The sequence below is a fragment of the Amphiura filiformis genome, chromosome 15, assembly GCF_039555335.1.
Source record: "Amphiura filiformis chromosome 15, Afil_fr2py, whole genome shotgun sequence".
Lineage (NCBI taxonomy): Eukaryota > Metazoa > Echinodermata > Ophiuroidea > Amphilepidida > Amphiuridae > Amphiura > Amphiura filiformis.
The window spans coordinates 1,290,296-1,425,941 of NC_092642.1; the positions used below are offsets into that span (position 1 = coordinate 1,290,296).

Below are 135,646 nucleotides of genomic sequence, written 5' to 3' on the forward strand. Positions count from 1 at the left end.
ATGAGGTCAAGGGCCCATAGATTTCAAATCTAAGTCCTAAATGGCCCTTTAATATTTTGGCTTGTTTTGAGCATTGCACTTTATCTACAGTACAAATGACAGACTTCTAGATGTCTAATTTAACTAGACAGCGGACAGCACCAAGTACTACACTTATATAGTGTTATAATATATAGTAGACAGCATCCAAACATGCCTTTATATTGATGCTATCTACAATAGACAGCATCCAATGTCAATATGTGATGCTATCTACAGTAGCCGGCACCCAATGATGTCTTTTTTAGATACTATCTACAGAAGACAGCATCCAAAGATGTCTTTATTACATGCTATCTACAGTAGACAGCATCCAAAGATGTCTTTATTTGATGCTATCTACAGTAGACAGCATCCAAAGATGTCTTTATTTGATGCTATCTACAGTAGACAGCATCCTAAGATGTCTTTATTCGATGCTATCTACAATAGACAGCATCCAAAAGATGTCTTTATTAGATGCTATCTACAGTACACAGCATCCAAAGATGTCTTTATTTGATGCTATCTACAGAAGACAGCATCCAAAGATGTCTTTATTCGATGCTATCTACAGTAGATAGCATCCAAAGATGTCTTTATTTGATGCTATCTACAGAAGACAGCATCCAAAGATGTCTTTATTAGATGCTATCTACAGTATACAGCATACAAAGGTGTCTTTATTAGATTCTATCTACAGTAGACAGCATCCAAAGATGTCTTTATTTGATGCTATCTACAGTAGACAGCATCCAAAGATGTCTTTATTCGATGCTATCTACAGTAGATAGCATCCAGAAATGTATTTATTAGATGCTATCTACAGTAGACAGCATCCAAAGATGTCTTTATTTGATGCTATCTACAGTAGATAGCATACGAAGCTGTCTTTATTTGATGCTATCTGCAGTAGACAGCATTCAAAGATGTCTTTGTTAGATGCTATCTACAGTAGACAGCATCCTAAGATGTCTTTATTAGATGCTGTCTACAGTAGACAGCATCCAAAGATGTCTTTATTAGATGCTGTCTACAGTAGACAGCATCCAAAGATGTCTTTATTTGATGCTGTCTACAGTAGCCAGCATCCTAAGATGTCTTTATTAGATGCTGTCTACAGTAGACAGCATCCAAAGATATCTTTATTTGATGCTGTCTACAGTAGACAGCATCCTAAGATGTCTTTATTTGATGCTATCTACAGAAGACAGCATCCAAAGATGTCTTTATTTGATGCTATCTACAGTAGACAGCATCCAAAGATGTCTTTATTAGATGCTATCTACAGTAGACAGCATCCAAAGATGTCTTTATTTGATGCTATCTACAGTAGATAGCATCCTAAGATGTCTTTATTTGATGCTATCTGCAGTAGACAGCATTCAAAGATGTCTTTGTTAGATGCTATCTACAGTAGACAGCATCCTAAGATGTCTTTATTAGATGCTGTCTACAGTAGATAGCACCCAAAGATGTCTTTATTTGATGCTTTCTACTGCAGACAGCATCCAAAGATGTCTTTATTAGACGCTATCTGCAGTAGACAGCATCCAAAGATGTCTTTATTAGATGCTATCTACAGAAGACGGCATCCAAAGATGTCTTTATTTGATGCTATCTACAGTAGAAAGCATCCGAAGATATCTTTATTAGATGCTATCTACAGTAGAAAGCATCCAAAGATATCTTTATTAGATGCTATCTACAGTAGACAGCATCCAAAGATGTCTTTATTTGATGCTATCTACAGTAGACAGCATCAGCTTTATTAGATGCTATCTACAGTAGACAGCATCCAAAGATGTCTTTATTTGATGCTATCTACAGTAGACAGCATCCAAAGATGTCTTTATTAGATGCTATATACAGTAGACACCACCCAAAGGTGTCTTTATTAGATGCTATCTACAGTAGACAGCATCCAAAGATGTCTTTATTTGATGCTATCTACAGAAGACAGCATCCAAAGATGTCTTTATTTGATGCTATCTACAGTAGACAGCATCCAAAGATGTCTTTAGTAGATGCTATCTACAGAAGACAGCATCCAAAGATGTCTTTATTAGATGTTATCTACAGTAGACAGCATCCAAAGATGGCTTTATTAGATGCTATCTACAGAAGACAGCATCCAAAGATGTCTTTATTAGATGTTATCTACAGTAGACAGCACCCAAAGATGTCTTTATTAGATGCTATCTACAGTAGACGGCATACAAGATGTCTTTATTAGATGTTATCTACAGTAGACAGCATCCAAAGATGGCTTTATTAGATGCTATCTACCAGGGGCGTAACCAGACCTGACCTTCCGGGGGGGCAAGATTGAAAAATTTCCCAATTGTTGACCAAAAGTCGCGAGCAGCTTGCCGCGAAGCGTTAAACGGGTAGGTCCAGGGGCCCGCCTTAGGGGCCCTGGTGGGGTCCAGGGGCAAAGCCCCGGCTGGGGTCAAGGGGGCGGAGCCCCCTGAAGCTCCTGGTTTTTGGCATATTAGAAGCTAAAAAATCAGTGTTTCAGAGTACAAATTTCAAATTCCCTCTTTCTTTCCCTTTTCTCTTCTCCCTTCCCTTTTTCTCTTCTCCCTTCCCTTTTTTCCCCTCTTTTTTCTTTTCTTCTTTCCCCTTTCTCTTCTTCCCTCTTTTTTCCCCTTTTTTCTCTTCTCCTTCCCCTTTTTTCTTCCCTCTTTTTCTCTCCTTCCCCCCTTTTCCCCTTCCCACTTTTTTGCTCTTCTTCCCAGTTTTTTTTTGTGTCCGGGGGGGGCAGCTTGCCCCCCCCCCCCCCCCGGCCACCCCACTGGTTACGCCACTGCTATCTACAGTAGACGGCATACAAGATGTCTTTATTAGATGTTATCTACAGTAGACAGCATCCAAAGATATATTTATTTGATGCTATTACAACAGACAGCATCCAAATAATGTCTTTATTTATATTCGATGCTATCTACAGTAGACAGCATCCAAATATGTCTTTATTTGATGCTATCTACAGTAGACAGCACGCAATGATGCCTTTATCTAGTGCTACTATCTACAGTAGACATGAGATGTCTTTTTTCGATGCTATATCTAGACAGTACCCAAATGTCTTTACATGCTAGTTACACTACAGCAGACAGCATGCATCCAAAGATACATTTGTGATGTAGGCCCTATTCAGCATCCAAATCATCCCGGGATCTACGAAACTAATTTTGAGAAAGCACAGGTTATACAGAGAAAATTAATCAGATTAATCCCATTTTCTTCTCAAAAACAATAAAATTCTCAATTAAAAGGGCATTACGTGATCCACAGCCTCATCCCCACACTTTTCTCAAAAAAGTTAAAAGTTTTTATACCACTTGAAACCTCGGGCTACATAATGTTTATGTACCAAAAATTTCTTGCAGTTAAATTCGTTTAGCAAAAATATCGTCAAATTTGAATTTCGTTCTGGTATGTACCAGAACGATATTACACCTGATATTACACTGAACAGTGGCCTATGGAGCGGACTAATACACATAATCATGCATAACTCGAAAACGCAAAATCGGAATCAACTGAAATTTTGGGAATAAGCTTTTTTCGTGGATATCTACTGAAATGCTAGGATCACGAAATCCCCCTTTAAGCAAAAACAGCGACAACGACCAAAATACAAAACGAAATCTTAAAATTCTGAACGAATAAACCTAGTATAGTAGTGATCAAATGTGATAAACCTACAGAATTTGAAAGCCAAGCTCTTGAAAAACCTTTATTTTTGAGTCTCTGGTTTTGAAAAGACATACTGTCAGTTTAAACCAAGACTTTAAAAAAACCTGGCCAATGAAATCAAGAAAAGCACTGGCGATTTCGCCAAGTTAGACCCCGATGGGCTGTAAACCAGTTTTGTTTTTCAATCTTAAATAAAAATGGGCCAAACTTGCAAAAGAGGTCTTTGCTTTAAAAAAAAAAATTGGGGAGGGGTAGGGTTTTAGCATTTGCATAATTTCTAAAACTTTAAGGCCCGTGCCTCATTCATTGAACTGTGACATGCGACCCCGGTGTAACCCCGTTATCAATCAGCTATTGTTATCTAAATCACATTATTGATAAACGGCCTTAGCAACCAAAACATGCGTCCCGGTAAATCGATCCACCTGTTCAACTCAAATCCAGAGCAACTCGGTGTTTAATTTATGAAATTGAATTGATGCAACTTTCATCATAAACTGTGTTGTAATAATTTTTCTACTAACAATATCACCTCAGATCATTGTTAGATACAAAAAACAAATAAATAGTTAGAAATGTACCTGATAATATTGCCAATTAGTTGTAAAAACACAATGTTTGCTTTAATTTGTTTTAGAAATGTTTGAGTTTCTGACATTGATTGAATATAATCGATCGTATTCCATGTCACGATGTGTGATGTGTAGGCCTATGTATTGTTATGATCACGAAAACGGAAGTTACTAAAATAACAGTTTAGCTACCAAGCTTGTTAACATACTAATTATCTTGCATTGTTTTATAACTTACGACTCAAGATAATAATGGCTTCTGCCGTGTGTTCGCGGCGCAGCTCAGCAACTTCAACTCGAAGTTCTGTTGGGACAAATGCAACTTGGTTAACTCAAAACGGCAAACATGCGATGGGCAAAGGACAGGTATTATATACAGGTAGGTGATATCTTTATTAAATATTTTATGTAGTTAAGTAAAAATAGTAAATGTCCAGACGTTTCGTTTGACTTGATCTTTTATCATTATTTACAATACTTTAATATGCACTTTACTTCAAGCAGCAGAACAGATGGTAATTTTGGAATTAGTAACACCCCTTACTAGCTCCTGTAGATTTACAATGCAGATTTTTACTAATTTCAAGATACTTTTAGAGGTAGAGAAATATATCTATTATTGCAATCTTACAGCAACAAAAATGAAAAAATAAACCCAGAACAAGGTATACTAGTAGAAAAGTGCAGAAGCATTGGAATGCTGGTCCTATTATTTGGATAACTAAGTCTATGTAATGAAATTATTAGTTTCCCGTCACCCGCCCGCATCACCTTTTCAATTTGACCAAAACTTTCATTATTTTCATAAAAAAGTCAAGTATCTGAAAATGAGATGGAAATAATCAAAATATTGGAACACTCAAAATGTCTGACATACCCTGCTGATCATAATCAGCAGTTTTTCTTAGGATGTGGTAAATAATGGAAATTTAAGGATTACCTCATCATGTTTCTAGTGATTACAGAAAAGAAAAAATGTGATACTTCACAGACTGATCAAGTTTGAAATTTATAATTTTGAAAATAAAATTTGATGTTTATAGGAATTGCATTCCCCATTAATCATGTTAATTTATTCAAGATATTCAAAATCTGTTTGTAATGTCTGAATGCAGTCATAATATTTAAACAGGCATATTGATGCATTGTAAAGTGAGTTGACTTTTATTTATAAGAGTTTACTTTAACTTAGTCAATATGATACCTTGGGTTACAATAGCAAGGAGTCAGTTGGGCTATGCCAGTTGAAATCCATACACCCATATGGAAGATACTCTCCCACATAAGGGGTGTAGATTTTAAAATAGAGTCACCCATTCAGATAACCCCATTTGAAATTCACACTCCCTGTGTGGGAGATTAAAGTCATGTTTTCCATAGGGGGTGTATGGATTTCAACTGGAATAGTCCACTTTCCTACAACAGTGTCTATCAGGTTTGCAAAAAGTTTTAATCCCACTTTGCTGACCCATTAGAGGCATGAAAAGTTACGCAACAAAAATATATGCCCAATGTTTTTCAGAAATCACTTTTGCTTTTTGAGATGAGTCCACTTTTATAACATTGTATGCATGTGAATCTGATCAAAAATAGTTTTTCAAAAACTCCCATGAAACAAAATTCATTAAAATGAGGTTAAATTTAGTTTTCACCTCAAACACTCCTTTGCTCTACGTTCATACACACCCATCTTTTTTCATTGAAAAGGTCACCATGACAGCAATATGCTAATGGGACATTCCAGTTGAAATTCATACACCCCCAGTGAAAGACATGAGTCATGACCTTAATCTTCTACACAGGGAGTGTGAATTTCAAATGGGATCACCTGAATGGGTGACTGCATTTGAAAACTACACTCCCTGTGTGGGATATTAAGTTCATGTATTCCCAAAGGGGTGTATGGATTTTAACTGGAATAGCCTAATATTGAAAAAAAAAATGAGGTACAATAATGTAGAACATGTCATTGCATTTTTTTGCAGAAAAAAATTATGGTTCAACATAATATTAATTAATTACTAACTAAAACCTACATCTTTTTTATATGGACAGGCCCCAGTGGTATTCGTGATTACAAAGTTAATGTTGTCACTGATGACAGAATGGTTGGAATAGGCACTATGTCTGCAGAAGGGAGTGCTGAAATCAATTACATATGGCGTGAGGCACCTGGAACAGCGCCACCAATACGTAGAAGCGCATTTGTGGGTGAGGTTGGATGGCTTATACCACAGTTTAAAGACTGGAGAAGTTTCACAAGTGGTCACCAAATAACAGTAAGTTTATATTTCGCTTATATGAAGACATTTATATAGAGTGAAATGGGCTATGTGCATCATGATTTAAGGGTACTATTTCCCTGGCCAATTTTGTGCCTATTTTGTATTTTTCTCAAAATTATAGCACATTGGTGACAAGTAAGATATGTTTATTATAGGGCAAGGACTACAACTACTGTACTGTAAATCCAGCAACTCAAAGCAAGTAATTATTGATTTATTGATCAAATATTGGTTTTCCCTCATTTTAGACTGCAACTCCTTAACTGTTGTCTGTGCTGAAATGAAATTTCCAGTGCAGTAATTGTAGTCCTTGCCCCTATAATATACATATCTTACTTGTCCCCAATGCGCTATAATTTTTGAGAAAAATGCAAAAATAGGCACAAAATTGGGCAGGGTGTAGTACTTTATCTCCCACACCGAGGGTGTAGATTTCAAAGAGTCACCAAATCAGGTAAATTTGAAATTCACACTCTCTGTGTGGAAGATTACGGACATGTCTTCTGTAGGGGACCCCAGGAAGAAAATCTGTTTTTGTTTTTCATTTAGAGGAGGGGGTAGACCTGCCCCCTATGCAGGTCTGTTATGCATTGCTTAGTGCAGTTTAAATTGAAGTTCGAACATTCACTTTTGAAACAGTCCCAATGTATGCTCTTGATATTTTAAAAAAGTGATTAATGAGTCCCAGCATGTTTTCAAAACCGTTTGCAAGATGTTAGATATGGTTGCCAGAAAACATTTATAAATGTTTGGTGATATGAAGGGTATAAAACATTTCAATTACATTTTAAAGACATTTTAAAAAGTTGCTGCAAAATATTCTAAAACAAAGTAAAATATTTGTTTTAAAAATTTGGAAATAAAATCTTTTACAATAACACTTTCAAAACATTTTAAAAATATCTTCATGCTTTTTGTTTTGTTTTCACAAGCAAAATGTTTATAAATGTTTTCATTTCATAACTTTAAAACCAATATTCAATGTTTTTGAGTAAATAAAAAAAAAAGTTTTTGTAGGATACTTCAGAAGTTTCACAAAGAATGTCAATTATCACTTTTTCTCCAATTACAGCAATCTGAATTCAGTAAAGCACAAGATGAGAAATTTACTCACAGGTGGCAGGAACCATGGTAAGTACATGTATGGGGTAACTTTTAAACTTTTGAAAATGGCAGAAGAGTTAACATATCACTCTCCTGAAGCTGTTAATTTATTTACGCCTTCCCCTCCCTCCCAAAATCCTGGTTATGCCACTGGTCCCCATAAGGCGCTTCTAAATTTTCTTCAGGAGTGGAATGTGTATAGTTCACCTGCTAACAACATACCTTAATTAACAGCTTTTTAAATTAAAAACTTGAGAAAAATAAAGGTGAACAAAATTTGAGAGTGAATGCAAGGGAGGGCACATGAACATTTCTGTCAAAAGGAATTGGGATATCTCTCAAAAGTAGGGAGGATCAGTGATGTAAAACAGCTGGGATTATTTTCAACATTGTGCTGCAGTCCATTGTAGTTTCATGTATTTTATCAACATGTGATTATTGTCTACATTTTCTTTAAAATTATCAAATTTACCTCAGGATATATATTGAATGAAATATTCAACAAAAGAGGATCATTGGGTCCTGAAAATGAGTCAATGACTGAGTGCTCCTATTTCAATTTTGATGACATGTAGTTTAATGGAAATGAAGAACACTTTAGTTATTCAATTAACTTATCCACTTTTAACTTTTTTTCAATTCAGGTATCCATCACCAACCCACCCAGACTACAACAAGCAATATAAATTTCGCAACACACCATACAATAATGATACATCTCCAATGTATGCCCGCTCCAAGACTCCAAATCCCTACGCTACTCCACCACCACAAACAGCTACATCTCCTTATCAAAGGCCACACACTGTTGCTGCATTCAGACAAGACGAGAATCCTAACCTACCATCCATAGATGGTCACTCTAACTCCAATAGTCGGCCAGGCAGTGGTGGTCAGTACTCGTCGGCCAGTGGACACTCAGTGAGTAGGGCTCATGTAGGAGGTAGACATACTCCTGTAGGTAGCAGACCCTCTAGTGGTACTCAATCACATCAAAGTTCAGTGGGACATAGTGGTATACAGGACAGTAGAGACGGGCATAGTAGACCAAGTAGTGGTGCTTCTAGTTATATCAGGGACTCCCATGCAAGTCATACAGGATCCTATAGGAGTAATACAGGATCCTATAGGAGTCATATAGGATCTCATAAGGGATCTATAGGAAGACGTGGTGGGTCAAGACATAGCAGTGCCAGGAGTGGAAGTGTTAAAAGAATGAGTGCAACACCTCAAGCAACAACTGTCAGTAACCAGTATGGAGGAGGGCACAGGTGAGGTCATCTCATGAATATTCATTGCTTTTATACATTTAATGATCAAAGTTGCAGTTGATAATACCATTTTAAATTCCCTCCCTGTAGTAATATTGCATTTGTACTCATAATTCTCTATCCCTTCTCTTGATTACAAATATATACAAATATCTAATTTTGTCCACAACTTGTGGTCCAAGACCACAATAACCTGTGGTTCAGGACCACAATGCTAAAAGCAAAATGCTGCAAGTCCAGCAGGGTTTAGGCTGCCGCCGCTGCCGATTTCCATAGCAATGACTTGCAACCAATGGAGTTCCAATCAGTGTGTATGGTGCTAGACTCTGATGCATAAGGGAGGGGGTACTCAAGTTTGGTTAGGGTGGGGATGTGCATCCAAGAAATTTATACACATTTACAAAGTAAATTGGACCATTTTGATGTCATTTTTGGCCACATTTAAAAGGTGGCCATTTTTATAAAATGATAGGACCGAAATGAGACTCATGTTTACAGCACATCCCCATAATTATGGTCTTTTGTCACTGAGTGTAGTACCCCCTTAAGGTCAGCATGTTTTAACAAAATGAAAAAAGTTGAAGCATAAAATGAAACATATTGAACCTTTTATGCCAGATAAAATAGACCACATTCTTTTGTTTTATAAACACAGCTGTATAAAAAGTAAAAGAACAGTGTTTACTTAACAGTTTTTCTTTTCTTTTAGATAAACTCTTCAAATAGACCATGAAGGAGAGATGATGTCGGCCTTGCTGATCTACACCAACTGTGAGGGGTAACAGCATGCAGTATGGACATTACATTGGACTTGGGTCATACTATTTATGAGAGGAATGGTGATGCAAGTGATGTTGATCCTTGGAAATTGCCAAAGGAGGATAGTTTCTACAATTCTCTGAATGAAACAGTAGTAGATATTATGTTTTTATCACTCATACAAAAATTCTACAGTTCATTAGTTGATTACCATTCAATATTTTTAATATCAACAAACCCTGTTTGATAGTTTTTACCATCATAACTACGCTTATACTGCACAATATATTATGACACTTCTCACCTTAGCCAGACGTATGTGTGTTGTGTACATGCAGGAAAGGCTGCTTCTTGTGAGATTTGCAAATTTTGTTGTGTTTAAATCATTGGAAATACAAATATGTAATAGCAAAACATGTTTTTGTTAACAAATTAGTATTCACTGTTGTAGTGTGATGTCATTGTCAAAACTGATGGTTTTAACTGGTTCGACTGTGTTCTGAACCATGATCAAAATGCTAACTCAATGGGTTGCTAACAGGTGTGCAAACCAAGCTAGTAACCAAGGCATGATGTATTCACTATGATGGCAAATATGTTTTTAGAAATTTATAACATTTATGTATGAGTGATACAAAAATAAATACCGTCATAAATTTGTGTAATGGTAGAAATATAATCACTCTGAGGTATTGTTCCATTCCACTTGCCATACTACTTTGTGAAGTTAAACAATCCCTCATTTACCCTCTGATTATATTACAACCATTACATTCATAGATGGATTTAAGGGATCTAGAATGAGCGTTTATGGTGTTTCGACAGTATTTTTTGTGGGACATGAGAGCACCTCAGACGTGTCGAATTGCATTCTGAATACTGAAGCATGTCTTTCTGATATCAAATAATTTTCATTTTTGAAATTCACGATATAATACAAATTTTATGACAAATTATTAAAATTTGATATTTTTCAAATTTTTGATATATAACAGTCCTCGAAATAAATTTTTAAATCCAATGATATATTCTTAAAGTGTATGTAGCTGGGAGGAAAAGCCGACGATCAATTGAAAATTTTGACCTTTTATATTGAAGATATGGATTTTTTCCCAAAAGACCTTTTTTTTGTTGGTGTTTTGGGAAAAAAATCCATATCTTCAATACTGAAAGGTCAAAATTTTCAATTGATCGTCAGTTTTCATCCCACCTACATACACTTTAAGTATAAATCATCAGATTTATAAAGTTTACTTCAAGTACTGTTAAATATCAAAAATATCAATTTTTAATGATTTGCCATAAAAAGTGAATTACATTGCGAATTTCACAAAAAAACAAAATTATTTGATATCAGAAGGACATTCTTCGTATTCAGAATGCAATTCGATATGTCTGATGTGCTCTAATGTCCCACAATAAATACTGTCCAAACGCTTCAGTTTCAGTTTCAGTTTCGGTTGTCGCCGGTAGGGTAGACAAATTGTCCACATTTCGCCAACTTCATTAGATTATATTGACTTGACGCGCTTACAGGACTAACTTGAGAACTTCTAACAATTGTTCAGTTTTTGTTTAAAATCTCTAATGTAGATGCTGCTGTGACTTCCCCGGGCAGCTTGTTCCAGTCTGGGATTGTTTGGTTGAAGTATGAAAACTTATTGATATTGAGTCTGGTGTGTTGCCTTTGATATTTATGAAGATGGCTTCCCCTGGTTCTGGTGACTTGTGAAGGAATCAGATAATCCTCGCTCTTGACCCCACCAGTCCATTTGAAATTTTATACATCATTGTAAGTCTGTCATTCTTTCTTCTTTTTCTAATGTTTCCCAGTTCAATTTAGTTAACATATCTGTGACACTGCTGTATCTGCTAAAGTTCGGCTACAAAATCTGGCTGCTCTCCTCTGCACCATTTCGATTCTGTGCTTATGTATTTGGGTATGGGGGTCCCAAACAATACTGGCATATTCCAATATAGGTCGCACCAGCATATTATATGTGCAAGTTTTCACGTTGGTTGTACAGAACCAAAAATTCCTCCTGAGAAAGCCGAGCACCTTGTTTGCCTTATTAATTGTGTTTTTGATGTGGACACTCCAAGTCATTTTATTATCAATTTCAACCCCTAAATATGGATTGGAATCTACCTCTTGCAGAGTCTCGCCACAAAAAGTAAATGAGTGCGTTGGGGCTCCTTTTTATAGGAAATTAAGATGGTGTTACATTTCGCTGGATTGAATGACATCAGCCATTTATCCTGCCAGTCTTGGAGTTTAACAAGGTCTTCTTGGAGAGTTGCGACATGGGTGTTGTCCCTCCCAGCAGTGTAAACTAAGCAATCGTCGGCGAAAAGTCTCACCGAGCTTGACAGGTTATTTGGCAAGTCATTTATATACAAAAAAAATAGGAGCGGCCCTAAGACCGTTCCCTGCGGCACACCTGAAAGCACTTTCGGCGATGATTTTTCTCCATCACAAACAACTTGCTGGTTGCGTTTAGTGAGAAAGTTGTTGAGCCAGGCGAGGAGTGAACGCTAATACCATAAGTGTGAAGTTTGGACAAAAGCCTCTCATGCGGCACCTTATCAAAGGCTTTTGAAAAGTCTAATATTGCGAGATGGGTAGTGAGCCCTTTTTCCAGGTTTGAGGTTAAATCATGAGCCGTTAGTAGAAGCTGGGTAACTGTTGAGCGTTTGGCCCTAAAGCCATGCTGTTGGTCAACTAGGATGTTCAATTTCTCCAGGTGCTTCATTATGTGCGAATGAATTATATGTTCAAGGATCTTGCAAACAATGCTTGTCAAAGACACCGGCCGGTAATTTTCAGGCTTGCTTTTGTCTCCTTTTTAAAGATCCCAACTATGTTAGCTTCGCGCCACTGCTTCGGTAAAATTCCTTCATCCAGCGAACATTGAAAAAGCTCAGTTAGAATTGGAGCAAGTTCATCAGCGGCTAGCTTAAGAAACCAAGATGGCAGTTGGTCTGGGCCAGGAGCTTTGTTTGGAGATAAAGTTTTCAGCTGTTTAAGCACGCCATCCGAACTTACTAGCAGGCGAGGTATTTCTTCATAGTTCTCACAATCAAGCTTGGGGACATTGTCAGTTTTTTCTTGAGTAAAAACACTAGCAAATTGATGTTTAAGGGCTTCTGCTTTGCCCTTAGCATCACTGATGACACAGTTGTCGACTTTGAGATCAGAGATTCCAACTTCCTCACTTTTAGTTTTTTTAATAAACGTCCAGAAGGCTTTTGGATTTTCCTTGATGTTATCCGACAAGTGATCAGCAATGTACTCCCTTTTTGCCTTTTGCAAACTTCTGCGAGTGGTTTTTTGGATCACTTTGAATCTTTCCCAGTCTTTCTCCGATCTAGATGCCTTTGCTTTATTGTAAAGCCTCTGCTTACAGCGGGTTAATCTTCTGTGTTTCCTGCTGAACCAAGGTAAATCATGCCGGGTAGAGCTCATTTTAGATGGTACGCGTCTGTCCATAATGGCTTTGATTTCATTTTCAAGAGAGTCCCATTTTTCCTGCACAGTGTTGGTATTCATGTCCTTCCAGCTTTGCTGGTATCTAAGAAAATCTTCTTTGATGCCTTTCTCATCTGCCTTCTGTCTGATGAAAACTTTCCTTTTATTGGGCTTTTTCCGCTTTGGTTTGAGGTCAAGATCCACACAAACAATGTCATGATCACCCAGTCCTGGTTCAACCACTGCACTTCTAATGATATTGCTATTGTTCGTAAATACCAAGTCCAAGATGTTGTTCCCTCTGGTGGGTTTTGTAACAAACTGCACAAGTCCATGCTCAACAGTGGTATTTATCAACTTATTAGCTGTACGCTTACATGCCCATGGTATTGGCAGTGTACATAAATTGATCCAATCAGCATTTGGCTGATTAAAGTCCCCACAAATGACAATGTTGTTATTTGGTATTTTGCGGTTGATTTCAGTCAGTGCGTCTTGGAGATGATCAACTGTCAGTGAGTCATCATGCTTTGGTTTGTATACCGTCCCCAACAGCAGAGAGCTTTGACCTTTCAGTTCTATTTGATTCCACAACATTTCACCTTCAGATGAAAAGTCTTTCTCTGTGACAATGATGTCCTTTTTTTTTTTTTTTTCAACCCCACCATGGTCATCTGTTTTTCTATCCCTTCTATAAACATGGTAGTTTTCAGGAAACATCTCTGAGCTACTGATGTCTTTGTTGAGCCAGGTCTCAGTTCCCTGAATGATATCTGGTTGATGATGATGGATTAATTGTTCAAAGTCAGCATTTTTGTTTTTAATGCTTTGAAAGTTGATGAGCAAAATTTTGAGAGAGTCCCGCGCATTCACTTTAGACTTTCTCTTTTTAGAATGTTTAGGGTCCGAAGGGCTAATCGGTGAGTCAGTGTCATTCTCTGGTTGACCACCGGAAGTTTCACAAGCAGTACAAATCCAATCAAACGATTTTGTGAGTAGTTGATCGTAGTCCTCCTCACTCATACCAATACAGTCAATATGAAACCACTGTTCGCACAAATCACAAGGTCCCACAGCTAGGTGGTGATTCCGGACATGCTGCTTACAACTGCCACACGGTGCTGTGCAGTTTTCGCAGAACCACTCCTTTCCACCATCCCTAATTTCTTTGAAGATATTCAAATCACCAATGCTAGAACACTTGAAATGTTTCCACTCCTGGCAGTCATTACAACTCACTTTTCTGTGGTTTTTGTAAATTTTGCGATTACATGTGGTACAAACCAGCTGTGTGTTTGGCCCAGGGTTTAAACTGATGTCACCTGCCAGAACAAGGAGAACACACAAGCCAATGTGTTTGTTTGGCTTAGATTTTATCTTGCGGAGAGGAGTATTAAGAGTCAACATGTTACCCCTCGAAGCATTTACATATATGGACGGTCCATTGATGCATTTATTATGATGAACAAAACCCTGATTTGTTATCTGTTCAAGTGAAACGGTATCTCTGTATTTAGCACTGTTCAAGTTTTTCATACCAAGGGTTTCTCTCACCAGTAGTAGGCCAAGAGTTATTTTGTAAAGTATGATATGGAGATTCATTTTGATGACAAGCTAAGTAGACAATGTTGAAAATGGAGACTGGAGAATTGTCTTTTTTGTTAAAAATATCTAAGCTACGAACAAGAAATTGCCACTTCCCTTTATTGATGATGTCCTCTTCAAGTCCCAGTTGAATCAAACCACTAAAATAGTACTGAATCCAATCCAAGGCGAAGTCACTTTGGAATCCAAGATGGCTACCTTTCCCGCCACTGGAGGTAATGTGATGTAGGCGTTTCCCCGCAAAAATATGCTTGTAGTTTACAATGTAAGTTGCAGCGATCCCGGAGTTATTCGATTAAAAAGTTTAAAAAGACACTTAAATGAACACAAATTATCCACTAGCGTAAAAACAACGAAAATAGTAGAAGACAATTAGGTTTCCTTTGCTTTCCTCGTCAGTGATGAGTAGTGTAAACTCCGCCCAATTTTGCTACCCGTAAAATGGCAGTCACGCTGTCTTCAGTATACAGTTTAAAAAGTCAGATAAATAATCACGCAAAAGTTCACAAATATAAATATCCACAGTAGTAAAATATCGCAGAAGTTCTCTTGGTAAACGATGATGAATAAAAATACACGTAGAATTGAAAAACTTAATAAATAAATCGCTAAAAAGACGGAGCTATTCCCGAGTACGTCCTGCTCGCGCGCTGCCAAGTCAATGCGTACATACGTTCATACCCCTTCCCTTAAAGGAGGATTTTGTGATCCTAGCATCCTCTTTTTATGACATTTTTCAGTAGATATACACGAAAAAAGCGTATTCCCCAAATTTCAGTTGATTCTGATTTTGCGTTTGTGAGTTATGTATAATTTGTATTACACTGCTCCATAGCCTGGCTCCATAGGCCACTGTTGTAATTTCGTTCTGGTATACCAGAACGAAATTCAAATTTGACCATATTTTTGCTAAATGAATTAATTTGCAAGAAATTTTTGGTATATAAACATTATGTAGCCAGAGGTTTTCAGTGGTATGAAAATTTCAACTTATTTTGAGAAAAGTGGGGGGTTGAGGCTGTGGATCACGAAATGCCCTTTTAATATAGACGTATGTCTTCTGATTGGATAGAAGTACATTAGGCCAAAAAAAATAATTGTTTGTCTTCATAGCTTTGAAAGAGGAGGTGCGGGCAGGTGGATTCTTTTTTTATCCCTGGACCTAACTAGAGCTAAATGCTAGAATCATTCATGGTGACTTAAAATAAACACCATATTTTTGTTCCTTCAATAAAGATATAATTTGTGTGAACTCATGTCATACAAATGTAGTCTGTTAATGATTTCAAAATGGCTTGCTTGTTGAGAATGCCTATTGTAGTGTTTGAAAGAGTACCACAAATGTGACATGATCAAGGGGAATGAGTCACATGTCGACCCTGGTTGAAAATTTGTTTTGCATAAGTTTTTAAAGAAGACATTTAGAGCTTTCTGAAACTGAAAACCCCATGTTGATATGACCTTTCTTTGCAAAGTTACATCCATTTATCCATTGCTGAAAACAATATAAAACAAAAGAATTTTAACACTTTCTTTGCCAATATCTCAAAATCAATATTAGCGACATCCGACTCATTTCCCTTGATTGTGTCACAAATAGTCTAAACAGGCACCTTTGAAAATGTATCCTGTAGTCTGTAGTTTATACTCTGTAGTGTAAGCTTGAACAACTCAACTACTTCTACTACGCATTTTAACCTTTTCAGGTGCACGCTTTATATATTACTATTTCAGTATACTCATATCCTGGTGTTGAATTTAAAATATGGTAATATGGCCTTAATTTTAATTAACATTTTTCTAAAACTATGGTTTGTACAGGTTGTATCAAAATGATTCGTACCAATCAGTTTTGATGGTTATTGAAAAGCCTACTTCTTCCAAATGCAACATGGGTCCTCTTGAAATGACAATAATTTATTGTTATATGAATGTTTATGATGATTTTATTTAATAAACAAATTATACAGACCCCATGTTACATATTGACGTGGCAGTCATGTCCATAATCACTGGAAACTGATGGTACTAATCATTATGATACAGCCTGTACACTTTAGCAGGTTTTCATTATTCTTAATAACTTAATCTTAATCAATAACTTTAAAATGGTTCCTAACACTTCAGCTGGTTCTGAATAAACTATCACCTGTAATTGGTAATATGAAACAAGTAGATTATGAATAAACAAATAAATTAATAATTGATTACTGTCATATTCATTTGTTATCCAGAGGTAGAAGATACTTTGCATTCTTTAAGGTGGTACTACACCCCTGACCATTTTTTTGCCTATTTTTGCCTTTTTCTCAAAAAAATTAGAGCGCATTGGTGACAAGTAAAGACAACAGTTGTGGAGTTACAGTCAAAAATGAGGGAAAACCAATATTTGATCAATAAATCAATAACTACTTGGCTTGAGTTGCTGAATTTTCAGTGCAGTCCTTGCCCCTATAATATACATATCTTACTTGGCACCAATGCGCTATAATTTTTGAGAAAAATGCAAAAATAGGCACAAAATTGGCCAGGGGTGTAGTACCCCCTTAAGTTTACTTTGCTCAATAAATCATACATACTGGGTGTCCCAAAAAGGTTACATGTTGATTCTTGAATGAACATACCTTCTAAAAGGATTTTGACTTCAGATACACTAGACCAAGTTTCAGTGTTACTTGCCTACTGCTTTGGGAAACCCTGTTTACTCTTGAATGGCATCAGCTCCAGATAACGTGGCTACTGCTTTGGTAAAATGGGCTAGTCCAGTTGAAATCCATACACCCCCTATGGATGACATGACCTTAATCTCCCACACGGGGTGTAGATTTGAAGGAGTCGCCCATTCAGTAACTCCATTTGAAATTCACACTCCTTGTGTGGGAGATTAAGGTCATGTCTGCCATATGGGGTGTATGGATTTCAACTGGCATAGTCCATTGTCACAGCTATGCAAATGATGAGATAGTGTCATAGATTCGGCCTCTTTTTGCTATACCTTGATTCACCTCCAGTTTGGTAGCGACATTGATGCTCGCGGTTGCATCGCATGCCTGCTGAAAACTGTTAAAATTTGATACTGTGACATATGTACCAACATCACTACCATATTTGATGTGATCTAAAATTTAGTAGTGTATGACCAATCTATTCAGACATTTGTACCCATCTTACATTCCAACACCAGGTGCAGGGTATGATGTAAATAAGATCACAAAAAGTTTGATAAATATTTCTTATTTCATCAAAATTTATTCTTCAAATATTCAATCTGTTATGATTCAAATTGGCAGTAAACACAGATTACAAAATATTTGGTGAGTCATTGAAAGAATACATGGTAACATGTAAATTGTACTTGATACAATGTTGATACATCTTAATGGGCTGTTCCATTCAAAATCCACATTCTGCATGTGGAAGATTTTACTGCAGTGGGAAATTGATAAAATCAGTTGCCTGCAATAAGAATATGGCTGGAATTCCTCAGTTGGGCAGTGGATTTCAAATGGATTAACTCAGTAACATGTTCCGACAAGTCTTACTATATTAACAGGAAAAACATGTAAAATTAAAATTTCGAACCTCATGAACAAGTACTCCAACATGGAGGAAAATACATCAATAAATTTGGAATCATAAAACATAATTCTATTCAATGATGTTGAAAGTTTGTTTGGCTTATAATTGGTATCGGGTTTTGTGACTGAGCAAGTCAAAACTCGCGTTCGTGTAAATTCACATAAGTGTGCGCCAATCATGCAACACGCAACAGTGCCATGCCCAACAGCGTACATGCCATTCTATATCAACACACAAAGTTATTTTTTCTCCAATTATAAGCCAAACAAACTTTAGTATAAAACGGGATGAGTGAAATATGATTTCAATGATGAGTAATGGCAAGCAATACTTACTTCCAGCAAACTTATAGTTATACTCTCTTTAAAAGAAAGGGAAAAGAGCCACAAATGATATATACATAATTATACACAATATAGTTGTATCTACTCAGAAATTGAAAGATCACATTTTGTTGCTATTCACAAGTTTGAGATGCGTGATGTGTAATTTACCACTAGTCAGAGTCATAGCCAGGGGGAAGCATATGCCCTGTGAACCTTTCTTGGGGGAAGAGGGGACATCTAAATGAGGCTGCATGGTGTAAAAAACAAACTTTCTTTATGTATGATTGCGTAATAACTACCGGCATTGTTATCTTTTATTGAAACATGTGTATGCAATAACACTAGATAAGTAGACACCATGGTCATGGTGACACTCCTTTACAAAAATATATATTAAATCTCAGTGTTTTATCCTTTTTCCCTTTTATATAAATTATTATAAATTATTAAGAAATATTCTTGTATTTCCAGTTGTCACAAAACGTAGCTATGCCCCTCCATTCAATTAATCAATACATTTAACCTAAAAAGTGTGCAAAAATAGTCACAGTGGGTATCCGGCTACAAATACAAGCACATTCAATACAAGCACATATCTGCAAGCACAATAGTTTCAAACGATAAACATTGATGAGAAAGACTATGAGTCAAAACATACAATAATTAACACCAATTTAAACAACCTATGCAACCACCACCATGACATTGTCATTTAAGATATAAATCATCTCAATTATAACAACTGGAGTTCGAAACATATGGTAATACTGCTGCATGGGAGGGTACTTGAAGATTGCTTCAGAGCTCATAAATTCCTTCAGATCATCATCAGGCAAGGAAGGGTTTTGAGTGTGTGAATTTGGCTGCTTTTTGGCTTATTCAGACAGGAAAACAGAATCAAAACTGGCAACATACAGTCTCATTCCTCTTGATCCTGTCACAAATGTGCAAATATTTAATTTTATAATTGGCACTCAAAGATATTTATTAAAACACCCTTTAAAAAATCTTTAAAGAGGGATCAGTGGTGATTATTTGCTGCAAGCGGGTGTCAGCTACATTGTTTTTGCTGTCAAATTTGGTGATTTCAAAGATTTGTACTACTAAAAAGCACATAAATATAAGATATTACTGTATTAAGTGTATCATAGAATGTTGGGGTACTTGATACCAGTCACATTGTTGTGATTTGGGTGGGGGAAGAACCCACATTTTGCAGCATGAAATTTTCTCAAAATGAATCAACCTCTTTGAGTGGTTGTAGTAAAATAAATTTGTGAATGAAAATTTCACACATTCTTGACAGTAGCAATATTTGCAACATTTTTATGCACACACATTTCATGCTTTATAGTATAGAGGTTATCCATGTTACTCATGGCACTGGTTCCCGTAGTATTCCTCATTCAAACCAATTCAATGCACGACCTCAGAGTTACTTGCTTGACTTTGGCGGGCTATTTTGAAACAGTCATGGTTGCACATGCAGGTACTTCTTTTGAAAATCCTAAGCAAGGTATAGCAGTCGCCGATAGGATATGAAGTTTATAGAACACGGATAACCTCTACATGGAACACAGGTGACATTTGTGAATGAGCTTTTGGAGATTTTCAAATTGGTAACAATTTACAGGTTCAAAAAGATTATAAATACTTTTCCGAAGTACTTCAATTTTAGGCACGTCATGATTTGTTTTGCTACTTACAAATTCATACATTATATTATCATTCTTGTTATGTAGTCAATCTGTTTATGTTACATAATTTCCCACTTCAAGAGCCATGCACGATATAAAAATGAACTTCTAAAATTTGTTTCAACCCAGATTTGTTTGGGCATATTTGTAACGTTTCCGCATGTTCCAATTAACACAGAGTTGGAATCAGCCAAATTTGTTGTGTTTATAGGACAACAGAGCAATTTTGAATGAATGTCATAATTTTACAACATTAAATCACCCATAGGGCTCCATGTTAAACTGTCAAGATTCCCTCCATTTTACCTCAGTATTTATGCTTAAAATGCACAGAAAACATTCCTGACAGTTACAACTAATATTATTCCATTATTCCGTAAATTGTGGCTTAAAATCCTGAATCATAATTGTACAGTTATTTGCAGTGCATCAAGTGTAACGTCTTATTCGACTGCTTGACCTTATTTTGCATACACATAAAACAGGCATAATATCCACAAGTCATGTACAGCCATGTTGTACGTGTATATAGGCCTATATCACATTTGGAGCCCGCATTAGTAATAACACTGCATACCAGAATTCTGTATAAATATGATACTGATTTCATGTTCAAGACACTGTTTTCCAGTAAAATACTATTATCTTTAAATGGTGTAAAAGGCGAGATAAATATTTTTAAAAGTGCACCATGATTTTCAGTTTACTATTTGTTTATCATGCTCAAGATAAGTGAGTGCAGTATGATTATATATATATCTAAATACATTTACCATAAAAGATAAAGTGATCAAAATTACAAAGCTATATACAAAAGGAATAAGAAAATATTATTTCACAAAAGTAACACTAATACAATATTAATAAAGTTGCAAAAACTTTGAAGCATGTATGAAACAATTAGTTACACAAAAAAATTACAATATCTTCATAATTTCAGAGAGGGCATTCTACACATTTGGACAGTCATAATCAGGCTTATTACATTGATTGCATACCCTAGGTTTTATTGTCATTGAGGTATAGGACTTTTTATTTTTTCGGAGAAGAGCAGGTAAGGCATCTACTTGATTATATTTCTACATGTTCATACTACATACTCTGAAAATTTTAGAAAATTTGCACTTGTCCGTTTTTTTTAAATCACATTTTTGTTCCTAAAATGGGGGTTATTGTGCCCTCAACGGGCACTCTCTCCATAGAGCTACATGTAAAGACCAATTAGAGAAAAATGGCCCTAAAATAAAACGGACTCGTTCATTTTTCCTCAAATTTTGCATATGATGTAGATTTAACATCTTGAATGTAATCCAAGTGGTGTCGTTGCTGCTCTTCTAAATTCATTTATAAAATGTCCGCCCAGACCAAGGTGCATACCTCAATGTACATGTTGAAAGTGTGTGCAAAAAATAATACAAATGAATTGGGCATTTGAGCGATTTGGTAAAAGAGTGTTTTATCAGGTGCATGTATATTCTAAAAGACAGTAGCTACTGCAAGCTACAACATCTGTTTTTCAACATGCATAGGCCTGTTTTTGCCAATGAGTCAGTCAGGATTGACTTTTTTTCTTTGAAGACCATGAATGACCATAAAAATCACAGAAAGCTTGAAAAATCTGAAAATTTGCAAGCCTATTTTGAAAATTTTCTGAATACTTCAATCCACATAGAAAAAAGCATGCTGTTTTCAATTTCACACAGCTCAAATTGTTTAAAAATCCCCAAAATGCAAAATCTGGGTCAGCTGGGCCCGTAGAATAGGGTTCTTTTCATTGCCTGAAGCTCAATATCACCTTACATTAATTTTTTGTGATGTTGAAATTGATACAATTTCTTTAAGGTCTATGGCAGGAAAACAACACATTTGCAACTATGAAAATGTCAAGAATCCACTGAAGAACTGTGACATGATCAAGGGGAATGAGTCACATGTCGGCCCTGGTTGAAAATGAGTTTTACACATGTTTCTAAAGAGGACATTTAGAGCTTTCAGAAACTGAAAACCCCATGTTGATATGACTTTTCTTTGTGAAATTATGTCAATTTATCAATCGCTGAAAACAACATAAAACAAAAGAATTTTAACACTTTCTTTGCCAATATCTCAAAATCAATATTAGCGACATCCGACTCATTTCCCTTGATCGTGTCACACATTTCATGCTTCATCGTATTCTGGTATGCATCCAATAAGTAATCAGGCATAAGACTGCACTTTCCTACAAAAAAAAACACTGAAAATGCGTGTGAAATTGGGCAAAAAGTACCGAAAACAGGCTGAAATTAAATAAAGTTGCGGATATTTTGCCTAAAAAAACACTGAATTCAGTTTTTAAACTGAAAATTCTCAATGCCTGAATTAATAAGTAGGTTATTTACTGAAGTGCTGTAGAAGTGATGCTTAGATGAGCCACGGAAATTCCACGGAAGTGACATTCTACTTGCTCATGTGAATCAATTAAAATTCACACTAAAAATAGGCTATTTACTGAATTACTGTCATAAAAATTACAAACAAACATAGAACATGCTTATTTATGAGTTTGTGATTTATGCTAATTGCATGCTTGTGACAAACCAATCACAAGCTTGTCACCAGCTTGAGGCTGAAAAGTATTTATACATGTACATGCTTGTGTAGGTTATTGGAATGTGGTGTGATCAAGCAAAATCAGTCTCAAGTTGGCATGTTTAATTTTCAGTTGTCTATGATTGCATTAATCATTTGTAAAGCTACATTTTACAGAAACCCCATTGAAATTGAACATTTAGTTCCAAAGATATGAACAGTTGGAAGTGTTTCCAAAACAATAGGCAACAAAAGAAATTATTTCACTTTGTTTGGCTATATCTGAAAATCAAAATTTCTGACTTCCAACTGATTTTGCTTGATCACATCACATATTAAAAATTTCAAATTGCATGATCAAAAAAACATTGAAAAAAGCTCTTATCAAAAAGAAATTGTGAAAAACAAAACTCTATACAACTGTTAGATAGCACCCAAATTACCAATAACTATATGATTCCTGGCAATATTTAGTAAAAGTAAAAATACAGTAGACTTACTATATTAAGCACAATATTGATCAACAAGTGACAATCATAATTGATATTAATATGACCATGATACACCTATAGTATGATCAGCTTGTAATCGGCGGGAATTGTTAGGTTTTGACCACAACCCTTAAATGGACTAGGACTTAAATGATAATTTGTAATGCTTCTGGCGAATTGTCAAGCCGATTACGAGCTGATCAAACTATAGCATGGCATCACATTGCTCAAAAGTTGTCAAATTGTAAACCATTAAATATGCTAACAAAAAATGTACGATTTAAGGATTCTATTGTTGCATTGCTGTGTAATTACATCACCGTGTGAATGCAAAAACATGTGTACAGACTAGCAATAGCTCCCGTTTGTATTATTACAAGGAACCAACTTCATGCATAGCTGCTTCATATATTAACCAATGGAATCCAAAGAGTCCTAGTAAATGCATAAATTGCTCTTTATGTATTAACCAATGAAATCCAAAGAGTCCTAGTACTTGTTAAAAGGAGTAACTTGGGATGGGGAATTGGTCAACACAAATGCAACAGGGAAAACCAATATCTAATAATCACTATGTTGGCTGTGCTGCACAATGCATATAGAACTAATTATTTTTTACATGTAGCAACTTTTCAATTCTATTTCACTTAAGGTGACGCGATCTTTTGTTGGTCGAAGCAACCAAAAAAAAATTGATTTTCATTGTCTAAAGCAATATATTATTGAAAAATAACACTTTGATGTTTTGCAAAAGTTCATTCTACAAATTATATACTTTAAACACTTGCTTGATTTATTGTGTTTAAAGAGTTATGTACATTTTACAAAAGTGTTGTTGTTTCAGTCCTCTTTACAACAGAACTCAAGAACCACAGGACCTACAAAGTATATCTGTGATATTTAAATTCTTCTACTCACTCGCTATGACATGACCAATGCAATTTTTTCCCAAGCTCACTACCATTCGCAAGATGCTGTAAACTACCAAATCGCAACAGGTTAAAATAGTTGCTAACCTTAATAATATGTTTTTGCACTCACACAACTTGCAACTTATCACAATCAATAGGCCTTTTCTTAACAACCATAGTCCTTAATAAATGCATAAGCTAACAGATCATGCTGTAAATCATATTCATGCTATAATAAATTATACATACATGTATACCAAATGAATAAGCAGCGAGATCAGTATTATCTAATTGCATTAATAGCCTTATAAACCATTCTTTTCGTAATAAAATAACATTTAAGAAAGAACAGGTAAAGTAATATCCATCTTGCTTGAAGTATGAACTATTTTTGTTTGAGTTGATACACAAGTTTGGTTTCATACCAGAACAAATACCACATCGCATGCATCATCCATTCTCCAAGGACTGTCAACTTGAAACATGCACTGTGTTGTGTTAAATAATCCTGAGCACAAGGAAAGCAGCAACTCTCACTAAGCCATCAAGCCTTGAGGTGGCTTGAAGAATACCACAATGCATGCATCATCCATTCTCCAAGGACTGTGAACTTGAAACATGCACTGTGTTGCATTAAATAATCCTCAGCACAAGGAAAGCAGCGACTTTCATATGCCTTGATGTGGCTTGAAGTACAGCCCACATCAACTCCCTTACACAGGTACAACAGTGATCCAACATAAAAATGTTTGAGCTTTGACCTCACTAGTGACACTCCATTGCCTATGCTGATCACATCATCAACAAATGGCCTTTGTATGGTCTGCCAAATAGAGCAAGACTAGCTGAAGTTGATGCAGACTCAACGTTGTATCATCTGTAGGACCAGTGCTAAGCCCAACTGTTGACCCATGCAAAGTCCTCCTTGGCAGTCTTTGCAATTAATGTGCTTCAAAGTTGATGTTCTTAGAGTAATAGACATACTTAATGCAAAATAACCAGATGCACGTTTGTTTAAAAATCGACATCCAGTATTTTATGTGCCATACAGAGGAACTGGAAGAATGCAGGGAACTTGGAAACTCTGCTTACTGGCTAATTACCGGGAGTCACTTTCATATGAAATAGCTGCCAAAATGACCGCCTTCATGTAAAATTTCACTACTAGGGCACTGGTACCTTGCTACAATCTTTGTTATCTCTCTTTATTAACAATTAAGAGCTTCTGCCATCGTAGACACATGCAGTATTCAAGCAGTCAACATCGATGTAATTTTTCACAAATTGGTTCTATATTAAAAGCCAATGTATGTGTGTGTGAGTATTGATGATATACTTCAGGCAAGAAAGAGTACACTCAGTACAGGTACAGCTAAGCAGTAGATGTGCAGGCAATATAATTGATATGTAACACTATCATAGCTAGGAAGTCATTGTGAGTTAGTTATTTCTCTCCTCCAACCAAGGCCAACAGAATTTTCTTGTAATCACCTGATGTATCACCCTGTATCAAAAAAAAACAAAGACAAATAAGATGAGTAGTTTGCATTAGGGGTGTAAATTAATGGTTATTTGTCTAGCCGTTTAAACGGACCACAATCCGGTCGGTTAACCTGGTAAAAAAAATCTTTAAAAAAAAGTTTTCCGCGATTATTAGGTACTTGTAAATCCCTCCTGTCTACAGGAGCACCATTGGGAAATTTAACCCCATTTTAAAGTTATTTTTACTTTTTTCAATTTATTTCAATAAAACGCCCCTTTGGAAAAATGCAACGCCTCGGGCATTTATTACAGACAATCTGGTAGGTCAAGTGGTTCTCTAAATTCGCCGAAAACTTATTATTATGTTTAAACGGTTAGTGATTTTCCTAAACGGATAGTGCATTTTACGGTCGGTTAAACATGAAACGTGTAAACGTAGATACCCCTATACTTTGCATTAATGTCTCTCCTCTACTCCTGATCCCACAAAATTACAGCAATATTTTTTTAAGATTACAAAGATATTATCTTGTTTTGTCAAATGATACATAGCTAAATCCTAATCCTTTACTTATTTCTAACTAGCAATAAAAGTCAAATTTTAATGGAAATAAGGGCCAAAAACATGGTTTTCGTATGCTGTGCCAATCAAGTCCAAAGACTCATTTTAGGTTATGCATTTTAATTTTTGGAAAGCAAATTGTCTGATATCTTTTATATCCAATTATCAAAATTAATATAAATACTTAAATTTATGAGCAAACTCATAGCCCATACTGCAAATTTTGAATGCTAAGTGACTGCAATTGTAAGCAATCATTTGGCTCATTTACCCACAAAGTGAATAACTATCGAAATTTGACTTGGACTGACATTTAGAACTAGCAAAATGATGCCATGTTTTATTTGGTAAAACAGGATATTTTTTATCCAAAAAAAATTAGTGCTGTATTTTTCTGGAATTGGGAGTAGTTTATTATTTCCCAGGTCTAATATTCTGTTGAACAAAGTTTTAATTGATTTTACTGGTTCAATTCATTCAACTGGTTTCAATTGTGTTTCAATAGTGTTTTTCTGGTTGCATTTATATAGTAAAACAGGGGAAAACCCTATCTCATTCACCTGCTTATTAGTGTGGTCCCCTTCTCACATTTATACTAGTCTTGCATTGCATTAACTATCTTACTTTGTAAAGAGTCCAAAATTCTTGTGTTTAGGCGACGAAAAAAGAAAACCCTGTTCCGACCGACCCAGATTATGAACAAAATTGGGAAAAAATATTTTCCTGTACAAATGAATGCCGACCCAAATTTCAGAAATTTCAGGAACAAATTTTTGTTTTTGTATTTTTTCAAATTGCAAATTATTTACAGATTTTGGAGATTTTTTGGGGTCATTTCCAAAAAAAAAAAATAAATAAATAAAAAGGCCGAATCGACCGACCCTATGTGAAAGATCCGTCCGCCCGTAGAACAGGGTTTCTTTTTTTCGTCGCCTTATTTACATTTGTTTACTGTAAGTTATTTACCTTCCTCAAATTAATCTCTTTTGAAATTTGTAAAACAGCCAAGGCAGCAGGGCTCACTTAAGCCCTTAATGGATTTGTGCAAGGCTCCACTTTGTGCATAACTCCATTACACATACTTTGGTTATTTTTTTACAATGTTGTCTTGTAAATATAGCTGAATCATGTTGAGCATCTTGTATAACTCCTATCATTGGGTCATCATCACAACTAATCTTTGGTTCACCTCAAGTTTGGTAGTGACATACAGGGTGTCTCAGAAAAAATTACCGGGCAAATGAATTTGGACGTAAGTCGAAAAATGGACATCAAAATCCAAAAATCTAAACATCAGCGTATAGACCATCTTATTCTGCATCTTATATGCCAATTTTATTGGAATCGGTTGACTGATTGCGAAGAAATGAGCGATTACATAACGCATGTGCCAATTCACTTCATTCCAAGTTTGAAAGAAAGATCATTCAACACAATGCGTAGCACTAATGGTTAAACTGTCAACGGACTTCATATTTTGTTCTATGATATCCTTTTTGTTCTTTTTAAACAACCTATTTCTTGAAAAACATTTAATTAGGTTTTGTTCAAATTTGAAAACCTGCACGATATTGAAAGTGAAAGCTTGCATGTAAGATGATGCTCGCTATTTGTAAATATCTTTTTTCGTTAATGTTGATTTAAATGTTGCATAAAGAATTACTACATAAAGAATTCCAGCTGGCTTAAAAATTTCTCACACACATTAATGTTTTCGGAAGAAATTGATGTGCAAAGCTCCTGTTGCTCAAACTTGGAATGAACTGCATTGATGCACGCATTATACAATCGTTCATTTCTTCGGAACCAGTCAACTGAATCAAACAAAATTTTCGTATGTGATGCACAACAAAATAGGCTATGCGCTACATTTTGAATGTTGTGATTCTGATGTCTATTTCTCGAATTACAGTCAATTTTATTCACTCGGTAATTTTTTCTGGGACACCCTGTACATGCATATTTCACTGGGCGCATATCAAATCCCACAATTAAGTTCGTGCAGAGCATACAGACACATGTACATGGTGTTTGTAGCAAACCATATATAGCTTAGTTCCTGCAGCATAGTGCATACCATGCTAGTGCCTACTAGGCTACAGGATTGCGTGTATTAAAAAAATTCCACATAGTTTGGATGTTTTTCTGGGCTACACCAACTTTGGATTTTGCCAAAACTTGCCATCTGTTATGTCCCATATCACTCCTGCACTGCGTATTGTGAACATTTTTTTGTCATTTTGTAATAACGAAAGACTGAAAATGTGCCAAATAGCATTTGTGTGACAATTTAGACTACATGTATGTACTATTTTACCATTCTGGTTTTCTTCTTCAGTTAAGTCAGAAAAAACATCTAGAAAAAGTGCTGTTGCTAGTGTGGGTAGCACATATACCTTGAATTTACAAGTGTATGTCTTCTCTGACGTTAAATCAATGTCCAAACAGTCAGAGCAACCTACATCTGGACTACATCACACCCTAACATGCAAAATATGTCTAACACTTTTGCATTTTATTTATGAATACACAAATATTAAGTCCTAAACAAGTAATTCAAACTCACCGCTATAAATTTTCCCAGAGTCTGGTTGTATTGCCTGTGGAATTCCTGCTTGATCTCTACCATATCTATCTCACATCGAGATACTACTATACGTACTAATGTGTCATCATCAGTGCCAAGACCCTGCAGAAAAATATAATAAACAGTTTAACAGGCGCTGTTTGCTCTGAGGGAGCGCATGCTGAGTGTACTTGCCTCTAGTGCATAAGGCCTCAGGTTAATTTCTAGCTAGTTTGATCAGCTCGTAATCGGCGGGCCTTATAACATCGCGGATGAATATCAATATATTTTATTTCGAGAATTGTCTTCAGACATCTTGCCAGAAACATCCCAAATTATTAATTCAAGTCCTATACTTTATCATCTACTTTCTTTGATACGCCAATGTAAACCAGACAGGTCAACTTAAAAGGGCATTTCGTGATCCACAGCCTCATCCCCCCACTTTTCTCAAAAAAAGTTGAGATTTTTATATCACTGGAATACTCTGGCTACATAATGTTTATGTACTAAATATTTCTTGCAGATTAATTTGTTCAGCAAAGATATCGCGAAATTTGAATTTCGTTCTGGTGCACCAGAACGAAATTACAACGTATTGTCTATGGAGCTGTGTAATACAGATAATCATGCATAACTCACAAACGGAAATTCGGAATCAACTGAAATTTTGGGAATAGGCTTTTTTCGTGGATATGTACTGAAAAATGTCATAAAAAGAGGATGCTAGGATCACGAAATACTCCTTTAACTCTTAGCATGGGTCTACTTTTTGGTGTAGTGGTAAAAGCCTAACAATTCCTGCCGATTACCTGCTGATCAAAGTATAGCTGTGGCGACTTGCTGGGAAGGGTAAGTCTGAATTTAAATGGTGACATCTGTAGAGTACATAATTCAGACTTCTGCCTTCTCCACGGTGCATATAGATTTGGATAAATGGACTATTCCATACAAAATCCATACACCTCCTATGAAAGATATGACCTTAATCTTCCACACAGTGAGTGAGAATTTCAAATGGAGTCACCCATTCAGGTCTTCTGCTCCAAAATGGGCTATTCCAGTTGAAATCCATACACTCCCTATGGAAGACATGACTTTTATCATCCAAACACGAAATGTGAATTTCAAATGGGGTTACCTGAATGGGTGATTCTATTTAAAATCTACACCCCTTGTGTGGGAGATTAAGGTCATGTCTTCTATACCGGGGGTATGGATTTTAACTGGAATAGCCTAATGTATGATGAGAGTGCTATGAGAGGCTGTAAACCATTGTCAGTGACATGGAGAGTGAGCCATACAGTTGTGTACTAAACCCCTGTTTAGTCATGATGTTCACCACAGCAGCACTCACAGAGAAAGCAAATTTATATCACTCATACATAAATTCTAGACAACTGATTGGTTAATTACTGTTTGATATTTTTAGGATCAACTACTACCATTTGAGTATTTATCATCCTAACGATGCTTATATTGGCTTTTAGGAATTGGGATGGCAAAACTCACCTTCATTGATTTGTATAATTTTTCAGCAAAGTATTTGGGTGTGTTCCGTACACAGGAAACTGAAAAAATACAAAAGGACACACAATGTTAATTATTATCTACAAAGTGTAATTACTTACAAGAGCAATTATTGAAAGGTTTATGCTATATTGCAAAAGTAACTGTTTTTTCTCCATTGACATGGGGCAGGGTTTTTCTTAAGCGTTTTGCTGAAGGGATATAATCAATTTGTGTGTACCCTTTTAATTGTGAATTTTTCCTCTGAAGGGGTATAAAACATTGCCCATGGGGTAATTTTGGAAGACCTTTTTAATAACATGTGTCTCATTTCACTGAATTGCTGTCCCACAATTTTTATGCCAAGACGCTCAAGAACATAAAAAGTGGGGGGTCATAGATATCAAAAATTGTCTTCACCACTTATCCCCTTTAGCAATTCTTCTCTTTGGCGACATTCAAGGCAGATGTAGACCCTCTCAGGTCAAAATATCGGGTATTTCTATATTGAATCATGAAATATTTAAATGTGTATGTTTTTAGATTTTGTACGTGTTGCACTTTGGACTTGAATTTAAAGGGGTACACAAAGTGTGTGAACACGAGTATATACACACTATTTGTGCGTTACAGAAACCCTGACATGGCCCTACTAAATAGGGCCTAAAGCTGAATTTATACTCGATCGCCGAGCGATTGTGATGTACCGCTTTTCGAAAGCGATTGGCAATCGCAGAATTTTGCGATGCATCACCTGTCGCTTTTGCATTTATAATTATCATGGCGATAGCGATTGCAGACGACAATTAAAATATTCTAAATGCAACAAAATACATTTTTTTTTAAACAGCAGTTGCTGTCAATAATTATTGTTTTGAATGATTTCATCACCAAAAGTTAATAATCGAGAAAGGTAAATTAATTAGCAAAATAATACATCCTGATGGTTGTATACGATTAGTTGACACGTTTACGTGTAAAGCGATATCACTGGGAAGTTGAGCTTTTTTCAACTTGCAAAAGCGACATCGTTTTTGCCTCAGCGATTTGAATCGATCGATGGGCTTGGCGATCTGTAAATGTATAACACTGAGCATGCTGAGTATAAATTCAGCTTACTAGTGAAAAAAACAAACAAATAGCATGTGCACTTAGCACTACACATAATACATACCTATTGTGAGCATTCCTTTTTCTAGATCTCCTGACATTTCTCTCTTTATACTCTGTTCAATGCTATATTTACACAGGTTACTGTACTCCTCAAAGGTGGCATTGAGTTGTGGGAAGCTCCTTGATGACATGATCATGTTGAATGTGGATTCATCTGTGCCAAGTTTCTTCTCTCCGGCATCATATAATGCCTGAAAAAAAGTTTAGGCAATTAAGTTACAAGCACAAGTACAGCAGAAACACACAGATTCATTTGAAACTTGTAGGGTCAATAAATACCTCAATTATGAGAGTTCTTCCAGATCTTGCAATTGAGGTATTTCTCGTCACTATCAACCACTAATGTTGCATTGAATAGCAAATCAGTACAGGGAAGAAATGCATTGTGGGAAGTGCAAGATATCTTTCTTGACATTATTGTAGTCGCTTAAGGGGGTACTACACCCCTCGATAAAGTTGTGTCTATTTTTACATTTTTCTCAAAAACTAATAACACAGTGGTAACAAAAGTTACGTATATTATAGGGGCAAGGAATCTAATTACTACACTGGAATTTCAGTGACCCAAGACAAGCGGTTTGTTATTTATGATAAGAAATAAGGTACCATTAGGATGTACCCCATTTTCTATCATATATACTGAACCGCTTGTCTTGAGTCACTGAAATTTCAGTGTAATAATTTGGATTCCCTGCCCCAATGATGTACATAACTTTTGTTTCCAGTGTGTTATTATTTTTTGAGAAAAATGCAAAAATAGTCACAAATTTACCACAGGGGTGTAATACCCCCTTAAGTGATGTGTACAACGCACAGCAGAGTTCCCATTTATGTATGATGATATTACAGGTGTATAACACTTACCTTTGCATCAGCCTTGGCCTTAGCTCTGTCTACTCTAGGAGCTTCTGCTCTTGCTCCTTGTTACAGGTCTATAACACTTACCTTTGCATCAGCCTTGGCCTTAGCTCTGTCTACTCTAGGATCTTCTGCTCTTGCTCCTTGTTACAGGTCTATAACACTTACCTTTGCATCAGCCTTGGCCTTAGCTCTGTCTACTCTAGGATCTTCTGCTCTTGCTCCTTGTTACAGGTCTATAACACTTACCTTTGCATCAGCCTTGGCCTTAGCTCTGTCTACTCTAGGATCTTCTGCTCTTGCTCCTTGTTACAGGTCTATAACACTTACCTTTGCATCAGCCTTGGCCTTAGCTCTGTCTACTCTAGGATCTTCTGCTCTGGCTCCTTGTTACAGGTCTATAACACTTACCTTTGCATCAGCCTTGGCCTTAGCCCTGTCTACTCTAGGATCTTCTGCTCTTGCTCCTTGTTACAGGTCTATAACACTTACCTTTGCATCGGCCTTGGCCTTAGCTCTGTCTACTCTAGGATCTTCTGCTCTTGCTCCTTGTTACAGGTCTATAACACTTACCTTTGCATCAGCCTTGGCCTTAGCTCTGTCTACTCTAGGATCTTCTGCTCTTGCTCCTTGTTACAGGTGTATAACACTTACCTTTGCATCAGCCTTGGCCTTAGCTCTGTCTACTCTAGGATCTTCTGCTCTTGCTCCTTGTTACAGGTCTATAACACTTACCTTTGCATCAGCCTTGGCCTTAGCTCTGTCTACTCTAGGATCTTCTGCTCTTGCTCCTTGTTACAGGTCTATAACACTTACCTTTGCATCAGCCTTGGCCTTAGCTCTGTCTACTCTAGGATCTTCTGCTCTTGCTCCTTGTTACAGGTCTATAACACTTACCTTTGCATCAGCCTTGGCCTTAGCTCTGTCTACTCTAGGATCTTCTGCTCTTGCTCCTTGTTACAGGTGTATAACACTTACCATTGCATCAGCCTTGGCCTTAGCTCTGTCTACTCTAGGATCTTCTGCTCTTGCTCCTTGTTACAGGTCTATAACACTTACCTTTGCATCAGCCTTGGCCTTAGCTCTGTCTACTCTAGGATCTTCTGCTCTTGCTCCTTGTTACAGGTCTATAACACTTACCTTTGCATCAGCCTTGGCCTTAGCTCTGTCTACTCTAGGATCTTCTGCTCTTGCTCCTTGTTACAGGTCTATAACACTTACCTTTGCATCAGCCTTGGCCTTAGCTCTGTCTACTCTAGGATCTTCTGCTCTTGCTCCTTGTTACAGGTCTATAACACTTACCTTTGCATCAGCCTTGGCCTTAGCTCTGTCTACTCTAGGATCCTCTGCTCTTGCTCCTTGTTACAGGTCTATAACACTTACCTTTGCATCAGCCTTGGCCTTAGCTCTGTCTACTCTAGGATCTTCTGCTCTTGCTCCTTGTTACAGGTCTATAACACTTACCTTTGCATCAGCCTTGGCCTTAGCTCTGTCTACTCTAGGATCCTCTGCTCTTGCTCCTTGTTACAGGTCTATAACACTTACCTTTGCATCAGCCTTGGCCTTAGCTCTGTCTACTCTAGGATCTTCTGCTCTTGCTCCTTGTTACAGGTCTATAACACTTACCTTTGCATCAGCCTTGGCCTTAGCTCTGTCTACTCTAGGATCCTCTGCTCTTGCTCCTTGTTACAGGTCTATAACGCTTACCTTTGCATCAGCCTTGGCCTTAGCTCTGTCTACTCTAGGATCCTCTGCTCTTGCTCCTTGTTACAGGTCTATAACACTTACCTTTGCATCAGCCTTGGCCTTAGCTCTGTCTACTCTAGGATCTTCTGCTCTTGCTCCTTGTTACAGGTCTATAACACTTACCTTTGCATCAGCCTTGGCCTTAGCTCTGTCTACTCTAGGATCTTCTGCTCTTGCTCCTTGTTACAGGTCTATAACACTTACCTTTGCATCGGCCTTGGCCTTAGCTCTGTCTACTCTAGGATCTTCTGCTCTTGATCCTTGTTACAGGTCTATAACACTTACCTTTGCATCGGCCTTGGCCTTAGCTCTGTCTACTCTAGGATCTTCTGCTCTTGCTCCTTGTTACAGGTGTATGACACTTACCTTTGCATCAGCCTTGGCCTTAGCTCTGTCTACTCTAGGATCTTCTGCTCTTGCTCCTTGTTACAGGTCTATAACACTTACCTTTGCATCGGCCTTGGCCTTAGCTCTGTCTACTCTAGGATCTTCTGCTCTTGATCCTTGTTACAGGTCTATAACACTTACCTTTGCATCGGCCTTGGCCTTAGCTCTGTCTACTCTAGGATCTTCTGCTCTTGCTCCTTGTTACAGGTCTATAACACTTACCTTTGCATCAGCCTTGGCCTTAGCTCTGTCTACTCTAGGATCTTCTGCTCTTGCTCCTTGTTACAGGTCTATAACACTTACCTTTGCATCAGCCTTGGCCTTAGCTCTGTCTACTCTAGGATCTTCTGCTCTTGCTCCTTGTTACAGGTGTATAACACTTACCTTTGCATCAGCCTTGGCCTTAGCTCTGTCTACTCTAGGATCTTCTGCTCTTGATCCTTGTTACAGGTCTATAACACTTACCTTTGCATCGGCCTTGGCCTTAGCTCTGTCTACTCTAAGATCTTCTGCTCTTGCTCCTTGTTACAGGTCTATAACACTTACCTTTGCATCAGCCTTGGCCTTAGCTCTGTCTACTCTAGGATCTTCTGCTCTTGCTCCTTGTTACAGGTCTATAACACTTACCTTTGCATCAGCCTTGGCCTTAGCTCTGTCTACTCTAGGATCTTCTGCTCTTGCTCCTTGTTACAGGTCTATAACACTTACCTTTGCATCAGCCTTGGCCTTAGCTCTGTCTACTCTAGGATCTTCTGCTCTTGCTCCTTGTTACAGGTCTATAACACTTACCTTTGCATCAGCCTTGGCCTTAGCTCTGTCTACTCTAGGATCTTCTGCTCTTGCTCCTTGTTACAGGTGTATAACACTTACCTTTGCATCAGCCTTGGCCTTAGCTCTGTCTACTCTAGGATCTTCTGCTCTTGCTCCTTGTTACAGGTCTATAACACTTACCTTTGCATCAGCCTTGGCCTTAGCTCTGTCTACTCTAGGATCTTCTGCTCTTGCTCCTTGTTACAGGTGTATAACACTTACCTTTGCATCAGCCTTGGCCTTAGCCCTGTCTACTCTAGGATCTTCTGCTCTGGCTCCTTGTACCATGGAGACAAGTAACCGACGGAAGTGACCGGATGTTTCTGAGACAACATCCTTTTCTAGATTTCTGCTGAATTCTGAATATCAAAGAAAGAAAAATAGAAGCACTTTGTTTGAATACAATATGTATCACATATGTAAAACGCAAAGCTAATAAAATCGTCGAGTGTATTACATACTGACGGATCTGCACAAAATCCACAGTGATGATGTTGAGATTTCACAAAAATTGTGAAATCCATACTGATGGATAACTTTGGCAATATATTACATATGTGATACGTACAACATTTTACCGTTTTGAAAATAACTTTAACTGTCTACTTTTAATAGACACATAAATTGCTGAACATTAATGGCAAGTTTATAATCAATGTCTAATAAATTCACCTACTCAACCTTTTCCTGATGTCCATTTCTTGATAAACTTGCTATTGGCATCCGTCACTTTGTAAAACACCCTGGGTTTGACATCCGTCACTATGTAATGCACCTGACAAATTTGGTGTAAATCTCAAAAAGATTGGAGCACTTTCAAATTGTTACCCCTGTGTGACCCTTCTTGACCTCTAGTGGTCACTAGTGGTCAAATCCAAAATGCCTCCACATCTTAAAATATACTCTGGACCACATATTTCATGTGTGGAAACTCTCATGCTGTTATCACTAAGTGCACAATTGTACCAAATTTGGGAACTTAGCAGCTGGTTTTGGTGAGGATTTGAACACGAGACCCTTTGTGTGCCAAGCACTAGGTCGGCGACTGGTAACCACAGGTGTTTCGCTGGGCAAGCCAACAAAACCATGCGTAGCGCAGTGTTAATATCACATAGTATCATGTTAGGCTTATGTATGATGTGCAAGGAGTGTCTCTCATTTTAACCTCTGAATTTAAGATTTCTTTAACATATTATAGATATAAGTGTGTTCTATTTAACAAAGTATTATACGATGCTTGTAAAACACTTTTGTCAATTGTTTTAGTGTTTTGTAGTAGGTTTTGTCACAGATACCGGTACTAACAATCACTCCCTGCGACAAATTAAACGGGGGCGATTAACAGCTCGCCATGAAGCCCTCGGGTTTGTGATTGACCACTCGCCGCTATTAAACCAAGATAAATTTATAAATTATGAAAGAACAACATTTTACCAACAATCATGCACTCACGCTCCGAACAATGGATTTGGACTTACGATTGGTTAAAGGAGTTGCCATGTTTATCAATGAAACACATCCAAAGGTTGTAAGTGTGTAATAATAACAATGCACTTATGACCTTTGTGCAATCAATGAACAAATTATACTCATTCAATATGATCACCTCACCTTTTTTGTAAGCTTCAACAATGGCTTTAATTTCTTGGTTTGTTCTTGTGCATAAAATCTCTATTAGGACAGCCTCATCTGTTCCGAGACCCTGGAGGAAAAGGTAACAAAATGTCATTAAATTGTAACAAAATGTCATCAACTTGTAACAAAATGTCATAAAACAAATATGCCTGAGTGATGAAAATGTGCAATGACTCTGTAACAACTTGTCCCTACTATGACAAAATCATTGGGCCAAATCCCAAATTGTACAAAAATGAAAATGTGTTTAAATTAACTCAGACCTAAAATGTGTAGGTCTTTTGGGAAACTTCATGTATATCTTCAATACGAAAGGTCAAAATTTTCATCCCAGCTATACACTCCAAGTAGATAGCATTTGATTGACAAAGTTGACCTAGTTTACTTTGAGGACTATTAAAAGCCAAAAATGTCAATTTTTAGTAATTTGCCATAAAACTTGAATTATATCGTGAATTTCAACAAAACAAAATTATTTGATATCATCAGGACATTCCTCATATTCAAATTTGGTGTGTCTGATGTGCTCCTAGGTCCCACCAAAAAAAAATTGTGTAAGGACGGGTGACCGAGCCCTTAATTGGATGCTAAATTCATTATTTGCCTCATTTGCATAAATGGAATATTCCAGTTGAAATCCATATACCCCTATATCGCTAATTCTACAAAATCCGGTGCCAATCCACTAAAAAAATTGAAAAAATAAAAGTTGTTCAAAAATACCTGCTTTTTTGTTTATTAAGAGTAAATGTATCACTACTTTCAGATGTAAAAAATTGCCAACACCACTTGCATATTTTTCTTTCAGGAAGTCATGATGTTTTTTAACACTAAAACTCAATGTAATGTGAGCTACGTTACCGACTACAAAATGGGCTGGTTTTACTCAATCCAAGGTCATAAAAAGCAATCTAAAGATCACTTGAGTGAAATGTAAAACAGATTTCACCATTTCATAGAAGTTTTGAAGATGCGTAAATGAGTGTGTAACGTAGCTCACAGTAACGTAGTTCACTGGTTTTAATGTTTTTAATGTGATTTGCGAACGTTAGAACGTTATGTCGGTTAATTATAATATAAATGGGGTTCGACCACTGGTAGCTTTCACATATTATTAGGAAGTACATCTAATACAAGTGCATACTACAGAATCCTGGTAACGTAGCTCACCAATCTTAACATGGTCGGTCGAAATTTCAATGTTTACAACATTTCTATGCCAAAATGCTACAGCATCACGATTTTTACTGTGATTTTTAAAAACTTACGAGTGTTTCCTTTCAAAAACCGCAAATTACATTGATACCTCTGTTTTACTTCTTTCCAATAACGTGTGTTAAAAAGGGGTAACGTAGCTCACAGCGTTTTGGTGGAAAGTCCAATTTATTTTAGAATTACACAAAGACGTTTTAATCACTAAAAAATAATGTTGATAAACAATATGATGGTGCATTATCTAATTAAAAAACAACAAATATGTAAAGAAATCGCATTTATTCAAAGAAAATATTCAGGGTTAGATGTGACACTTGAGCAGTGGAAACGCATTTTGAGCGATTTTTGAGCCTTTGCAAGGGTTAATCAGGCTGAAGAAAGCATTTAAAGTATGGAAAACTATATATGTCTGTGTAGATCTCGTTGAGTTCTACCAGAAAAACAACATATTTGATGCCCTAAATGCTCGACAAAGTGTTTGTGGACCAAAGAATGGAAAAAAGGCTATTGGCACCGGATTTTGTAGAATGAGCGGTATGATCTTACTCTTCCACACAGGGAGTGTGAATTCCAAATGGTGTTACCTGAATGGACAACTCTATTTGAAATCTACACCCCCTGTGTAGGAGATTAAGGTCATGTCTGCCATATGGGGTGTAAAGATTTCAATTGGAATAGCCCAATATTTGTTGGCAATTGTTGCATGGATACAATACATTACTTGTTGTGTACACTACACATCTTGTTTTAAATTTTTTTGCATGACATAAGATAGGCCAATAAGATAGGCCTAAAAATGTTGTTACTCGTGTTATTCCACTTGAAATCCACACACCCTCTAAGAAAGAACATGACCTTAATCTCCCACACAGGGGGTGTAGATTTCAAATGGGGCCACCCATTCATGGTAACCCCATTTGAAATTCACACTTCCTGTGTGGAAGACTAAGGTCATGTGTTACTTTCAAGGTGTATGTATTTCAAATAGAATAGCCCATTGCATCTAGTAGCAGGCACTACAATGCACATGAATGTGGCCTTAAAAGGCCCAAAACAGGCCGAAAATGTGTAAATTTGGACAACAAAACATCCTAAAATCAGGCAAAAGCCTGAAAATTCTCATGCCTGTAGTAGACCTACCTTCATGGCTTTCCTTAGTTCCTTAGCATCAAACTGTGCAGGTGTCCTCATTAAATCTAATACAACTCCTTCTAATTTGCCTTTCAGCTCACCTTTCAGATTTTTAATCAAATCCTGAAATAAATTGTGACAAATGAGAACAATAAAAAAGAGAACATCAGAAAAGTACACTTCATAAAGTTTGGATAATGCTGATATTTTTTATCTGGCAGCTGTGGTCCTGGGGGGGATCACTTCAATATTGGAGGTGACATATATGTTGGGCTGTTAATAAGGGCCTTTTTCTCAGCATCGCTATCCCCCAGGCTCCATATTTTGATAAATCCATACTCTATTATTAAAAAAACCTGTATTGGATCCGTCACCCAAAGTCCATTTTTTCCAACTTGAATGGCAACATCCATTCACCACTGCTTTCATTACTTGTTTTAAAATAACAAAGCAATTAATACAAGTAATACACTACTCTACATGGCCCTGTTGGGCTGTTTTTCAAATTATGTTTTCACCAGAGTTCTTACTAAATAAGGTCCAAAAGTCCATCTTTCATAAATAAGCCTATGTTTATATGTGACACGATCAAGGGAAATGAGTCGGATGTCGCTAATATTGATTTTGAGATATTGGCAAAGAAAGTGTTAAAATTCTTTTGTTTTATATTGTTTTCAGCGATTGATAAATTGATGTAACTTCACAAATAAAAGTCATATCAACATGGGGTTTTCAGTTTCTGAAAGCTCTAAATGTCCTCTTTAGAAACATGTGTAAAACTCATTTTCGACCAGGGCCGACATGTGACTCATTCCCCTTGATCATGTCACATATATTATTCTCTCACCAAAAGCCTCTTACTTTTATAATCTCAGCCTTACCAAGTATCAATTTCATATCAGATTACCCCAGATTCATGAGCATTATCTGTTACAATTGATTCCATAATACATTGGAGTGTTGGGAAAAAGTTAAAGAGCATTGAACCTCGACCATTGTCCAAAATAAGTAACGTAAAATTAAGCATAATCGATCTTTTCCTAACTGCATAGTTAGTCAGTGAACCAGTCAGTTGATAATAATACCTGTAAAGGTTTCTCCAAACAGTTGTGGAACATATAATAATCTCAGATCTTTTCAATGAAAATCCAAAACCAAATATATTAAATATGATATATTTAAATATATGAGCTTCAATGTTTATGAAATAATTGTGTCAACACTATCACTTCCCAAATTCCAATGTTTATATTGTATTCATTCACCCTGATATCAAAAGTTCATTTTGTTATGTATTCAAGCGGAAAAAGTGTACCATACACAGGGATCACTGTATACTATATGCAACACAAACAATACCTATAACCAATGCAGAGAAATCATCAGCTTTACGATAATATTGTAAAGGTTGAAAATTGGAGCATGGAAAGAGTGAAAATAAATGGAATGCAAAAAAAATACTTTTCACTTTTCCAGTACTACATTTCAGATTTTCCTTTCACCCAACCCTAAATTTTAATTGGTAATACAAATAGATAGTACACATTCTTTTTATACGTTTCAAATGACACAAATTAACCAAATTTGTCAGATCAACAGAGCAATTTTGACATGTCATATTCAGACATGAAGTCCCCCATTGGAATTCCATACAGCCAAAATAGCCAGTTGGGTTTCCTTTCACTTTACCTGGCAGCTATTTCAGCCTAAAATGGACAGAAATCTGACAGTTATTACTAATATCATTTCAGCATTATGCAGCATGAAGAATAACACAAAATTAAAATTTGATGTAAACCGTACATTATTTGGTAAATTTTTTTTGCGATTTTTAATTTTGAGTTTTCAGGAAATCGGGCTGTTCCAAATTTTAAACTAAAAAATCGGAACGAATCCGATTAAATTGGAACGGCTGGCAGGTCTGCATTATGGCTACACTGTTTGTCAAATGAAATAGCTGCTTCATACAAAATGTATTGTTGCTGCCAAATCCAATGTTAAATGTAATTAAGGTGTAGGGGCTTCTTTCATTCATTTGTTGCATAATAGCAAGGATTACTGCACTTAGTAAACAGGTGCATTTTTGTAGGATTGTAGATTAAATAATTCAAGCATTTTGCCAGGCAAATCTAAAGAAAAAAGTAACTCACTACTTAAGCTTTCGCCGTCTGGTCTGACGGCTTGATCACAACGCTTGACAGGGATGATTCAAACGCTTTCACCAGAAGAATAAGAGAAGCAATCCAAATTAGAAAGAAGGGGTCAAAGCAATCAACGCTGACGAGGGTATCGTCAGTATCGACCCACTGCTCAAAACAAAAACATCACCACTTCCGGGAAATGTCAACAAGCCGTTTAGCGGGAAAAGCAGTGGACCAAGTCACTTGTAATCAAGCGAAAGCTAAGTAGTGAGTTACTTTTTTCATTGGATTTGCCTGGCAAAATGTTTGAATTCATTACTACACTTACTTTGCCATACATAGTTTTGAAGTCAACTTCAATCTTTTGCCTTTGTGCACTTGTACACATGCTCATCACATCGATGATGGCTTTTTCGTCTGTGCCTGAAAATGAAAATGTAAATATTTGCCACAGATAATTATTATAGGTTTTTTAATACAAGTTTTGCTATTGTCCCCCTCCCCAATATTTTCAAACATATCCATACCCTGCATAAAGTAGTTCGAATTTCTATCTTACATTGAGGCTTAACATCAAAACAATATGTTTTGAAATATTGAGTTGTATTGCTTCAGCGGTGCTTCAAATGTGCATAACAATGCCCTAGAGGATAGTACATACTCTTCTGGTGTGGTACTGTATACGCTCAAATTTGCGCAGTGGTTTTATTTTCTTATGACTTGTATTTTATAATATAAGTTGCCAACAACTCCCAAGTTGACACCTCAAGCTCGCAAAATTGTCAGTGATACTTGAAACCGTAAAGATTAAAATTTGTTCAGTTGCAAGCAATCAACTTGTAATCCAGCACAAGGCAAGGAATTCTGTTTCCTGGCCCAATTGTGTTATGTAAGTTCAGACTTACCAATTCCTTTCATGGCTTTTCGTAGAACTTCTGCTTCTTGTTGACCATTGAAATTTGGCTTGTCCCTTACTGTTCCTGTTCCCTAAATTGACAAACATGACAGAATGCTTTGAATATGACATAAGACCAGGCCCATATAGCAAGAATTTGACATCAAACTATGTGATTTTATAGTACAGTGAATCTTTTTTGAATATGTGATGTGTATTCTCAAATGTTGAATTTATGTGTAGTATCTGCTTTATAATTCACTTGGAATAATAATAAAAAAGAAAAAAACAAGGCGCAGTTATTTATAGTATGCTACACAATGGCACAACACCGAGACATTTACAGGTTGTTGCTGACCACTACAGCACCATATCTTTCCATAAACCATTTAACAACAACTTCGGGACTTTGCAGCTTAGGAGCGCACACCCTAGATAATTGACCTTTGCAGCCAGGATCAGCTCCCCTAATTCTGTACAGGTTAAAATGAGACAATTAGCAGTAAAGTTCCTTGTCCAGGTGAATTTTAAGTGAACAATTTTTTCCACGAAAGCATACTAAACACCGCCAAGGTTCAAACCCACAACCTCTCGCACCATAGTCGAATGCCTTATTGATTGAGCTAACTTGACTACATGATAATGTATTATCCTTAAATTGACATGAATTCTGTAATCTCATTGGTTAAACACCTACAAACTCCTCATTAATATTTATGATATGATGCAGACAGGTTGTATTTTCTATATTACCTGTGTAATCCTTACATGCTTGCGTATGTGTAACATAACACACCAATATCCTCAGAGGCGCGCATACTTCACATGCATCATGGCTGCACCCAAACCCCCAATATTAAAAGCAATGAAGAAATTGGCCTACTTTTCAGTAAGATTATCAAACTAAATTCCTTTGTCAACAAGTCAGATGGTATTAGAATTCATGTTCGCTAAAGGATAAAACTGTTACCCCCATTTGTTCTCATAAAATATGGGAAAATATCTCTGGTCTGGTGCCGTATTCCATTCAGCCTTCGGATTCATGGAATATGATTCCAGACCATATTTCGTGAACAAGGGAGGCATACCTACCCTATGTATCTTCTGTCCACTACTGATATTCATTTTGGCCATTTGTTGTGTAGGGACTTGGTTAGCTGCTGGCATTGGTTTTCTTACAGGTGCTGCTGCTGGCGCTGCTGCTGGTGCTGCTGCTGGCATTGCTGCTGTTGGTGCTGCTGTAGGATAACCAGGGTTGCCAGTTGGATACTGGAACAAATAAGTAAACAAACAAATAAAAGAATATGAATGAATTTTAGAATATGGTTTGCTATCTCAAGAAGTACAGGTTATGTTTTGGCTGAGGACACTTGGCTTTCACATACTTATGCACACAGGTTTGAGAGACAAACCTTATTTTTTTGGTCTAAAATTAAGAATAATATTAAATATAATTTTGAATACTTGGCCCATGTCCATGAATTTTACAACTGCTATATTGTGAGATATGACAATTCAGGTTTGCACCTTTATTCAAAATATTTACCAAAGTTGATAATGATTTAAGAAAATAAAAACAGTGCTGTGATTATGAATTAGGATTTTAGGTCAAATTCTTGAATAGCAAATTGGGTTATGCAATTTCCGAACAGAGTATATAGAATGTATGCTAACCTCAACTCTCAGTCTCACATACATTTACATTATGGTGTAAAAGTGGAAATTTTTGCGCTGCATTTATTTGTGCACTTTTCGCATTCCAAGCAGTTATCACAAAATAAAAATGTGTGAATATTATTCTTTTTGTGTATAGTTCAACTTCATGGAAGCTTAGAATCGCAAATTTAGAAATAATTAAAATGGTTCAAAATTGGCAAAGTGCAAAAATTTACAGGCGCAAAAATGTCCACTTTAACAGTCACCCATAATTGCTCATCTGTTACCATGGTGATCATATATGATGTCATGATCATAAATGAACATCACTTTGAAAGTATATCAAAAATGAAATGAATTTCACAAAATATCATTAAAATAAAAGTACCTTGGGGGCTTGACTGTGGGGTTCTAATATAACACTCACAATTGCTGTTGTCATCCAACACAACAAATATGCCCAATTCCAATCGAGTGTAAGTTGGGACATCTGTGTAAATACATATGTATTTTAAATAAATAAATCAATCAATCAATTCCAACAGCTTCACATGTGCTATAAGAAAACTAGTAAAAGTACAGACTATGTATATAATATTATTCTATCTTCATTTTGATGTTAGATTTTGTCTTTATCACATTGCTTTCACATGAGAGTTGAACTTCATTTGCTCTCTCTTGGGATATCATGGCTGTGCACGCTATGCAGAATCCAATATATCAAAACAAACGTTTTGGGCATTTTCCCCCTCCCAAGGAAAATCATGCACATGGGGCGGAAATGACACCCCCATACCTGCCAACTTTTGAAAACTAGAAATAGGGACACTTGCGAAGAGGAGCGAGGCTCATGACAGCCGGTGTAGCGCTCATGACTACTGACCAGGGGCTTGCTTAAGGGCCCCTGGTGGGAGTCGAGGCGAGCCCCGAAGCCAGAGGGTTTCTACACATTTTACACTACAGGAGACACCATTTCTGAGGGAAATTACATTTAAATGGATTAAAAATAAGGTTATTTTTGAGAATACAAACCTAGATAACAGCCTTGAAGAATATCTATTATACATGCAATCTTCTTCAAGGCTGTTATCTTGACTTGTTTTCTCAAAATTATACCATAAAATATGCAAAGTAGGTACCTAAGCCCAGGCAATGTTAGCAGATTTAGCACCCCAAAAGACCACTTTTGACATAAAAACCTGTTTTAGACTTTTTTGAAAAAATGCTTCCTTCATCCTAAAAAAGTGGTTTCAAATGTTCAGTTTCCTATACTTTTGAACATGAGAGACATTCTTCAAAGTTATTTTTTTACCTAATAACAGGGCCTACGTGGCTGAAATTGATATATATAATCGCCATATAAAAATGATAATTCATCAAATTTTGACCACCCCTCTTTTTTTTTTTTATTTCCAACAAATATTTTTGGCCAAAAAAACAAGTTATAGGCCCTAAATTACTTGCTATTCAAGGTTGAAACCAGAGAAATACTGCTACTAAAAAAAAAAAAATTTGCCAATTTATTTTTACAAAGTTGGATAAAGTTGTGCATTTTAATTACTTTTGCTTCTATTGAACAGCTAACAATGTGTACTAATTCAATGTGTTCCTGACTGTTCAATAGAAGCAAAAGTAATCAAAATGTACAACTTAATCCAACTTTGTAAAAAAAAATTGGAAATAAAAAAAAAAAGTAGCAGTATTTCTATGGTTTCCAACCTTCAATAACAAGTAATTTAGGGCCTATAACTTCATTTTTGGCCAAAAATATTTTTTGAAAATTAAAAAAAAAAAAAAAAAAAAAAAATTTTAAAAGAAAATCAGGACATCCCGATTTATGACGTTTGGGGGGGCAAAAATCAGGATGTCCCGCCAAAATCAGGACACTTGGCAGGTATGCACCCTATCTCCTTTAGAATCCATACAATCCTCAGGTGTGTCAGCTTTGTTTGTCTCAATATTTGAGTGCAAATAATGCTAGATCATGCATCCCTCTGACATGCCATAATAGTAACTTACAGGGGGTGCCCTCCTGCATGAGGCATGGGCATGCCAGGTCCTCCTGGTGCTGCAGCAGGTTGTCTGAAAGCTGTGGTAGCTATTGCTGCACCCTGTCAAAACAAGAAAATAAATATATACAGTCAGTAAAAGTATAACTATATCCTTATCTATCTAGGCTTTTGTCATGGATCCTGACAGGGCTAGAATTTTAGCGAGAATCAGCGAATCAATTCTCACAAAGATTCTCATAAACAAATGTGTGAATTTCCTCGTCAACTTTATATATTAAAACAGCATTGATTGGGTGAGATCTAATGATTCATGGAAACAATCATTACAATTCTTGCACTGTGCTACAAAATTCTACCCCAGTCCTTAGACTTCATGTAAATTCCAAGCAGGGGGGAAGCATGGCAGCATCCCACCTTTATTTTCAATGATGCCATCCTGGTGGGGTCACTCAACTTGCAATACTGACCGCACGATCGTTACCAAAATCGCGGAAAAAGGGGTCATTTTTAGGGCTTGTCCACGGACAAAATTGTCCGTGAAATTGGAAAAATAGGGGTGTTTTATTGCACAAATGTCCGCGAAATTGAAAAAAGGGGTTCTTATATAGGGTGTCACAGAAATATTTGTATTTCAACAACCACCACTAATCACTATGTATCTCTGATTTATATGCAAGGGGTACTACTTGAATTCTGTGATGCCCTGTTAATTACTGAAAAAAACATTCATAAAAGCCTCGTCCTTGAAATGTTGAAATAGGGTCAAAATTGCAAATGTGTCCTCGGAATCTAAAAAATAGGGGTGTTTCAGAGTACTATTTTGTCCTTGTTTTGGAGTAAAAAAGGGGTAAAATTTCATGATTTGTCCTTGAAATCGACTGCGAAAGGGGGTAATTTGTACTTGTGGTAACGGTCCTATGTGTCCTCCCTGCCAGGGAGTGACCCCACCGGGGATGCCATATTAATCCTGCAAAGAATTGATAACACATTTTAGAATCATGATGCTTATGTTTTTGTACAAAATGCATGTGAAGTGAAGTTAGTGAACAAGCATGAAAGTATCAGTTAACGTTGTCGCTAAAATAATTGTTGACACATGGGTGAAGTGTTCTTCTTTCATATTCAAAGAAAGCACTGGTGGAGGAGACACATTGCAATGTTGCTGCACTACCAAAATTAACAGTAATTTGGTCACAATCAAGCTGGCAACTTTGGTCTAATTTTAATGTGTCTTTAAAGAAAGATACATACTGCTGTTTTGGACAGTTTGTTCACATTATTTTAAGACAAATATGAATCAAGTTGCAACCCCATACCCAACACCTTCCCAGGTTGTAATTGCATATTGTCACCTTCAACACAAAAATGTTCAAATATAAGGACCTCAAAATATGTGATGCAGCATATCAAAAGGGGGAGGAGTGTTTTCAAGATATAGATATAGATTATAATAGACAGGAAAAATAAGGAAAATAACAATTTGGGATGCTTTTTCACTTCATCAATTTTAGCAAATGAGGTGTCATTTTAAAGCTTGCAAAATTGCTTTCAAAGCAGAAATTTTGAACTCAAAATTGACTTGACCTGCAAGTCCCCCCTTTTGATGTGCTACATCACAAATTAACTTTAATTTTTTTTATACGGGTACAAATTTGAAACGAAAGAAATTGACATCACTTGACATATGACTCATTTGTCTTGATTGCATTGCAATTATTAGTCAAAATGACCTCTAGGCCATTTGACCGATTTGTAGAAGTAAGGTACAATGTTTTCCTCACAGGAAATATCACCATGCAACAAAACAGATCTAATCATATACCAGCATAGTAAATCCTAGGTTTGGAAATGATAAAGCCAAGACTACTGTAGCCTACAGGTTATTTTTGTGTACATAAGTTGTGTGATTTCCTAACAAGAGGACCTTGTTCTTTGTGAGAGTTGGTATTTTTCCCAAATTCATGCCTTTCATTATGAGTTTTTGCACGATGTGGAATTTACGAACTTCACAAAATAAAAGGTGCAAATGTAACCATACACTTATACTATCAGTGCATGTTTCTTTGAACCATGCACATATCACAAAATGCATCCATTTTGATCCATTTTTCGTGAATACAAAATTATGATTTCCTTTTTGCATGCAGCTAGATATATATTCTTAGTTATTACTGTAGAATATTTTGGCTTTTTCCTTGCTGCAGACTCCCAAATTATAAATTGAATTGTTGACAAACAAAAATAGACAATAATGTGCTGAAATGTTTTGCCAAATCCTAAATGTGACGGTCAGGGTTAGGCAGTGGCGGATCTAGAGCAGTCAGGGGGGGCCCCAATTTTTGTAAAAAATAAAAAAATGTACGAAATGGCAGTGAAGCGGCCATCCCGGAGAGCTTGCGCGACGCAGGGGGGGGGGGGGTGTCTCGCTGACCCCCCTGAATCCGCACCTGGGGTTAGGATTGTGATTAAAGATGGGTGATAGTCCGCTATTTTCAAATAAGTTGCTCGCATTGGTTATTAAAACAAACAAACATAGAACTACAAATTTAAGGAAACTGCAAAATGCCAAATCTGTGTATGTGTATCAAAAGGGTACATGTACATATAGGCCTACATTAATTGCACTGCATGATGAACTTTCGACTTGTTTGCAAATAGTACATAAGGATTCAGTCAATGGACCATGAAGATATGTCAAGTTCGATATGTTCTGCACATAGGGTCTACGGTGCACATCAACAGGAAACTACTCAAAGTAAAACTCAAAATCCAAAAGCTATACCGGGTTAGGGTGAACCACAGATCCTGGGTTGAACGCACTTTGTACTTACTGGTTCTTGATACTGGCAGTAATGATCTACTAGTGGTGGGGCACTTGGCTACAAATTAATTTTGCCAAAAGAAAAATATTGAAAAAAAGAATAAAATCATATTTGAGAAAGAAAGAAGATGTAAAGATGAGCATAAAAATTGAAAAAAAATCACAGATTTAAAGATAATTACATATAAATTTGTGTATTTCATACCCAGGGAGGCCACTTAATTGTATTCAATTTGTTTATCACACATGTACAATGACTTTTTCCAAAAGTACCCAGCGCAAGTGGTTTTCATTACTTGTAGGTTCAATTAGGATATATTTGAAAATAAAATAATTGTGGCCAAGGTCAACAAACATTACATTATCGGTATAGCATTACATTATTTGTTCGATACCAAGTAATCAAACAGTTTTATTATTTTAACTATTTGATTAGATCCACATCATTATTAATTTGAAATTTTCTTCATTTCATTTCCATTTCACTCAAAGTGAAATGGAAATGAAAATGAAATGAAATTGTACAAAGAGTACAAAGCAAAAAGGAATGTCTCACACAGGCTGTCACCACTTCATTCACTTCTGACTTGTACGAAAGCATTATATGGAACAATGTTTAGAATTGTGTTTGACATATTAATTTCTAAAGTGTTTTAGGATATTATTATAATTGAGAAAATTGTTAACTTTCAGTGAAGTCAAATTCAGACAGGGGTATACACTGACATGAAACTGGACAATACCCTAATTTTTGGTATGGACAAAAATAAGCACTTTTGGAAGTTAAGGCCAAAAAAAAAAAAGGTGTTTGTTTGTCCTCCACCGCCCGCTCCTCAGATGAAGGCCTGACCAATATTTTTTTTTTTTCAATTTTTTTTTTTTTTATAAAAATAAGTAAAATTCAATTTTTTTTCCAGATTTGGAGTATCTCTGGACCTAGCTAGAGCTAAATGCTAAGATCTTTCATGGTTGAAAATAATAAAAGCCTACCAAATCATTAAAAGACTATGACATGAACACAAATTATAACTTATAAATTATTAAAGAAACAAAATGTTGGTTTTTTTAAGTCACCATGAATGATTGTAGCATTTAGCTCTAGCAAGGTCCAGAAATATGCCAAATCCGAAGAAAAAAAAAATTAAAAAAAAAAAAAAATCCCCGCCCGCCCGTCCTCTTTCAAAGCTGTGGAGGACAAACAAACAATTTTTTTTGGCCTAATGGAAGAAAAAAGCCCTATTGTACTCATTGAAAACATGGTCATTGAAATCTCTTGAAAATTCAGGCATGGCAAAATCAGGCCTTCTATAAAAGTATATCTGTGTGATATGACGGGGGATATGACTTAAAATTAAAACTGGAATTAAACCATATCAAACACTGGCTGCATACAGCCATATCAAAAAGGTGCATATTAATTCAAATTTGGTATGTATGGGCTCTTAAGTTTTGAATTTGGTAGGCATTTATATTGAAGAAAATACTTGTATCTTAATGCAGTAAATAATTCATTTAATGCATTGCATACATATACCGTATAAATAATATACACGTGTTAAAAAACTAACATCAGAAATTGACATGACAAAAATATATAATGCACACCGAAGAGTAGATCTATGTTTGTATGATATTGTCCCAGATGCAGTTGTAATCAAAACAAAAATAAATCGTTTAAAAAATTTAATTTTTTTTGTAAATATCAGTTTATATTAAACTTGCAGTCTAGCAAGCTCACAAAACATACATGCACCTACTATGTGTGCAGCGTGACTGGACTCTAATACCTCATTTAGATTTTCACTTGTAATTGGTCTACAGCAAATTAATCAGGCATACTATTAACTAAACAAATTACAGCAACAACACACTTACGATTATGGTAAATTGCCACAAGATAATGATAGTCAAGTTTTTAATATTTTCCTCCTGATTATTAGTCTACTTTAGTAGACCATTTTATCATTTCACTAATCCCTCTGACCATGCAAAGGCCACCAATCCTGTTCTGATCCAACCCGGGGATCCAGCAGCTATCCATGAACCTTTTTCCCTGGGCAGAGAGGTCACTGGGGATGTGTTGTGTTTTATGCATGGAATGGTATGAACTATTTATCAAAAAGGGAATGAAAAGTAGTCTACCTGATTATGTGCTTATTATATTGGATTTGGAATACCGTTTTTGGGCGAATAAAGGCCCCCGGGGGCGTTACATTTTCCCAAGGGGGGGGGGGGGCGTTTATTAGAGGTCGTTTTTAGCATGAAAATTCCCGTTAAAATCATTAGGTAAGCTTAAAAGTCACGCTAAAATGACGAACTATGACCTTTTGACACTGACTTTTGGTTCACTTCCGGGTTCGGATGCAGATTTTCGCCATTTATTGCTGCTACTCGCGACCATGTGAGCAACTTGGTAAGCTTACTACACAAGATAGCATGGAAATATCGAATTTTGAAACATCTTGGTTGAAAAAAGTGGTGGGGGCGTTTATTTGAGGGGGGGGACTATTTGACTAAATACGGTATCTAGTTTTAATGAAATCGCAATCAAAAGATGATATCAAAATTAAACAAATGCTTTCGTTCAAGCAATCCACCTTTTTCGTTATTTTAACCCCTTCGTTGTTTATCCTTATAGTTACTTGGCAAATTAACTTTGCATAATTGGGAGTATGTAACTTACATCTTTGGCCTCGCTTTCAGTTTTCTGCTTCGCTAACTCTGACCTAATTGGAGTTAGCAGAGCCAATCACCACCAACAGCAGCAAAGTGGTCAATTACGAAAAAGGTGGATAGACACATACACACCTTTGTGTGTTTATACATGCACTGACTAGCAACATGCTCAAATTCATAAATGCTCCCCATAAGAATACAACCCCAATATAATGCCCCTATCCAAATCAGGGATTTTTAACACTTTTTTACTTCAAACAATGTCGATGGGGAACTTCAAATGCATGCAGTATTAACTTTCCCAAACCACTATATTAAAGCCATTATACAATCTTTTAAAACTGAATTGGACATTTTTTGTTCAAACCAGATATGTAATAATTATTTACATGTCCAAATTTGTTGTGTTCTGTTGTAGGAAAACAGAGAATTTATATCCCCCATAGAACCCCAAGTTAAACGGCAAAGATAGTCAACTTGGGATTTCTTTCAAAACTCATTATTTAGACTTAAAATGGAAGACGTACCTTCCTGACAGTTATATATTATTTCATCATTTTTGGGAAGGAATTAATAAAAAAAATAATTTAACAATTGTACATTATGTCTTTTAAGAATTAAATTGTTCTATTATGTGAAACAGAAAACATAAAATCCACTTTGTAATAATATGCTCAGTTTAGTCATGCTACATTTGTACACTGTAGCCTTGCCATGCATAGAGCTCTGTGATAGCTCATTTTGAGAAGATAGCCTATATTACATATTAATTTTACCACTATCATACTGTCATCTGCACCCATTATATATTGAAAATCAATCTGTGTGCATTTGGCTGCGGAACGTTTCACACATTTTGATATTATAATGTTTTTTCCCGATATTAAATGAAGCACACGTGCACATGTACACACAAAATATAAACCTATCAGTAGCATAGCCAGGATTTTGTCAGAGGGGCTTTGACTTTCTGGGAAAATGATCCAAAATGGTTTTTAAAAAAAGGCCTAAAAATGTTCGTTATGGCTGCCAGTATGGGCAAAGGCAATGTTTCCCAGCTTCCCCCGTCCTGCCACTGATCCTAAGGCTAGCTTATAGTATACTAGAGTCTAATGAAAATTTGGTACAAATTTAGCTCGCATGTTATCAAATATCAATTTCACAATATAGGCCGAGATTATGTCAGCTATAAATATTATATTATATCGCATATTTGACATGTTTTATCAAGAAATAAACAAACTAACAATAATCATAAATTAATGTTTTAAATGATTTGAGTCTTTTTCATTTCCTTTTCCACACTGCATAAATTATGATGGTAGATAGTATAGCAAACAAAATGGACTATAGAAAGATAAATTACCAGTCAATTAGGATTCTGTGTCGGTCGAGTTCAATTAATATAAAATCTATCAAATAATGTCACCTTTGTACCAATCTTGACCCATCCCATTTGTCACATCTTATAGTAATGTGTTTGTGTAAGAGATAATGTATGTGTGTATATTAGGTACAACTCATTATGAGCGAACATAATAGGAAGATGTTTAATGTGTATGCTTAGAATGTAAAACACATCTGCCTGACAATCTTATTCTTAATGCTATGCATGCTGGTTATAGATTTCAACATAAAAAGTCCCAAGTTTCAGAGCTATCTTAAGAACAACTGAACTAATACTAGGCTTGTGTGTACTCATTTTAATGCAATTGTCATTCTGATTCCAAATATGGTCATGAAAATGTAAAATTCCAATTTTTTTTTTACTTTTTGAAGAAAATATGCCAGACTCTGCAGTCGACACCCGCGTGGAGAGAGTTAATAATAAGTCTACATGTAGCTGAGTATTCTTGTCCTTACACAACATCACTTAATTATCCAGTGTGCTGGAGGTGATAAATCAAATGATCAAAAATACAGTGTAAATATGTGACGTGTCATGTCAAAAGGAGACACTTTTAAGGTTCGTAAATGGAGAAATAGCCAAAAATCTGCCCAGGGAGATTTTTTCACAATTTGGGTTTGTTGCGAATTTGTGATGTTATTAATGTTTAAGATATTGTCTGATAGTTTCAGATTGGAATATAACTGGCATCTTGTATTTTTTGAGACATTTTATATTGTCAATAATATTTTTAGAGGCCGATATCTCAATTTCCAATTTTATAATACCATAACTTACGAAATCAATATCTTCGCTTAGGAATGTCCGATTTCATTGGGGGAAACAGCATTGTGGAGCAAAATATCTCTATATTTAAGATATGTAAAAACCTCAAAATTGATAACCTGCCCAAAAGTGTCTCCTTTTGACATGACACGTCACGTAGAGTGAAGCATATACTTCTATTTTGCCCAAATTCGACTATAATCTTAAATGAGTCAATTATCATCATCATTAATTATTATTATTGATGATTAGAATTCTAGTATCATTATTTTGTATGAATTCATTTGTCACTACTTTCATGTACACATTTCAAAGATTTATGCTTTAAATCCATTGAAACATTTGCAGAGGAAGACGCTCAATATTTTTTAAGGCCGTATAAAATTAATATTTTGGTTCTCGTCCAGAGGATTTTCATGAATTGATGAGGGAGGGAGGTGTTTTTTTTTTTCCAGTGTAAAATCAGCATTGTCTGTAGTTTTCGGTCTTTTCCAACAGTGCTCGAGGAAGCGATGAGGCACTTTTTTTTTTTTTTCAAATGTGAGATTCTGAGGATAAACCCTAGAGTACCACAAAAAGACTTGGAAGTGGTCCTTGTTCTCTAATAAACTTATCTATATGTATGAAAAATTCATAAATCATTCCAAAGTCTAAAATAATTGAAAAATCTAAAAAAAAAAAAAAAATCTGACAAATCCCAGAAATTGAGGAGGGAGGGGACGAGAACCAAAACATTAATTTTATACGGCCTAAAATTCTGTTTTTACATAATTGTATGTGTTTATTGAACTAACATACCCTGCAACGATGAAGACTTTAGGTGATAATTTTCATCATTTTTTTAAATTGATCTTTTTCACATTGCTGTTTTCTCACACTGTAGGGTACTGTAAAAGTGCAAATTTCAATGTTTGACTTTTCCCTTTCCAAGTAAAATAACACAAATATATTCCCATTATGCATTTACTTCAATGTCAGGAAGCTTACTATCACAAATTTAAAAACAAGTGAAACATTTCAAAATTGGCAAAGCATGAAATGAAAAAATAATTGCGCACAAATATCCACAGTATTGCACCCCTTAGCTATACTGACCTAAGAGCCATACACCTGTCTAATTGGATTCACCTTATATTGAGGTCACATCAGATACTACACACACTTGTCTAATTATATAACCACATAATACGCTTCACTGGCAATGCAACAGCACCAAGCGTGGCAACAGGAAAAGGGAAACAGGAATTTCACGGATACGGTAAAATAGCGATGAAATGTCGTCAAAAGGAAATGTGGTCAAGGAAAATAAATGAAATGTTGTGACGGGGGTAAACTACTCCTTATTCTAGAAAAGTACATCACTAAATTTTTAAAATAAAACATAGCTATTAAAATCCTAATCCTTTAATTAATTCCAAATGGCAATCAAAGTCTAATTTTAATGTTTGGTCAATTTTTGGAAATAAGGGCCAAAAAGATGCAATGCACGTTTTTGGTGTGCTCAATCAAGCCCAAAAACTAAAGACTAAATTTCAAGTAATGCATTCTAATTTTTGGAAGAAATATTTTCTAATCTTTAAAGAACAATTAACATAAAATATTAAAATCATGAGCTAAATCTTAGCCTATACTCAAGACTTTGAATGCTTAGACTTGTGCCAAGACTTAAAATTTTATGATTACAATTTTAAGAAAACATGCAAAATTGGATACTGTTTTTGTCCCTTTTGCAAAAATATTACAATTTGACTTTTATTGCCAGTTAGAACTACGGTAACTAAAGGATTTGGATAAATTAGTTTGTTTCATTTGGCAAAACAAGATAATAATTTGTTTAATTCCCAAAAATTAGTGCTGTATTTTTCTGGAAACAGGAGTAGATGAATCGCATGCATTAATTTCTGATCATAAACAGCAACAAATAAAAGTGTCAGATTACCTGGCAAGATATCAAGTTACATAAATAAAATATTATGATATTGAAACTAATATACACAACCTGATTCAAATAATCAAATTTGTTTCAATATCAATTCCTAATTCCGAGATCCTAATTCATAAAATCAAATTTGTTTCAATATCAACATCTAAATATAAAATCTTTAAGACTATATAAGAACAAATGCTAAATTAGGAAGATGCATAAGGCAAGATCTATATCACATGCAAGCCATCAACACATAAAATAAGTAAATATTAGTATAGTTATTCATAAATTGCAAGCACCTCCTTTATTAAAATTATGTTAAATGTCTCACCACATTACCATTTAAACATTCCAGCTTTTATAGGATTATGACAACTTTGACTTCAGAATCATAAGACCTATCTGAACCAATTTTGACTTTATTCCATATTTTTAATAAGTGTCCCTGATAGTAACATACTATCTTAAGGGGGTACTACACCCCTGGTCAATTTTGTTCCTATTTTTGCATGTTTCTCAAAAATTATAGTGCATTGGTGACAAGTAAGATATGTATATTATAGGGCAAGGACTAGTACAACTACTGCACTGGAAATTCAACAACTCAAGGCAAGTAGTTATTAATTTATTGATCAAATATTGGTTTTCCCTCATTTTTGACTGTAACTCCACAACTGTTGTCTGTGTTGAAATAAAATTTCCAGTGCAGTAGTTGCAGTCCTTGCCCCTATAATATACATATCTTACTTGTCACCAATGCGCTATAATTTTTGAGAAAATGCAAAAATAGGCACAAAATTGGGCAGGGTGTAGTACCCCTAAAAGCACCTCTGGCACTAAGGGCTGTGCAATAATTATGAGCCCCCCCCACCTGCCAAAAATCGCTTGCTTCTCTCGCCCGCCAAAAAATCTTTACCCCCTTTACACATGCTAAATTTTTGGGATCCCAATTTGCAAACCTTAAATGGTCTAGATGTGTTGCGTGCACAGCGAGCAGGAAAATTTGTATATTTAAGCATTTCCGTACTGTATTTATTTTAAAGGCACCCCATGAATGTGTGCCAAAATCACTTGCCCCCCCTCGGCTGGCAAAAAATTGCTTGCCCCTCTCTTTCGGCTGGCCAAAAATTTCTTGCCCCCAATTTTACCCTCCCCAGGGCTCATAATTATTGCACAGCCCCTAATAAGGTTGAATATATTAATTGACTCAGAAATGATATACTGTATCATTATACATCCAAATTTTCAAAAGCACTTAAGGACCAAGAGTGTGGCAACCATGACATACATTCAGTAGCATATCCATTATCTAAATTATCTTTTGGAACTAAAGTGCACTTTTTAAAAACAATCTGACTCATTGCTATTATATAACTAAGTAGCCTATTATGATGTGCGTAATTATTTTACATTTCAACATGATTTTAAAATATACTTGATTGAGACCAATATATGCAAAAATATGTATACATGTCCAAGGGCAAAATTGTGCAGACATGTTTATACAAGTACTGTAGGCAGACATTATTGCTGTTTATGGTGCCTGTTGATTGTTCTTTTTTGCTAAATCAGAATTAATAAAGGTATGGTTTGATTTTCCAAGGTATATTATACCTTATATTGAGGATATCACAATAAAATAATCTAATTCAAGCTTTTGAGTCAAATTTCTAACGTGGCTTTGATAGTAGAAGCTAAAACGTGTATCACAATGACCCATACAGATACAGGACCATTCTGCGATGAGGCTAGGTTATCACTATTTTTGTTTATCAGCGAAAAGGAAATATACCTTGGGCTTTAAATTTGTTTCTGAGTTAGAAAAATATGTGCTTTCTTCAGATACCAAAATTTCAACTTTGCGGATGTGTGGGTGTATGGGGAGAAGGGAGGTTATCAAGCAGGTCACTCATCTGGAAATGGTGAACCATGACCTTTGGTATGTGTGGTTATATAGCTCTCTATTACTTTTTGCAAGTTGTTATTACCTTCAGGGGGGTTAGTGTAAAATACGTGTAAACAATATCATATTAGGACAATGTCAAAAAACAAACTTCTGGGACAGGGTTTCTCTGTGCCATCCAAGAACTCAATTGGAATTAAATCACTATTACCCCTAAGCAGTACTAGATGAGCAAAATGAATACTATTCATTAATGTAATCATGTAAAATGTTCAAAGTTTGAGACATATTCATCACTCCTACCAGGCATGGTCTATCCCCTAATTTAAACTAAATACTGTACATAAGCACTCCGTTCATACATCATCATAGCATATTTTGACAACAGAATATTGTCTAGAAGGCCTTGATTTCATGCATCTGTCCTTCAAAAGATGTGCATGTATGTATGCTGAGAATAATCTAGATTGGCCCCCAGTCTCGGTTCGGTTCCATAACTTCCATCTCTGGATAATGTAACAATAAATAATTACATAATGCCCTATGAAAAAAATGCCAAAGTCCTGTAACCCAGCCCCCCCTTATTTTCCTCAATGCCAAAAACCCATTCCTCTTCATCCACAAATCGACGCCACTGCACTGATTACACACACAGTCAACCACGCAGCAATATAGAAATATACTCGTATTATAAGTGAACGCGAAAATCCATTGAGCGCTGATTCCTCGACTGGTCCAATCTGTTGGAGATCTCCCTTCCAAATAATCGTTCAACGAAGCACGGTGATTCCGATGTCAATTACGAAATTCAAATATGGTAGCACAAAGCTATGCCGCGGGATGTGACGCAAGATCGGATGGGACACTTGTCAACAACTGAGAGGTATTGAGCTCAACTGGCACGCGTCTGATAGACCCATGGTACGCGCAATAATAAAAGGCAACCACTCGACTCGGACTTAGGCCTATTGTCTATATTGCGTATATTATCGCGTTCGGTTTGCAAATGTTTGCACATTATTTAGCTACGGAAGCCTCTTCAAATATCCCCACGCTTACACAAACGTTAATGTCCCGGGTTAATGTAGTGAGAACACGGACGTGGTATGTAGAAAGTGCACCTGACAAAGGATCGGTAAAATTGAACTCCCACAAAATGCTGGGAGCTGGAAGGCAAATTGCTTACAGACTGGGAGGGTCCATGTATTGGGTTGATTTTTAATGCTATGTATCTACATTACCAGTCATTCTCCATGGACCCGAGGGAGGGTCTAAGAATAATCATGACTGATTTTAACATTCAAATTGAAAGTTAACTGTTACAAAATGGTGTGTACTCCAACACAATAACCCTGTGCATGCAAGTCATGCATGACATATTCACATTCTTCCTTTTGCATTGTCAATTTGCCCTCCAGAAATTAGACCACTGCTAACTGCTTGTCAACAACATCATTTCAATATTGCCCAACACTAGCTATAAAAAATCAGTCCATGCAACATGCCTATTACATACATTCACACATGCAAGACACCTACAGTGACAGCATGAGGTGGTGGATACGGAGGCTGATAACCACATGGAGGCGGCTAGTAAATGATAGAGAGTAATATATAGCAATAAGAGCATGAATCCAAAGAACTTGAAACTAATAAAAATAAAGCTAAATGCACATGTGTAGCTGAAAACATTGATACAATTTACAGGTCACCATCATACAACAAAAATTATGAAAATAGAAGTTGGAATTGACTAATTATGACAATATAGAAGATAGACAGACAGGTGCAATATTTTGAATAGCAGATGCCAGTGCAGTACATGTAGGTGTCTACATGATGTACCTTTCTCTTCCATATCAATGGGCTATTCCAGTTGAAATCAGGCATGGGAACGTTAAACACATGTACTGTTAAACACACGCATGATCCGTTAAAGGTTTAGCAATTGTGGTAAACGTGTAACACGCAAGTCATTTTCAACCTTCATTTTCCATTCTTCAAAGTTCAATGCTAATCAACAGTTGAAAGTAACAAAATCTGACGACAACCTTAATAATTTACATGAAACTTGCTCAAAACATTCATTATTTGACACTAATACGTCAAAATAATGCATAGTTTCTGACATGTTTGGGCTGTTGACTTCGCGAATTTTACCTTATGTGGCGCCATTGGTACTAACATATTCTGTTAGAAATTCCGGTTTTGTGATGTGCACCGGACCTATCGTATATTCATGAAATCTTGCCGCCAGACAAGGCTGGATTAATGTGTGTTAATATGTTAAACGCACACATCACTGATGCGTTAAAGATAAACAGAGTAACCCATCCCTAGTTGAAATCCATAGACCCCCTATGGAAGATATGACCTTAATCTTCTATACAGGGAGTGTGAATTTCAAATGGGGTTACTTGAATGGGCGACGACTCCATTAGAAACCTACACCCCCTGTGTCATGTCATGTCTGCCATACAGGGTGTATGGATTTCAAATGGAATAGCCAAAATCTACAAAAAACAAACAAAAATGGGGTAATGTATTACTCTCTAAGCAACTCCCTAAAACGCATACATGTAAGAATTTGAAAGTGATGCTTGAGATGTTCGTGATTATAATCAAAGTATCACTTTCAAATCTACATATGATGTTGTGGGATCAATGCAAGAAGTAGATCTGCAATAGCTGCCCTATTGACACTTTCTGCATTCTATCTAAAATATAATACAGGTCTGGTAGCTATAGACGAATCCAACAAGCCAGGTGATGTTCAGAATTCAGTCGGCCATTACTGGGTCCAGTCTTCACCAAACTTGTGTTGTTACTGCCCAATTGGGTGGATTATATCCGCTTAAAAATCAATGTTGAATTGTATTGTGTTGTAAACTTTTATCATTCTTTTATCTACGTGTAACACGGGTGATAGAATGCAGTTTAATATCCCCGCCAAGGCCACATCATTTCACATTTTAGGTGGGATAGACCTAAGGGGGACCCAGCTTATGGCTGTCATTGAGGTGTAGGAATGCATGAAATTGGATTCGTCTATTGCAGATTGGGCTTTCTTGTACTAAAACCCATGTTGTATTGTACACAATATGCATGTACTTACTGCAAATCCTAGTCCTGGGGTGGGATTGTATGGTAACCCTCCAGGTGCAGGAGCTCCATAGGCTGGGGTAGGCATGCCTCCTGCAGGAGCCTATGTGACATGGGATAAAAACATTAACACATGTTTCATAAAACAAATATAACTTTAATTTTATAATAACTTCCTTTTAGGCAAGGTAGCCCTTTTAATAACAAAATCAAAGAGGACTCTTACATTTGTTACATATCATGGCTGTACAAATAGTAATACGCGTATTTAGGGCTTCTCTACTGGAAGTCAATTTGTGCCGAAATTCCTTCCCACAATGCAATAAGCGTTTTGCATAACAATAGATACAGTTCGGAGGTTAATCGATCTCCTTTGTTATACAATACGCATATTGCATTGTGGGAAGGAATTTTAGCACAAATTGACTTCCGGTAGAGAAACCCTAAATCCGCGTATTCAACTGCACCAGATGTTGCAACGTATAGGGCCTACACATCGCAAAATTCAAGTCTTGGACAGCAATCATTAAGAAATCATTAATGGCTTGATGGATACAAGAATGTGCGGCAGGTTTGGGGTGTATTTTCCAGCCTTTTGTTGTAGGCTTGGTTGCACAAAAATAAAGAGAAGGATGTTATTTACATATGTGCCCATCCACCACAAACTGGTCGTAAAGGCGGCATTTACCATTTTGAGATACAATCAAAAACAATATGGATTTCTATGTAAAATAAGAAATTTGACCTTTGATGAACCATAGCTTCACTTCCAGATGTCAGATGAAGCTGGTTGAGGTGTCATTCTAAGGCCCCTCCCTCCTCAATTTCTGGGATTTGTCAGATTTTTTTTGATTTTTTAGATTTTTCAATTTTTTTAGACTTTTTAATGATTTATGAAATCTTCACACATATAAATAATAAGCATCACTTCCAAGTCTTTTTGTGGTACTCTAAGGGTTCATCCTCAGAATCTCACATTTGAAAAAAAAAAGGGCCTCATCGTTTCCTCGAGCACTGTAGGAGAAGACCGAAAACTACTGACAATGCTAATTTTACATTGAAAAAACAAAACAAAAAAACACCTCCCTCCCTCATCAATTCATGAAAATCCGCTGGACGAGAACCAAAACATTAATTTTATACGGCCTAAAGCTGAAAGTACATTCTTACAAAATCGGCAATAAACAGAAAATGGTCTAGAGCCGACTTTACTACCACTTCGTGGTGGATGGTCACATATTCTCAATCACTCTGGAGCATCACTCTTGCTCCTCTAAAAATACATTGGGTAAGTTTTTAGATAATTCAAGTTGAAATCCATACACCCTCTATAGATGGAAGACAAAAGCTTAATTTTCCACTTTGTCAATTGCAAATGGGGTATACATAAGTGGGTGACACCATTTGAAGTCTACACCCCCCCCCCCGTGTGGTCGCTTAAGGTCATATCTTCTATAGGGGGTGTATGGATTTCAACAGGAATAGCCCATTGTTTACAATTCAATACAATATACTCACTGCAGGTGGGTAGCCAGGTTGTGGTGCTGGGGGATATCCTCCTGGAGCTGGTGGGTACCCCCCGGCTTGCGGTGGATAACCCCCTGGTTGTGGAGCTGGGTATCCACCTGGTTGAGCTGGTGGGTAACCTGGTTGTGCTGGTGGATAACCCGGTTGTGCTGGAGGGTAACCCCCTGGGGCTCCCCGGGTGGGTATCCGGGGGCTCCTGCTTGAGGTGGATAGCCGCCTGGTGCTGGTGGATACCCTCCGCCTCCTGCGGGTGGGTAGCCATAATTAGGTTGTTGTGGGTAACTCATTCTTTGTTTGGTCTGAAAGCAAATATTATATTTTTTTTTAAAAACCAGATTAATATTTTGCATCCATGATAATTATAAAAAACGTGTGTCATAACTCTATCTCTCTGGTTATCACACCGCCAAACCACGCGATCAGAAGAAATCAGGAAGCATTGTAAAAAACAATGGCAGCTGCAGCTGGGCGACTGGAATATGATAGAAAGTTCTGAAACGTATAATTGTTGCAGGCGAAAATATTTGGGACGGTGGAGGCACAGGGTCCAGGCATCATACATCAAGAACGTTACGGTACATGTAATTTTTACACAGATGGGATGAGGCGACATTTGCTGTGTTTTTAGTGCTGTGTTCGTAAACACAGCAAATTTTTCTGTCCCTAAATTAATTGGGCAGTATGATAAGAAAATGATCACACAAGGCAGCCTTTTGATATAGATCAGTATGTGACATACATGGTTCTTGCTGCCATATATACCTTCTTTCGCATTGCCATGTACATGATCATGTGATTGTATGTGCGCTATACATGTAGTAGGTATGCCAGGTGAATTCAAATTTGCCATCAAACTGCATCAATTTATATATCAAATTTTAAAAGCCCTTGAGTAAAGAAAGCCAAAACTGAAAACCTTTTTGTCATAGCACTTTCCGTAGCAAAGTTACATCTTGTCCGGCCCTCGAATTAAGGATCTGAAGGCGCACGGCAACTTTTTTAGGGCAAGTTGATAATTGCCTTGGATTTTCACTGAAAAGGCAAGGCAGCACAGCAGTTTGTAATATTTCTAGAGGGCATCGTAGCAACTGTTGAAAATTTGAGAAGGGCACCAAGGCAATTTCTCAAAAGTGAAGAAAACACACACAAACATAGTCATAGATACAATACATGTAGATGATTTTATAATGAAGGGGCAGGGTAAAGGACATATTTTGAGGGCATGATTATGGGCACCCACGGCAAAATGCCATGGGTTAATTCCAGGGCTGATCTTGTCAAAGATTGACTTTCATCAAAAAGCAGGGCCGTAGCAAGGTTGAAAAATGTGGGGCGGCCATCACAAATATGGGGCGGCTAAATTACAAATATATGCCCAAATTGATATAAAGAAAAACATAACAAATTTCTCAAAAAGTGGGGCGGCCATGGGCATGGCATCCCCGGCCGCCCTGCTTGCTACGGCCCTGTCAAAAAGATTCAGCTAACAAAACAGTGTTTCTAGATCGTAGTCTCATGACGATAGCAGCTTTTCTATGTGGAACTGCTATCAAAATCCCTCTAAAATTCCATGTGTGCCAACGACAACGTCAACGTCTCACTCTCATCACCATAAAAAATCATATATTTGGGTCAAGTGAAGTATAGACAACACATTTATGTAGGTTTCCTTGTAAATATGTATTGTGTTCTAGGCGAATTTGGCTGACTAGCAAATGTGTTAATTAAGGTTTGCCTGGCATACCTACATCCCGGGACCTACATACATGTGTAAGCCTACTGAACTGGTAAGCTTAATTTTTATACTGTCAATGCATGAACTTGAAGCATGGGGGCGGGCGCGGGCAGGGCTACGTGCATGCATACGATTATGATTGCTGTAGCCCGCACGTTCCTCATAAAAAATGCACTAACTTACCTTTCAAACTGAAAATAGTGTATAATCAAGTACTGGGATAGGAGGTAAAATCAATCAGTCCACTTTCACCTGCTTTTTATTCATCAAAATGATGCCAGATGATGTTGATTCATTTATCAGTCATCAAAAATGGTAACTGATGGCTGTTATATTACATCCTTTGAACGATTACACGATAGTATTCTGCACATTTGAATGGGAGAATTCCGCGTTGTGCTTATACCGCATGCAATGAAGTCAGATACTACTATTTTGTGGGCGTGGCTCACACCCACTCTAAAAATAGTCGACGCTGGTATTCAGTGAACAAAAATAAATGATGGTAAATAAATAAATCAAACTTGTGATCATGAGACACGTGGGTCTTTACGTCAATGAAGATACAGAAATATTGAAGCTGCAATATTGACATGGCAACGTCAACAAAAAATATCAACAAAATTAATCTTCTCTGCGCTTTACAATCAACTTGATTTAAGGCCAATTAAGCTATTTTACTTTAAAATGACGTCTTTTGGTCAGTTGAAATTGTTTTTTGGTTCTAAAAATGATAGAACTTTTAAAGGTTTTTTATACAATAAAATAGGCCAGGCCTATACTTCAATATTAAACTTTGGAAAGAAAAATGGGAAATGAATCTGTTGAAAAACCGTACGCATGTATTACAAAATCATACTATCATAGGAACGTGTAAACACATTAATATGATACTACGTCAGCAAGCGAGGTTCTCGCGGGGAAATCATTCATGATATGGTTCATTACGATTTCCGTTAGAATTGACAGATTATTTCAAACCCTGTGTCTACAAGGCACTATGGTTCATGGATTGATTAAAGATGATAAGCATGATAAGAAAATGTCAAAACTATTAAAAGTAATTTAATCATCAATGATTTCATTTTAGTGACGCTACTGGCCTGGTTATAATGAAATTGATTTTACGACGCCGTACATTGTAGGCTATTCAATTTATTGTAAAAAATATAGTATCTGGGGCTCAACCCTCTATAGTTTTGTTTTAGGTCTACTTATTTGTACTTACCTAGCCTACAGATCGGAGGTAGGCCTACACTCTTAGAAATCACCGTTTTTTTACTGCACAAACCGTAAAATTTTACGGTAATTTACCGTAAACTGAATTACTATTTCTCTACAAATAGGCATGTTAGTACCGTTAAATTTGATTATTTTGTAATGTGTTGCATCGTCCACATTTTTCAAATAAGAAATAGCCGTATTTGTCGTGTTTAAAGACTACCGTAAAATGGGGTAACTTTGGGCACTTTTCAGAGTTTTTAAACCACTGCTTACAAACAAAACCAATTTAATATATTTCTAATTAAATCTTTTTTTTATGACAATAAGGTTCCCTTCTACACCTTGAAGTTGAAAAAGATTTTTAATAATTTTGTAAGGGTGTCCTAGGGGTTAAAAATAGCCTGACCAAAGTTACCCCGCATTTGGGGCAACTTTGGTCAGAGTATTACATCCAAACAAACTAATGCTCAAGCCAGACTAAAAGCCTATATAAGCATGCTTGTATGGAAAGAAATGAGAAACAGATTTGAAGACAAAGAACAATTAGGAAAAGAAGGCCTTTGGGTCAAGAGAAAGGAAGTGCTTAATCCAATCTCAACTGCCACTGAGGCTTGTTGCTATATTCAAAGTCTCCGGTCCCCACCCAACGGCATATCGTTGATGCTGGACTTAAACCCAAAATTCGTTCGGATCTTTTAAAAATTAAGTTTTGCCAAGGCCAAAGCAGAGGGCATTACGTAATTATTTATTGTTACATTATCCAGAGATGGAACCGAACCGAGACTGGGGGCCAGTCTAATTATAGGCTGATATACGGTACCATTTCATGGTTTAGCAAACATTAAAAAAAATCGCATTTTGGAGCTTTGTTGGTTTTCAAGTCACCTATAGTAGGCCCTATAGGCCTACAGAAAACAGACTACGTGAAACTGCTCTAAAAACCTGCTAAAAGCCCGGCTAAAAGCTTTAAAATTACTTCCCCAATGTTACGTGCCCGAGCCAGTGGGTCCAAGCCATAAATCATGATGTTTAGGAGTGGATGTTTAGTTACGGGAAAACCCCATATGAATGTGTAATAAGATGGTCCAATCGGTTAACCTTTGCGGCTTTCCTATGCATAGAGCGACAACTTCAATTTGTAAAGGAGACTGTTAGGGTCATGTTTTCATTGAAAGTACACGTAAGCGTAAGGAATCCCGGAAATAAAACAACAATAAACACATGTACTAAAATTCAATACACCTGTATGGTATAGCACGCGTGTGATTTAGTGTGCATTTTTATTCTGCACATCAAAATGGAGATTTATTCACAACTGGTTCAATTTTCGACAATCTTATTAATTTTATTTGAATATTCCAATGCCGTGGACAATGTGGATGATTTCGGCGATGCAGATTTGCTATTGAACACACTGGCCTCAGCATTTGTAAATACTGATGGTGTAGGCGACAATGCTGGTAATCCAGGGGAATGTAAATTTACATGTCCAAATGGTAAGCTCACACTGTAGGCCTAGGCCTACTACATAATTTGTACAAAGAGGCTGTGCAATAATTTATGAGCCCCGAACGGCTCGCCAAAAATCGCTTGCCCCCCCCTCGGCCCGCCCCCTCTCGGCCTGCCAAATATTCTTTGCCCCAACATGCCAAATTTTTGGGATCCCAAATTCCAAACCTTAAATGGTCTAGATGTATGTTGCGAGCGCAGCGAGCAGTAAAATTCGCATATTTAAGGGATCTGGAATGAGGGTTTTGAGCGTTTCGACAGTTTTTTTGTGGGACATGAGAGCACATCAGACATATCGAATTGCATTCTGAATACGTAGAATGTCTTTCTGATATCAAATAATTTTCATTTTTTGAAATTCACGATATAATACAAGTTTTATGACAAATTATTAAAATTTGATATTTTTCACATTTTTGATATATAACAGTCCTCGAAGTAAATTTGATAAATCTAATGATATATTCTTAAAGTGTATGTAGCTGGGAGGAAAAGCCGACGATCAATTGAAAATTTTGACCTTTCATATTGAAGATATGGATTTTTTTCCAAAAAGACCTATTTTTTGTTGGTGTTTTGGGGAAAAAAATCCATATCTTCAATACGAAAGGTCAAAATTTTCAATTGATCGTCGGCTTTTCATCCCACCTACATACACTTTAAGTACATATTATCAGATTTATAAAGTTTACTTCGAGTACTGTTATAAATATCAAAAATATCAATTTTTCATCATTTGCCATAAAATGTGTATTACATTGCGAATTTCAAAAAATCAAAATTATTTGATATCAGAAGGACATTCTTCGTATTCATAATGCAATTCGATATGTCTGATGTGCTCTAATGTCCCACCCATAATAAATACTGTCCAAAGGTTCATACCCCACCCCTTAAGGGGTATAATCCACGCGTCTAGTACGCACTCGTTTCTAACTGAAATTTCTGTGAAATCTTGTCCGCGCAGTTCTTGCCGCCACGCGCGCGTCAAACTAAAAACTGCGTGGAGTGTGCGCCAGGCGCTGGTAAGACTAAAGAAGTTCAGCTACGCGAGAGTACCATGTTTTTATCGCCATTTACCGGTACCAGTGATTTTTTGTAAAAGAAAGAAAGATAAACAAAGAAAGAAAGAAAGAAAAAGTTCAGGAGTGAAAGAAAGAAAGAAAGAAAGAAAGAAAGAAAGAAAACTAATATATAAAAGGAAGAAAGAAAGAAAAGAGAAAGAATAAAAGGAAGATAAAAAAAGAAAGACAAAGTGAAATAACAGAAAATTTAAGAATAAAGGAAACTGAAAAATTAATGTAATCAATCAAATAAATAACAACGACAGAAAGAAGTGAGAAAGAATAAAAAGAAGAAAGGAAACGAAAACAAAACAAAGACAGAAGAAGGAAAGGTAAGAAAAAAGGAAGACATAATTAAATAATGAGGGAAAATAAAGATAAAATAATAACCAAGATAACAAAATATATAGACCTACATGTAGGCGTAATTAGACTAGGGTGAGTCCATTTCAGAAATCCAAAAAATATATTTATATTTCATGGAAAAGAAAATTATGATGTATATAATTAAATGGTATTAGCGTTACACATCTCTCATTTGGTTACCTATAAAGTGTAACTTCATAATGTAATGTAACACAATTTAACTCAATTTTGGTAACGGTTGGGCAAGAGGAAATCAATAATACGTAAAAAAAATAATAATATAGGCTATAGGTATGTATAATTATTATAATACTAGGTCTATATTTTTTTTCTTATGCATACTGTCCATTTAAACAGGTACAGTAGGCCTACGAAAAAATATATAAAAGGGGTGATGTCAAACGGCCTTTTATTTGTCTTATTAACTAGTATTATATGACTTATTTATTATAAAGTAGTTTCTTATTTTACTGACTATAATATAATGAAATTATTTCAATAGTATTTTAAGGTAAAATTCTGTAATTTGAAATATATATCACATGAAGTCAATTTTATTTTTTTAATAAAATGTCTATTTTCACATCTGACTTACTTCGCGTGCAACTGACTTTATAACTTATTCATGTAGGCCTAATGATAAAACGAGAATGATAAGTAGATCGAACCAAGTTGTCCCAGCAAACATATAAAACGTTTTAAACATTTGGGTTTTGATTTAAGTAAATGTCGGGTTATATAAAGGTTATGAAAACGTTTTAATACGTTTTGTAAAGTGTTTTTGTAAAAACTTTGTTTTGCAAATAGTTTTTGCAAAATATTTTGTCAACACTAAAATAACATTATGTTAGAATGTTTGTGCAGTATAACGTTTTTGAGTGTTTTGAAAACGTTTTATACCCTTTATAACCCTTTAAATAACCCGACATTTAAATGTCGAAAATGTTTGTGTTTGCTGGGTACATGCCCAAAATGAGATGATATTTGAGTAATATTAATATCATTCTAAACATGATAAATAACGGGATCCGCTAATATTTAAGTTAATAATTAAAGGCCTATTCAGTGATAGCCTGCAAAAAATTAACATTGTTTATAAATTGCATAGGAGTGAAGGATACGTCATTTAAGTTGTCATAGCAGGTAGGCCTACAAGTATTTTTGCTATGCAAAACAACGAGAAAAAAAGGCAGCATTGACAAAGTTCAAATTCAATTCAATTTGAAATTACAGATTTATGTAAAATATCTCATTTTGTTTCTTGGCGCATGGCATAACCACTTTTGGTTTTCGATTTATAAAGAACTTTTGAATCAATAAAACCGAAGAAAATCACCCCACTGTCATGTTGCAGGTGTTTGCGATATCACCTGCATACGCGGACAATATAGCGCGTATGAGCTGCGACAAGTTTTTTGCGAGTGACGCGCTATTATATCGGACTGGTATTTTGAACCAAAAAATATGCCATTTCTGCTCAAATTGCGAAAAAAGTAACTCCGTGACCCCTATTTTTTATTAGCTTTAATGAAATATCCCATCAGTGCGCATATTATATCAAAAAATAAGCAAAATTGTTCGGGTAGATTTTTTGTTATAATCGAAAACATGTCCAAAATTTCCATTTTCCCATAGACGTCTGTACTAATTTTTCCCAAAAACAGCATTTTTAAAATGGTTATTTCTCGAAAACCAACTCCGTGACCCCTCTTTTTTATTTTAGATATTCGAAGTATATCGATGAAATTTAATTGGTACGAAGTTTAAGAAAAATCGTTCGGCGGGATCTTGTATGGATTATACCCCTTAAGCGTTTCCGTACCGTTTTCATAAGCCTTTTTAGAGCGTTTTATTAAAAAGGTGCCCCGTGAATGCGTGCCAAAAATCGCTTGCCCCCCCTCTCGGCTTGCCAAAAATTTCTTGCCCCCCCCATTTTACCCTCCCTCAGGGCTCATAATATATGGAAAACTTTGGTGCATCTGCTCACGCCACTTTCAAAAGGCCTTTTTAACACAGGAAATTCTAGTACAATTTTGAATTTTCTACCTATCTTCAACCACTACAGGAAAATGAAAAATGTTTTTAAATATCTTCGCGCGGTATTAAAAACTTTGATATATCTACTTTCAAATAATATGAATTATAAATCCATTGAGTTTTGGGAAAAGGTGGCACTTTTTACTTATAAAATTGTACATTTTTCAATTTACAATGGGAAATGAGACATTTTTCTTTCTTTTTCAAGTTTTTAGAGCAAACTATTTGATAAATAATTTCAGAACATTTCACTGGAACATGCTATCATTTTTCTTCGCGTTGCAATAAACACTTGAGAGAATTATCTTTCTGATGATATAAAATTCATGTTTATTAGTGAATAGCAAATGGTGGCACTTTTTGATCCAAAATAATAATAAATATCACCAAAACTCATATTTTCAATGTGCATGGGGATTCCTAACAATGGAAATCAATCAGCCATAACGAGTGCACAATGGGGAGCACAATGGGTTTTCCCATGCTTCCCTAATCAAGGTCGTGCAGTAAAATTGTTGCTCTTCATGCTACCACTTTTCTGCTCATATTGTGGCCAAACTTTTTCAAATGTAGTACATTTAGGCTATAACATTATTTAGTAAAATTAAATCTAATACTAGAACTAAAATGTGCAAATTTTAGTATTAGTATTGTTTTTTTTTTACTTTTTAACTATACTGGATGAATAATCTACAATCCCCGAAAAATGTCCTTGAAACGCTTTAGGCATCTTGAATGAAATCAAAAGTGTATTTTTAATGTGGATAAAAATGTTCAATATTTGGAATTAGAAGAAAGCTGGGCCATCAATTAACACTTTTTCCTTCCCCACCCCCCATCATTCAATGTTGCGACACTTTGGAGACACGCTGAACACATTTGCACGTTTCAACATTGCACGGGGAGTGGGGGACTTATTTTCCCTAAAGACGCTTTAATGTTTCAAGACATATTTCGGGGATTGTATGAGGCAATCGCTAAAATTAACATCTGATTTTAAACTTTTGGCTGTAACTTTAAAATTACTTGATAGAATTACTCCAAATTTTCAATGAATATTAGTTAATGTATAAGCTATGATGTGGATATAAAATAAAACAACATATTGTATCAATTTTGACTATATCGCCCTGCACTACAAGCAGGTTGCACCCATCACCTGTGTATGTCTACAATCATAGATTGAATACAATAGCGCTCTTTTCAAACATTACTAATCTTACAGATGTGAGTGATCAGCATGATATAGTTCAGTGGATATGTATCGCGTGAACGCTGCAGTGCAGGGCAATATAGTCAAAAAACGACCTTTTTCACCGTTTTCAGATCAACGCCCTCCCCAAAGCAAAAAACCCCAAAAACAAACAAAAAAAACGAACCAATTAAAAATCGCATTAGTACGCTCATGAAGTAGGCCTACTCATGCAGAATATCTTTAAAATTGATCATTTTATTTGCGTGAAATGGTAAAGTGCGATTGTAAATCGTCCCATTGAATCACATAGTGATTTGACGGTTTACCATAGTCTAATACTGAATATTAATACAAGGAGTTTCTTTAATTTAGAAATGGTAAACCGTTGACAAAATTCATAATTTAGGCCGATTTGGTGTCAACTTTTATTTGGAAAGTGTTTTGTTGGAAAGCTTGTTCAAAACTACATCTAATTTTACTATTTTACGTTTTGTTAGCTCTAACATTAGTTACATTTTACTGATTTTAGCAAATGTAAATCGTCTATCGAGATTTACCATTTTCATAATCACGAGAATGCAATGCGCACCCATATATCACGGAATCCCGTAATTATTTCAACATGACAGCGTGGTGTAATGGACAGTACTTCAGACGGTGAAACGAAAGGCTAGTGGTTCGAGCCCCAACAGTTTCACTTTTTTTTTCCCTTTTTTTGTGTGACTTATTCAAACCAGTAAACTTTTCTTCTCTATTCATGACAATTGACATTGTGAAACACGAAAATAAGTTTTAAAACCCTTATTTATCTATGGCATGATAATTGATTGTTTTTTTTAATTGTAATAAAGACACACGTAGATCCGGACATCTTTAAATGTCATGAATATGGGCAATATAGCAATTGTCAGATGTTCGTGATCACAGTCTTTATTTAACACGCCACGCCGGTAGATGTCGTTGTTAAGCAGTGTTTGAGTTGTTGGTGGTGGTGGGGGGGGGGTAATAGACAGTCGATAACCGACCATCAATGATCAATTAATTGTCAATATTCAATTAAATTCTAAAACCTAACACGGAAATGATGATCACAGACTGTCATGTTCAATCGCAGTCGCTAAGGATGATTGGGGGGGTTATATTTGTGTGGTTGAGGGTGGTGGAGGAAAATCGATAATCGATTATCGTGTAACCCCCCTCCCCCCACCACACACCCCCACGTTCAAGTTTCATACGTTTTCATAAGTATTTACTTATAGAGTGCTTGCACATAAGGTCATTAGTTCAAATCATCTCCTCTATAGGCACGCTCTAGAAGATATGCAAATGGATGCAGTACAAAAGAATTATTTGACCACTATCTAAATAAAAGATTAGTTGTTTTATTTTGTGCCCACATCATAGCCTATCTATTAATAAATAGTCATGGAAATTTTTTCACGCGGTACCTATGCATTGAACTATATCATGCTGATCACTCACATCTGTAAGATTAGTATGTATGAAAAGAGCGCTATTGTATTCAATCTATGATTGTAGACATACGCAGGTGATGGGTGCAACCTGCTTGTAGTGCAGGGCGATATAGTCAAAATTGATACAATTAGTTGTTTTATTTTATATCCACATCATAGCTTATGCACTAACTAATATTCATTGAAAATTTGGAGTGATTCTTTCAAGTAGTTTTAAAGTTATAGCCAAAAGATTAAAATCAGATGTTAATTTTAGCGATTGCCTCAGACAATCCCCGAAAAATGTCCTTGAAACGCTTTAGGCATCTTGAATGAAATCAAAAGTGTATTTTTAATGTGGATAAAAATGTTCAATATTTGGAATTAGAAGAAAGCTGGGCCATCAATTAACACTTTTCCCTTCCCCACCCCCCATCATTCAATGTTGCGACACTTTGGAGACACGCTGAACACATTTGCACGTTTCAACATTGCACGGGGAGTGGGGGACTTATTTTCCCTAAAGACGCTTTAATGTTTCAAGACATATTTCGGGGATTGTATGAGGCAATCGCTAAAATTAACATCTGATTTTAAACTTTTGGCTGTAACTTTAAAATTACTTGATAGAATTACTCCAAATTTTCAATGAATATTAGTTAATGTATAAGCTATGATGTGGATATAAAATAAAACAACATATTGTATCAATTTTGACTATATCGCCCTGCACTACAAGCAGGTTGCACCCATCACCTGTGTATGTCTACAATCATAGATTGAATACAATAGCGCTCTTTTCAAACATTACTAATCTTACAGATGTGAGTGATCAGCATGATATAGTTCAGTGGATATGTATCGCGTGAACGCTGCAGTGCAGGGCAAAATAGTCAAAAAACGACCTTTTTCACCGTTTTCAGATCAACGCCCTCCCCAAAGCAAAAAAACCCCAAAAAACAAACAAAAAACGAACCAATTAAAAAATCGCATTAGTACGCTCATGAAGTAGGCCTACTCATGCAGAATATCTTTAAAATTGATCATTTTATTTGCGTGAAATGGTAAAGTGCGATTGTAAATCGTCCCATTGAATCACATAGTGATTTGACGGTTTACCATAGTCTAATACTGAATATTAATACAAGGAGTTTCTTTAATTTAGAAATGGTAAACCGTTGACAAAATTCATAATTTAGGCCGATTTGGTGTCAACTTTTATTTGGAAAGTGTTTTGTTGGAAAGCTTGTTCAAAACTACATCTAATTTTACTATTTTACGTTTTGTTAGCTCTAACATTAGTTACATTTTACTGATTTTAGCAAATGTAAATCGTCTATCGAGATTTACCATTTTCATAATCACGAGAATGCAATGCGCACCCATATATCACGGAATCCCGTAATTATTTCAACATGACAGCGTGGTGTAATGGACAGTACTTCAGACGGTGAAACGAAAGGCTAGTGGTTCGAGCCCCAACAGTTTCACTTTTTTTTTCCTTTTTTTTTGTGACTTATTCAAACCAGTAAACTTTTCTTCTCTATTCATGACAATTGACATTGTGAAACACGAAAATAAGTTTTAAAACCCTTATTTATCTATGGCATGATAATTGATTGTTTTTTTTAATTGTAATAAAGACACACGTAGATCCGGACATCTTTAAATGTCATGAATATGGGCAATATAGCAATTGTCAGATGTTCGTGATCACAGTCTTTATTTAACACGCCACGCCGGTAGATGTCGTTGTTAAGCAGTGTTTGAGTTGTTGGTGGTGGTGGGGGGGGGTAATAGACAGTCGATAACCGACCATCAATGATCAATTAATTGTCAATATTCAATTAAATTCTAAAACCTAACACGGAAATGATGATCACAGACTGTCATGTTCAATCGCAGCCGCTAAGGATGATTAGGGGGGGGGGCCATATTTGTGTGGTTGAGGGTGGTGGAGGAAAATCGATAATCGATTATCGTGTAACCCCCCCCCCCCCACACACCCCACGTTCAAGTTTCATACGTTTTCATAAGTATTTACTTATAGAGTGCTTGCACATAAGGTCATTAGTTCAAATCATCTCCTCTATAGGCACGCTCTAGAAGATATGCAAATGGATGCAGTACAAAAGAATTATTTGACCACTATCTAAATAAAAGATTAGTTGTTTTATTTTGTGCCCACATCATAGCCTATCTATTAATAAATAGTCATGGAAATTTTTTCACGCGGTACCTATGCATTGAACTATATCATGCTGATCACTCACATCTGTAAGATTAGTATGTATGAAAAGAGCGCTATTGTATTCAATCTATGATTGTAGACATACGCAGGTGATGGGTGCAACCTGCTTGTAGTGCAGGGCGATATAGTCAAAATTGATACAATTAGTTGTTTTATTTTATATCCACATCATAGCTTATGCACTAACTAATATTCATTGAAAATTTGGAGTGATTCTTTCAAGTAGTTTTAAAGTTATAGCAAAAAGATTAAAATCAGATGTTAATTTTAGCGATTGCCTCAGACAATCCCCGAAAAATGTCCTTGAAACGCTTTAGGCATCTTGAATGAAATCAAAAGTGTATTTTTAATGTGGATAAAATGTTCAATATTTGGAATTAGAAGAAAGCTGGGCCATCAATTAACACTTTTCCTTCCCCACCCCCATCATTCAATGTTGCGACACTTTGGAGACACGCTGAACACATTTGCACGTTTCAACATTGCACGGGGAGTGGGGGACTTATTTTCCCTAAAGACGCTTTAATGTTTCAAGACATATTTCGGGGATTGTATGAGGCAATCGCTAAAATTAACATCTGATTTTAAACTTTTGGCTGTAACTTTAAAATTACTTGATAGAATTACTCCAAATTTTCAATGAATATTAGTTAATGTATAAGCTATGATGTGGATATAAAATAAAACAACATATTGTATCAATTTTGACTATATCGCCCTGCACTACAAGCAGGTTGCACCCATCACCTGTGTATGTCTACAATCATAGATTGAATACAATAGCGCTCTTTTCAAACATTACTAATCTTACAGATGTGAGTGATCAGCATGATATAGTTCAGTGGATATGTATCGCGTGAACGCTGCAGTGCAGGGCAATATAGTCAAAAAACGACCTTTTTCACCGTTTTCAGATCAACGCCCTCCCCCAAAGCAAAAAAACCCCAAAAAACAAACAAAAAACGAACCAATTAAAAAATCGCATTAGTACGCTCATGAAGTAGGCCTACTCATGCAGAATATCTTTAAAATTGATCATTTTATTTGCGTGAAATGGTAAAGTGCGATTGTAAATCGTCCCATTGAATCACATAGTGATTTGACGGTTTACCATAGTCTAATACTGAATATTAATACAAGGAGTTTCTTTAATTTAGAAATGGTAAACCGTTGACAAAATTCATAATTTAGGCCGATTTGGTGTCAACTTTTATTTGGAAAGTGTTTTGTTGGAAAGCTTGTTCAAAACTACATCTAATTTTACTATTTTACGTTTTGTTAGCTCTAACATTAGTTACATTTTACTGATTTTAGCAAATGTAAATCGTCTATCGAGATTTACCATTTTCATAATCACGAGAATGCAATGCGCACCCATATATCACGGAATCCCGTAATTATTTCAACATGACAGCGTGGTGTAATGGACAGTACTTCAGACGGTGAAACGAAAGGCTAGTGGTTCGAGCCCCAACAGTTTCACTTTTTTTTTTTTTTTTTTTTTTTTTGTGACTTATTTAAACCAGTATACTATTCTTTTTTATTTATGACAATTGAAACATTTTGAAACACGAAAATAAGTTTTAAAACCCTTATTTATCTATGGCATGATAATTGATTGTTTTTTTTTATTGTAATAAAGACACACGTAGATCCGGACATCTTTAAATGTCATGAATATGGGCAATATAGCAATTGTCAGATGTTCGTGATCACAGTCTTTATTTAACACGCCACGCCGGTAGATGTCGTTGTTAAGCAGTGTTTGAGTTGTTGGTGGTGGTGGGAGGGGGGGGGGGGGTAATAGACAGTCGATAACCGACCATCAATGATCAATTAATTGTCAATATTCAATTAAATTCTAAAACCTAACACGGAAATGATGATCACAGACTGTCATGTTCAATCGCAGTCGCTAAGGATGATTGGGGGGGTTATATTTGTGTGGTTGAGGGTGGTGGAGGAAAATCGATAATCGATTATCGTGTAACCCCCCTCCCCCACACACCCCACGTTCAAGTTTCATACGTTTTCATAAGTATTTACTTATAGAGTGCTTGCACATAAGGTCATTAGTTCAAATCATCTCCTCTATAGGCACGCTCTAGAAGATATGCAAATGGATGCAGTACAAAAGAATTATTTGACCACTATCTAAATAAAAGATTAGTTGTTTTATTTTGTGCCCACATCATAGCCTATCTATTAATAAATAGTCATGGAAATTTTTTCACGCGGTACCTATGCATTGAACTATATCATGCTGATCACTCACATCTGTAAGATTAGTATGTATGAAAAGAGCGCTATTGTATTCAATCTATGATTGTAGACATACGCAGGTGATGGGTGCAACCTGCTTGTAGTGCAGGGCGATATAGTCAAAATTGATACAATTAGTTGTTTTATTTTATATCCACATCATAGCTTATGCACTAACTAATATTCATTGAAAATTTGGAGTGATTCTTTCAAGTAGTTTTAAAGTTATAGCAAAAAGATTAAAATCAGATGTTAATTTTAGCGATTGCCTCAGACAATCCCCGAAAAATGTCCTTGAAACGCTTTAGGCATCTTGAATGAAATCAAAAGTGTATTTTTAATGTGGATAAAATGTTCAATATTTGGAATTAGAAGAAAGCTGGGCCATCAATTAACACTTTTCCCTTCCCCACCCCCCCCATCATTCAATGTTGCGACACTTTGGAGACACGCTGAACACATTTGCACGTTTCAACATTGCACGGGGGAGTGGGGGGACTTATTTTCCCCTAAAGACGCTTTAATGTTTCAAGACATATTTCGGGGATTGTAGGCCTATACCAAGATACAGAGGACTGATGATCTACCCAACCCCCCACTGGCTTAACTTGAATTTGGCTCAAAATTAGGGTCGAAACATTGTTAAATCTCATTGATATTGGTTTTGTTTGATGGATAATTTCAATATCTTTCATTAGACATCAAAAATGTGAAAATCAAGGCTGTTGTTAATAAATGGCATGCATAAAACGAATTAGGCATATACGGGAAAACGGGTCAAATTTGAGGTCATTGACCTCTGATGTCACGCTCCACCGCTCACGACATCATACTGCAAGCCTTCACTTTTCAGGTGTTCCATGGGATGTTCTATCCAACTATCATAACAAGACACCTGGTCATTTTTGTCAAAGAAATTCTTGCTATCTCTTGGACTAACATAGGCCTATCATGCATAACTCGCAAACGCAAAATCGGAATCGACTGAAATTTTGGGAATACACTTTTTTTCGTGGATATCTACTGAAAGTTTCATAAAAAGAGGATAATATGGTATGTCGCATGGAAGATATACTTTTTCTGAATCCTTGAACATGTTGAACTAACATGACTATTCAGAGCAATATTTTTGTATTTTATTTAAAATTTGACCTATGTGCTGACCTTTGATCATGATGATATTGTGGCCCACACCACTCCACGCCATACATAAATTCTCCCAGTCACATTTCCCCAATATGAAATTTAAAAAAAGTTAAATTTTAATATTACTTCTATTAAAGTTTGGCAGAGGCGGGGTTCGAACTCACGGCGGACCACGCCGCTTTGGATATGCTCTATGAGCCTAGCGCCTTAGACCACTCGGCCACTTGTCTTGATGGAATCCATTTGAAACTTATTTGAAGATATAATCGCAACTTCAATATAGGCCTACCACGTGACAAGCAAAAGCAGAAAACGTACCATATTTTGGAATTTTATTTGCCTAAAAACATTAATGTGTATTAATAGCGCTCAATTGTTGTTAATCCGACAATAATAAATGATAAATGCGCGTCTATATGGACAATACATTATATCGATTTTGACATGTGCTCGCACGGTGTCAGTACATTAGCATGGTCAGTAAAATACTATAGAGGAACCTACCATTTTTCTTGTATACACGTTCGATGTTTTTATCAATTGCATAAAAATCCATTTTAGACCCCAAATGTTTCTTCGGGAAATAAAAGATTAGAATATCATAAAAACGAAACAGTAATCTTTTGCCGGGTCTAATGTTATTTCTACATAGAATTTTTAACGTTTTTTCTATCCTTATTCTTGCTCATTTAAAAAAATATTTTGGCGTATATAAAATTGAAATAAAATTCTCTGCCTCATAAACGACCTCAAATATGCCACAATTGGGTATCACGAATAGTTATATATGATGTGCAGTTAATATTCATATTTTCTTTTATACAGAGGATGCTTCAGTTTTGACAGGAAAAATATTTTCTTGAAAACCCTCTCACTCGGTTATTTCAAAACAGTAACCACGCTTCCCTAGAATGTGCAATAATTTAGCATTAAAATTTTTCTTATTCTAACAGCAAGCGTTTCTAGAATAAATTATGGCGAAATGTGGTGTAATTGTGGCCGGAGTGCCGTGAATTATTTTTGGTAACATCTTTAAGGGATCTGGAATGAGCGTTTTGAGCGTTTCGACAGTATTTTTTGTGGGACATGAGAGCACACCAGACATATCGAATTGCATTCTGAATACTACGAAGGTCTTTCTGATATCAAATAATTTTCATTTTTTGAAATTCACGATATAATACAAATTTTATGACAAATTATTAAAACTAGGCGGTTACCCGTATTTGGCGGTTCTCGGCTGTCGCGATTACCTGGCTGATGGTGACTGTACTCACCAAGTTTTATGCCCATAGGACATTTTTACTAATTTGACCTCAGATGACCCCTTGTGACCTCAAAATGACCTTCCAAAATTTGGCTCTAAATGTTGACTGTACCCACCACGTTTCATGCCCATATGACAGTTTTAGTAATTTGACCTTGGATGACTCCAAAATGACCTTCCAAAATTTGACTCTAAAAGGTGACTGTACCCACCAAGTTTCATGCGCATACGACATTTTTTACTAATTTGACCTCAGATGACCCCTGGGTGACCCTGGATGACCCCAAAATGACCTTCCAAAAATGTGACTATAAAAGTTGACTGTACCCACCAAGTTTCATGCCCATACGATAGTTTTTACTAATTTGACCTCAGGTGACCCCTGGATGACCTTGAGTGATCTTGGCCCACTAACTGAAACAAACCTGTTCTGTCTGAGGTCCAGATGCACCCATCCACCAAGTTTGAGGAACGTGTGACCCCTTGTCTCCGAGAAAATAGGCGGAAAACAGTTTTTACTAATTTGACCTCAGATGACCCCTGGGTGACCTTGACCCACTAATCAATACAGACTTGTTCTGTCCTAGGTCAAGATGCACCTACCCACCAAGTTTCATGCCCATATGACAGTTTTTACTAATTTGACCCCTAGATGACCTCTGGTGACCTTGACCCACTAACCAATACAAACTTGTTCTGTCCCGGGTCAAGACGCACCCACTCGTCAAGTTTGAGGAACGTGCGACCCCCAGTCTTCGAGAAAAACAGTTTTTACTAATTTGACCCCTGGATGACCTTGGGTGACCTTGACCCACTAACCAATATAAACTCGTTCTTCCTCATACCAAGCTGCACCCACCCACCAAGTTTGAGGAACGCGCGACCCCTAGTCTCCGAGAAAAGAGGCGGACAGACAAACAGATGATTTGACCCCTGGATGACCTTGGGTGACCTTGACCCACTAACCAATATAAACTCGTTCTTCCTCATACCAAGCTGCACCCACCCACCAAGTTTAAGGAACGCGCGACCCCCAGTCGCCGAGAAAAGAGGCGGACAGACAAACAGACACACAAACACACAAATCTGGTGAATTATAGTAAGATTGATATTTGTTCACATTTTTGATATATAACAGTCCTCGAAGTAAATTTGATAAATGATCTAATGACATATTCTTAAAGTGTATGTAGCTGGGAGGAAAAGCCGACGATCAATTGAAAATTTTGACCTTTCATATTGAAGATATGGATTTTTTTCCCAAAAAGACCTATTTGTTTTTGTGTGTTTTGGGGAAAAAATCCATATCTTCAATACGAAAGGTCAAAATTTTCAATTGATCGTCGGCTTTTCATCCTACCTACATACACTTTAAGTATAAATCATCAGATTTATAAAATTTACTTCGAGTACAGTTAAATATCAAAAATATCAATTTTTAATCATTTGCCATAAAATGTGTATTAGGCCTACATTGTGAATTTCAAAAATTCAAAATTATTTGATACCAGAAGGACATTCTTCGTATTCAGAATGCAATTCGATATGTTCGATGTGCTCTAATGTCCCACAATAAATACGGTCCAAACGTTCAGATCCCACCCCTTAATGTCTTATCATTAGACCATGAAAGGAAGCAAAAGAGTGGTAGAATCCAGGGGATGCACATAAAGATGAGCTCAACAGAACTTTTTGGTGGAGCCTTTTCAAGCATTGGAGCAATAATCCAAGTAGGCCTAGATTATAATGACTTGAATGTCTTTTTCGTTACTATTGTTTATTGTTCAACACCCCACACAACATGGTTACGGTATAAGAACATTATCACAAAACATTAAACAACTAGAGTTCGACTAGAAAATTACATAAAATAATTCGTTGATGACCAGCACCCGCGAGGCCAACATTCTCTATGTGACCCCGGGATGTGACCAACAGCATAATACAGTATGGACAAGGACAGATGGCGCTATAGCAAACATCGGACTGTATAACATGGTAAAACGACATCGAGATCAAAACTGTTATACTAATTTTGTATTATTATGTGTCAATTCCAGGTGCAAAACCCAAGAAAAACCCTAATTATGTAGCAATATCCAATGGTTGCGGTGCTTACGGATTGAAGGTAAATACAAGCAAATAAAATGTCATTTTTTTGTTATAGTTACAGTAATATCTTTCCCTCATCATTTATACAAGCTTAGGCCTATACATAACTCCCCTTCATTTCTTTCTTTCCAGTGCAGTGGCGTGCGCAGCCCGGGTGCGCAGGTGAATCGAAATTGTTCGTTCGTTCGTTTTTCGTTCGCTCGCGAATCAAAATTCAGTATATTTTCATGTTTTGCACCTTTGTTAGTATATCATGTGCTAACGTAGCCTGCTACAAAAACCGTGTATTTAGGCCCGGGTAATATTAGGACATTTTACAAAAAATGTAATAGGCCTCTATGTATATAGAAATGAGCTATATTTGAATGGGGCTTCAACTTTGTCAATACTGCTGTGTCCCCCATTTTCTTCGAAAATCCTCATTTTAAAAATACCAAATAACTTATCCTTCACTTTTAAGCAATTCATACACAATTTAATTTTTTTTATACTGTGTTTCCTTTAAAAATTGAGATAAAAATAAAGTGGGGGCGTGTGTTGTGGGGGGTCATAGTGGGGTCAAATTATTCTCGTCCCCACATTTTATTTCACTTTCATATCTCCTACATCTTGCATTTGTACTCTCTCACTCACTGACAGGATAACGACCGTAGTATAGTCCCCACATTGCAGTCCCTCCTATAATGCATTTGGTCGAATCCAACCAAAAGTGTACACGGCATGTTCAGGGCCATAACTTAAAAGTGTTAATCAATTGGCATTCGTTTTTGTATTGTGTTTATTCGCCTTGATCATACGCTTCGCGCCATATATAATAATACCCCCTTCTGTGAAAAACGTAGACACAGAGACCCCAAAACATGCTATTTTTACCCATTTTTTCAAAATATTTCTTAAAGTATTTTTAAAAACATCTAAATCAGTTATGAAAAGAAGTCATTGGATTGAATCTAAATTGATTTCCTGAAAGGTGTGTATTCAAAGATTGCCTGTTCAATTTTTCACATATTTGTACATAATTATGAATTTTTTGTGATAATTTTTTGAGTGGTATTTTTTTACATTACCTACAAATACAATTTTTCATAGCAGTAGATATATCTTTACAAAATGGAAATCACTAATAAATGCGCAATTTATACAAGCTTCGATATGTCCAATACTGAAATGCATTGCATTCGGACATCTTTATTATTTTGTTTAGCTGCCAGAAATTCTAAATGGCACAAAGGTAGGTTTGGTAAAAAATATGCATTACCTCCGAATACATGTTAAAAGCTGTGTCATTTCCACAAACTGAGAGAATAGTAAACAATAGTTAAGCAATAGGTGCAGGGTAATACACTCTTTATTTCTACCAAGATTCAATAGCCTGCGTTAAAATATTTCTGAGATGTCAACAATAAAAGCAAGTATTCGTAGGTAAATTTCGGTAACCGAATGTTACCTACGAATACAATTTGACATCATGACAGTATTGTGAAACACCGCCATTCATGCCAATGCCCATAATGGTACATAACGAAGGCCTGTATGTTTGCTATCAAATCATATGTCAATGAAAGTTGCGAATTCACATACATGCCCACCATACAAAACTGAATACGGCTTAATTGTTGAAAAATATGTACTGAAATAGACGACGGTCTGCTCATTTGAAAGAAAAATCAGATTCGAAGAAGATTAGAAGGGATAAATACTTGGATTTGTCAACTGTCATGTGTGCTTCATTTTAAATGTTTACCGACCTTCTGGTTTCTGAGTAATTTGTGTCCAAATTGATTTATTCGAAGGTAACTTTTGACGTTTTCGCTAAGGTTACCTACGAATACCATGGAAAACACGACTGTTCTCATTGTCTCATGATCTAGACAACACAGTGATGGACCCTGGTATAAAGCTAATTGTAGTTGCCCTCAAACGAAAGGCCACAAGACGTAACTGACTCCAAGATGGACTTCACAAGTCTGCAATAGCGGTTTTAAGCAATTTGTGTGCAATTAAGCAAATTAAAGTCACTTTAGTGCCTTTGTTTCTTACTTCAATCCTCTTTCAACCGCTGTGAACCGACATTATTAATACATGATAGGGTCTAAAGTATCAATAAACGCACATAAAGAAAATAATACATTCAAAGTGCTTTATAAAATGAAGTTTTGATTGCGATATCAACCAAAAGTCTAATTCTTACCTACAAATACCGAAATGTTACTTACGAATACAACATAATACATGACATGTGTAATGAAGTGTCCCTACCAATGGAAATTAATTGTCAAAAACTTTAAGCGGTACCCCAGGACACTATTATAACCCATATACGGATTCATTCAACAATTATTTATTATGTAAAATGGCTGATTAACTACTTGTATATCAAAATGAAGTGGTCAAAATCTTGCTAAAAGCATCAAAATTTTTTTGATCTGAGGTAATAGCATTTATTCATTTGGACGTACCATCTGAAAGACATCTAAGAAAAATTCATAACCTCATTAATAAACGCGATGCGTGCGATCCAATCATATTTTATTATTTGCGAAAACGCGAACGCAAATCGAGGTCATTAATATCTCACAATTGACCGCAAAATGCGTAATTGTTCCAATGTCGCACACAATTGACTTCTGCGTGCGCGGTATTGTGCGTCCAACAAACTGCGCGCGCGCTGGCTGCCGTATTTGGATTGCGCGCTACCATATTTGCACAGATTGTGATACGCACTTTTGTTATTGGTCGTTCTGTTTTAGCCTGATCGATTTTTGGCAAGGGAAGATGTAAAAATCATCTATTTTTATAAACTTTTGAGCAAAATTTTGTGTTATTTTGTAAGGTGAAGAGATTAAAGTGACGGTTATGAATGAGGTTAATAACTTTGCATCGGTAATATGTCGGGCATTGTGAAAAATCTAAACATTTTGCTTTGGACCTCGGAATATCCTCGGGGCTAGGCCCCTCGGGATTTGCCTCGGTTCCAAAGGCAAAATATTTAGATTAGAGGTTAATAACTGCGCATCGGTTATTTGGAGGGCATTGTGAAAAATCTAAACATTTTGCCTTTGGAACCGAGGAATATCCCGAGGGCGTAGCCCCGAGGGATATTCCGAGGTCCAAAGCAAAATGTTTAGATTTTTCACAATGCCCGACATATTACCGATGCAAAGTTATTAACCTCATTCATAACCGTCACTTTAATCTCTTCACCTTACAAAATAACACAAAATTTTGCTCAAAAGTTTATAAAAATAGATGATTTTTACATCTTCCCTTGCCAAAAATCGATCAGGCTAAAACAGAACGACCAATAACAAAAGTGCGTATCACAATCTGTGCAAATATGGTAGCGCGCAATCCAAATACGGCAGCCAGCGCGCGCGCAGTTTGTTGGACGCACAATACCGCGCACGCAGAAGTCAATTGTGTGCGACATTGGAACAATTACGCATTTTGCGGTCAATTGTGAGATATTAATGACCTCGATTTGCGTTCGCGTTTTCGCAAATAATAAAATATGATTGGATCGCACGCATCGCGTTTATTAATGAGGTTATGAATTTTTCACAATGCCCTCCAAATAACCGATGCGCAGTTATTAACCTCTAATTCATAACCTCATTAATAAACGCGGTGCGTGCGATCCAATTACATTTAGTTATTTGTGAAAACGCGAACGCAAATCGAGGTCATTAATTGAGGTTAATAACTGCGCATCAGTTATTTGGAGGCATTGTGAAAAATCTAAACATTTTGCCTTTGGAACCGAGGAATATCCCGAGGGGCGTAGCCCCGAGGGATATTCCGAGGTCCAAAGCAAAATGTTTAGATTTTTCACAATGCTCGACATATTACCGATGCAAAGTTATTAACCTCATTCATAACCGTCACTTTAATCATTTCACCTTACAAAATAACACAAAATTTTGCTCAAAAGTTTATAAAAATAGATGATTTTTACATCTTCCCTTGCCAAAAATCGATCAGGCTAAAACAGAACGACCAATAACAAAGTGCGTATCACAATCTGTGCAAATATGGTAGCGCGCAATCCAAATACGGCAGCCAGCGCGCGCGCAGTTTGTTGGACGCACAATACCGCGCACGCAGAAGTCAATTGTGTGCGACATTGGAACAATTACGCATTTTGCAGTCAATTGTGAGATATTAATGACCTCGATTTGCGTTCGCGTTTTCGCAAATAATAAAATATGATTGGATCGCACGCATCGCGTTTATTAATGAGGTTATGAATATCTCACAATTGACCGCAAAATGCGTAATTGTTCCAATGGCGCACACAATTGACTTCTGCGTGCGCCGTATTGTGCGTCCAACGAACTGCGCGCGCGCTGGCTGCCGTATTTGGATTGCGCGCTACCATATTTGCACAGATTCTGATACGCACTTTTGTTATTGGTCGTTTTGTTTTAGCCTGATCGATTTTGGGAAAGGGAAGATGTAAAAATTGTTTATTTTTACAAACTTTTGAGGAAAATTTTGTGTTATTTTGTAAAGTTTAAAGATCAAAGTGACGGTTATGAATGAGGTTAATAACTTTGCCTCGGTTATATGTCGGGCATTGTGAAAATCTAAACATTTTGCTTTGGACCTCGAATATCCCTCGGGGCTGCGCCCTCGATATTCCTCGGTTCCAAAGGCAAAATGTTTAGATTTTTCACAATGCCCTCCAAATAACCAATGCGCAGTTATTAACCTCTAAACCATTTTATTAATTCATTACCATAATAGCAAAATTTAAACCTCTAAACTCAATATAGATATTGTTAAATCGCTCATGTTACCTACGAATACCCGGGTTTCTTCACCTTTTCATTGTATAAAGCGTTAGGTGTATGCGTATAATTCCTAATATTCTTGAAAACATATATCCTACTCGTTCTTATACAATGTGTAAATTGATTCATACTCATTTGATAAATAAAATACAGAAACTTACCTAAACTTCAAAAAAAAAAATAAACTAGCATAAATTGACTAAGATTATAATGATCGCGTTATAAAAATAAAAACAAATATTTTCTGGTTGAGCTAGCATTTACCTGACACCCTGTGGTCTACATTACACGAAAAAAGCGTTAATGGGAATATTCCATTTGTTTTAGGTTGATTAGTATTGCGATAGTGAAAGCATCCTAGTGGTATTCGTAGGTAACATTGGGTTTTGACATCACATTAACTATCACACGTCCTGGATTTATTTTTCAAGATTAGTAATGGCACTTTTGGTTCCTATAAGGCCAATATGTCATCAATCAATGGGCAAAAGGAAAAAATTGTGGAGACATTTTTATTACGGACTTTTATTTTTGGCCCGTGGACACTTTTGGTTGGATTCGACCATTTATGAAGCTCACCGTAAAAGTGGGGACATCGCAATGTCCCCACTTTTCATTTGAGTCCCCACTTTGACGGTGAAAATCCTACGAATGTCCCCACTTTAACGGTTCGGTAAGACCTCTCTCTCTTACTCACCTTTTTGCTCTCCTTCTTGCTTGCATACTTCTTAAAATATGCGTGGAATTGACATTTACGATCTTTATTAGATTCTGTTATATTTACTGAGGTGGTCCAGGAAGTGGAAAACCTTCATTGATGTCAACAACTTCATTTCAGTGGCAATGTTGTTATCATCAGCAGGAACCATTTCTTTCTTGTCTGCTTATTTCTATAGAAATTTTCTCTTGTTATTCTCCTATATCATGCTTAATACTCGTATATATTTCTTTTTCCCCAGATCGATCTATCTAAACTTCCCAATATTGAGAAATGTTGTTCCAGACATGACGTCTGTTACGGAACGTGTAACAAGAAGATGTCCACGTGTGATGATGACTTCAACCGATGTCTGAATAATATGTGTGAAGATCTCATGCAGGATATGGATTTGACGGAAGAGGAGGCGGAAGGTATTAAAGCTCTGGCATGGACAGTTGTTCGCATTCACATTTAGTCTTTCATTGATATTTTAGTCATGCAATTAGTAATGTTTTTGTTAATTAGTCATTGTAATTCTACCTGACCAATTGCATTAGTGAATCGGTGCAATCTAAATTAGTCAACGAGCATAATTAGTAATACAAAACTTTTGATTAGTCTTTGCAAAATCGCAAGTAGTAATTGACTGTTAAAACTTAGTCTACACATGTCTAATTAGTCATTCAGATTGAAAAGTTAGTCATTTAGTGACTGACTAATCTTTTATGGGTGTATTATTAATTTTTAGTGTTGCATGACTAACTAAATTTTAATTTTAATTGTGGACTTAGTAATGACGATGTTGAAATTTAAGCGGCTGTTTTTGGTGGTTGCTGATGATGACTAACTTTCCATCAAATTTTAATTTTGTTATAATTCTTTACCTAAAATGCTGAAATATTAGTAGTAACTGCGTGAATAACTGCCAGGAATGGTTGTTATGATTTTAAAAGCTGAAAAAAACGAGGTAAATTGAAAGAAAGCTATTTCGGCCGTTTAAGTGAAGTTCAATGAGGGGCGCCGGCCCGGGGGGGCACTTCAATATGAAATGGATATAGGTGTAGGGCTGGCACTTTCGCACTAAGGGGCATTCGGTGAGAGCAAAATGTAAAAAATATGGGGTCATTGGGTGAGAGCATGATTTTTGGCATTCGGTGAGAGCAAAATGTAAAAAATATGGGGTCATTGGGTGAGAAATGACAAAAACAGCGTCAAAAAAACTCGAAAATCAAATTTTTAGTTCAAAAAGGCTTCAAATTTCTTAGTTTTTTCAAAAATAGGTAACAAAATCAGTGATAAATGAAAGTTGCTGTTCAAATTGAAAAGTAAGGGTCTTTGGGTGACAGATCAAATGGAAAAATAAGGGGTCTTTGGGTGACAGAACATGTGTTCGTAAAAAAATATGGGGTCTTTGGGTGAGAGCGACGCAGAAAAAGGGGGTCTTAACAGCCCTACATACGCGTCACCTCCAAAGTGGGAGTGCCCCCCCCCCCGGGGGCGCCGGACGTATAATGTAAAAATTGATTAGTGAAAAAGGGATCTAATTCGACTCATTAAAATTAGTCATACAAAATATCATTTTGTTATTCAAGAAAAATAATGCTGATATTATGTATTTGTAATGCTAAAAGAATAATAATAGCGTTTCACATTAATTTGCATCATTTCAACATATTTTCATAACTTATAAAATCTGTTTTTCGATTAATAATTAATCAATATGTAGTCATTCAATTAGTAATCAATTAGTAATCCATGTAAATCGCAAAGTCATATATTTACCATTAGTCATGTAATTTCTTATTCGTTATAAATAACGAAAATATGTTGAAATGATGCAAATTTATGTGAAATGATATTACTATTCTTTTAGCATTGCAAGTACATAATTACAGCATTATTTTTCTTGAATAACAAAATTGTGTCTTGCATGACGTATATCGGATTAGACCTGGTTTGACTATTTATATTTTACAGTGTAACGCATAGCAAAAAATCCAGTTAAAAACAAACAAACAAACAAACAAACAAAAGAAACAAACAAACAAACAAACAAAAGAAAACAACAAAAAACAACCAACAAAACAAAAACAAAAAACAAAAACGATTTCATAATTATTATGAGCTAGAAAATGTTGAAAAATCAAAGAGAAGTTTAAAGGTGCACAGTTTGATAACATATTTCCCGTCTTTGATATAGGCTTAATGGCGATTTAAATTTTTTTTTCTTTATTTGTATTTTGTTTCCTTTTCTGCAGGATGCAAGATGGTAGCGCAACTGATGTATACAACGGTGCAAGGATTAGGCTGCAGTGCCTATCTTGAAGGGCAGAAGGAAGCCTGTAGTTGTACTAAGATGTCTAATAAAACCAGGAAAAATGAACTATAACGCCAAACCAGTATATATTTGAAATAACTTTTTGATATGGGATCATAAAAGGAAGGTTTTATATTTTTATAAACAGAAAAGAAAGTCCGAGCGGATTTCATATTATAGCTCTTTATTTTTTTAAGTAACATTATATTGCTTTGTTATCAAGAGTTTATCAAATTTCACAGCACCACTAACACGCACAAAACCGAAACATGTTTGTTTTCAAGTTTTATAACAGGCAGTACGTACGTGTCGCCTTTCCGTTTTCAGCTTTGCTATTTATTAATATCTTCCCAGCAAACAAACAACGTTTTAGAAAAAAGGTTTAAATGTTGGCTTATATAAAGAGTAAAAACCCGTTTTAATAACATTCATGAAACATTTTTGAAAACTTGATGCAAAACATTATAATTTATAAAAGAATGTTTTTTAACTATTGACAAATAATTTTGCAAAAATGTTTTAAAAACGTATTCATAATCTTTATATAAACCGACATTTAAATGTTTTGTTTTAAGCATATTTCTTTGTGTTTTCTGGGTTTGTACCGATATTCTGTCAAATCGTCGAGGTGTTAATGCAATTGTTGCCTATAGTAGACATTTGATAATTTATGCATTATCATATTCTGTCACAATGTCTCGATTCCCCCGTGGAGCAACTTGTCTAACAGCCTACAGGCCCATCATAACTTAAATAGTGAAAACGCACTCTCCAAAAGAGTGAGAAGCGAAAACCACTCCAAAGGGAGCAAACATCCTCCAAAAAGAGTGAACATCGCTCCAAAAAGAGTAAGCCACTCTTTCAAGGTATCAGGGACATTACTATTTTTTGAGTAATCTCCCTTATCACTCAGAACGATGGTCAAAAATTCTTTTGTTATGCATAGTCGCGCTAAAAGTCGATCGATACATGTTAAAATCAGCACAATTCAGAGATACACCTTTTTGCTATGAAATTAATTTTCTCGGTCAAATATAAAGCCATATTTGTTTTCTTCAGTAATGTCAGTTAAAAACATAGTGCTTGGATATACATTTTTTTAAAAATCCTGGTGTTAAAATTAGGCATGAAATTGTGTCGTTTAGTGTAGGGCCTAAGATTTTTGATTTTTATAGGCCTTAATATCTAAGTCCGCGAGCTTCTTTTGGAATTCATTTTTTAGCGTTTCAAACTAATATAATTCGCTAAAGAAAGATATTTAAAATTCCCACCTTTGTAAAGCACATCGTGTGGGTCTATCTATTGTAGTTTTGTCAGAATTTCCGTTTTGATTTCACCTTTTTTCACGTCATGCTCCTAAAAGATCAAACTCAGTACTTTATCCCGAAAACAAGCAGCAGAAATAGTCGATAATTCTATTGTTCTAAAGGTCCGTTCATACTACCACCGCATTTGCGATGCGTTGCTTTGCGATGCCGATATATCGATTACTTTTTACCGCAACTCAACGCAACTCGTCGCATTTCCAAGTTAAAATGTATTTAACTTTATTGCGATACCGCAATGCAGTAGTTTGTAGTACGATTAAGTGCGTCAACGCACCACATCGCAAATGCGGTGGTAGTATAAACGGACCTTTAAATACATTTTACCTTCTTTCTTTCTTTCTTTCTTTCTTTCTTTCTTTCTTTCTTTCTTTCTTTCTTTCTTTCTTTCTTTCTTTCTTTCTTTCTTTCTTTTCTTTCTTTCTTTCTTTCTTTCTTTCTTTCTTTCTTTCTTTCTTTTCTTTCTTTCTTTTCTTTCTTTCTTTCTTTCTTTCTTTCTTTCTTTCTTTCTTTCTTTCTTCCTTCCTTCCTTCCTTCCTTCCTTCCTTCCTTCCTTCCTTCCTTCCTTCCTTCCTTCCTTCTTTCTTTCTTTCTTATAGATATAAGTAAACGTAATTCTTAAAGTGTATGTTGCTGGAAGGAAAAGCCGATCATCATCTGAAAATATTGACCTTTTGTATTGAAGATACACATTTCTTCCCCCCCCCCCAAAAGATCTACATCAGGAGTTGTTCCTCGTATCCAGAATGCAATTTGGTGTGACTCTGACGTACTCCCAGGTCCCACAAAAATATTGTGCAAACGTCTCTATCTGAGCCCTTAAATTTTGGTAAAAATGTGTTTTTGGCCTTGGTCTTTCTACTTCGTGAGATGTATGTCCTTAAAAAAAAACCACTGAGGCAAGTTAAAAATACAAATCTTTTTTGCAATAAAACAGAACAAATCGTATGAACCGCGTAAATCACTGAAATTATTACATCTTGTTCAATTATTATAGTATCAGATATTGCGCGATTCCGTTGTACTAATGCATAATCGGTTCGAAGTAAATACAATAGAATGATTTAAACATGTTGTCTTTTGCGTCATATGAGGTTTGTACTTGTCGTAGTAGGTCTAGTGTCTATTTGGCCCGGCTATTTGGGAAATGGTATAGATCACCAGTTTCACTTTGACCTTGGACCTGAACATCAAGCATAACAAAATCTTTTGTACTGTGTTCATGTGTGTATTCTGTGGAGCGGAAAATCCAATCAATGACATTTTGCTATATTCCGTAAGTTATATATCTATGACATTGGCAGCCATACGAGGAAAAAGGAGTATAAGTTGCGACAAGTTATTGTGTGTGGTATTAAAGCAGGTAAGATTTTCATTAATTTATCGCTGATCTCCAAAATGAGTGACATTTTAGCCATTATATGAGGCCAATATGAATGATTGAATCGTTTAGAAACAGTGATTCATTACTACAATACTACCAGTGGCGTGCGCAAAGAGGGAGGGGGGCATGTCCCCCACTTTTGTTGGTCATTCGAGGGAAAACGTTAAAAACGTACCAAATGCGGAAACGCAAATGTTTGTTAAGTTAAGCTCCGCATTTCGAGGCAGGGAATCAACATGATCAACTTCAAATTGGGGTGTGTCGGGAGATGGTGTAAAATAGTTGTTTGATAGAAAATGTGCTTTCCATGAGTTTACATTTTTAATATGGTGCTTAAATATTGTAGCGAATTTGCCTAAAATGGCGGACCGCGGATTTAGGGAGGCTGAGTTTGAGCTTTGTGGGGGACACAATTTCGAACTTTATGCAACATTGTTCTGTTATTATCAAATTTATAGGGGTTTGAGGTGATATTTCCTAAATTCCGTCAGCAATTGGCATTCATCACAGCTGAAATCACGAGTGTAGCTCCCGGGTGTAGCTTCAAATATGGCTCTTAAAAGTGGTTCGTACTCAGAAATTTTTAATGGCCCCCTGAATGACCTACCTTGACCTATGGCGTTCACTCCAACTTGGGGTTGAGTGGTGCCATCTGCTTCATGATGTCCTGCCACTTCCTTCTGTCTTGAGCTAGCCTGCTAGCGCTGACCAAGGAGCTGATGTGTACTTTGTTACAGTCGGCTTTCAGGCAGTCACTCCATCTTTTGGTGGTCTCCCTCTTGGGCGTTTGCCATGGATATGTGCCTCAAATGCTAGTTTAGGAAAACGTGATGGTGGCATTCTCTGTATATGGCCGAAGTACCGGAGTCTTTTTGTTGAGATTCTGTCCAGGATGGTAAATTCCATGTCGAGGGTTTTGCGAATGGTGGTGTTTCGGATCTTGTCGAGGCGTGACACTCCCATTATTTTGCGAAGGCACATCATTTCAAATGTTGAAAGTCTGTTTTCATCTTCCTTCTTTAGTGTCCAAGTTTCCGCTCCGTACAATAGTATCGAGAGCGTAAGTACCTTTATATAGAGCTCGATCTTTGTGCTTCTCTGGATGTCTTTGGCGCTCCAAATCTTATGGAGTTTTGAACAGTCCCTATGGCTTTCCCAATGCGTAATTTTACGTCCTCGGTGCAGGATCCAGATTGACAGATCTTCCCTCCTAGGTATGTAAACTCCTCAACTTGGGCTAGTGGTGTTTCATTGATATTTATATTTATTTGTGTGTTCTTTTTGGTGATTGCCTGTACCTCAGTTTTTCCTATGTTGATTTTCAGACCCAGTGTTGTACTACTCTCATGCACAAGGTTTACCAGAGTTTGTAGGTCTTTTTCACTCCCAGCTACAAGTGCGATGTCATCCGCGAAGCGTAGGTTATTGATAAGCTGTCCCTGAATGTTTACTCCTATATTTGTGTCATGAAGTGCATATAACATGACCAGCTCAAGAAGGATGTTAAATAGCTGAGGTGATATCACGCACCCTTGACGCACTCCAACTGCAGTAGTAAACCATTCTGTTAACTCTCCATTAACTCTTACAGCGCTTTCTGATTTCCGGTAGAGTGCTTCTAGCAGCTTTATGATTTTGTTGGGGAATCCAAAGAATCCCAGTGCCTTCCACAGGCCCTCCTGCCACACAGAATCAAAAGCCTTTTCAAAGTCAATGTAACAGCAAAAGAGTCCTTTGTCCTTTTCTAGGTGTTTTTCCATTACTTGTCTCAAGGTGAACAGTTGATCAATTGTTGACCGGCCTGGTCTAAACCCCGCTTGGGCTTCTGATAAAATTTCTTCAGCCCTTTTCATGATACGTCTTTGAAGAATTAATGTGAGTACTTTGCATGAGTGACTAAGTAGGCTGATTCCTCTGTAATTGCCACAGTCTAGCTTGTCCTTTTCTTGTAAATGGGGGTGATGATTGCCTTTCCCCAGTCCCTGGGGAACTCTTCTTCGTCCCATATTTTCTTACACAGTTTGTGAATAATATCCACTCCTCTGTCTCCTGCTGCTTTGAGTTCTTCACCAGTAATACTGTCATAGCCCGGTGCTTTTCCATCGGAAAGCTTCCTTATTGAGCTGACAATCTCGTCACGCAGGATATCTGGTTCCACAGCAGAGGTTGGCGTTTGGGGAATATTATTTGTGAATTCTTTGTCCACAGGGTTCTGTCTGTTGTACAGGTCTTGGAAGTTCTCTTTCCATCTTTCTTTGACATCATTTGCTTCAGAGAGTATTTCTCCTCCTTGCTTTTCACTGTTTGCATTTTGGTGGTTGCTTTCTTTGTAATTTTCTTGATTGTTGAGTAGACTTCTTTGGATTTTGCAGCTTGATGTGCTTGATCTACCTTGATGCATAGGTCTTTAAGCCACTTGTCACGGCATCCTTTGGTTTTTCTCTTAATTTCACGATTTAGGAAGTTATATCTGCTTCATTTGGTTGGATCAGTAAGTTTCTCTTGTTTGACTTTGCTTCTTTCCTGGGCAAGCTGGATAACTTCTTCACTTATCCAAGGTTTTTCCTTTTGGCTCTTTTTGTATCCAAGTATTTTCCCTGATGTTTCGCTGAAGGCGTTTTTAATTTCTGTCCACATGCTTTCAGTGTCCTGATCATCCTGCTCCATTAGTGGAGCAAAGCGTCCTCAATTTCAATTTCATAGTCTCTTCTGGTTTTGGAGTTTTTGAGTCTGAAGATATCGTACTGTTTTGGATATTTGGCTTTCTTGATTGTGTGGAATTTCATGCGTATATTGGCTATTACAAGCTGATGGTCTGATCCAATGTCAGCGCTTGGGTAGCTTCTGGCATTTTGCACACAGTTTTTCCACTTGTTGCTTATCATGATATAGTCTATTTTGTTGTGCGTGCGTTGATCTGGAGACTCCCATGTCCATTGTCTTGAATCCTTTTTCTGTTTGAATATTGTATTGCTAATACATAAATCATTTACGGCACAGAAGTTGAGAAGTTTTTCACCACGTTGGTTTACTTCACCATAACCATGTTTGCCTAGGATATTCTCCCACTGTTGCCAATTGGTTCCAACTTTAGCATTTAAGTCTCCCATGATGATGAGGACATCACTTTTTGGAGTTTTATTAACAGTAGTCTGGAGAAGATCGTAGAATTCATCTACCATTTCTTCACAGTCAGCTGTGTTTGGAGCATATACTTGCAGAATGGTCATTGCTCCATTCTGTGTTTTGAATCTTGCTGATATGAGGCGTGCTGAAATTGGGTTATATCCAAGAAGTGCGTTTTGTGCTGTCTTACTTAGAATTAATGCGACTCCTGCACGGTGTATTGTGTCATTTCCTGCACATAAAATCTTGAATCCTTGGCTGGAAAATTCCCCAGAATCAGTCCAGTGGCTTTCTGCTATTCCCAAAATTTCCCAATGAAAGTTTTCCATTTGGTTAAAAAGTATTTCTAAGTTACCCTCTTGGTATAAAGTTCGAACATTCCATGTTCCGATACCTATAGTCTTTTTCGCTGTTAGTAAGGCCACCCTTTCCTGTGGTTTATCGACATCAACTCGGCTAATTGGGGCTCGACTTGGTGCTGATCCCGCTCTGGGAGGACCATCAAATCTTCCGATTAGGTTTGGAGTTGCTGCGTCATGTTGCTCTACGTGTAGGCCCGCGGGAAGAGATGACTGGTTAGTATAATCAGGGGCTTCAACCCTGGTGCTGTATTGGCTATTCATCATGATGCAGTTATGCTCATTGGTAAGCTAGGCGGATGAGCGGTCCTCTCCTAGCCACCCTGATCTGTCCGTTCTTGCTGCATAGACAGCAAGGTAACAACCCCCGCCACGTGAAGGTAGATCAGGACGCTTACCCGTATTCTCACAAGTCGGTCGTCGCCTCACACTACAGGCTACACTATATGCTAAACTACACTACATGCTACATGCAAGATGCTACCAGGGACGGTCTCCTCCTTGTATGGTCCATCATATAAATATGACAAGAGAACACAGACTTTGTAGGGGGGAATGCCTGAAGTCAAATGTTATAAACATACGGTACAAAATTTTGATTTTTGAAATTCGCAATGTAATACACATTTTATGGCAAATCATTAAAAATTGATATTTTTGATATTTTACAGTACTCGAAGTAAACTTTATAAATCTGATAATATGTACTTAAAGTGTATGTGGGATGAAAAGCCGACGATCAATTGAAAATTTTGACCTTTCGTATTGAAGATATGGATTTTTCCCCAAAACACCACACAAATTTAGGTCTTTTTGGGAAAAAATCCATATCTTCAATATGAAAGTCAAAATTTTCAATTGATCGTCGGCTTTTCCTCCCAGCTACATACACTTTAAGAATATATCATTAGGTTTATAAAATTTACTTCGAGGACTGTTATATATCAAAAATGTGAAAAATATCAAATTTTAATAATTTGTCATATGAAAATTATTTGACATCAGAAAGACATTCTTCGTATTCAGAATGCAATTCGATATGTCTGATGTGCTCTCATGTCCCACAAAAAAATACTGTCGAAACGCTCAAAACGCTCATTCCAGATCCCTTAAAGGCCCATTCAGTGATTTAAAAAGATTCAAGTAGTTGGCGATTACGTACATTCCACCTTTTGCGGCAATTTTGCCTAAAATGTGTCTGTTTTGTTTTTATGGTAATCTAATCTTCCATTTTCTTAAATTATCTTGAGGGTTCTATGCGAAAATCTTGAATAAAAGGGGGAACCCAACGTCTATATACCCCGGGGAATATTAGGCCTACAAGAAAAATGGCAGGCTCCCTATACATTAAAAAAAATAGAATAAAAGCACAGTGATTTATAGTGTGCTACGCACAGGCACAACGCCTAGACATTGATCCACAAGCCTCATCACACTTCACAGGTTGTCGCTGACCACTAAGGCCCCATATCATTCCATAAACCATTAAACAACAATTCAGGGACTTTGCTGCATCAAGAGCGCACACCCCAGACTTTCCACAAATATCCTTGGCAACCAGGATAGCCCTCAGGATCAGCTTCCCGAGTTTCGTACGGGTTACAACGAGACAAATTAGCAGTAAGTTCCTTGACCAGGGGAATTTCAAGCTAACTCAAATTTTAAACGAGAGTCGAGCGTACTTGGCACCGCCCGGACCCACTCCTCCTTTCGTCATACATAAATTCGCCAAGCCCCATTTCCCTAAAATAAAATTTTCCAAAAATCACACGTGGCAAAGGTGGGCCTCGAACCCGCGCCGCCTGTCACTAACATTGCTATTGAACTAAACGTCAGTGTTTCCGCAACTGTAAACTGCCCACGATATATTCTTATCGTTTTGCATAGCTAGTGTTGGCAATAATTGGTATTTCACGGTCCAACATAATGGAGGTTAAAAAGGACAGTGGATGGGCGTGGATGATATCCTTAGCTACCTTTACAGCAGTGACGCTAGAGACGGGTACGGTGAAAGCTCTTGGAGTCATGCTACCAACTCTTCGTCAACAGTTTTCAACGCCAACATGGGTCATCGGATTAGGTATATCATTAGCTCCTGGCTTTGGAGCAATAACGAGTAAGGAAAAACGGTAAAATAGCATAGAATAATAATAAAAAGGCTAGGGTTTGGCATCATTCAGCTTTACCTCAAGATCAGTACCGCTGACAAGGGCCCTCCCCGGTCGTCTACCGGAGGCCGTAAAAAGTTATGGTGTCTTTTCTCTGCTTTTTTGCAGGCCCATGGTCTCTTTTCTTTGCTTAATTTCTAGAACTACTGAGCCAAATTTTGTAACACAGACTGCGAAAACTGTTATGTGGCACTAATGTATAGCTACGGATCTCTTCTATCCAGTGATACCAAAATAAGTACAAAGATTCCCCACATAATATCGCTATGGCTTCATAATGTGACCACACCCTTGCAAGATTGGGATATTTTGGCTACAAAGGTATAGGCAAAATTATTTTCGGCTAAAAATTCTACAAAAATGTGAATTTCACCGAATTTTGTCAATCTTGTAATGATTGTACTTTTGCAAGAGAGAAATGAAAAATTTACTGAAGAAACCTATGGTGGGCTTCACCCCCTCCCCTGGTCATTTTTAATGGTCCGTCCTACCCCGGGGTAAGGTGCTGGGGTAATAATTTACTTCTAAACTGAGCGCAAAGGATGGATCTACGATTAGCTTAAGTCGTTTGCAGGTAAAGACGTGCATTTTTACGATGAATGCCCCCGGGGAATGCCCCCACCCCTTAATAGTTCTAGGGTTAAACAACGTAACAAATAGTTTAAGCCTGTTTCCCGAGCCTGTTTTCATGTTGGTTAACATTTAAACAACCAGATTTTAAACAACTCTTTAAACAGCGTTTTTGCAGGGTACTCTCTAATATATAGGTCCTGTTTCACTTGAATTATGCCACATGTTAACTTTGCTTTCCCTACATGAAGACAGATTTATTAATATGTATTATGAAGACAGAGAAAGGAAGGGGATATTTCGTGTACGTACGTACTCATCCCAACCATGTCGCCAACTATCCACGAGTTGGCGATTGGTCGGACATGAATAGTAAATATCGTTCACGCGAAGCCTGCGTATAAATATCGTTTTCGTATACAGGGTGTAACAATAAAATTTGTACAATTTTGAAAATAGAATGAAACAAGTATGCCGCTTAATTTTTGGCTTGATATTTGTATGCCTATCAAGATAATTTCTTTAGCCACCAGATAAACTTTGTGCCAACAAAGTCGATGGTATACAAGTGAAGATATGGCCAATTATGTAACCTAGTCTTAAAACCGCTTGGGCCACTTTTGTCTAAGTGTTACAAAAGTGACTGAATAGAGTTGAACCATGGACCAGTTGGACGATGCTCTTATGATAGGTAGTTTTAAACAATGGGGTATTCGAACTGGTAGAAATGATTACATAATAGAATACCTCCTTGATTTTCTGAAAGTCACAACTAAGCACTGACATAACAGCCTCATTTACTAGAAATCGTGGCTGCAGCCCAACAACTTCAACCCCTATTCACGTTGGAAGAGCATATTTTTATGGTTGTGACATTCGGTAGCACAAGGAGTCAAGCAGAAACCATGCGATTCTTTATCAGTGTTTATAGCTCATTTTCCAAACTCATTTCTCCATCAAGGCATACAATTACATATACCTATGAGAAGTATCTAGAATATGTTAACAGAAATGCTGGCAATAGTGATCGCCCCAGAACAGCTAGAAGCCCAGTTGAACTTAATTTCAAAAAATGTTATTGTTTTGTACTTATAGATGCAAAAACTGTTCTCAGTTTTACCAATGATATCTAAGGGATATGAGAAATTACTTTATTTATAAGATAATTTAAAAGAAATTTCATGACTTCATTTATAGATTTTAAAGAAATATCATATTATTATTAAGTTCATGTTAATTATAAATTATGAAGAAACACCACTTGTAATTCTTTTGTATCCGTTCTTTGATGTTTAATGCACGATAAGCATATCTACGCGGTTCAAACTTGATATGCGCAAACATGGCAAAAGTGGCCCAACACGTTTTCTGGACGATTTAATTAATCGCACGTAACTTTTAAACCCAAGCTAGTAAAGACACCAGCTAAATGTCTTCTTCTAGCCAAGATATTACTGATTGTATTGCATATAACATTTGTGCCATAACTCTTTTAGTTTTTTCCTGAGAAGTCAAAATGCAATTGTACAAATTTTATTGTTACACCCTGTATTAACGCGGCTGTGTACTCTAGCCATTGTTTCTTTCTCAAAATTGAGTTTTTTTGATATGTTTGTACCTTGTATGTTTTTTATAAATACAAGGAATGAAAATCCAGATTTGTAAACTCCAACTGCAATATTTTAAGGATTTTATATCACTATTCCACTCGTGTTTGAAATTGAAAAGGAAAGAAAATCTTTGTTGTACCAGCAAGGTACACGCGCGCAACAACTCATCGCGTGCGTATCGCGCAATTTGTGAACGCACAAATACGCGACGCATACGCGACGCTTATCTGCATGCGCGGCGCATCTTATGGAAACGCCACGGAAGCACTGATTTCACAAAATCCTAGTGGTCAAATGGCTCCGTTTTAGCTGATAGAATGTGGGTTTTTTCAAGTTCTTTCCCCCGATTTAAATATCAAGTTATGAATGGATTTCGCTCAAACTTCTCAAGGGGCTGTGGATTTACCCGATGTTCACGTAATATAAGTTACAAAAACGAAAACTGTCGCATTCTCCTGTGAGATTCGATGAAAGTGCAAAATGTGACCACTTTAAACTTCAACGGCCTTTATTTCAATCTTCATTCTCTCGGTAAAATGACGATTTAGGTACACGATAACTCAATAAATACAGCATCTATAGGTAAGCAAATATGATCATCGTAAAAAGCATGATCGACTCAAGAAACGGTTTTCTCATTTTTTATATTTTGGTCTATTTCCGATTTTAGGCATCATTTTTGTGCAAATAGGCGTTTTTGAATTTTAAAAAGTTCATTTTGATGCCTTATATGGTCAATATCTCAAAAATAAGGCCAATATCAAAAAATAAAAAACCGTTTTTGGAATGGAGCCTCAAGATTGAGCTAAAAACAAAATAAAATATTTTGGAAAGAGTGTTTTTTTGTTATGATGTACCTAACAAATATTGCCAAAAACTCACTTTTTGTGATTTTCTTCAAAATTGTTGTTTTTACCCCAAATCTGTATTTATATTAAGATTTATTGATGTCTTGCCTTCATAAAAATGTATACTTTTATATGTTTTGCGCGAATAATTACAAAGTTATTGCACTTTTACTACATGCATGTCTGAGAGTACACAGCCACCTTAAACTGCGTGGGATCGGTGCCCAATGAAGGACCAGGGGAAATGGTGCATGCCAAGCGCTATTTAGTGCCATTTCTATATATTTTTTTTTTTCAAATTTAAAACGCTATCTGTCCATTGAACGTCAGAGAATGCACACCAGTAAATACAAGTCTCCTACACCCTGGGAGAAAAAAATCAGTGTTTCAAACGAGGAAACGTGCAATACGACTTAATTAAATCCATTAGAAAAGGCTTAAAACCCAACTATTAGGCCCTGATTCATATTTAATCCTCATTTTAGGCATGGGAAATAGATTGTCTGTGAAAAATGAGCAGGGATCTGACTTTTTATGACAATGTGGCTAAACTTTCAGTTTCAAAATGTGTTACATTTCGGAAACACCAAGCTATTCGTGAGGTGGCGTACGCTGTATGGGCTAAAGGGTGATCTAGTCGGCATTTTTCTGGAAAAAAATGCTGGACTCCGTATATAATTTCTACAATAGATATCTTCATCTGACCTTCGACTTGCAGAAAGGGTAAGTTTTGAAGAACTGAGTCGCTCTGGAGTCAAGAAAATGACGTTTTCCTGGACCCTGTTTGTACAGAAAGTCAATGGGGGCTAATTACTGGTGTGCACCCTAGATATATTTCACGGGTCATTGAATCATTATGATGACAATATAATGACCAGATTTCGTGTTATTAGTACTGATTTGAAAGATAGTTTAATAAGCAGATTTCTAATTGACCTGAGAAAATCTTTCAAACTTTTGTCCCTATTTTTGGTCCTAATGTTATTACGACACCAAATTTACTTAAGACGTCCTATATTAGCTTGCACTTAAACTGCCTGATTAAAACGTTATTTTTTGTCTTTATTCAGGCCCTTTAGCTGGTGCTTTGAGCAAACGTATGTCACCTCGTTCTATTGTGATGGTGTTTAGCCTATTGGCAGTGACTGCACTTATTGTTGCATCTGTGTCGACATCAGTTCCTATTCTCTTGCTATCTTTACTTTCAACAGGTATTTCACGCATTTATAATTTACAATTGAAGAGCTTTGTTGCAAAACCCCTTATATCCACTTGCCCAATTTTGAGAACACAATCAAAAAATCAAATCAATAACTCTGTTGTGGATTTTCAAAATTTAAAAATCATCATCATCAATAAATTCCAAAATTGTTCTAATTTGAACGGTGTGCATATTTTTAACATGCGTGGATAGTAGTTATCAGTTGCTTGGCAAACCGAACATTTTAAATCAGAGAAACGGAGTTATCAGCCTGACTGATTGCCTGATCTATGTTGTTGGATATGAAAGGTGTGACTAAAATAATTATGTTTTAACATTGTTCTAAGCGTGTGACAAAGTGCTATTGTTTGTATGAACAAATAGTTTCTTTTCAGATCAATATCTTGACTGAAATTGCTTTTTACATGCACTGTAGTACATTACAAATTTGAAACTTTTGAAACATGGTATTGTGTTCAACTGCTCATAACATGTGACAGCATCAACAGATTTGCATGATTTTAACATTGAAGATGCATGCACATCAGGTCATGTTACAACTAGGTCTTTGAATTTAAAAATCCACAGCAAAGTTTTTGATTCATTCGGAAAGTTATTGAAGGAGTTGAATCACAGAAGAATGACCTTGCGCCTTTAAAAAGATGATTTACTGCAACTTTTAAAACATGGTAAATTTTGTTTAACTGATGATAACTTTTAATAGAATCAATGGATTTTCACGATTCTAACACTGAAGATGTACAACTTGTAATTCAACATCACGTGTTTTAAATTTTTAAAATTGATTGAAACTATATTGATTTATTCAACCATTTGTAAGGGGGACTTAAAAGTTATGTTACCTGTATTAAGAATAACGATTAAACACCATTAATTTCATCTCGTGCGCTAATTTGTAATGTTTGAATGTTTCCGTGTTCCAGTGTATGACGTGTAAGCCTCTTCCCTTGCTTAAACCATTCGTTAAGAAAAGATTAAAATTTGTTCAATTTATGTATTGTATTATACGAGTCTTACACAATTTATTTGGCAGATATATTGAAGAGAGGAATCATTATATTATCAATGTTGTTTCTTTTGTTTATGTCATTGATGCCTCTTTGATCAAGGTTTTTTGCTCGGAGCTGAGTCTGTTGTTATAAGCCAAATGGTCATCTACTTTGAAGAATATTACGATATTGCAAATGCTTTTGGACAGGCAGGAATGGCCGTAGGTATTATCGTTATGCCGCCATTAATGCAACTCTTTCTTGATATCTACGGATGGCGAGGGACTATTCTTTTATTGGCTGGTATTAATCTTCATTTCACAGTGTCTGGAGCTTTACTTAGACCAGTTTCAACAGTTAATGACACCCACATTGGGAAAATACATAACAACGACTATATACCTCTAGTGCAAAGGAAGTCAAACATCGATTCTTACCTTGCAAATGTTGTTTATTATTTGGATCTTACTTTGTTTACGGATGCTAGCTTCCTGTCAATGTTAACTCTTTACACAGCAAACGGCTACTGCTTAACAGGTTGGCTTGTTTATCTAGTACCTCATTCAATAGATCTTGGCTTTGAACCATACCACGCCTCATTTATCGCGACTGCTGGAGGTATTGGCAATCTCATCGCAAGTATCGTGTATCCGTTTATGACAAAAACCTTATCGCCTAGTCTACTTCTTTATATCGGATCTCTTATGATTACTTTGTCATTGGCAATGGACCCAGTAGTGTCACTCTTTCATTCGTATATCGGACTCGCTTTGATGTCTATAGTATTTGGCTTTTGGAGAGCAATTGCTATGATGAGTGTGATGAAAGTGATAAAAAACGTCATTGAAGAAGAGAAAATAACCAATGCCGTTCTCTGGATAAATGTGGGGTACAGTGTTGGCTCAATCCTAAGTGGATTTTTCTCAGGTAGGTTCCAATGTAACTATCTATAAATTAATTGTATTAATCGCTGCTTTCAAAAGTTCCTCTCTGCCCATAAGCTCTATATGCGAAAAGAAGAAGAAGAAGCGCAGTGATTTATAGTCCGCTACGCACAGGCAATAGAGACGTTGCTCCACAAGCCTCAGCACACTTCACAGGTTGTCGCTGACCACTATGGCCCACACCATTCCATAAACCATTAAACAACAAATCAGGTACTTTGCTGCTTCAAGAGAGCACACCCTAGACATTCCACAAATCACCATCGCAACTTTGCCAACTTTGGTTCCCAATGAATAAGAATGCTTTATCTGTCACTGAAATTACCGTCTTACCGTGTTTGTCACGCGACCAGGCGTAGTACGGAATCAGTTAGACTACATCGAATGACCTCGCTCAGCCAAGTTGTCCAGAAAATGACCTTCGCATGTCACGGTGACAATTGGTTGTCAAATGTTGACAGTTGGTATTAACAGGTGTCATACTTGAAGTATTTTTGGCAAAATTAATCGCTGGCAAAGTTATGTAATATTCGGATTAACTACCATAGCAATAGGTGAAAACAATTTTGAATATATCGCGCTTCACTTGTACATTCACGCGGTACCTCTGCATTGAACTATATCATGTAGATCACTTGCACTTGTAAGATTAGTATCTTTAAAAAGACCGGTATTATATTCAATCTATGATTGCAGACATACAAAGGTGATGAGTGCAACCTGTTTGCATTCCAGCGCGATGATATAATATTCAAAATTGTTTTAACCTATTGCTATGATTTACGATTTATTACGTATAACTTCGCCATTGTATATAATGAGTTGTTAATTTATGCAGCTAAAACATTTTATTAAAATATGACAAATTGCAAAGGGATCATTGACGTATGCCAAGTAAAACCTTTTTCGGTTTTATTTTCCTACGTATCATCAACATCTCGACACGATCATGATCTCCTTTAGACTTATATATTTTTAACATGTGTAATTGACTTATTTCTTGCAGGCTGGTTCTTCGACCTAACTGGAAATTACGTCCTGTCGTTTTTGACATTGAGTGCGATATCTCTTCTTGGAATATGTCCGCAGTTTCTCTTGGAAATTGGTAATAACAGCAAACGAAAGTCGCTTAGCAAATAATATGTGAGTGGACACTACGAATGAGCCGTAAACTCGGCAAATTGTATTCTGAGATACAGTGCATGTAAATATGCGTGAAAGTTGTATTCATAGGTGTCTCAATTAGGCGCGACATGTTTCTCATTTGATAGCGTTTAAACCAATCCATAATCCCATTGCTGAAGAGGATAATAATCTTCTACATATAGAATGATTAAATAGCTCTAGTCTTTGTATGCTTTGGCTAAATCAAGTGGTGGGTTACAATTGCATTGTATTTTGTCTAGCCGTCGTTTTATCTTTTCTGTTTCTGTTGCGGTTTCCGGTTTCGGTTTCGGATCCTTTTATTCTAGTCTTTTGTTGACTACAGAAAATTTGAACGAAGATAACCTCTGTTTCGGTTTCGGGAGTTATGTTAATTTCTGACATGAAAAACGTGAGATGAGAGGGTTGATGCTAATCTAGACAAAAGAAGTGTCTAAATTTTACGGTCGTAAATTCGCGATAAATTGTACGGCTTCAATTGACTTGCGTTGGGTGTAAAGGTACTCCAGCCTAGGCGGGAGTAGATCGTGAAAATAACCCAGCGTAGAAATATACATTAACATGATTAATATAAATTAATCAATAGTAATCAGTGTTGCCAAGAATTACGTATACTTGTTCGTGCAATCGCGCAAAATCGGTCATAATTATGATTATGTAGCGATTAAACGGGGAATTATTTTCGTCCCAAATACACCTTAAAACTTGGTAATATGCAACACCAGAGAAGTGCGTTGAAGTGAAACTAATAGGATTTCTTTCATTGGAATTGGTAATCTGATAATTGCTTCAGGCAAAATTGCCAGACTCAAATCTATTTTAAATGTATATTATTTGAGAGAGTGGGGATGATGAGACGAGGAGATGATCTGGTGGAGGAGAGGAGAGGAGAGGAGAGGAGAGAGAGAGGAGAGGAGAGGAGAGGAGAGAGGAGAGGAGAGAAGTGGAGAGGAGAGGAGATCGAGAGAAGAGAGGGGGCGAGCAGAGCAGGAAGGAGTTTATTCCGTTTATTTTAATTTTTCCACGTTGATCATAGGCCTACTGCTAAAACAGTGAGAGGGGGAGAAGGGTAAAGGAAATACAACATCCAATATAATTCAGATATCCACATAATTCAAAAGATGGCACAGGTGAGAGTTGGGGAGGGGGAGAGACAGACAGACTAAAAAGAGAAGAAAGCGAGAGGAGAAAAGGCAGGGGTCCTTTTTTTAAATGTCATAGTAATATAGACCATAATGACACCAAATTTGCGTTCGGACCTGATGTAGGCCTATCCTGCCTAGTTAAATGACTGACATGAGTAAGATTGCCCACTTGAGACGCCAGTGTTGCATATAATTGACTTAGGCAATAGAAACAAATTGGTTCGATCTTTCGATCGACCATCGATGCTTGGTCGATCCTTATTATTTATGAAATCAATTAATGGACCATTGTTAATTATGATAACGTACAAATATTTGCCTGAATTGATATTGAAAAGTATAAATTTAGCATTAATTCTGTTTAATTCGTTGTTATTTTATTAATAACAAGCATCGAAGCAGCATCAACGGTCGATCCAAAGATCGAACAAATTTGTTTCTGGTGCCTTATCCAACCTTTATTGACAGACATAAGTGTGATTGACAGCACCTATTATTACCTCTTCAAATGAGAAGCATGATGCCCCAAACATAACAATGAAGTCAACTTACACACCATCCTACTTTTAATCCCTTGCGTTTTCGTTTCTGAACAATAGAGCTCCCGAAACAGAAAAGATGAAACGACAGTAGGTATGTATAACCAACAATAAACAATGAGAGGACATTCCTGAACCTCGTTGACTTGGGGATGATTTGAAATGACCGCCAATTATGACTTTATTACCAGCAATGTGAAAAAAGAGACACATGTAAAACCGAAAAAGGGTACCATTTTGTTGAAGGAGCAGAGTTCAACAAACCATAACCCCGCTTCTGGATATCGTTTGAAGTCAAATGATATACTATTCTAAAGCTTATGATATAATATATTCTAAACACGAAATAACAAAAAATGACTGGGGCCGAGTTTACGGCTGATTCGTCGTGTCCAGTCACATATTTGCTTATCGAGTTGATGGCCCTTCAAAGCTTCTTGTTTTGCATCACTGTCTCAATGTCAGGATTCTCAAATCCGTTGTCTTTCCTCGATATCGATGTATGTTAGGAGAGGTCTTCCAGGTTTTTAGTAACATAGTAAAATAAATTTACGGAAAGATTTATTTTGAAATTTTTGATGTAAAAAATCTTTCCATGGAATAGTAGTTGTCTTTTATGGAGAATTAATTTTGCGAGCAGTATATAATCTTTATTCAGTTTCAAAATAAAATACTTAAAGCTCCATTTCCGCTTCTTGTGTCAAAGACTAGTGTTAATCATGGATAATTCTATCCACAAGAATATATTTCAACTCTATTCCAAAATGTCACATACAGTTTTCGGTTCCCAATTGCCAGACAACGAGGGTGGACCTCGGTATCAATAGATCTCAGGTATTCACCAGATGATGAAAAGCAATAGACTCCGCGGCTGGATATGACATTGTTACAGATGAAAATGACGTCCTCATAGCAGCAAACTCCATATGGTTTCCAGATTGTCACATGAGATGGATGTTTGAGAGTGTGTAGTATATGTCCTACACTATTTACAATCTGTACTACATGAGGTATAAAGTCACTTACAATGATTGTATCTTGTGATGTCACAGCTAGAAAGTATGGCATAATGTTTACTTCGAAGCTACTGATGTGAGATCCATCTTTACTATGTCTGCTGATATACCGCTGTCTGACCTCTCCTACCAGCAGTTGGCCCTTGCTATCCATTGTTAGCCCTACTAATGCAGTATTATCCGTATTCGATGGCTTGTTTTCAGGTGATATAGCAACCCATTTGTCTTTATACATACCAGAAGGATCATACACTTTAATGAATCTGGTGAAATCTGTGATAAAATAATTCCCTTCAGTGCTGACAGTGACATTCACAGGGCGTGATATTGTCCCAGGCATCAGTCCTTGAGTAGTATCGATGCTGCGTTTGTATTGTCCTTCAACATTGTACACCTGTATCTTTGCTGCCAAGCGGTCTGTTACAGCAACAACTCCTGTAGGGCTGACTGCAATGGCCCGAGCCCAACACAGCTGACCAGACTCACCCTTGCCAAACTCCTTCTCATGCACCCAGGATCCAGAAGTGAGCTTCTGCTTAAATTGCAACTCACTCTCTGCAGATTTCAACTAATAGAGTGAAAAATATACACACACAATAGTTACTTACTCTACATTTGTATGGCAAATTGATAAATATTGTACTTCTACTCCATTAGTATTAGGGTTAAAGATGGGAAACTAACATTTTATATTTAGGCTCCAACAGTTATATTGTTGCAATGGCAAATCCTTATTAACATATTTTTTCTTAATTTAATATTTAATGCTAAAATATGTTTTTAAACATATTTTAGCATTAAATGTTAATTACGAAAAAATATGTTGCTCTTAAAAGAGCAAACAAGGACATGCTAGTACTTGTCACCGACCATGCCGACTGCCACTGTGATCCTAGCCCCACGTCCATTAATTATCCCATAAATCCCAATAAAAAAAGTTAGAAATGTGATGGAAGACGTTTTGGAAACCTCAACTTAAATGTCATTTTAGTGTGTCTCGTCTCTAGTTGAGAGTTACCCTATGTTGGATTTCGCAGTGGCAGATTCAAATCAATGCGTTTACGCGGTTGCTTCGCAAGCGTACGGACAAATCGCCCTTCTATGCGTGTGCATAATTATATAGACTCCGCGGGTTAGCCCGCGATTCGAATCTGACATTGCGATATCCAACATGGCGTTACTCTCAAATTGAGACGAGACAGACTATTATTATTATTAGAGCTGAATCATTGAAAGTCATGAATTTTGATGTATGTATACTTGTTTTAATATGTACATTGGTGCCCTGCGGGCCAACCCGAACATTCGGAATATCCCGGACCGATCTGGATCGACAACGGATCGGATTTTAAATACATTTTAAAATAGTAAGATATTAAATGTTAGTTCTTGGTAAATGACACTTCCAGTATTTCGTTACGTGTGTATTATCAAATCAATGCTCATATGTTTATGGTGAAAGTCCATTTTCACGGATGATACCCCCTTTTCATTATCATCCCTCCCCTGGAATTTGTACACACGAAACCAAATTAGATAGCACAAAATATTTAAACTTACCACCAACAGAATATGGTCAACAGTAGGCCTTTTATGCCAGTCTTTATCCCAGCATTGTTTCATCAAGTCAGCCAGAGCTTTGGGGCAGTCGGAAGGAATCACCGGTCTCTCATCGTCATTGCATATCCTCCAGATGATGTGATGAGCATCAGAGCCTTCAAATGGAATATCTGTTGTCCACAGCTCCCACACTACCACTCCGTAAGCATGGATGTCATAAGAAGGGGAAAGGACTTCATCTGTCAATAGCTCTGGGGCCATCCAGGCATGAGACGCTCTGTCAGTTGCATTCTTGATTGTGATTGCACTGTTCTTAGCAATCCCAAAATCGGCAAGTTTGAGGACATTTCCTTCAGCTATCAAGTAGTTCGGGGACTTAACGTCTTTGTGGATGTACTCCATTTCCTTCAGATATTTGATGGGTTTTGCTGCTTGCTTAGCCCAGTCATAAACCAGCTCTGTTGAGAGTCGTTTCTTTTGGGATCTTTGCTGGTCTAGATAGGACCGGAGAGAACCGCCCTTGCATAGCTCTAATATAACATACTGATCTAAGTTATCATGACAGATTCCGATGAGCTTGACGATATGAGGATGATCTAGTTTGGATAGGACCTCCACCTCATGTAGATCAGGCTTATTCAGTCTTTTTGCTGCCACATCTTGGCCATGCCATTTGGCTTGGAATACTGCACTGAAACTTCCAGCACCAATCCACTTATCCAATTGAAGATCTTCCTTTTTTATTTTTAAGTACGCCATTTGTTAAACAGATGTAGGCTGTAAAAGGGAAAAGGAAACCAGATACATATTTTAGAAACCTCCTTTGCACTCGATAATTGTCGTAAGGTTACAACAAACGTAATTGGTTAGAATGGGAGAATCTTGAGATTGCAATTTCTTAATTGCATTGCATACGGACTCCTCCCTCCATTGTATCTTCTCATTTGTGTATGGAAAACCTTCATTGTATTTGTTTATTTGCGTACGAAGAGCGATTCATGGAGACCGTGGGACTCTGATTATTCTTAAGTTCCGCATCCGTTATCCATTATAAGTATTCACTTCTGAATCGAACATGGGAATTTGAAGAAAAACATGAAGAAACCAAATTATATTTACCTTTATATATTTGTGATATATCCATCAAAACAAGTAATCAAGCGATGATAGTGTTAAATATAATAAATATAACTATTTTCATAGAAAACCAAATCGGCATCAAAGGCACAGTGCGTTACGTATTAAACATATTGCTCTGCATGTTTATTACAACCTCCTTGGTCAGGCCCTTGGAACAGTACGAGGGCAACTTGGAAATAAGCCGGCAAATATGGTGTTTTGGAAAGCACTCAAAAAATGGAATGCATGCGTCATTTCTCGCTTAGTCCCCGTATTGAACCGGGTCCCATAGATGATAATATGAAACATGAGTATAAAGCAAACAATAACATGTAAAAGTTCAAATTATTGCGGAAACATGAATGTTTATGGTGCGCGAAGGAGCCTAAAAATGAGAAAAATGCATGCCACGATCACTAAAATGGTTATATTTACTACTGTGAGCAAACGCGGGTCATATGCTATATGATAGCCACTTACTAACTTCAGCTTGTATTGAATTTTCAGCGGAAATGATTGTTTCCATAATTGAGTCGTTTAAAAAGTTGACTCGTGTCAAAATTAAAAACATTTTGGATTTTTGCTTGACAAAACCAAGTGAATCTTTACTGACTACAATATTTCGCCCTACACGTTGGAGGACTTCATCAGGTATGACTGATATAGTCATATGATACACTTTCCCGGTAAACAAGTTTGAGTGGTTTCCAGTGTTCCTTAGTCTCTTTTGTAGACTTCAGAAATGCATCGTAGACATGACTTCAGAGGTAGTGTCCTCCTCTCTGTTTAGGGTGTTGGTCCCCGTCTTCTTATCTCCATTGTTTTCCGAACTATGTGATCTAATATGGCTGATTTTGTCTGTTCCATTTCTGATGATTTCTTTGAGCAAGTGAACTTTGTGGTTTTTTTTTAAATATTCTTTCCGAAAGGCCGCTGACTTAAGGAATGACCACCATGCATTTGCTCTTTTCCTCGTCGGTCTTGCTTTTCTTTGATCTCAGTTTTCAGCATCTTTGGCTTTATTATGCATTTGATTTTTTTTTACTTTGTCTAACAAGGCCCAATCCGGGTAGCTACAATTTTTCAAGGCTGCATGCACGCTTCCGTTTCCGTTACTACGGGGTTCATACGGTCAAATAGCGTTCTAATCACCCATTTTTTGGTGGAGAGGATGTTCTGATTTAAAGATTCTGATCAGTGTGCGTTGGTTTACGATACACTAAGAGCTTGATTGATCCGTCTGGATTTCTAACAATAAGTGTATCTAGAAATGGGATTTGGCCATTTTTTCCTCTTGAAAAGTGAATTTAATGCTCTCTATTTTGTCGTCAGAATTCAGATGGTCATAACGCCGCCAACACCGTGGCTTAAACTCTAAGGGAACCGTCGCAATGGCCTGTTGCTCCAAGAATTCCTTGAAGAAATAATTGGCTATGATTGGGCTGCTGGACTGCCCATCGTGGCGACAAAGCGGTACCCCGGAATTCAAAATAGGTTGAAAATGTTGTCAAAATGAATTCGAGTAGCTCGATTATGTCATCGACATCAAGTTTTGTGTGCTTTTTTTAGGTCTTTGTCTTCAATCAGTCTTGCCGAGGGCTTCTTTTATTGGTGTATTATTTTGTAAAGAGTGAAACAACATCGTACGACTTAAAGATTTCATAATCTTCAATGAAAACACCACTGAGTTCTTCTGCAAGGTCTTTGGAATTGCTCAGTATTCCTGATAAGAGGATTCAGTAGATCGGCTGGCGCTTTTAGATGTTTCATATCCAAGGGAGTCCGTGTAATATACTATCGGTCTTAACGGATTACCCTGCTTGTGCATTTTCGTTTTAGAATACAGTCTAGGGGTATTGGCCTTGGTGGGGTAAAAAAGCCTATACTGAGCATTATCAGAGTCTAGAGAGGATAACAATTAAATTTGTACTTCGGTGTAGGATCGGCTTTTAAAGATTCATCTTTTCATCTTTTAACATTTCATGTACTTTCGCCTCGTATTTTTCTTTGTCTAGTACAACTGTTGATCTACCTTTATCCGCGCCCATAATGAGGATGGAATCATTTTTCTTTAATGAATTAAATCGTCGCCCTTTCCACTTTAGATATGTTTATCTGGGGATGTTTGGCATATGTTAACACACCAACAACTTTAGCAGCTCTCAAGGCTGATCTATCATTCGCGGGGACGAAACTACCCTTACGAAAATGCAAGCAATGAAAAATGTGTGCGGAAGCATGCAGCACGCGTGCGGCAGTGTGCAGCACACGTGCAGATGTGTGCAGCATGCAAGCAAGGCCTGCTGGTAGCGTGTTCATGTGTGCGAACCAGCTGTGTGCATGCAGGCACCGCACACAAATATCCACCGCGCACACAATTTGCTTGCAGAACCTGCGTGCAGACTACCAATCTGTACGCAAATTACGTGCAGACTACACTTGTGTGCGGACTGTCGGACTGCATGCAAATTGCACGCATCTTGCATGCAGCACGCATATTGCTGCATGCATGCAGGATTTCCAGATCACAAAGTTAGAATGCTGCACGCATACAGGGTTTCCAGAAGCAGTAAAGGTAAAATGCTGCATGCATGCAGGATTTTCAATGACTAATTCACCTTTACACAACTGACATCAAGTCACAATTTGGCAATGATCTAGAAGTGAAAATATTTAAATGTTTACAATGAATAAATAAGTTAGCCTTCGGTCCAAAATTTTTAAGTATTTAACCTTCAGACCAAGATTTTTTGGCAGACCAAGAGGGGAGGGGGGGAGGCAAGCAATTTTGGCAGGCCAACAGGGGAGGAGGCAAGCATTTTTTGGCAGGTCTATAGAGGGGAGGGCAAGCAAATTCTTGTTTCGATAGTTGGCATTTCAACTTTGGGCCAATGTTGGAATGCCATTCCTGTTTTGATAGTTGGCATTGAAACACTGGGCCAATGTTGGAATGCCATTCCTGTTTCGATAGTTGGCATTGCAACATTAGGCCGATGCAGGAATGTCATTCCTGTTTCGAAAGTTGATATTGCAACATTGGGCCAATGTTGGAATTCCATTCCTGTTTCAATAGTAGGCATTGCATCATTGGCCCAATGTTGGAATGCCATTTCTTGTTCGATAGTTGGCATTGCAATATTGGGCCAATGTTGGTATGCCATTCATGAATCAACAGTTAATTGGCACTGCAAAAAATCAGTTTTTATAGTGAATGTTATCAATATTCACAGTAAATTTGATCAATATTCATAAAATGATGCACTTTGGCCAGTTTAGTCATCAAAATATTGCTTATATTAACTTAAAACACTTAATCAAATGTGTATACCCCAATAGCTCAAATGGTAAAGCATCAGACTCCCATGCAGAAGGTCCCAGGTTCAAAATCAGGTAGGTTAAGTTAGATAAGGGACTTGTATAAAACTAAGCTAGGCAATTTTGGTTCATTGTGAAATGGATAGCCAGGTTATATAAGACTAATTGTAAGGACAGTATACACTGTTAACCATTATTTTGATTTTTTTTCATGATTTTGTCTCGCATATATATGGCCAGTACGTGCTGCACGCATGCAGTGCACGATAATGGATTTGCATGCTGCATGCAAACTGCACACTCTCATGACCTGCACGCATGCAGCAAGCATCTGCACGCTTCCCTGCATGCGTGCCTCGTTCCAAATATACGCATCCGCACGCTACCAACTGCACGCGTGCTGCATGCGGTGCGGCACGCGTGCTGCTTGCATGCTGCATGCGTTCAAAAACTGCGTGCCATTTTCGTAAGGGTACACTCCTTTTTGGTAGCTACTATGAAATCTTCATTTTGTATATGATCCGGGTATGTGATCACAACTTACCGCAAAGTTCAAACAATTTTGTAAGATTTTCTCCTCCGGATCGGTAAGCTTCTGCCTGGAAAGGTTCGACACCAATTTCTTGAGTTGATTTCAAGAAATGTCTACATTATCGTAGTACTTTTTAATGGCATTTGTTTGCTTACAATTTTGTCTTTCACTCTAACTTCGCGGTTTGGCGGATTTTGCATTTCTCTGCAAAAGAGACTAAGGAACACCGGAAACCACTCAAACTTGTTTACTGGGAAAGCGGATCAGATGTTGGTATTTGTTACGCAACGCCGTACTCACAGCCCGTAATAAGTTTCTGTCCAATAAAAGAGACCATGAAGCTGCCATCGCGTCGTACTGCTAATAATATAATGTACAGTAGATTCAAAGTAGGCCTAAGAATCAATTCAGCAAGATTTTATGTGATTTTAATGAACAACAACTGTTTACATACCTCTGTTTAAGAGAAAAACGATGTTTGTGGTTAATGAACATGTAGATTTTACTGTCAAGCCTGTCTGCGCGCTTCATGGGTTCGAACAATATTAATATAGAAAGATAACCAATAACCGATAACAAAATATGTATGCCTAGTTTGTATACCTGCATTGCAATTTTAGTTTTAATAGGAGGGACTCCACTCAGTGTTTTTGAGGTAATCTATTATTAACTGAATTCATTTACAATGACCTGTTTAGTCATGTATTTGTTCACAATTGTTACTTGTTAATTGTTACAATCGTTACAATTGTAAGTAAATGAAATAATGTAGGGCAATTCTCTATCCAGTCACTTGGAATTATGCTATGTATAGATATGGGAATGTGTCCCCCTGAATTTTAGTAGCGATATCTAAAATATGAAATCAAAGGTCAGTGTATTTTTTTGTATGTATACTCTATCTTTAGTCCATGTAGACAGTCTGTGTTTCTATATGTGACCGTAAACCACAGATGATCCGTGAAGTCGCGCCGGCCCGGTCAATTTTGTTTTATTTCGTGTTTAGAATATATCGTCGGGTGCATCACATACTGGTCTATCTTGAATTTTTGACTTTTTTGAGAAAATTGGTATATAGTTCTTTTTACGGAGCTCTTCAAATACAACAAATTACAGACCTCAATTTTTCCTAGATAATTAGTTATAAAATGTTTAATTTAAACTATCTATGATTTTTCAAAATACGTATTTTCACATACTGATCTATCTCGAAAAAACACGCATTTCTAGAAAATCGCAATTGAAAATCTTCGTATTAAGTTTACCTTTCTATTATTTAATTAGACTACGGATTTTTTCATGAAAGTGGTTTTAAATTAAAGCATACACTTAGCAGATTTATTTAAGTGGAATCTTTAATTATATTTACGTATGTAATATTGCTTAAAACTACACTTAAGTTGTAGTTCTGTATGTGAAATCGTTAATTTCCCGATATCGTACTGAAAGTGCATTACATACTGGTCTATCTCGAGATAGACCAGTATGTGATGCGTCTAAAATCACATCATTGTTCGCGAAATCGAGATAGCCCCAAGATAGACCAGTATGAAACGAATTTTAAATACGATATCGGGAAATTAACTATTTCACATACAGAACTACAACTTTAGTGTAGTTTTAAGCAATACTGCATACATAAATATAATTCAAAATTCCACTTAAATAAATTTGTTAAGTATATGCTTTAATTTAAAACCACTTTCATTAAAATCCATAGTATAATTAAATTATAGAAAGGTTAACTTAATTCGAAGATTTTCAATTGCGATTTTCTCGAAATGCGTGTTTTTTTCGAGATAGACCAGTATGTGATGCGTCCGACGATATATATATATATATCATGAGCTTTAATATGGTATAATTATCATTTGACTTCAAACGATATCCAGAAGCGGGGTTATGGTTTGTTGAATTCTGCTTCTTGAACAAAATTGTATCTTTTTTCGGTTCTATATGTGTCTCTTTTTCCACATTGCTGGAAATGAATATCAAACAGTCATAATTAGCGGTCATTTCAAATCATCCCCAAGTCGACAAGGTTCAGGAATGTCCTCTCGTTGTTAATTGTTGGTTATACATACCTAGATAAAATACAATGCTTTGTAACCCAGCACTTGAACAGGATTTAGCCAAAGCAAACAAAGACTAGAGCTATTTCAGAATTCTATAGACATATAGCTTATTATCCTCTTCAGCAATAGGATTATTGATTAGTTTAAAAGGTGTTTGACTGGCGCTATAAAAATGAGATACATGTCGCACCAAATTGAGGTACCTATGAATACGACCTTCATGGACATTTTACACTGTAACTCAGAATACAATTTGCCGACTTTACGACTCATTCGTGGTGTGCGGTCACATATATTCTTCCAATTATCGCACATACTCAACATGTGCCAATTGAGATGGGAGATTAGATATGCGTGTTTTTTTGTTTTTTTGTTTTTTTAAAGCGCAGTGATTTATAATGCGCTACGCACAGGCATAACACATATACTTGATCCACAAGCTTCAGTACTCTTTACGGGTTATCACAGTACGCAGATTTCTGTTTCTGGGGAGATGGCAGTGGCGCGGCGGAACGATTTTGAAAGTGGGGGAGCAGTTAGTGGTGGTTGTACAGCAGCCCTTTTTAAACGGGCGCCCTCCCTCGGTAGCAAAATAATGAGAAGAGCAATTGGAGATATGGAGAAGAGAGACGAAATTAATATCATATTTGACCATTTCAGCTTTAAAAAAGCAAATTTAGACACGCTTCGCGCAAATTTGTTCCATATAAGCTTCAATGTGTTATATTTACACGTTTCATGATCCTTTCTTAGAATTTTGTGTCCCCGGTTGCTGAAGTTCTGTATACACGCCTGATGTTGAAAAAGTAAATAATGACCACGAAGCAGCCATCGCGTCAAGCTTTCACGACGTATAGGGGTGTCTGAGGGAGAATGTGCCCGAAAAGTTACAAACATTGCAAGGGTTTTAATTTGTTGGACCATTTTCGGTACTATCATAATTTGTGTACAATTTTAGTTAAAAAAACCCGAAAATTGGTGAATTGAACAGTGTACTTCGGTTATATTTATAAATGCGCTTTTATAATAAGCACGTGACCACCCCGCGCTACCATAACAGCTTATGGACAGTAAGTCTCGAAGTGACCTTCTACATAGCGAGTGGTCTTCCTATACATTTGAACGCAAAGACGGAAAAAACATGAAACAGCTGTGCAGCAAAATTGTCTATTTTGTTCAACTTTGTGATTATATTGTAAACGTTTCCACCGTTGAATAATTTTTTCCGTCGTCAAATACTTTCAAAATGTTGTTTTTGATAACATATTACAAATTCGGAATTGCAATATGTGTAATAATTTTGTAATTCATTTATTACATAAAAGAGTATTTCGTGATCCTAGCATCCTCTTTTTTATGACATTTTTCAGTAGATATCCACGAAAAAAGCTTCTCCCAAAATTTCAGTTGATTCCGATTTTGCGTGTCCGAGTTATGCATATTGATGTGTATTACACTGCTCCATAGACAATATGTTGTAATTTCGTTCTGGTATACGGATCGGATTCCAAATGAAACCATCTACAATCTGACCAACACCACTCCACCGGTTGGCCATATTATACTGCGTCTTGAAGACGACGAGCCTGTGAAAGAATATGCCCTTTACATTCCACCACATGGGAAGAGGAAACCAAGATCGCAATAGTTGGAGAAAGCTTTTAGTCGCCTGCTCCGCAGCCGACTGATGATGATGATACCAGAACGAAATTTCAAATTTCACGATATCTTTGCTAAACGATATATCTGCAAGATTTTTCGTACATAAACATTATGTAGCCAGAGGTTTCCAGTGATATAAAAATCTCAACTTTTTTTTGAGAAAAGTGGGGGGATGATGCTGTGGATCACGAAATGCCCTTTTAAATTTGATGATATTTATCTATGCATGAGGATTTGGTCACGCACGCTTGCTGGTCTTGGTATGTCGTGCCCATGGGTCACGCGCGTATTTATAAAAGTGCATTTATAAATATAAACGAAGTACACTGTTGAAGGTCAAATCAAAGCCATGCTTTGTGGACATGTTTTCAATATTATTGTATAAATTATTGCTTTAAACATATAATGTTGGGTGTCCAGAGCAAAAGCGAAAAGGAGGTGTGGGCAATGTTCCCCTTCAGAAGTGAAATACGTGGACTATTTCATTTCAATATTAATTCATTTTCAAGGGGAATTTGTTTATCCGTACACAGGGGGGAATTTTGCAAAATGAAGGTCCAAATGAATCCATTTAGTGCATATTTTACACTTTCTGTCAGGATAGAGAATTGATTATTTATGTTCAGACATGCGCATGACACTCAGCACATTTTGGAATCAGTACCGATTTGCTAATAAAATAAACAATGGACAATCTAGTAAAGACAAAACAGACATTCCATATGAAGGTAAGCAAAAAGTACATACTTAGTTGTAATCAAACAAGTGAGGTTGTCGAATTCGGAACCTTGGTTAACATTCGTCCGTAAGCGATGGCCTTTTACACTTACTGGCCGAGTTATTTTATGAATTATGATCCTGTCATATTTGAATGCCGCTTGCCGCAGCGGCAAATGGCATACGTATCAGCCAATCATAAATCTTTATTGTGTCCGTTTAGCTGCACTGCTCATGCGTTATGCCGCACAGCGGCAAGCGGCAAGAAAGTATGAAACTAGTATTAGACATGCAATACTTTGATAAAATGATTGGCTTACTTCTTTATACTTGACTAGTATTTACGTAAATAACAGGTTGGTGGGGAAAAGTAATGCCAGTAAATTCTGGCTACCCATTATCCCAAAATGCACACCATGCATTACTGGGCACCATCATATTATAATGGTCATATAAAACATTTGTGACGTGCCATGTCAAAAGGAGACACTTTTGAGTAGATTATCAATTTTGAGGTTTTTACATATCTTAAATATAGAGATGTTTTGCTCCACAACGTCGTTTTCCCCAATGAAATCGAACATTCCTATTAAGCGAAGATATTGAGTTCGTAAGTTATGGTATTATAAAATTGGAAATTGAGATATCGGCCATTGCTAATTGACAAATTCAGCATCGATTCTGCGCCCCACCAAGCGATGAAAGTCGACAATTTCGGGCGCTTCGCGCGTATTTAAGACGAAATAAATTCGTCGGCAGAGTGCAACACTATCGTAAGTGCAGTTTGGACAATTTTACAGGAGGAGCATATTTGTGTTTTGCGTAGCTGTTTGTTTCCAAGTAGCAATAAAATGACACGGGAATGTAAAGCAATTTAATTTTAGTAGTATAAACTATATAAATGGTTTAAAAGTTAATAAATAGATGAATTATTTACTGATTTAGATGTCGTAAGTGCCACATACGATAGTGTTGCACTCAAATAGAAATTAATGTAGAGTGCAACACTATTGTATGTGCCATATACGACAGTGTAGCATTAACGGCTAAATTAGGATATGCGTAATATCGGCTCAAATGTCCAATATCTGTCATTTTATGTTACCTAACAACTTTTAATATATTTCGGCACATAATATTTACAATAACAAGACACCTTATTCCCTAATGTTATATCTCAAGATTTATTACTGAATCTCAGAACACCTGATTTGTCGTCTTTTGCTGTTGCTTTCCCCCCTCGTCCCGCCAAAAATCTTTGCCCCTCCCTTGCACATGCCAAATTTTTGGGATCCCAATTTGCAAACCTTAAATGGTCTATATACGAGGGGGTATCAAAAAGTTTTAGAAATCGCCCAGAAGTGAAAGAGCTATATCAATGAAATTTTGTCAGTGCAATCACTGGACCTTGTGTACACTATGATGCAAAAATGGTCTCATAAGAATGTTTATTTTTTTACAGGCGCTAGATGTCAGTACCTGCCTACATAACCGCATAACCAGCAAAATGGAGAAAATTGAGGCATGTAGCATGATTAAGTTCCATTTTAAGGGTTACAGTGCCCAAAAAATTTGTGATGAAATTTATTTTCCAAAAAGCAACAGTGACAATATCACATTCACCACCGAAGATAACTTTCATTTCATCATCGATTTTCTAGGCACGGCAACCCTTCAAATGCAGGATCTTAATAACGCTGCTTGCCTCAATTTTCTCAATCTTGCAGTTTATGTGCAGTAACTGGGGCAGCAGGTTATTAGCATCTAGCGTCGCCTGTAAAAAAAAGTAAACATACTTATGAGACCATTTTTGCACCATAGTGTACATAAGGACCAGTGATTGCACTGACAAAATTTCATTTATATAGCTCTTTCACTTCTGGGCGATTTCTAAAACCTTTTGATACCCCCTCGTACGTGTTGGGAACGCAGCGAGCAGGAAAATTGGCATATTTAGGCGTTTCCGTACGGTTTTCCTAAGCCTTCTTAGAGAGTTTTATTTCAAAGGCGCCCCACGAATGTGTGCCAAAAATCACGTGCCCCTGCCCACTCGGCTTGCCAAAAATTGCACATGTGAAAGGCGCAGACAATATTTTAAACATTAATAACATCACAAATTCGCAACAAACCCAAATTGTGAAAAAATTAGACCGGGCAGATTTCTGGCCATTTCTCCATTTACGATCCTGCCAAAAAGTTTCTCCTTTTGACATGGCACGTCACTTTTATCAACTACCAAACATTCAACTCCTAAAAGCTCTCATTATAGGCTACCTTTCAACCGCTTCACCTACAGTGAAATTTTTATTTCAATCTGACATTATTTCCATTTTTTATTGAAGAGATCGGATAGCACGGTTTGCACAGTATTTTTGCGGTGGGGGTAAAATTTCCGAACGGCCCACCAAAATTCTCATTTGCAAACCTTACATGGTCTGGATATATATTGCTAGCGCAGCGAGCAGGAAACACTTTAAAAAGCGTTTCCGTACGTTTTCCTAAGCCTCATCGTTTTATTTAAAAGGCGCCCCATGAATGTGTGCCCAAAATCGCTTGCCCCACCCTCCTCTCGGCTGGCCAAAAATCCCCCCCCCCTTTTTGGCTCGCCAAAATTTTCTTGCCCCCCGCACCATTTTACCCTCCCAGAGCTAATGATTATTGTACAGCCCCTAAGTATACATATTGTAAAGAATAGTAAATTTATTATTACACTTGTTTATACCGTTTACTTACTATTAAAAGTTTGGTTTTAACACAATTTGAACAAGTGTGAAATTTCACCATGTACAGAGTTTGATAACATTTTCCCGCCAAAAGCTACATCGGTTCAATCGTGCATATTTGTGCAGAAGCAGTTCAGCCCCCCCTCCCCCACGTGGAACTTCTCAACCTATCTGGCTCATCCACCATTTCAGAGTTAACTTACAGTGCAAATAATTACTGAAAAACGTTAAAGCCATATTGTAATTGATTTGATTGTCTGTTTTCTTTTATTTTATGTGTCCAATAATTCCGGCACCCATGCAATCATCTTTCTGTATAAAACAATGATTCATTTCATGCGCGTATTGGGGGGGGGGGGGCTTTGGGGCGCAAGCCTCCCGGGGGAAAAGCAGGGGGCGGCCAAAACGAAGGGGCGGCGGAAGAAGAAGGGGTGGCAAAAACAGGGGCGGCTAAAGGTTAAAACGAAGGGGCGGCAAAAAGAATTAGTAAAGAAAAAGGCGCCTAAAATCCTTTTTTTTTTGCTCTTCACTTTTTCAAACCACCAAAAAAAATTGGGTCAACCTTTTGGGCTGTATCACATACTGACGTATTCGACATTTTTAACATTTTTGAGAAAATTGGTATGTTAGTTTCTTATATGTTCTACTCTATATATTCATCAAAAATCATGTCTCAAAGTGGCTTAATTAGTAAGATTTAATTATGTCGTATTTACATAACCTTGAAATGTCTGCATCACATAACGACGTATTTGCCGATCACCTATACTGCGCAAGCCCAGTATATAGTATCCACTGTATCTGCAATTTGAAGAATTTGCTGTTTCACATACTGACGTATTTGCGCGACTCTGTCAATGTACGGCAAAATTACTGTTTTGTCCTTTTCACAGGACAACTGACGTATTTGCGCAACTGTTTCACATACTGACGTATTTGCGCGACGTATTTGTCATTTGAACGGCGAAATTGACATTAGTCCTTTTCACATAGTGACGTATTTTATTTAATATTGATTTTTTGCAGAATAAGTTATGCTCTGATATGGTATATTTGCATTACTGGTTTTAATCGACAATAATATTTTAATCAAGATTATGTAGCAAATGAAAATTGCTAGATTTTCAAGTTCGATTTTCTCGAAATGCGTATTTTGCAAATACATCAGTATGTGATACGGCCGACGAAATTATACATAAGTCAAATTAGATCGTGTTTTTGACTGCAAATTTCAGTAAAACGCTCATTATTTGTCCGTGAAGATAAAAGATGCTTCATCAAGTAAAGACTTTCTTCTAAAGTCTCAGCAAATTCGTCAGCACTAACTAAACTAGATGTAAAGCTACCCACTGTGAAGAAAATGTGATCATCTTGTACATTGTAACACACACTATTACCGTCTCGGTATTCTGGTGCAAAGCAGGTACCTATAGCATGCTGTAAATTTACCTGGCTTGATAGTACCGTAAAGTGTGAACTTTTCGTGTAGGCAATATCTTGAAAGAACTCAGGCAAGTTGTCACTTCTCTCCAAAGCCATAAGCTTGAGTGCAAGGAGGTGTCGATCTACACCGTTCCCTGTGATTGCCCAATTCGTGTATTGCTTGTGTGAGTCAATTGCATCTACGAGAAGCTGACAAGTTCTGTCAGTATCCGGTGCAGAATCCATTGCATGCACAAACGCATTTGAGGCATTTGACAGTGATCGTATAGCCTCAGTTCTGCCGTAACGGTACATCCTAAGCAGTGCGCTTTCTGATGTAGCTACTGTACGTCTGAAAAGTTTATAGTTTGTAAGCTGTATTGCCATTTGTATGAACCCATCTGGACTAACACTTTGTGATTTCAAGAAAAGTTTGCCAAATGTGTGGAACTTCAAAAACTCAAACTGAAGTTCATCACAAATGACATCAATCTTTTCACTGGCTTTTGTAATGGCAGAAAGTGATTCATTATCTAAATGAAACGATAACTTCCTTGGTGTACAATCTTTTGATAACGGTGCTTTTGGTATCAACGGACGATGTAAATCTTTCGCATAATTCAACGCATGGTCCAGTAGTCGTGCTCTGACAGAACCATCGGACACAGCATGTTCATACACAGCACCAACCTTGCCATCAATACTCACATACATCTGGATACTCTTGTCAAACCACCTATTACCAGAGTTACATGCACTCCCACCACCAGTGAGACCATAAAGTGCATCGTCCATTTCTGACTTCTCGTTGACACCTTCAGTTTTGTCCAGACACAAAATGAATATGGATTTGTTGATGGCATCAAAAGTGTGTCTGTTAACTGGACTCTTTGCCATTTTCTGATAAACTTCACTCCATGCATTTCTATTTTCAGTAGTTAATAGCGCAACGGGGATATCTCTGATTCTGGTAGCGTGGTTCACATAAACCAGACGATCATAGATGATGTTAACATCCAGAGGTGTTCCATTTTTATCAAGAACATCTACTGCGTAGAATTGGTTGTTTGAAGCCACAATAATATGCCGTGATGCTGTCAAGCTTTCGTGTTCTAAGAACAACGAATCTTTCTTGACATCCGGTACACGGCAAGAATGAAAGAGTGCTTGATACTGCATCATACAAAGAGGTTTTCCATGCATCCTGTCTTGAGATAGAGTTCCACTATCAAGTTGAGACTTGAAATCAAGTACACCAGCCGTAAGCTTTGCGGCAAATTTAATCTGATCCACAGCACCACGAAAATGTTGACGAGGACAAACTGCAGCAACATTCCGACGGATGTACGATCGACGATCTTTGAGGAAATAGTTATCTAGCCACATGTTGTGAAACCACTTATCGTCCGTGTGCATTCGGTGCGATAAACCCTGTTGTAAACGTTCTCCAATACCACCAAGTTTGCCAAACTCCAAGACAATTCCTTTAGTTACATGGTGTTGGTGAGGTGTGATCAAAGGTTCTACTGACAACAGATAACGGTGAAGTGTTTGATGCATAGCAGGGGCACGGAATCGAGGCATAATTTTGTAGAATGATCTCGACATTGCACGGAACCGAGGAATAAGTTTGTAGAATGGTCTCGACATTGCTTGGGTTGTGCCAGCTGTGTGTTCACACCTAAACAGGAAGGAAAAAATATTTTAGATAATACAGGCTGTATCAAAATGACTGGCACCCATCAGTCGCCAGTGATTATAGACATGAATGCAACATGCCTCATTATTGCGTGAAGATTGTCTTCTAAAGCTATTTCTAAAGCAAATTCTGCAGGGTAAAATAAAATGTAAAGTTATAATGAAAGACAAAGATAAAGAGAATTTATCGCGTCTGACGTCATCTGTCAATCAAACTCGAGCACGGTTTGTTTACAAGTGTCGTGATGATGACTTGCTGAACGCGGATTTATAACCGGGCGCCTTATTGTTAAATTTGCACCTTTCGACATGCAAACCATCTCAAACGTTAGGTCGTTATAGTAGGAAACTTTCTTAACCGAAGGCACCATGTCCACAATGCCTAGAAAAGCTGCTTTTTGCCTTGTAAAAGTACGTAATATTTCGCCATTTGCTGCTATTCCTTTTCTCCGATCAGCACCAGATAGATCGGTTTTCCTTTTACGCGCTGATTAACCTGTGTAAACCAATCAAGGATCGTAATTGACAGTGACATCAGACGCGATAAATTCTTTTTATCTCTGTCTTTAATTATAGGCACTGTGAGGAAAATGTGATTATCTTGTAGATTAATGTAACACATAACGCCAATATTACCAGCATGGTATTCTGGCGCAAAGTTGACTGCGATACAGTGAGCGTGTTTATTATAGTGAGCCAGATTATCTTGTGTTTAGCGTATTAGTACAATTGTGGTCTAGAGGTAGAGCACATGCCTCATGCTCGTGTGATTGTAGGTTCGAGCCCCGCCGTGGTCATTGGTGCTGTGCCCTTGATTATAGGTGCTTCACCTTAATTACTCCTCTCTATGGAGGAGGTGTAGCGATCCTCCTGCAGCATCATTACATGGAGGGGTCTGCCTCAATCGCCAAAGAAAGATGGATGAGCACTCAGGGGGGGGCTCCGCTCAATGTTTATATATACAGGTTCGCCTCGTTTATACCGAAACTCTTGCTGTTTGTATATACAGCGTGTTTATAGTGAGAGCAGATATACGGTACATTGGCATATATAAACACCTCAAAAGAAATAAGTCCCCCTCTGAACATGTCGTCATAACATCGTAAGGTACATTGGCATATCCTATCCGGTCAAAATAAAAACACGAGCCTTAAGGGTATACGATGTATTGGTGGTACAAAAAGCAGCAAAAAATAAGTAGTTCACAGCATCTTGCGAAAGGTAGTGAGCTTCAGCAAAAATTGCATTGCTCAATTCATAGCGAGCGTGTAGAAGAATTCAAAATATCACAGATATATTTTTGTAGGTCCTGTGGTACTTTACTTATGTTGTAAAGAGGGCTGAAACAACAACACTTTTGTAAAACGTTCATAACTCATTAACAACAATAAATTAAGCAAGTTTTCAAAGTATATGATTTGTAGTATGAATTTTTGCAAAACACCAAAGTGCTATTTTTCAATAATATATTGATTCAGATAATGATAATCGATTTTTTTGGCTGCTTCGTCTAACAATACCTCGTATACCTTTAAGGGATGTGAAGAGAGCGAACCGTCGTTTGGATTCCAGAGGGAGGGTGTCTGTAAGAGGCACAGCCATCAGGAAATGACTAACTGAGATCGCGCGCCAAATAAACTTACTGCAGTAATTTTCCTAGTGTTTTTTTAAAGGCATAGATGGGATTCGAACCCGGTACCTCATCACGTCATTCAAATAATCAATCAATAAATAAAATATAATAAATAAATAAATAAATAAATAAATAAATATAAAAAAAGTAAATAAATACATAAATACATAAATAAATTAATAATAAATAAATAAACAAATAAATAATACAAAAAGAAACATAAACTAGACATTGTGCTCACAGAGCACGGCCCTTAACCAGTGATGTTGATCTTTTATGACCTTTGACCTAGAGTCTAGAGTTGTTCATGCGACATTTGTACCACTAGCCTATGGTTCATGGTGGTGACGACATTGAAAGCCTACTATATAATTTACGGAAGCAGCAACATTTTGAAACTATTTGGTAAAGAAAGAAAGAAGAAGAATCGGATAGAAAAACAGAACCTAGATCAACTATGAGTAAATACACAGATGCCCTAGGAAGGGTCTGTAAAGATTGTTTACCTATCTTTACAAAGCCTTGCAAAGTTGCAAGGACATACCTCTTCTTACTATAATGTATACTTTAAAGTACACATAATGAGGAATGATCAGCCCAATTATTATTATACATGGCTCATTGAACCACAATGGGCTTGTAAGGACTATATATCTTTGCTGTATGGATAACATATTTGTGTGCAAATCTATCACCCCTAAATGACCTTTAAACCCAATTCTGTGTACAAGTTTTAGACACTGGCTATAGACGATGCATGTGTGCAAGTGATATCACGGTGCTATGTAATATGGGGAATGAGTAGCATTAAGTGAAAAACAAAAATTTCTGCTTTCGGAGGCGAAAAAAAAATTGTACGCTCTCATGAATATTGATTGGCAACATTTTCCAATATGTCAGCGCTCAAATCAGACACAATAGAACAATAGACCATTCAGTGCGTTACTCACAACGTTAATGTTCTCAACCGGGGTTCTCAACAAGCACGAGATACGAACAGCGAACGTCTAACCAAGAAGGTACCTACATGTATAGAGAGATTGCGATTTCCAAACGTACGTATCGAACGTACGTGGAATCTATTCAAAACCACTCTCCTGTAACGGGATTTTGAATAGATTCCACGTACGTTCGATGCTACGTTTGGAAATCGCAATCTCTCTATTAACTTTACCTGGCTTTTTGATGCAGAGCAGCGGCACGGAACTGAGGAATAGGTACTGAAGTGGAGGGTTTAACCAGCTGTGTTTTCACGTTCAAATATGAACGTGAGAATGAAAAAGGAATATTTCAGATACGAGCCAATTCTGGTGACAGGATTTCGGTCACAGCTATTGAAGTGTGATATCCTGCTACCCACGTATTTCACTATATCGTGACTATGGTCAAGAGCGCATTATGATGATATCTGTTGTGCTCTATATGTTCCACTAGTCAATTCTAGATCACTCCACTGCTAAAAGCTGTCAGTGATCTCGTCATGCGTGGACACCTTGTAATTATTATCAACTTTTCCCCGATAATTGTTTTGTAGCCCTTTTTTCTTACATTATTTTGATGTATTTCAGCTAGACTTGTTTCAAGGCCTTTGGCGTCCATAGTTAGTGAATGTAAAATTCATGTAAGCTTTGCCACATCTTCCAAAAATGTCTATTTCTTTCCAAAGTTTTGAAGTTTATCTATTCTTTCAAAATACCCGGTAATTATTTACCATCATGACTTTGTGAAAATCTATTTGACATTTGAATTGCTAGATAGTGGACTTTATTATCATACTTTACCCCAGGCATACTGTGCACTGCCGGGCTAGTGTTTGTGCAAAATGCACACCATGCCCAAAAGACATACTTCCTCCCTAGCTCATTTCTGACCTAACTAAAAATCTGAGGGAGCCCAGTAAATGGCGACCATGGGTCCTATTAAAGAATAGCATGAATAGAGAAAAAGTAAGGAGGAAGACTTGATCAAGGCTATATTTCAGCAAGAGTGTCATAGGTATAGATAACCTGTGTTTTTCTGAACAATACAATACAATACCAACACGTAATCTTTTCATGACTTCAGTGACGCGACCTCGATGGCCATCATTTTTATTCATCATGTCCATTGAATTGAGAAAGAATTGAATAGATTCATCACAACAAATAATAGTCATGAAATGACCAACAGATAAATGAGGACGATATCATTGAAGAGTGTGTTCATCAGTCAACTTTCTCATAAAGGTGCAGGATTGGTCTTTTTGAAAAATATCGTCACAAAATATCAAATATCATCGATACTATCGTCTTAAAACTATCATGACAGCGTCAAACAACTAACAAGTTTCATTTGAAAATATCGTGACAGCGTCAAACAACTATCAAGTCTCATTTGAAAATATCTTGTGAACCTCTGGTTTTACCAGAAATATCATAGAAATATTGTCAGTTATAAATCTAACTTCATGATATTTAGAAGACATAATATCGTCCAAATATCGTCAGTTTCGATATGATATTTACATGATATATATCGCCAAACTATCATTATACAGACACATCTAGCTCACATGATATTTAAAAGATATATATCGTCTAAATATCGTCAAAATATTGCTACTCTCTATATGATATTTACATGATATATATCGCCAAAATATCATCTTTCTAGATACGGTGATTCACTTCAAAAATAATGGCGATATATCTGATAGTTAGACCATAGACAAGTCTAGTTTCATGCTGCTTGTGAACCTCTGGTTTTACCAGAAATATCATAGAAATATCGTTAGTTATAAATCTAGCTTCATGATATTTAGAAGACATAATATGTCGTCCAAATATCGTCAGTTTCGATATGATATTTACATGATATATATCGCGAAACTATCATTATCCGGGATCATTATACAGACAAATCTAGCTCACATGATATTTAAAAGATATATGTGATGCGATCAAGCCAAATCAGTCGGAACTCGGAAATATTGATTTAGAGATATAGCCAAACAAAAAAAGTTTTCCTTTTGTTTTCTCTTGTTTTGGAAACTTTTAAATTGCTCATATCTTTGGAACTAGTTGTTCAATTTCAATGGTGTTTTCTGCAAAATCCAGCTTTGTAAATGCTTTTTACTATCCTATAGGAAACTGAAAATTTATTATGGCCGAGTTCCGACTGATTTTGCTTGATCGCATCACATATATCGTCTAAATATTGTCAAAATATTGCTACTCTCTATATGATATTTACATGATGATATTTACATGATATATAGGCCTACAGGGTGTCCCAGGATGATTTATACCGTGTTTGAACAAAATATACAAACTATATAGGCAACAGTGATTTAATTTTAATAAGTGAAATACAATGACATAAATTATGTCCCCTTCTTATTCCAGATTCTGTGACTTTCATTGTGCATGTATCATAGGCCCCTCGTATTAATTGTATGTATGCGCTTGAGAATTCAACAATATTAATAATGGTAGCTCTATTATAATACCCATTAATGTTTTAAGCAGATAAAATTCCAAAATATGGTACATTTTATGTCTTTGCTTGTCACGTGGTATGTTGAAGTGCATATGGCGAGAAGTTCTGATGACAAAACCAGTTAGGCGAGAAACATTTTTACAGATATTATCAACATGTGAAGAGAACGATAAGGAAGAGTTGAAAACAACACCAAGCAGTTTATACTCATCAACAACCTTAATTGGAATACTACCTAACTTGTATGTAAAAAGACTGCAACCCTAGACCTCGAAAAATGAACAACAGCACACTTAGAAGCGTTAAGGGGGAGATTATTCTCAATGGTCCACCTGTGAATTCTGTCCAGATCTTTCTGCAGAGCAACTTGATCCTCAAAAGTTCTAATACAGCGTACAAGTGTATGGTCATCAGCAAATTGAAATAAGGGAGAGGACAGGTTCTCATTAATGTCATTTACAAATAACAGAAACAAGATGGCCCCAATACAGAACCTTGAGGAACTCCCGATGTGACTGAAGCCCAATCAGATTTAGCTCCGCCAAATATAACTCTGTTTTCTACCAGAAAGAAAACTTTGAATCCAGTTAAGCACATTATTCCTGATACCATAGTAATGAAGCTTTTGCAACAAAATTGTATGATCTACTCTATCAAAAGCAGCACTAAAGTCAAGAAAAATTCCATCCACCAAATTACAATATTTGCTGTTATCAAGGTTACTTAGCCATGCTACTTTAATTAACGCCATCTAAATCTAACTAGACGATGTGTATCGTTTGCCTAACTATCAGATCGCGGATATTTTATACAATTTCCTTGCTCCTTAATCTTATCTAAATATCGTCATCTAAATCTAACTAGATGATATATATCAATTTTGCCTGACTATCGTTCTCAAGATCTAGCTAGATGATATGTATCAAATTTGTCAACTATCAGATATATCGCCGATATTTTATCAATTTTGTCTAGCTATCGCTGATAAAGTTTCCTTCCTACTTTGCCTTATCTAAATATCGCCATTTAAATCTAGCTAGATGATATGAATCAAATTTGGCTAATTATCGTTCTCAATGTCTAAATATCACAAAATAACGTGGCACTATCAAAAACATTTCTCCCTATCTGTTTGTACGTAAAGTATCATTCACCCACCCAAAAAGACCAATCCTGCACCTTCCTCAACTTTCTTTGCACCATAATACCAAGATGTAAATAATGGTGTTATGTGTTACAATCTAAGATAATCACATTTTTCTCACAGTGCCTAGTTTTTCATCTAGCTTTAATATTTAATGCTGAAGAATTTTCCACAGCTTTAGAATACAATCTTCACGCAATAACATGAATAATGAGATAAATGGTAAAAAATTCTTCCCTAAAATTTCAAAAGATTTCTTTGCATAACTTGACAAATCAACAAAATGAATGTCAAGTTATGTTCTGTAACTCCTAAATTGATTTTACCATTTTTGAAACACTGGCTCAATAAAACCTTCTATATAGAAAAACTCCGTGTATGTCAATGAATCATTGTTTTATACTACAAGATGAGTGCATAGGTGACTGGGTTATCGTATATATAAAAATTAAAGAAAACAAAAACACAATTAAATCAATCAAAACATTGATATCGAGAATGTTTTTGTACATTACATGAATACATGTATAGGATGTTGAAAGCTGCAACGTTTTCTGAAAAGCATCAATTTTGGAACACAGGTTAATATTGATCAAATCAACGAAATGTATGTCAATGTATGTCAAGTATGCAATGAAATGTTTGGTAATTTTTAGGGGGGTATTTCTTTTGAACCCTGTATGTTATAGTATACCTTGATTAGCCCTAGAACTCTGACCTAGTAACCGTTTTGGGCGAGAAACGCGAAACGTTTCTCGCACCTTATTGCGATGGGTTTTGGCCTACTTATTTCCTCACAGCGTTGCAGAATAAAAATAAAATAATCGTGCTGTCTACAGTCCGGTCCGACTGCCTGATCAGGAAGTACTGCCGAATCAGGCAGTATGTTGCCGAGGAAGGCAGTATGGTATCCCACAATGCAATGCTCTATTTCAAATAGAGCATCTTTTAATATACCGTTATTTCTTGGTTTAGAGTAAAGAAGTAGGTAAAATATATAAAATTATCAATGAATGTACAATTAGTAGTAATTTTTCATCAATTTTAGTTAAAATAAAGTTAATTTGCATATTTAAATCAAATTTTTAAACAACCGTTAGAAATTGTTTTGTTATTTAAATTAATTTTCGCCCGGTAAAAAATTGTCAACTTACAATCATGTAGCTCATGTGTGTCAAAGTAAAATTTCCCCCGATCTTTTATAAAATCACCATGAACAATTTAGTCTTAGTCTGTCGAATTCGGAAGGGTTACCAAAGCCTGTGTTGCCTAACTCGGCAACATGCTGCCTGATTCGGCAGTACTTCCTGATCAGGCAGTCGGACCGGACTGGTCTATGTAATAAGGAAACTACAGAGGCGATAGTGTACATTTAAATTTGTCATTACTACTTCATGCTAATATTCAAACAGTGCTATAAGTTGTCTTACCAAGGAATGTTAGACTAGGAGCCCAGACAATTTATTCAGCTCAGAAGAGACAAAAGGTTTGATGGTCTGATTATGTTAGTATAGGCCCAAGATTCAATATTCCATATTGCTGCCGGGTCACAGCCTGTACGTTCAGCCTGGGGTCACAAAATAGGGGCCAAAAATGCATTTATTCAGCTCAAGAGAGACATGGACAAAACTTGTTGGATATCACTCCCAGGAGGATACTTTTCATGCCTATAGCAATGACAGCAACTTTGGCCTGTACAGGGGCCCAGCCAGTAGCCCCAAAGGGCCCCCCATATGGTGTTATTCAGCTGAAGAGAGACAAGGATGAATCTTTTTGCATTGGAACTATTACACACTGGGGTGCACAAAAATACCAACGACAGCAACTTTTTCCTGTACGGGGGCCCAGACAGTAGCCTCAAAGGGCCCAATGTCTCATAACTGATTTATTCAGCTGAAGAGAGACATGGATGAATCTTTTTGCATTGGAACTATTACACATTGGGGTTTACAAAAATACCAATGACAGCAACTTTTTCCTGTACGGGGGCCCAGACAGTAGCCTGAAAGGGCCCGATGCCCCATAACAGGTTATTCAGCTGAAGGAAGACATGTGTAAATCTTTTAGCATTGGAACTATTACACATTGGGTTGCACAAAAATACCAATGACAGCAACTTTTTCCTGTACGGGGGGCCCAGACAGTAGCTTCAAAGGGCCCGATGCCCCATAACTGGTTATTCAGCTGAAGAGACATGTGGATGAAATTTTCTGAATTGGAACTATTACCCATTGTGGATTACAAAAATACAAAGGACTGCAACTTTTTCCTGTACGGGGCCCAGGCAGTAGCCTCAATGGGCCCAATATCCCATAAACTTGTTATTCAGCTGAAGAGACATGTGGGTGGATCTTTTTGAATTGGAACTATTACCCATTGGGGTTTGCAAAAATACAAATGCCAGCAACTTTTTCTGTACGGGAGCCCACACAGTCGCCTCAAAGGGCCTGATATCCCATACATTTTAGCACCCCATCTGGTAAGTTCATCAGAGTTTATATACCAGTGCTGCAGAATCGGCGTCAAGTCTACACTACATCAAAACTCAGAGCTGAAACATTTTGCCAGACCTTTGCCGCTAAATGTTAGCTTCCCCGCACAGAAAAATCTGCTCCTGAAGTGAATTCCAGCATTCTTTTTATTTATTTATTTATTTATTTATAACATTTGGCACAAGGCCAGGCAGATCCAATATTGATTACACAATAAATTGAAGGATTGCCCTTACATTAAAATCAAAACACTAGAAAATACATAATCAATACAGAATAAAGTAAAAACAAAAAATAAATTATGTGAACTGGTTAGAGGAGGTGGCCAATTTGAAGGCCTTGAGAGAAGAAGCATTGACAATAGCCTCAGGGAGATAATTCCAGATGGAGGAGGCAAACGGATAAAATGATCTCTGGGACAATGAAAGCCGGCGGAAAGGAACTTGAACAGCGCGGGAATTGAGGTTTTTCTTAGACCGGGTCTGGGATAAGGCTGGAAAGGGTCGGGAGAGGAACAAAGATTGGCAAAGATTTTAAATAAGTGACACAGAGAAGCAACATCACGACGCTTACTAAGAAGAGGTAGGTCGGAATTCAAGAGAAGGTCCTCATGGGAGTAGACTCAAGACGGTTGGTAAGGGTTATGTTCAGAGGATGCCAAGTAGTACAGCCATACTCCAGAATGGGGCGAACCAAGGCCAAGTACAAAGAACGACGGATGCTGAAGGGGCTGATTGGAAAGATCTATGAATGAAGCCGATGATTTTGCGAGCCTTTTTGCATATGTGATCGATGTGAAGATTCCAAGAAAGCTTGTCAGACAGCCAGACACCGAGAAATTTTGCAGAAGAAACACGTTCAATAGGCAGGCTGTTAAGAGTGAGATTGAGATCCGGAAAAGGGTCCTTCTTAGTGGAAATGACCATGACTTTTGTTTTGGAGGAATTGACAGAAAGGTGATTAAGGGAGAACCAACAATGGATGGTATCAATGTCGGATTGGAATCAACCAAGTCATCAGGAGCAGAGATAGGCTTGAAGAGAGTAGTATCATCCGCATAAAGAAGAAGAGAACTGTTTAAAGAAAAGGAAGAAAGACACAAGTCATGCTCAAAGGAAAAGATAGCCTTCAAGGTCAAAGATTTTCGGAAGCTTCTTAGGAATCTACAACCAGATAATGCTACTGGTCCTGATGAAATCATTGCAAGCGTCCTGAAGGAATACAACGCAGAACTGGCAAAGACCACTCAGTCTGCTGTTTGAGCTTTGCTTCTCCAAGGAAGTTTTTCAAAGCCAATGGAAGACTGCATTTTTCATCCCTATTTACAAGAGATGCGAAGTCTAATTCATCTATAAACCGCCCCATCTCTCTGCTCTACACCATCAGCAAGAGCATGGAGGCTGTTGTACAGAACTTCAGAAGTACCTCCTTGGAAACCAACTGATATCAGATAGACAGTTTGGATTTAGGTCATACCACAATGTAACTGATATCTTTACCATTCTGACACAAGAGTGGTCCAACTTCCTGGACAGAGGCAACGACCTGCGTCTGACTGCCCTGGATATCAAAGAAGCATTCGATAATGTCTGTCATGACTTTGCACTCATGGCAAGTAGTATCCGGCGAAATGCTCATCTGGATTAGTAGCTACCTGACATATCATTCCATCAAAGTTGTCTTATCTGGCCATCCTCCATTAGGGGTCAATATTGAACCCACCATTGTTCTCGGTCTTCATTGATGACCCGGGTGATGAGTGTGAAACCCAATTCTACCTCTACGTAGATGATTCCACCTTGTTTTGTAAGATTACATCTAGAGACAACCCTGCTAGCCTGAACGAAGACTTGGAGAAAATGAGGATCTGGGCAGATAAACATGACAGACGGATGTCGACCTTCGAGACATCGAAACGTATGGCAATGGTAATATCAAGAAAGGGAAATCTAACCAAGATATATAT

The 135,646-nt window shown here is 36.8% G+C and overlaps 8 protein-coding genes across 8 annotated transcripts; 3 read left to right on the forward strand and 5 right to left on the reverse strand.

The window, feature by feature from the left end:
- Nucleotides 1-4,510: 4,510 nt before the first annotated feature.
- LOC140172100 (uncharacterized) lies at nt 4,511-10,017 on the forward strand. The gene is made up of 5 exons (XM_072195446.1): nt 4,511-4,674; nt 6,351-6,574; nt 7,653-7,711; nt 8,329-8,955; nt 9,665-10,017. Exons 1-5 carry the CDS (start codon nt 4,548-4,550, stop codon nt 9,666-9,668), a joined length of 1,041 nt encoding a protein of 346 aa, XP_072051547.1. The 5' UTR covers nt 4,511-4,547; the 3' UTR covers nt 9,669-10,017.
- Nucleotides 10,018-12,514: 2,497 nt separating this feature from the next.
- On the reverse strand, nt 12,515-13,780 carry LOC140172046 (uncharacterized). Its single transcript, XM_072195393.1, has one exon. It carries the CDS (start codon nt 13,778-13,780, stop codon nt 12,515-12,517), a length of 1,266 nt encoding a protein of 421 aa, XP_072051494.1.
- Nucleotides 13,781-23,318: 9,538 nt separating this feature from the next.
- LOC140171132 (annexin-B12-like) lies at nt 23,319-64,344 on the reverse strand. Its single transcript, XM_072194313.1, has 16 exons — nt 64,189-64,344; nt 62,262-62,569; nt 60,757-60,846; nt 59,181-59,231; nt 46,162-46,240; nt 43,566-43,714; nt 42,484-42,565; nt 41,907-42,001; nt 39,447-39,560; nt 37,068-37,158; nt 35,679-35,815; nt 31,657-31,846; nt 30,486-30,544; nt 28,974-29,096; nt 24,469-25,867; nt 23,319-24,098 (listed from the first exon to the last, which is right to left on the reverse strand). Exons 3-15 carry the CDS (start codon nt 60,829-60,831, stop codon nt 25,808-25,810), a joined length of 1,305 nt encoding a protein of 434 aa, XP_072050414.1. The 5' UTR covers nt 60,832-60,846; nt 62,262-62,569; nt 64,189-64,344; the 3' UTR covers nt 23,319-24,098; nt 24,469-25,807.
- A 2,125-nt stretch (nt 64,345-66,469) lies between these two features.
- Nucleotides 66,470-90,282, forward strand: LOC140171133 (group XIIA secretory phospholipase A2-like). The gene is made up of 4 exons (XM_072194314.1): nt 66,470-66,725; nt 81,841-81,908; nt 87,645-87,816; nt 89,644-90,282. The coding sequence occupies exons 1-4, from the start codon at nt 66,527-66,529 to the stop codon at nt 89,772-89,774; spliced, it is 570 nt and encodes a 189-aa protein (XP_072050415.1). The 5' UTR covers nt 66,470-66,526; the 3' UTR covers nt 89,775-90,282.
- A 4,059-nt stretch (nt 90,283-94,341) lies between these two features.
- LOC140172047 (uncharacterized) lies at nt 94,342-94,812 on the reverse strand. Its single transcript, XM_072195394.1, has one exon. It carries the CDS (start codon nt 94,810-94,812, stop codon nt 94,342-94,344), a length of 471 nt encoding a protein of 156 aa, XP_072051495.1.
- A 265-nt stretch (nt 94,813-95,077) lies between these two features.
- Nucleotides 95,078-96,163, reverse strand: LOC140172048 (craniofacial development protein 2-like). Its single transcript, XM_072195395.1, has one exon. It carries the CDS (start codon nt 96,161-96,163, stop codon nt 95,078-95,080), a length of 1,086 nt encoding a protein of 361 aa, XP_072051496.1.
- A 1,624-nt stretch (nt 96,164-97,787) lies between these two features.
- Nucleotides 97,788-105,649, forward strand: LOC140172049 (monocarboxylate transporter 13-like). The gene is made up of 4 exons (XM_072195396.1): nt 97,788-98,012; nt 102,163-102,336; nt 103,424-104,230; nt 105,254-105,649. Exons 1-4 carry the CDS (start codon nt 97,823-97,825, stop codon nt 105,385-105,387), a joined length of 1,305 nt encoding a protein of 434 aa, XP_072051497.1. The 5' UTR covers nt 97,788-97,822; the 3' UTR covers nt 105,388-105,649.
- Nucleotides 105,650-122,172: 16,523 nt separating this feature from the next.
- Nucleotides 122,173-124,820, reverse strand: LOC140172050 (carnitine O-acetyltransferase-like). Its single transcript, XM_072195397.1, has one exon. It carries the CDS (start codon nt 124,818-124,820, stop codon nt 123,015-123,017), a length of 1,806 nt encoding a protein of 601 aa, XP_072051498.1. The 3' UTR covers nt 122,173-123,014.
- Nucleotides 124,821-135,646: the final 10,826 nt, after the last annotated feature.

Coding starts and splice junctions, on each gene's coding strand:
- LOC140172100 (XM_072195446.1), top strand. CDS start 4,548: ATGGCTTCTGCCGTGTGTTCGCGGCGCAGCTCAGCAACTTCAACTCGA. Junction 4,675..6,350: donor AGGACAGGTATTATATACAG/GTAGGTGATATC, acceptor TTATATGGACAG/GCCCCAGTGGTATTCGTGAT. Junction 7,712..8,328: donor CACAGGTGGCAGGAACCATG/GTAAGTACATGT, acceptor TTTTCAATTCAG/GTATCCATCACCAACCCACC.
- LOC140172046 (XM_072195393.1), bottom strand. CDS start 13,780: ATGTTGTGGAATCAAATAGAACTGAAAGGTCAAAGCTCTCTGCTGTTG.
- LOC140171132 (XM_072194313.1), bottom strand. CDS start 60,831: ATGCCTACCCCAGCCTATGGAGCTCCTGCACCTGGAGGGTTACCATAC. Junction 46,241..59,180: donor CACCACCTCATGCTGTCACT/GTAGGTGTCTTG, acceptor TTGTTTTGACAG/GGTGCAGCAATAGCTACCAC. Junction 39,561..41,906: donor TCAAAACTATGTATGGCAAA/GTAAGTGTAGTA, acceptor AATTTATTTCAG/GATTTGATTAAAAATCTGAA.
- LOC140171133 (XM_072194314.1), top strand. CDS start 66,527: ATGGAGATTTATTCACAACTGGTTCAATTTTCGACAATCTTATTAATT. Junction 66,726..81,840: donor TAAATTTACATGTCCAAATG/GTAAGCTCACAC, acceptor TGTCAATTCCAG/GTGCAAAACCCAAGAAAAAC. Junction 81,909..87,644: donor GCGGTGCTTACGGATTGAAG/GTAAATACAAGC, acceptor CTTTTTCCCCAG/ATCGATCTATCTAAACTTCC.
- LOC140172047 (XM_072195394.1), bottom strand. CDS start 94,812: ATGCATCAAGGTAGATCAAGCACATCAAGCTGCAAAATCCAAAGAAGT.
- LOC140172048 (XM_072195395.1), bottom strand. CDS start 96,163: ATGATGAATAGCCAATACAGCACCAGGGTTGAAGCCCCTGATTATACT.
- LOC140172049 (XM_072195396.1), top strand. CDS start 97,823: ATGGAGGTTAAAAAGGACAGTGGATGGGCGTGGATGATATCCTTAGCT. Junction 98,013..102,162: donor TGGCTTTGGAGCAATAACGA/GTAAGGAAAAAC, acceptor GTCTTTATTCAG/GCCCTTTAGCTGGTGCTTTG. Junction 104,231..105,253: donor CCTAAGTGGATTTTTCTCAG/GTAGGTTCCAAT, acceptor TATTTCTTGCAG/GCTGGTTCTTCGACCTAACT.
- LOC140172050 (XM_072195397.1), bottom strand. CDS start 124,820: ATGCCTCGATTCCGTGCCCCTGCTATGCATCAAACACTTCACCGTTAT.